At 40.5% G+C, this 101,055-nt stretch overlaps 4 protein-coding genes and 1 long non-coding RNA gene across 17 annotated transcripts; 3 read left to right on the top strand and 2 right to left on the bottom strand.

The window, feature by feature from the left end:
• Positions 1 to 7,109: 7,109 nt before the first annotated feature.
• Positions 7,110 to 33,626, top strand: LOC142059154 (uncharacterized). 9 transcript variants are annotated; one of them, XR_012661230.1, is made up of 8 exons: positions 7,110 to 7,272; positions 17,140 to 17,252; positions 17,356 to 17,451; positions 19,708 to 19,841; positions 21,793 to 21,866; positions 23,298 to 23,395; positions 30,252 to 30,349; positions 32,036 to 33,626. It is a non-coding gene; the product is annotated as an uncharacterized LOC142059154 (long non-coding RNA). The 9 variants fall into 9 exon arrangements; XR_012661233.1 differs by lacking the exons at positions 30,252 to 30,349; positions 32,036 to 33,626 and adding an exon at positions 29,107 to 30,245 and having other exon boundaries at positions 7,115 to 7,272; XR_012661227.1 differs by lacking the exon at positions 30,252 to 30,349 and having other exon boundaries at positions 7,116 to 7,272.
• Positions 33,627 to 35,674: 2,048 nt separating this feature from the next.
• COA7 (cytochrome c oxidase assembly factor 7) lies at positions 35,675 to 37,544 on the bottom strand. Its single transcript, XM_075097611.1, has 3 exons — positions 37,411 to 37,544; positions 37,199 to 37,339; positions 35,675 to 36,253 (listed from the first exon to the last, which is right to left on the bottom strand). The coding sequence occupies exons 1-3, from the start codon at positions 37,514 to 37,516 to the stop codon at positions 35,805 to 35,807; spliced, it is 696 nt and encodes a 231-aa protein (XP_074953712.1). The 5' UTR covers positions 37,517 to 37,544; the 3' UTR covers positions 35,675 to 35,804.
• Positions 37,545 to 40,388: 2,844 nt separating this feature from the next.
• LOC142059150 (protein zyg-11 homolog B) lies at positions 40,389 to 64,602 on the top strand. Of its 5 annotated transcripts, XM_075097605.1 has the most exons (15): positions 40,556 to 40,713; positions 46,532 to 46,697; positions 49,402 to 50,156; positions 52,782 to 52,922; positions 54,159 to 54,335; positions 54,503 to 54,567; positions 55,201 to 55,300; positions 55,385 to 55,435; positions 56,066 to 56,227; positions 56,335 to 56,382; positions 57,011 to 57,208; positions 57,301 to 57,353; positions 57,989 to 58,086; positions 60,087 to 60,287; positions 61,055 to 64,602. In XM_075097605.1, the coding sequence occupies exons 1-14, from the start codon at positions 40,657 to 40,659 to the stop codon at positions 60,266 to 60,268; spliced, it is 2,253 nt and encodes a 750-aa protein (XP_074953706.1). In that variant the 5' UTR covers positions 40,556 to 40,656; the 3' UTR covers positions 60,269 to 60,287; positions 61,055 to 64,602. The 5 variants fall into 5 exon arrangements, with proteins under 5 accessions (XP_074953707.1, XP_074953706.1, XP_074953705.1 ...); XM_075097606.1 differs by lacking the exon at positions 40,556 to 40,713 and adding an exon at positions 40,389 to 40,487 and having other exon boundaries at positions 60,087 to 64,602; XM_075097604.1 differs by having other exon boundaries at positions 40,557 to 40,713; positions 60,087 to 64,602.
• On the bottom strand, positions 63,282 to 70,908 carry ECHDC2 (enoyl-CoA hydratase domain containing 2). Its single transcript, XM_075097610.1, has 10 exons — positions 70,732 to 70,908; positions 69,018 to 69,085; positions 68,284 to 68,371; positions 67,645 to 67,731; positions 66,337 to 66,429; positions 65,643 to 65,699; positions 65,062 to 65,249; positions 64,598 to 64,648; positions 64,233 to 64,280; positions 63,282 to 63,549 (listed from the first exon to the last, which is right to left on the bottom strand). The coding sequence occupies exons 1-10, from the start codon at positions 70,850 to 70,852 to the stop codon at positions 63,472 to 63,474; spliced, it is 879 nt and encodes a 292-aa protein (XP_074953711.1). The 5' UTR covers positions 70,853 to 70,908; the 3' UTR covers positions 63,282 to 63,471.
• Positions 70,909 to 70,975: 67 nt separating this feature from the next.
• On the top strand, positions 70,976 to 94,793 carry SCP2 (sterol carrier protein 2). Its single transcript, XM_075097609.1, has 16 exons — positions 70,976 to 71,140; positions 73,447 to 73,501; positions 74,067 to 74,138; positions 77,677 to 77,808; positions 78,713 to 78,777; positions 79,808 to 79,934; positions 80,761 to 80,824; positions 81,082 to 81,168; positions 81,782 to 81,932; positions 82,809 to 82,956; positions 84,868 to 84,975; positions 87,332 to 87,485; positions 90,300 to 90,393; positions 91,004 to 91,133; positions 92,568 to 92,647; positions 93,887 to 94,793. The coding sequence occupies exons 1-16, from the start codon at positions 71,099 to 71,101 to the stop codon at positions 93,980 to 93,982; spliced, it is 1,605 nt and encodes a 534-aa protein (XP_074953710.1). The 5' UTR covers positions 70,976 to 71,098; the 3' UTR covers positions 93,983 to 94,793.
• Positions 94,794 to 101,055: the final 6,262 nt, after the last annotated feature.

Here is a 101,055-nt window from a genome sequence, read left to right as displayed (position 1 = left end):
TAATTTTTTTCCTAACATGACAAATGCTAAAGATCGTCAAGATTGTTCCATCCTTCAAGTTTTGGAAAACGTGAGGCAGGAAAAGCATAAAGATTCAGCTTTTAAGTTTCCATCTGTAGGCCTGAAGCTCACAGAAATCCTGTCTCTTTTAATATCAGGAATTTAAAATTTGGTCAAATAGATTTAGAAGTGATTATATCTATCAGGTCAGAGGAGTGGCCGATTAGTAGGCATCTATGGAAGGTCTACTTGTTCTTTTCTTAGCCATTTGTTTAGAAGTTTAGAAAGGTAAGAAAAAAATATGAATAGACTTCATATTTTAACAGACATTGAATAGTTGGGTAAAGATCCATTAATACATTGCATTAAAAGCAGAGGATGAGAGAATTCTGCAATGGACAAATTTTTGGAAGGTCAGTTCCTAGCCATATGAAGATACTTCTGGTTCAAAAGAAGAGATCTCTGTCAACACTGAAAAAGTGAAAAAATTGAAAACCTGATCTGAACAACCACCAACTCCAGGATTTGTCCGAGTTCCCAACCACCATTTATTTTTGGAGCAGATTTTTGGAAACAGGATGGTCGTTTCTAGCAGTCAACAGGATTCCCTTTTCTGCCATTCTTAGCTTCCCTTACTGTCACGCTTAGCTTCCCGTTTCTGTCATTCTGTTGTTCCTTAGGGAACGTGAGAGTGTGGTCCACAGGTAGAGATAGGTAATTTGTGTGTGTGTGTGTGTGTCTATATAGCACATTTTTACAAAATGCCTTTGTATGGGAAGAATTTCTGCATCCATAAGCCTCTGGCCAATATACTAAAATTTAGATTTTAGGTATGCTATACTCTTGCTACTTAAAAACATCTTTTTAGTGTTCTCCATTATTCCTATGCTTTTTCAAATCCACATCCTTTAGAAAGACTGTTGAAGATCCTTGCTTTATATACAGAAGAGTACATTTTGATGGCAACAGCAACACAAAGCATTAAAAAAACTGCTGAAGAGCCTGAAGAGCCTTTCTTTATATACAGAAGAGTACATTTGGATGGCAACAGCAACGCAAAGTGTTGAAATTGATTACTGGGAGCAGTGCAAGTACAAAGGGCTGCATATAAGCACCTTTTTTGCAGCTGATGTTTCAGGATACTCTAGCTGAAGAGTATCTTATGAAACCACAGCTTCCCTTTCCCCACTGTTAAAAAGAAGCTGGTGGCATAGGGTGTTAAGGACCATGATTTTTCTCTCTGCTCCATCAACTGTGCTAAGCGTTACACCAGCTGGGTCAAGCAGTGTCACCTAGAGGTTTTGGGAGAAAATGGGTTGTTGAGGCTTTTGTTGGCTATGAATGGAGGCACAGGGGCATGAAGGTGTGGATGGGACAGCATCCTGAGCCTCCTGAGCCCTCACTCAGGCAAAATCTGTATCAATTCTAGAAGGGTATGCAGAAGCAAGACCCAGCATTTGCCCCCAGAATTAGAGGGAAGAGGCAGGGGAGGGCAGGCAGCTGGCTGATGAACATTATTGTGGAATGATTACTGGGGGTGAAATTATTGAGGTTGAAATTACTGAGGCTAAAGTTATATCCACATTTCATGAAGTTAACTTCTAGAGTGGAATGCTGTTGGCATGCTGGAAATTGGTTCAGTGATTGTCCCCTAAGCAACACCACCTGCCCTCTTCAATGTTAGGAACACTGGGGGAGCTCAGTGTACTAATCTAAGGGAGATAACTGGAGGAGGGAGCAAAGCAAAATCTTCACAACCAAACTTGTCCATAAATCACTGCAGATCCGGGGGCTGGATGGAACCATGGAGCCATGCCCTGACCAGCACAGTAACATCATGCCCTGTGGGTGAACTTTGCTCATTTTAACCTCATTATAATACTAAAATACACACCTCCATCCCAAAGTTACCCGCCTCCAAGGTACGACCACCCCTCACTGAGCGTGCGCTCTGAATTTCTCTTAGTCTATACCTTTAAATTAAAGTGAGGAATTTCTATATCAATGAATAACAAAAGTATGTATGACTAGAGTCACTCAAGCTCCACCTAAACATAAACTAGTATAAAAATTATCCCAAGAGAGGGATGTTAGGGAAGATACCATTGCGGACTGCTGAGATCACAGTCAATGGGCTGAACCTCTCTTCCTCCCCATAGGGACACCTATTGTGTAAGGCTCAAACACTTGGTTATACCAAGTGATCCCCTGGGAAATATAGAGAACAAGCTTATTATTTTGTGTTTTGTGTTTTAGTGCTTTATACTTGCATGTGCTTTGCAGACAGTGCATTTATCACCAGCAATGCAATAAGAACCTGTATTTCTGTTGCTTCAATAAACTGCACTATCAGTGAATCTGGCTGTGAAGAGTTATTGGGCACAACTAGACTAATAGTGGTTGTACTGTTAGAGAACGCCTCGCGGACTAACAGTGCTGAATTGGGTATCACTCAGAATCTAAGCCCAGCCGTCCCCAGCTCCTCTGACATCTGAGGACAAGCTGGATTGCAAGGGGGTTTATTTTCTACCAAATTTCTTAATCTCTTAAAGCAACAATTACATGTTGTCAATGCTCATGTTTACCATGATAAGCTTGATTCCACAGTAATACCTTGCAATGGCATGGTCCTTTGCCATTATCTCCGCCTTTGTGTCCTCCCTCCTCTTTCATACAGTGTGTAGTGGATGGAAACCCTTCAGATGTTCATGTAGGGTCAAGAAAGTACAAAAATGGCTCTGCAGATTGCATTCAAATAGCCAGGGGACTGGACTCCGTCTGGGAAACCAGAAAAACCTTGTGGAAACCAGGCCTTAGGTCAGAACCATCCCTGCCCAAAGTTATGACTTAGTCCAGGGAAGAGAGCAAGATGGTCCTCTTGTTCCTGATGAGTGACTACTTGGTTCTGCAACCAAATGTAAGGTAAGTGGGTTTCCCATAATGAATGCACTGCAAAATGGAAACAGTCTTTTTTTCCTAAATGCATCAACCACAGAAATTTCAGAAAATTGAGTCTGCTTTTTTTATAGTGCTGAAACAAAATGTCAAACCAGCACAACTCAATTGTAGGAGAGGAAATAAAGCACCGTGCTGAATATCAGCAAGTTATTTTGGAAATACTTCAAATTGCCAATGCTATAACTACCTGTGGGAAATGAGAACAGACAAGAGCATAGATTCAGGTGTGGGAAAATTGACTCAGAGCAACTTGTTTGCAAAGTTTCAAAATTCGATTTTCACCCCATCTGAGCTTTATAGACTGTTTGCACCCTTCAGCCTATTGCTGGTTTTGCTAAAGAGATTTTTTAGGTGCAAAGAAGTGAGGGGAGGGAAAGGAAGAATCAGAATTCATGCATTTGGATTTTTAAAAAAGGTAAAGGAACTTGATATTGTTATAATGTGATATTGTGTTGCATTTTGCCGTTCTTAAAAAAGATCAGTCACCCCAAAATCCTTCCTACAGAAAGAGACAATATTGCAGCTGAATAATTTTTATTTGTATTTTTAGGCAGAGATAAGTACCTTATCCCTTATTTTAATGATGCTGAGAGATAAGGTGCAGTGACTTTAATGTCACATGAGGTGGTATCTGAGCACTTCATATTGAATGAAAAGCTGGATATTTACAGTGAAATAAATAGCTTTATTTATGATGAAGGCAAAAAATTCAGAATATCTCCACAATTAATGGGAGACATTAAGTAACTCCAAGAAACATTTGGTATTCGTGCAATACATTGTTTTTAAAAGAGTAGTAGTAACAGTTTGAGCCACAGTTGGGATGTCAATTACCAAAGTTATTGGCTCTAATAACTACATGTACGAATCACCTTTGAGTAATATGATTCTTCTACAGGGCAAGTTACTGGATCTGGTTATTTGTGAATACTTCCTGTTTTTTATTTTCTCCATTGCCATGGGAAGGCAGGAGCTGGGAAAGCAAACATCATGAAGTCTGGTTAAATCTTTTGAAAAGCTGGGTCAAGTGTTACACGTCTTACAGATCCTTACCTCTGCACCTGAGGAAGAACATACTGAGCCTGAGCACAAGCTGGTGGTAAAGCTGGTACAACAGTATAGTGGTAGGACTATGATTTTAAAAATATATATACTATGATGACATATCCATATCATGATACTAATCTCACACTCCATTTGGGGCTGTTGATGTTGTTTGTCTTGGTCTTGCTGTGCCTTGGCTTTCATTCTTTCCTCTTCTCATCCCAGGGCTGTAATGGTGCCCCATATGGCACCTCCACTCCAGCAGGAGAAGGGCTGGAGGCAAACAGCACTTTCCTTCTCTTCCTCATCACATCCTTCACTCTTCCCAGCAAAACAGCAGAGCAGAATTGGCTGCCTCATCTGCAGTTGTTCTATCCCAGGAGAGAGGTGTGCTCAAAAAGGGAATCCTGTATGCTAAAAAGTAAGTGCAAGACGGAGAAGATCCCAGCAAGCGCATTGTCTCCCTGTGATAGGCTTTGGGGTTTATCACGGATGATCCCAGTCCTCCAGTGGGATTGACTAGCAAAAAAGAAGGAAATAAGGAAGAAACCTACAGTCCTCTGAACTTCTACTGACCTCTTCTTCAAAAGCTGTAATAACGCTGCAGAACGTGGGAGCAGTAAGACACTTCTTTGATATTAGCGCCATGAAAAATTCAGCCCAGTCCACCAGTCCACCATTCTGTCTCAGAGTCTGACAACTGCACACTGTATCTTTGTTGATGACAACAGTGTAAGTGAGTCTATGAGGAGCACAGATTGAAAGGAAATGCCTGGTTTTGTGCTAGAACTGAGGGTATAGATGTAACCACTGCTGGGAGTACCCACTTCTTACACCACAAGAGCCAGGCTGTGAACTCAAGCCCTGGAAGGGTAAGACCCACCCAAACTCTTTTCTGGCAGCTCTTGAGTTTCAATCATGTCCTGGCAACATTTTCTCATTTTTGTTATATGGAGGAAAAATGCCAGAATTCACTTGGGGTGATTTTATAGAAGACAGAATTTGTAAGATTTGGTCTCTAATCTGTTAAGTGACTTCATTTCTCACTGACTGAATAGAGACTTGAAAGCATTCAGCCCTTTACAGGATGGAGATCTAAAGAGCAGTCAGCAAGAAGTAGCATGCTACCTCGTGCATAGCATTGCCTGTATCTAAGCTGTGTTCATGCTGAGAAAATGTGGAGGTAAATGCACTTAAGCCAACACATTAGGGATGTTCATTTTTCGTTAGAGACAAAAATGGTTTGCACAGATTGCATTTGTCATCTCATTTCTTTCCAGGTAAGAAATGTGAGAGTTCAGTCTGAGAATGTGAAAACTTCATTCCTAAAAATCCCCACCATATTTAATTTACTTTATCTGATGCAGAGTAATTGCTTATAATGTGGACCAAAGCATGTCTGTCCCTTGCAATAGCAGCAAACCTGGGACAGGGAGAAATTCTCACTGTAAAGTAAATCCTCTCCCAAAACTTAACCTTCTACCTATGAGGAGTTAAACTACCACTTCAGATACAGAAGCCTTTCCTTCTCAGATGTGAATATGAATCCCAAACCTGCAGCACAGCCCTACCTCCAATGTCAAATCAATAAGTAGAAAGGATAAGACTATAAGGAAAATAAGTAGCAATAAACCTTCAAATGACCAGGGGTCTGAGTGGCATGACCTAGTGTTTGGCCAACTCAGATACACATGTTGCCTTGGCAGACCTTGGAGCCTGGAAGAGGGCAGATAGATGGGAATGCATCCAGCCAGCAAGGACCTATAGAGAGGGATGATGCCGGCCGTCACACTGTGTGTAGCAGGTGATCATGGACTATTTTCAGGTGAATTAACTGCATTTTTTGAAGATGGAGTGATCAGATCACTGTGGGGGTGGGGTGGGGTGGGGTGGGGGTGGCAGGCAGAGTCTAGGTCACTCAGAGGAAAGCAAGTAAAAGTTTGGGTTAATTATTGATGGCAGTTTGGCCTGGGCAGGGGGGAGGGAGGTGAAAGGGAGGTAGCAGAGGATGGGGCTGGCATCCTGGGACCGCAGGGGAAAGCTCTAATTCTTACACCCCCTTCCCCTCTGACTCCACTTTTCATTCATGAGTGGTGATTCACTGTTGTCTCTTATTATTCTTTCTCCTGTGTATGGATCTAAAGCACCCAGTCAGTATGGAAAATAGCGTCCCACGTAAATGTCATCTGCTCTGTGGAGAAAAAACAAGAAGATCGTAAAGTTTCAGCAAATCTATGCCAGCCTGACTGGCGAGTAACATGCACATGATTCCCATCAAGTTCTGATGAGATTTTGGGTTTGTGGTTTTGCCTCTGACTCTTCACTTTGCTGCTGATTAGCACATTAATGGGTGGCAGTTGGACTAAAGATGCCTCCAATACGTCACAAATGGAGAGCTTGTTCCACTTGAGGAAATTAATGTGCCTCGCAGGTTATCAGCAGGTGATGTTTCATATTTGTCAGCTTGGCAACAGTATATGGTATGAGAAGCTGAAGAGTCCTCAGTGGTAACAGTAACATTTCAACAAAGTAATTTTCTAACTTATTCAGAATACCACAATATTTTAAATAGTAAAAAAACGAAGTGGTAAAGTGGTTGCACTGAGGAGTTGCTCTGCAGTGTTAGGCAGGGGATGCGGAATAATGCTTTAACTCAAGAGCTGATTGTTAATTATGAGCCAGCCAAAAATAAACCCATCTCAAAACATGCTTTGTGTAGCTGCTTGTGTGTCTTTTTGGAATAGCATGAGAAATCATAAAATATCCCAGGACAGTGAGTAATGAAAGTGCATAACTCTGTTTCAGTGATACAACGGGATGAAATTAAACCTAGAAGTTACACTTGGGGAATTCGAACACGCATAGGAGTTCACTGGCGGATCACTGGGCTGTACCTGAATGGTGCTCAGCATCCATTGCTAATCCCACACAGTAACATACAGGAAAAGGGAAAAAGAGGAGCAGAAAACATGCATGGTAGGGAAGGATGGAGTTAAAAAGGACTCTTTCTACAGCATACATCAGATAACAGAAAGCCTGTGGAAGGCATTGGTCTGTCAGGTCATTTACACCAGAGGTAAAACTGTGTTGGTATGTCCTGTCAATGACACTGGGCAACAGACAGCCAGGTCCAGCTTTATCATAATCTGCAAAAGATTCTGTGGTTCAGGCTCAGCTGGGGCAAACCTGTGAGGGGCAAAGCCAGGGGTACACCATCTGTTTTATTGTGCTATTTGAAGAGCACATAAAGAAAGAGGAAAGAAGGAGCAGGTAAGACAAAAAGTTTCTTCACCAAGGGCTTATTGATCCACAGGGGATGCAGACATGCTGCTGCAGCAAAAGATTTCAGTGCAGATTGCTTTCATGTTATCCTTCTGCAACTGCCAAAGCTCATGCTATCGTACTCAGCAATGCTTGCATTACAGTCACTCTTGTGACTTGCTTTTAATGGCAGATCACACAACAGCACGACACATTGTCAAGTGTTCCCATCCAAACGATCACACACTTCTGTACTTTTTCTACTGTCTAACATGGCAGCAGAAATGCCAGAGAAAGATTTTCGGGAAAGTTATTTTCAGCCTTACGGATTTCAAATTCTTCCTTGTTTCTTCCACAGGAGGTAACAGTGTTTGTGCAGATTCCAAATCTCACAGCATAATATGATTCAGGGAAAAGTTTTGGCTTCTGGATTATACCTCCCCTAACATTTACACTTTTCCCATTTGTCTGAACACTGAACTGAACACTATGTTCAGTTCAGTACCTAAAACTCTGGGGTTTGGGTGGAAAATGTTAGACCAATCCCTGGTAACCTTCAGAATCTAAGTTCTGAGCTTTATTAAGGTACGTCTTGAAACCAATTTTGAATATGAATATTTTAACAAATGTTTGGGTAACACATAGGATTTCCAGTCTAATGACTAGGAAGAATATGATCCCACAGTATCAAAGACACATAATAGCCTTTTATAGAACAGGTTTTTAGAAGGCAGGAATGCTGCACATGCTTAAGAAAGGAACTGAAAGGAAACGCCCAGGAGCACACATTTCTCTGGCAGTTAAGGAGCAGACTTACCATGTTGTTCAGCCTGAGAAATAGATCAGTGCTTATCCATTATTTTGTGCTAATGAGGAGCATAAGTTTAAAAAGAATAGGATCTCTTAATAAAGCAAAAATATAATCACAATCATTGTTCTTATTTTAGCATAAGGAAATACAGTAGTTTCATGGTGCAATTACATTATTAGAAACAATTTAAATGTCACCTTATATCTCTACAGAACATAATTAATGTCTAGTATACCAAGAATGTTGTTGGATCTTGTACTAATTTCATTTTCAAAACACAAGAACTTTAGACATGAAACCCTGTGTAGCCACTAGCTCTCAGTGTTAGCAGTTTTACACAATATTGCTTGTTTACATGGAAGTGATAACTTCTCACATCACTGTTTCTGCTGTGGTTGCAGTTCCCAGGAGCTCTGAACATCATATTCTAGAGGCTGAGTGCCATTAGATAGGACTGAGCATTTCTTAGACTTCTGCTGTCTATATTGATACTGTGCCCTTTCCCACACTTCAAAATCCTTTGCTCCATAAGAAGACACTGAGCTTCATGGCTAATGGAAGTGCACAGGCCTCTCAGCATGGAGAAGGATCCCCAGCAGCACAGGCAGCTTGGTACAATAGCTGTGGATGGGTAATAAAGAAGAAAAATACACACAAGATGCACACAGCTGGTACGTAACCAGGAACTTGGCTGGACAGAGGGTTAGAGATGGTGCAATGAGGGATTCAGGTTAAATATAGACTTGTGATATTGCTGTCACAATGGAAAGACTCTGGCTTTTCCTGTGGAATGCTTCTGCTTACTGCTTTGAGCTGCTTTGTGGGGAAGCAATTGCTCTTCAGCTGCCAAGGTCTTACAGCTGCAGGTTCCATTTTGTATCTGTTGACTCCCTTTCTGCTGCATACCTGCACCCCTGGCAGGTGATGTTTGTAAAGCTGAACCTCTGGGGAATGATCAGTAAGCAGGTCTCTAGTGCCAGAGATTAGTCAAGGTGGCGTAGCAAGAGAGAGCTGCTCTTCCCCAGACAGCAGCAGCACACTCCAGCCAGTCAGAGCTTTGCTGCCTAGTGTGACAAGTGGAGATCTGGACGCCCACTGAATGTATTCAGATATTTTTCTTTTCTGTGTACTGGGGCTGAACAAAATACTTAAGGACTACCAGGCAAACATCGCATGACCCAGCCAAATTAGTTTCCTCCATTTTCCATTGCATTTTCCAGCAGCAAAAAGTAATGAGAAATACTTGGCTGCTGGTATTGTCAGCGACATCTATTCAGAACCGAACAGTTTATCTGGATGCTAGAATATCAGAGCAAAAGCCTCCTCACCCATTAGTGCTCTGAGACCAGCTACACTGGGCTTCTGCTTCCACTGAGAGCTTCTGTAGTATGTGTCAAACATTTTTCAAGTCTGTGTTTAAATTCCTAGGAAAATACAGACTTGACTCACTCTTGGACAATGCTGTGTAGCCCCGAGCCTCCTGGTCTGCATCTGTGATTAAGAGTGCTTTTGTCAGGTCACAGCTGTAAGCAGAAGGGGCCTGATGCTGCCCTCCTAGGCACTGGTGTAAGTTGGTTTTGGTTCTTTCAGAGCCCCTGGTATGAATGGCTCTAACCAATATCAGAATTAGCCCTTGACTCTTAACTAAGTGTTGTGATGCTTCTAAATTAGTCACTTTTGTGTCTTCTGTGTTTTAGTTTCTCAGATAACTCTTAGCACATACTTAATTTTCACTGTGAGTATGCATCAAGGTCTGGGCCAGAATGTCCGCTCCATTGTGCTTGGTGCTACATAGTTGTTTTCCACACATTCCTTTCCCCAGCCCTTCCAGCATGTTACAAGGTTAGACAGAGAAAGAACTGTGGGGTTTTTATAAATCCACTGAGTTAGGATTTTTTTGAGAGAGGGGAAAAGCTGTTACTTGAAGTACTTTTATACACAGAAATAATATTTTTGTCACCAATGTTTGATGTGTCTACCACTACTGGAGTACTGAAATCTACAGGAAATATAGAACTACAGTAATAATCTTTTTATTCAGAACTTCCTATTCACCCAAGGACATCCTAAGTACCTACATGAAACTCAAGAGCACCTAAGTGATACATGGGATCATAGAGAAGGAGAGGTCCACTGGGACATCTGCAGCATGTAGGTGCTTTAATGCAGTTGACTTTGGTGACATTAGCACCTAGATGCTTTGAGACACTCTTAGGTGCTTACCTGTGTCCTTAACTGTCTCAAAAATTTCTTCAAACCCCCATCTGTATGGGTGATGGGATGGTGGGAAATCAGGGGAACATAAAGCTCCTCTAGTAGCTTGAAAAATAGTATGTGAACACTCTTAAAAGGTACTTTGTTTTTCTGTAGCCCAGTCTCCCCATTTCTAAACAGAAGTGAGTGATCCTAGGTATGCTGTAGAGGTAATGTTTAGTAGTCAAGTGCTGTCTGTTCCAAAGTGCTTTGCTCCTGAACCCAGCCATGGTTGCTTAGTGACAACAACCTAATTGTCTCTCATAACTTTGACTAAGCCAAGCATTTAAAAGCGAGAAAGTGAAGTGCTAAGGACAATACAGCTCTCCTGCTGTCCATATAACAAACTAGGTTTGATACTAATCTGTTTTCTAGAGCAGACAAAGGTATTTGTTTGCTGTTCTTCTCCAGTAACTTTATTATTCCCAAAAGTATTATAGAGAATTACATTAATTGCTATGGTAATCATAACAGGAAGTAATTACTTTCAGCAAATAACAATTACTCCACCTTCCCAAATTTGTTTGTGACCACACCTGGCCTTAATCCTAGGTTTATAAGAATCATTTTCCTGGAAACTAAAAAAAGAATAGATATTGCTTGGTCTTTGGTAGGGAAGGTTTGCAAATCTGCATGCTAGGGTCTCTTACCCTGCCAAACCCCAAGGACATAAACAGTTACTTTAAGATCTTGTTATTTTTGTAAACATCTCATTGTATTGTCAGGGATGGCTTAGGACTGCTTTTTATTTGTGATTGGTAGCTTGGTGTAGAAAAAAAGGCAAATGACCAGGACCTGGCAAAAGGCTTGAATCCATGTAAAAACTGGGACTGTTTTGGTTTCACTTGAGATAATCCACTCTGTTGCTGTTACTTTCCTTTCTCAGGACTTTAAAGAAGGTACCTATGTGAATATTGATTTGGGAGAAAATCTTGGGAGAAAACATTACAGGGCAAAACCATTTGCTGTGTTAACTTATGATTGCTACTATGCAAACTGATCAAATACTGTGGCATTAACAGTACTAAAATGTTATAGAATGCTTCACAAAGACATTGTGATGTCTAAAGATCAAATTCTTTGCATTAATACCATGTATAATAGCTTTCGTCTGTGTTCCTTTTGTTTTTTAAGCAAGATTTGTATTTTACCCAGTATTGCTTGGTAAACTGCTTTTTTTTTTTTTTAAATCCACTGTGCCTGACCTAGATTGAAAATTTTCATTGATAAACAGCTACAGCAGTGTTCAGATATTCACAGCAGTATTCCTCAACTTTGCTAATATTCATTAAACCTGGCAGAATGAGAAATCCCTAAACTACTAATTACCAAGGTGCTGTGCTGTTCACATAAGTAAACTGGAAAACATTTTGTCCTTGTTTTGTACTAGGAAAGATGGATGGCATTTCCTGCTCTGTTTGTGCTCTCCAGTGCAAGATCAGCACTGGAAAATACCCAGGGATACCGATAGCCGGGGATGCTTTAATCTAGCCAGGGTGAAGGTGTAGATGGAGGATCAATAAGAATCGATGCCCTGTTTCCCACCGAGCTTCCATGTTCAGAAGTGTTCTTCAGTGACTCCAGAGAAGTACAATTTATAGCTGGAGGCTGGAGTCAGCACAGCAGGCTAAGAAAATGACAGGGAGCTCCCAGTACGTTGGCTCACTAAAATCTTCCATAGGTACTTGAGACCCCAGGTTCTCTTTGCCATGACACAAGTACATCCCAAATCCATAAGCTGTGTTTCCTCCCTGTAGCAACTGTATTTTCTCAGGAGAAAGAACTCTACAGTGCTAAATAACGTTGATGTTTTTCACTGCTACATATTTCTAGTACGATGATTTATGGTCCTGGGCCTGATAGCCAGAGTAACTAGATTCCCCGCGGGTTTGCTGACTGAGAACATTTGTCGAGCCCTGAACAGCATAACATATAAACAGAATGTTAAGGCTAGATTTGCTTTTAATCTCTGCTTTGCCCTATGTGCCAGCAATTTGGAGGAATAATTGATGTTACCTTGATATCTAATGGTCTGCCTACACATTTTTATGAGCAGACATGATCTCACTCTGTGCTTGCTAGGAAAATACCATCTCCAAACAATGGGTTCGCAAAGCCCTGGCTCTGTGATGATATCTGCATTTGCTCAGCTTCAGGACTGTGCTATCATAGATGTATGGCTCACAGCCAGCCTGAAACACAGGCTGGGAGACCTGAGGAGAGACCTGGAGAAAAGAAAGATGGGCCAGTCTTAAGGAAGTTGAAGTGAGGTTTATAAAACAGATTGTAGCTTAATTCTCCGCCAAACCATGTGAATTAAGCACTTTGCTACATATCCAGATATCTGAATGTAATTAAAAATCTTACTTGTGAATTAATATGACTGGAGTCAGAATTCATCTTGCTAGGTGCTTTCTTTAAATGAAATATAACCTAATTATACATACCAATTATCAGAGAAACTCTATCATAACTCCCTCAGTACAGTTACAGAATATGATCCTAATGGTTTGGTGTTTTGGACAGTACAATGCTGCAAGTGTGGGCATCATGTGATTTTTAAGAGATACACAAAAAGTATGTGAACTACCATTTACACATGTTGTCTTCCAATACCCATTTTTCAAATAGCAGTTCAGTTTTCCAGTTTTGTTTTTGTGGCTCAGAAGAGTAAACGACTGAAATAAAACAGCTTTTCCAACAAAGCCATGTAATTAAAACTTGACACTTAGCCACTAAAGAATTCCCCAGTGGCCAAATGAAAACTAAAGAGTGTTGAGGGGTATTAGTGATGTGCTAAATCATGTCTGGCTCCCAAATTTGAAACAATCAGAATTAGTTGAGAAAAAAAATGCTTCATTCAAGTCAAACTTTAAAAGATACTGAATTATTAGAGTAAGGTAAATTCACAGGGAATGTGAAGGACAGCTGGGAATGTGAACTAACTACAATATGTATATGTAGATTGTGAAAACCAAATTGTTCAACAAAATTGTAGCAATGTTGGGTTTTGTTCTTTTCCCAGACAATTAACAAATCAGATAATCTCTCTGTTTTACCACCAACAAAAAAGCTGAGAAAGTCCCATTCTGATGTGCCAAAGGATTACAAAAGAATATGTCTAATTGTAAAGCCTGGGTCCTGCCATTGCCTCATGCAGACTTACCACTGACAACTGCTCTCCAACTACCTTCCTGAATACACTAGGCCACTGGCTCTTGGCACCTAAATTCTCTAGGTTTGCTGAGATTTCCGATCGCCATCATGGAATTCATCACCAGAACAAAATAAAGAACTTGATGCACAAATGATGGGTAAGATACTGCACCTTGTATTGCAGAGCTAGTCAGAGTAGGCTACTTCATTCCTGAGTTTATAAAATTAGCTCTAATTATCAGGATTTTAATGCATCTGCAAGATTATGTAAAGGACCATGGGCAGTCATCATACGAGGCTGAACCAGCACCCTCCAAAGATAAAGACTGAGTTGTTGCAAGTTATGCTATAAATATGACTGCCGTTAACATTGGGTGTAAAATTCTTACCCTCTAGGGGAAAGGCACAAGAGAGCTTGTAATGCTGGATGACTAGTCAGTTATATCCACAGGAGCTAACACCTGCCTACGATCCTTTCAGATTACCCAGAATCTTACTGGAAGAAGAACGCATATAATTTCAGTAGCCAAACAGTATAAATAATAATGAAGTAAATTATCCTCTGAACAAGCTATTGATCCTCAATGTGTATATGTACATTTCGGGAATATGGGAATTTTAAAATGCTTGCTAAGTGTTTATCAAGACTCCACAAAAGTGATGTCATCTTTATTTTATGCAATTCAAATGTAATTAACTTTTGCTATTCATATTCCCTGTTCAAGTGAATAAAAAACATTTTACACTTTTAAAGATTACAGTATTTGCATGAATAACAACAAGCAGCTTTCTTTTGGCACCATGGGAAAGCTGCAATAACCATTTCTTTAAAGAAAAGACATAAATGCCATTAATCTAAATTACCAGGGAGCAGATGAGGAGACTAGCCAATAAATCATTTATTGTTATAAAATAAAAGCATCCTTTTATGCATATGAGTGTCAGTGATACTGGGATAGTTAAGACTCCATTAAGAAGCTTAAGAACAAAGTTTGCTATTTGAGTTTCCCTAGCATGATCTCCATGACCTTTAATTATTTCATCATGTCCATGTGGTAACCTCGTTATACAATCCTACTCCCAGTCTCTTCTGGGAATCCTCCTCTTGCCACCTTCTTGCTTTTGACATTAGGCTTGCACCAATCTGTACTTAGGCAGTGTGTCCTCCCTCCCTTCCACCACAACCCATTAGTTTCTAGCACCGCTTACCTGTTATGCTCCTCCCTGCTCTTAAAGTACATTTGACTGCTTTTCACATTAGTAACGAGGTTGGGTAAGACAATTACTAAATGCTTTGCCATGTTTTGTCTCCCAGGAGCTTGCAGAGATCTGGGAGGACACTTCTCTCTACAAGAGCTACACTGACAGCCTCCTGATCAACCACGTTTGTCCATAGACTTGTTGATTCAGTTTTTTGTAATAATTTCCACAAGTTGGCCTAGTGGAGCTGTAAGCCTCAGTGGTCTTTTAATTCCCTGTAGATCCTCTTGGGATACTTTTAAAATCACACTGTTCACCAGGGAGCCAGTAAAACACTTGAGCAGTTTTGACTGTCACTTCTCTCCAGCAGAGAACAGCCCTGGCATGCACAGATGCTGCCCCCTCCCTGTATGCTTCCCAGCTCCCTTCACCTACCTTCAGCCAGGAAGAAGTAAATACAAGTGAGAAAATAAGATGGAATCATACAATGATCTAGGTTAAAAGAAACAACAACAACAAAACCACCAAAACCCAAAAAAGCCAACACAGACTAATTTTAAGTTTACATTAACCATGGTGCATGAGCAGTCCCATCTTGGCATGCCCCAAGGACAAATATTTTATGTATGACAAGCTCTTCACTGAGTCTCTGGAGTACCCAGAACCACAGGTTCAAGGTGAGCGAGAAGGAGTCTTAGGCTTTACTACAGTAATAATTAAAATACTTTTAACTCAGAAAAATGGCCTCAGTTTGGCCAACTGGCAGGCCAAATTCCTAAACTCAGGTGCTGTGAGAAGTTTGGGCTTTTTCCACAATCTTTATTCATTTCCTGGTTGCAGGGTTTTAATCAGTTTGTTTGGGAGATGCTCCTTGATGAGCAAAACACCAAAGAACTGACACATCTTAACATCCTGCAGTGACAAGATTTGCCATTTTGCAAGTCATCCACCATGGATTCACCCCGGGAGGAAGCAGCTCTAGCTGGAGGTTGGAAGAGCAGGACAGGAGGCTGTTGTGATTTGGAAGGATGCAGGGAAGAGCTGCTTGTGCAGAGGGCTCAGCCACTCCAGCCAGCAGTTATGGCAGGGTTAGTCCCTTGAGTAAACCCACTCCTAAAGGGCTGTGGGGTTTCCATGGAAGGGTGCTTCAACTCCTCATCTGCATAAGCAGGAATAAAAGTCACCTGCCCTCAGTTGAAGACCATGTCCAGCAGAATGCTGTTCTGAAGTTATCATTTCTGGGAAAGAAAAGCAAAGCGGATTTCATAGCCTGGTTTTAGTCCCATGTGGTTGTTTTTTTTACCCAAACTAGGGATTTCAATTGCAAGAACCTCTGCATGAAGTTCTCTTTTTCCCTTTGTACAATTGCTGACATACTGAGCTGCGTACCAATGCAAAGTTGAGCAGACAGTGGCTATGATTACGGCCCTGCAACATTTTGATAAGAATTTTCTGTGTCAGACTGTGATGCAGTATAAAAAGCCTATTTGTGTTAGACTATTCCAGCTTAAGTACTTGTGCACTGTTCACACCAGCCTCAGCTAGAAAATAACACAGTGCTGCATCATGAAAATTTCTAAGTGAAGGCAAGATGTTCCAAAAGCAAAAGCCAAAGTATTCTGAACAGGTGTAAAAACACAACCACCAGCTGTTCTTTGAGACAGACCAAATGAAAAGACTTTGAGATGGACAAATGAAGTCCCAGTGATATTGGGACTGATCTAAATTCCTGCATCAAAAACCTGTGGAAATGGGGATTAATCACTATAGCAGTTGCAAAGATGGAGCCAGTTGCAAACTGCAGTGCTGTGCAGCACCTGCCACTGCTGCAACATGCTCCAGCTTAGCTCAAATAGGGTGCACGGTTCTCCCTCAGCCATTGCAGGGAGCAGGGGCTTCTGCTTGCAAATCGGGCTGGGAGTATGGCAGCTCAGGACAAAAATCCTCCAAGACAGAGCACGTCTTTAAGTTGAGAGAGATACTTTACACTGCATCACCTTTGTGTGCTCCAGTGTAAAACACTGCCAGATCAGGATGCTGCATTTTACAGATCCATGGTGAAGATGTAAATGATCACATGGTGGGTAAAGCTTGGAGCAATGAAGGGTTATTTTTGTTGGTAATGGAAAAAAAGGTGGTGAGGGAGTCAGCATTTAAGTGAAGGTAGGAGAGAGCAGAGTGTCTTTTCCAGTGCAGGGGCTCCAGGGCCTCCCCCTTCTGCTGTGAGCTGTGGGGTGAGGGGAGCCAGGGGTGGGCGCTCTGTGCTGTGGGTGCTGCACGCCTCAGCGCTGTGCTGGCGTGGGCCTGGGAGGTGGAGGGTTCACCCAACTGAAAAGGGTGTGCTGCTGCTCATCTCTGCTCTGTCTTCCACAGACACGATGCAATCCACTGGGCTTATTTTCTGGAATTTGTCTTTATTCTGATTTTAATTTTTCTTTCTGTTTTTCCTCATCCAGCACAGGATGCTTCCCAGGACAGACCTCTAGAGCAGAGCTGTCCCTCTGTTATTCTATGGCCATCCCCTCCCACTGCAGCTGGTTCTTGAACAGGAATCCAACTGAAGCAGCAAGTAGGTTTTGCACACCAGTATCTGTAGGTTTTGCACTCTAATATATATTAATCCTCCGTGATTCTTTGCAAATCTCATTTGTTTCCTGTGCTTATTACTATAGGTGTAGTTTCCAAAGCACAACTCACGTGGAAACATGAAGCATATTTAATTTAGGCATACTCTCAGAGCTTCTTTGCTGCAGACAGAGCTTAGTCAAGTGAGTGAATATATTTCATTCTGCAAAACTTACTGCATTGTTTTGTTAGACACAGACATTACCCACAACAAACATTTTTAATTAGTGGCTCTCTAGCAGTCATGTTACCTTTCTCACTTGCCTTACAATGAGGACAGTTGATTTCTGTGTTTATCTGGTCTACTTGGGATGTACATGATGTGCTAATGAAGAGGGAGAGAACAATAATGACGCTTAGCACTTATACAGCACTTATTCCATTTTACTGCATAAATATTAACTGATGAATCTTCAGAAGAGCCCCAAGGAGTAGATTAATACTATTATCTTTCTATTTAGGGAAATAGAAGCAGAGAGGTGAAAGACAATATGAAAAGGAAACAGAAGTGCACAGATGTACTTTTCTAAGCTTTTTTATAGCATATGAAGAGGCCTGCAGATGTTGTTTATAACTCTGCTTACAGTTTACATTTAGGTGTAACAGGAATATTAAATCTTGCCTTCCTCTGGTTTTACTGGGAACTTGACAAATGAGGAGCAGAAACATCCTTAGAATTTAACTGAAAGGTGTGAAAGTTAATCTGTCAGGGAGGATTTTTCTTCAAAATGTTTTATTTCAACAGGCATTAAAGATAGTAAAGACTTGGAAGCAGAAGGAATAAAAATCACTTATCTCAGTTAGGCACTGCTTCCTCGCCATTCTGCTTTCTTCAGAAGTAATCATCCTGCTCCTCCATGCGCAGCCCTGCTTCAGTACTTTCTGGGCTGCTTTTGTGTCAGGTGCAGGTCCCCACACCACAGTCCCTGGACCTGTGTTTTAAACGCAAACTGAGCAAGAAAAAAAGGGACCTGTTTTCAGACAGATGATAAGCACTGGCTGTTCTATTATCCTCCCTTTGAAAAACTCTCCAGTACTTCTTTAGTGACATTCTGAAATTAATCCCTTCAACAATTAAAATATTTCATTCTCTGATAGCATTACTGTCCTTGAAGAAACACAATACATAAATGAATTTTATAGCTCATATTCCTTGAAAGATGCATTTGTCCTTTCAAAACAGAGACATTGTGTTCTTAAAATCCATTTTTAATTGAAAACCCTCCCACTGCCTACATACAGGTGTGGATGTTTTCTGATTACTGCTAATCAAACTTCAGGGCTGATGTGCTTTCTGTTCAAGGGAGAGTGAGATAACCTCATATTAATAAAAGAGGGGAAGCAACATTAGTCTCAGGGGTTAAAACAGATGGGCTTTTCTTGACTTCTATTAAGTTTGCAGAGAGTGAGTAAAAATTTATTTTAGGTAGAGCATGTTCAATTAGATTAAATGTTTTTATATAGAATATATAATGAAAAATGTGTTTATAAACTTAGTGATGTCTCCTCTGCAAGTTGAGGTATGAGTGTAACCATGTTAGTTTGCCTCCTCTCTCTATGAAGAGTGGTGCTGCAGCATCTTGTGGTTTAGCTTGTGGATAGCACAGCTGTACTTGGGGCCAAACATGCAAAGATGTCACCACAGCTGATTTGCCAAGAGAGCATTTACTACTGGGTGAAAGGAGAGACCCTGATAAGAGTTTTGAGGCAGTAATGATAAAACTGAAAGTGCTTCAGCAGGCCAATGGAGGTAGATAAGTTCTCAGAAGTACAACTCCTCCCTCCTGCTTGCCATCAGTGTCACCGTATTGACACCATGGCTGGTCTTGACATGCTTTCAGCAGGCACCTGGGGTAGCCTGTGCCTCTGCTCTCAGCAGCTGCCTGACATGTACCAAGCAGGAGAAACTTTGTGAGTACTTGCACGAGAAGCCACTGCACACCTTGTGATTCTCCAGCTGCTTTGTGGGCACTCCAGCGTGAGTCTGGTGTGTCTTGTCAGAGTAAAGGGTTAAGCACTTCTTTGGCATATAGGAACCAAAGCTAAAGACAGATTAAAGAAATCAAAGCATGTCATCTGTAGTTAGTTACCTCTGGTTTTAACAAGTTTTTCAGGGTTTTATTCCAAATTACCACAACCTGGAGTTGAGGGCAGATTCCAATAACCTTTTCCAAAGCTGAAAGTGGTGCTGAGGACCCTGCCCTCTGCTGTGATCAGGTCCGTTGGGGTAGCTACCTGAGTACAGAAGACTTTCCTCCCCAGAGTCTTTTTTTTCTAAGGTATTAGCAAATGTACAAATATTACTTTGACATTGTAGGTAGACCTGCCTTCTTCAAGTCTTCCCTTAATGTACACCTTGTATACCTTAGTTAACACTTTTTTACTTCTTGTGTTATCAGGGCTGCCATGATGCTTTGTAGATCATGCACCATGAGAAACAGTGGTTGTGCTTATACCTTTGTGGAGTTGTGGCTTCCAGCTCACTGTGGACTTGGCAGTGAGTCCCTGCTGGTGATTTTGCTGTCTGTATTAGGTAAGTGATTTTTCTCAGTTAATGTTCCTCTCTCCACCACTCTTACTATTAGTCCTATTGTCCTGCCACCATAGCCATTTGTTGTTGCAGTTCACATCTTTTAGTGGATTTAGCCATAGAAAAAGGCTGTATGACCAGCAGTCTGGGGGAGACTGCAACCATGCAAATCTGCACTCACTGGCCTCTTACAGTCAGGGTAGTGTGTGCCACATGTGGGCTCCTGCAATGTCTGCTGCCTTCTCTGATGGAATTTTTGCTCACACCAGTTTAATGCTTTGTATTTTTTGGTTCCAGAAGAAAAACAGTGAAATTACTTGCAGTGATGTCTCAATAAATTTTAATTTCAATAAAATAAAGCCCAGGTGATCACAAGACGAAGAGGCTGTTAGTGACTCACACTGTCACTTTTGAGGTTTTTTAAAACAAGGACACCTGCACAAAGCACTGCACTTAAAATTGTTCATTTGATCTGAATTGGCCCCATTCAATCTCCTGGCAATCACAGGAACCACAAACCCCATCAATGTAATTTTATTTTCTTAAGTGAGTAAATGCAACCATGTGCTGTGTCAGTATGGTTAAATTGAACATCAGTGCATCTTCTAGTCATTCTGAACCTTTCACAGGCAAAAGTATTTCTAAATCTTTCTCTTCCTTGCAGCTTCCTCAGGTACTTTTGGGGGAGGTGCCTCTCCAGCAGGGTCTGGTAATTGCCTGTGGTTTTCCAGGAGTCAGTAAGGGCAGGTGGATGAGGCTGATCTCTTGTGTGAGCCCATCAGCTTTTGAGAGAGACTTAAGGCAGGGACTAGAACATGTTAAAAGCCATGGGATCCTAGCAAGTATGAACAACACAGTTGTCTCATCCCTCTGCCTTTTAATGGAGATTGCTGCCTCTAATATATACAAACATATTGATTTCTCTTTCGAGTCAGTGATAAAACGTGTCTTTGCAGCTCTTCTTTTTGTTAGGCTGTTTGTTACTCGTGGCAATAAATCATGATGTTGAGCTAAATGGAAACTATGGTTTGTTACCCTTGGTGCTTCAACTGGGGCCATCAGTCTGTTATGTCCAAGGAGAGCAGCCCACGGTTGGAGATGCTTCCTAGGAGCACAGCTGTACCTGAGAAGCCCAAAGCAAGGGGCTAGGGAGTTATAGGGAGTCTGGCAATTCTTCTTAGTGTTTGCTGGAGCTACCAAGCTAGCACTTGGGATTTTAAATTGTGAACTCTGAGACATGAGGGATGAAGTGAATATTAATTCAGTTATATATATGACCAAAGCCCTTCCTGGGAGGGTGGCAAGGACAGCTCAGAGTTTTAATGCAGAAAGCAAATGGCAGGATGTGCAAACAGGATCTGGTGCTAAAACACCTTGGAAATATGAGAGAATTCAGATTGTCAGTGAAAGGGCTTTGAAGCCTTCTGCTAGATGAGGTGCTTGAAAGGAAATGGGCTGAGTAATTGGGTTGCACCAAGAGCCTTTTTACTGAGCTGAGCGGGTGGACAAGTTCTCTTTTCACATGGTCCTCACTGGGCTTCCTCCGATTTCCTTTGTCTGAAATGGGAAATTTGGGCTGAAAAATGATATATTAAGCCATCTGTGCAGAAGCTGATATATTCTTCCCTATTCCGTTTAATTGAACAAACCTTTAGAGGCAAATTTACCAGATTAGGGCTGGAAAATGATCTCAGGTTGCTTAGTCAGATCAACAGCTTTGGCCTCTCAGCTGCGCTTCCCAGGGCGGTGACAGAGCAAGGCCACCTGTGCCAGCAGTGGACACTCTGCCAGGGACTCTCTTTTCTGGGGAACTGGACCACAGCACTGGAGAGCATTCATTTTCAAGTAAAAGTATTTTAAATAAAACCAGGATGTAGTGACCTTTATAGCACCTCTCCTAGGACAGAAACTGGGAGCAGCAGGTTACCACTATTTGCTTTTCCTCTAATTCCAGTTATTAGTCAGCTGGCTGGGAGTTCTGATGCAATCTTTGTACTGGTGTGAAAGTAGCAGCATATCACATGGCAGGTAAATCTCTTTTCTTGCCAATAAATAAATAAAGCAGTTTATTTCTAGCATATTATTGCAAGGACAGCACTAAAAATAAAAATGAAGAGCAGTTACACTTCGACACAGCTGAAAAATAAATCGGGCCAATCCTTATCACTAGTGTAAGAGGCCACTCTCATTTATTCTGCCTTTTTCTTTCATTGCAATGAACTGCAGTTTTACATTGACCCTTTGCTAGCTATCTTTTCTGATGCTGAGGAATTGTATCTCGTCTGCACTTCCCAGCATGCTGAAAGGACTGTTGTTCTTCACCTGGTTGTAGACAATGCCCTACTGTAGTCAACTTGAACCAAATTAACACTTGAACGAAGCAGGGCTTCCCTTAGACTGCCAGGACTTCTGCATCTGTACTGCTGTTGGAACGGGGTCATTCTTGCTTGCTTGCATATTGTCCTTTTACTGCATTCATTCACTGTATCCGTGGTGGTTGAGGAAATTATCAAATCATAGAATCATAGAATACTTTGGGTTGGAAGGGACCCTTAAAGGTCATCTAGTCCACCCACCCTGTAGGGACATCTCCAACTAGATCAGGTTGCTCAGAGCCCTGTCCAGCCTGACCTTGAATGTTTCTAAGGATGGGGCATCTACGACCTCTGTGGGCAACCTGTGCCAGTGTTTCAACAACCTCATCGTAGAAAATTTTTTCCTTATTCTAGTCCGAATCTATCTTCTTTTAATTTAAAACCATTACCCTTCGTCCTGTCGCTGCAGGCCCTACGAAGAACTCTGTCCCCATCTTTCTTATAAGCCCCCTTTAAGTACTGGAAGGTTGCAATAATGTGTCCCCGCAGCCTTGTCTTCGCCAGGCTGAACAACCCCAATTCGCTCAGCCTTTCCTCATAGGAGAGGTGCTCCATCCCTCTGATCATTTTTGTGGCCCTCCTCTGGACCTGCTCCAACAGCTCCATGTCCTTGTGCTTAGGGCCCCAGAGCTGGATGCCGCACTACAGCTGGGGTCTCACCAGCGCAGAGCAGAGGGGTAGAATAATTTCCCTCAGCCTCGTGGCCATGCTTCTTTTGATGCAGCCCAGGATACTGTTGGCTTCCCCAGCTGTGAGCACACATTGCCAACTGACGTCCAGTTTTTCATCCACCATGATGAATCATGAGGTTTCTGCTGGGAAGATCAGTAAACGCAAGAAAAAATTTCCTGCAGCAATTGTGAAGCCTCCAGTAGAGGTTAGATAGGGCAGATAGCTGTCAGATATGATAAATACAGATAATTCTGGCTTGGGACAGAGAATTAGACTGCATAACTACAAGGCACCTTCTAGCTCAATTTGCCCAGGTTTCTATATAGCACATAGGTTATTAGTATGCGTATTAGTGTCCCAGTGTGGTGCATTTTAATATCATTCATACTGCAATAAAATTTTATTTCCCCAGGAGAACATTCATGCAAAATTACTTTGTACTCTCTGCAAGAATGAAGACAGTATGACTTTTGCATCTAAATACAATGATGCTTTCATGACAGAAAACTGGTAAGCAGTGGCTGATATGCTGAAGAGCTGTGCCTGGTGTGCCCTGAACAAGGCTGGGACACACTTGAAAGAGGTGCCTCTTGAACAAACTAGGAAAAGCAGAGCCCCAGATCATGAGGTGATCACAAAGGATTGGACCACTGGGAAATAGCTACATTTGCAGAAGAGACAGAGAGAAGCTATGTAGAAATAACATGGAGAGTTCAATGTGTTTAATAGGAAGATAGGAGCTGTCTCAGTCTGGGCCATTGTCTAACTTGAGGGACCCACTCACTGGACTGTCAGTACTTCCATGCTCTTGGATTCAGGGCAGTTCTTTGGTTATGGCTCCTGGATGCCAAAGTGAAGGAGAGCTCTCATACTTTTTGTGCAGCAAGACCCTACAGTTTAACTTCTTCAGCCTCTGAAAAGAGAGGTTTCAGCCCTCACATCTGCCCAACAAGAAATGAAAAGCAGGTCCTGCAGGCTCAGCAAACCAACCTGCTAATCACCTTCCGTCTATTCTTGAGCTAGGCAGAAGTGGTGCAAATTCCTGGAAAATAGCTAAACCCTGAATGCAGCTCCAATGCCTCCCGTGTTCCTCCTCCTGCAGCTGCCTTCTCTTTCCTCTGAGCCTTTCTGGTGGGCAAAATAAGCAGCCCTGCTTACAAAGATAGAATCATTCAGCATGTGCACCAGGCATATCCCTGAATTATCACATTTGCTCATATTGTCATCAGGTAGAGCCACAATAGAAAACAGAGTGGGGGAAGCGGGGAAGCAGTATAGCCTTTCTGTATTTGTGACTTTTCCTCTTTTTATCCTAATACAGATTAGTGGTGTCAGTATTTGCTTTTGCTGTGCCACAGGATTTGGTGATTACAAATCACCACGAGTCCTCATCAGGTTCCCAGCTACCTAGTGTTCTACTCTTGTCCACTCACCACATTTATTACCTCATTTTCTCAACTTTTATCTGAGGTCTGATGGTTTCTGTTCATCTGATAGACCTCTGTTTTTGCTTCCTCATCTGCCCTGTCATTAGACTGGTCTCCAGTTTCCATAGAGAAAGCAAGCCTCACCTTGCCCTCTGAATCAGGGCACCTTTGTTGTGTTTCATGACTGCAGGACATTAGTTTGCTCCAGGCACTTAAGTAGAGAAAAAGATATATTTGATTCCCTCAGCATAACAGTAATTTAAATGAGCGCAGCCTCAGACTACGGAGGGACTACAGAGAGCAGGTTATTGTGCAAAGGTCACTGCACAGAGGCTTAATGAAACGGAGTTTCATGGAGCACTTGATGGCAAATGAAGGCGGTACCTTGAGGTCTCGAGAGGGGACAAGACTATTCTCATTCTTCTAATGCAAAAGAAACAATGTCCTTAATACAGAAAGCCAGAAAGATTAAGAGACACTGATTATAGCTTCCAGGCATTAGCTGTGCTTGCTGTGACCTGCCCCTCTTGTTAGCATGACACTGGCTGTGCATGTTATTCCTCATGAGGTGCTGCTGCTGCTGCATGTGGCTAAAAAGAAATACATCTGGCTGGAGCAGCTGAAGATAGAGTGTACTATGTCCTGTGCAAGAGGGCAGAGAAACAAGCCCCAAACCTCTCCTCCCATTAGTGCTTCTCTGACAAGGCAGTGGCCAGCAGGAATACAGAGATCTACTGGAGCAGCACCTGGAAGGGAAGGGTGCAGCAGGGCCAAATCACATAACTCGATGCAGTGGTATCATCTGGAGCTGTTGCCTACCAGAAACGTGGCCAGTTGTGTTCCCTGTGCTCCTGCAGAAATGAAAAAAAACAGAGCAATGTTTTCATCTTGTTAGTTCTGAGTGCCCAAATACCAACTATTTGAGGCTAGCACTGGTAGCCAAGGGAACAGTCCTCCCACAGGAAAATAAGAAAACCACAGCTGAACAGCATGTAGAGAGGACAGCACACAAAAGGCTCGCCAGATCATGAGAACATTTGGGTTTTGTTGTGGGGTTAGTTTTTTTTTTTTAAGTAGACATGACTAGCTCTAATCTTTTATCCGTTCTGAGCGCTTAGACTGCCTGCAATCTGAAGTGCTGGGGCACTCTTCAGCCTTTAATGGGTTCTGAAAATGCTTCAAACAGCTATTGCAATCCCATCAAATAAATGCACAGCTGGGTCTGAACTAAAAAACTTACTCAGTTTCCAAAAATCAGACCTCTGTGTGTGTGGGCACTTACCCACTGTTTCAGCCCTGGTTACAGATAGAAAGTAAAGAAGCCCATGATAAAAGACTACATTTCTGTTCCAGCCCTCACCATCTCTGCCCCACAAGGGGTTTAAACTCTGCAGGCCTTTATTTAATAAATGCACATTAACAGCCATGTGTTGGTGCCATAGGGGCATATTCCTGCTGGGAGTTTCACCCCATATGGACTGTAGAGGAATTAACAAAGGAGATCTTGAACTTGTGAATTATTTCTGTTTCCGGTTGTCCAGATACTTTGCAGGTGTCTGAGAGCTAATGTGATCTGACTTGGGATTATATTCCAGGAAAGACCTGATCTGAATACACCGTGATCTGGATCTGGTTCCTTCATTAAATTAGCAAAACAGGCTTTGGATCGTGATGATTTCCTTTAGCAACACACATACCTGGGACCAACCTCTGGAAATCGTCATGTCTTTAACTCCAGAGCTAAACAAGGTAGTCTGGCATCCATAAGGAGTCCTAGCAGGCTTTCTTTTGCACACAGTGTTACTGTAGCCCTTGCTGTACTCTGGAGACATCAGGGAAGAAAGCAGTTTGATATGATGCTTTCCTGGGATCAGGAGATGCTTCAAGGGCCAGATTGAATTACTTGTTCTTTTCTTTTACTGATTGAGCAATGAGAAAAAATAGAATTCACTTTGCAATAATCGATCAGTTGATCTCATTTTGTATAAGGACAGGTAAACTCTAGCTAGAAATAATTCCTCTGCTATGCAATTTTTGCTGGCTCATTTTTGTTGTGAACGCTTCCTTCTCTTCAGACTCTCATATTTTGATCCTGCGTTTTTTTCTTCAACAGCTCTGCTATGAACTATCTCCTTGGAGTGTTCGGGCCAAGCTAAGTTCCACTCCAGCAAGTCCTTTAAAACAATCACATAGGTCCCAGTTGAGGGAAGCTGATGCTTGATGTGCTGCAGAAAGTGTGCAGGGTCCCTTTGGTGTTAACTATATTCATAGACCGAGGAGTATTGCACATAGCAATTTCTAACAAGAAACAGTATTTATATTTGTCACTTATTAGTTCAAGCCTCCAAGCACAGAGAGTACTCAATCAATTCCTCTCCACACATTCATCTGATCAATTTGCAGTGTCATGACAAAAGCAGAGAACTATCCCATATCCCAGATTGCACAAGGACCTTTCTGAAAGAAAATTTTCCAGTATTAAGGTTCAATGCAATTAGTTTTCAAGGTTATATCTGTTCCCCCAGTCTTGCAATATCTCTGATTCAGCATAGTGAACAGGAACTGAATCAAAAAGCTTTGTTCTTTCATAGTTAAACATCAAAAGATGTTACTAACTTTCTTTCTATCACCTTATCTTTGTCCCCAGGAAACATTAATGCCTTTCAAGAGCACTAAGTGAAGTGGGAGCAGCCTGAAGCTTGCTGCTCTTCAGCAGTGTTAGCAGTAGGCTCCTAAGCACCAGGTGTCTTTCCTTGCCTCTGTGTGCCATTTTCCCAGGTTGTGTGTGTGGTGCTGCCATTGCACTCTGACAAAGGACGTCACCTTTGGCTCTCCAGAGGGGGACGTTTTGACTGGGGCTTATAAGATGTAAAACTTTTCCACGGTTTGGCTTGAAGTTCTCATAGATTGTTGCAACATATCTGGTTGTGGGATGACAGCAAGTATTCTGGCTCAGTACTGCAAAATGCTGAGGGAAAATATTAACTGAAATCAAGTGGAGGCTATTTATTTATTCAAATCATAGGTCAAACCCCTTGCTTGAAATTGTTCCCCAAATATTATAATTGCGAAAATAGTACATGTAAAATGTTTCCAGGACTCTGCTATGGTATAAATACAGCCTTAGGTTGCAACTTGTAACTGCACAATGTCTAAGACAAAATCATCCTGCATTTGAACAGACTGAATGCTTTACATTCTTAACTGAGGATCACTAGGGACACATGCAGGTACTGCATAAGAAAATACATTCTGACCATAGGCTTTAGTTTAACACATATATCAAGGTGCATTCAATTAGGAAAGAAAGTTCACAGAGAATTAGAATTGATCACTAGGGTTCACCTATCTCCTATAATTTAAAGAACTGTATTAACTAGCTTTTAATTTGTTTTGCAGTTTAAACCATCAATGGATCAGCATTGTTACTAGAGTGTGATAGTGTGATCTAGAAATATCCATAGCCTGTTGTAGGAACAATGAACAGAACAGTCAGCAAACATCACACTTAGGTGTTTCATGCTGTAATACACAGAAACCAGAAATTAAAAAGCCATTTTAATCACTGCAGAGACATTTTGGTTAACTGCTAAATGGTGTGGGAAGTTTTTACTGTTTGCTATAACAAAACCTTTCTGCTGCTCCTATAGAAACCATCCCTCGTATTGAATTTGCTCACACATTCTGTGGCTTTTGTAACTGTGTCAGTCCCTGGCATTCTCTGCTATCAGTCTCTGGGTTCTAAAGAACGTGTAAAACTCATAAAACCCAGCAGAAAAGAACTTACAATAGGCCCAGAATTTCAAAAAGATCTAAAGCTTTTTACCTCAAGTTATACATAATATCTCTGAGGGCCAGTGTCTGTTCATCACAAATACCATGGTGTGTGAGCTGTCAGTCTGAGACAGGTTTGGGTCCCTGTAGCAGCTAATGTCACTCTATCTCAGCCTACCTGACAAGTAAGATACTATATGTTTCCTTTGTACCCACTGCAGAATAAATAAGCAAAACAATGCCGTAGAGAAAACATTCCACTGAAGAAGGCACACAAAATAACCTCCCTGAAGGTAACACGGCAAGACGCTCGCAGTGTTGACAGTGTCACAGCTTACTTTCTCTTCAGCAGTTATTAACAACACTTATGCCGAGGTGGCTATTGCATCTTTCCCAAAAAATACTCCACAAATATTACCAGAATAACATTCAAAGGCCAGTTTCCCATCTTAGTTTTCTTGGCTTGTAAAGAATTGATAAGTCCTTGCCATGCTAAATATTTTTTGGAGAAGAATCGGCTTGGGCCCCTACTGATATCGTGTGATCTGAAGTAAGTCAATAGCTGCCTAGTGCCTTGCGCTATAGAGATAATACAGGTTTCCTTCTCCGGAGTTTGCAGAAAAGGCTGTTGAAAAGCAATGAGAGTTTCCTGGGCAGGAAGCTCTATAGGAACACGGCGTGCTTCCAGTCCTGGAAGCAAACCAGCTCACTGCTTTTCAGTGGTTTTGTAAGACAGTTAAATGCTCAGACCAGGCCATTAAGTGTCACACCAGGACTGTCAGTATAAGGAACTTCTAACATAAATTCAGGTTAGCCTCATCTTCAGGTTATGAAACTACTTCATGGCCAAACAACAAACATTTTTCTTTGATGGCTTTCTTACCCCAGCTCTGTATGTAATGGCTCTGTGAGCTGAAAAGCACCTCCGTGATTCACTGGGTGAAGTGCACGAGAGTGCTGTGGGTGACAAGTGCTGTATAAACGTGTGGGGTTTTCATCTTTCTTTCTTCTGTTTTACAGAAGCCTCTCAGTTGCTGAGAAAAACTCTCCAGGGTGTGTTTAAAGGGTGTACTTCAGTTTTGCACATACAGAGGTCTGACAGAGATCTTATAGAGAACTCCCACCATACTTGTGAACTAGAGTGTACGTATGCATTTCAATTATGCTGTTCACAAATCCCCATCTGAAATCACCACTCCAAAGTGGCCTTTACTTTATTGTTCCATATGACACAAATTTCTAGCGGATCTAGGGGAAAAAAGGATTACAAAAACCACTATATTACAACCATGTCACCGTATTACAAACAAGACTGTAAAACAAAGCGTGTATGTAAGAAGTATAAAACATCACATTTGGAGCGAATATACTATTAGTAATTATAACTACTGCTAGAGTAGAAGGCAATAACTTCAAATTATAAATATGTGATATAGTCTGAAATTGCTGTAATTAGTGGTTATTGTGTTTTCTTCAAGTGTGAATACTGAAAAATGAAAGCCCTGGGAGGCTACAGAAACAGCACACAAAAGTCAACGTTGAAAATTTGGCACAGAATTGACCATTAAAGTCTTAAGATTCTTGGATAAATCTGCTTTGTGTGGATCTGGGCCATACTGTTGATACAGTGTCTGGAAAATTGGAGCAGGATACTAGTGTTTGATACTGAAATATGTACGAGGGACTTTGAACAATCCTGAATCTTAGATTGCGGGTCTCTGGAGAAGGGGTGTCATTACAGGTACACACAAATGGCCTAATATCAGGATCTGAATTGAACACCCAGGTGTTATCCCAGCACAAATTATTGCAATAATAATACAACTGGATATATTGCTTTTTTCTAATCCGTTTCTTGGCTGTGCCATTACTCCTCTTCTTCCATTTGCCTTCTTGCTTCTCTCTCAGAAAAAGCCCAGTCCTGAGCAGAACTGTATCATTCTGAGGTCTAGTGCAATTAGATGCTGGGAAGTGCAAGGGAAGGAGGAATACTTCCTTCTCCATCTACCAAAAGAGAACTGCTACCTGGGAGAGCTCCTCTCTCAAATGATGAAGTGAAAAGTTGCCAACGGAGTGAATTTCTTTCTGCACAGAACAAAATGTTTTTAGTGTAACAAGGAACACTATTATTTTGCTTTCTTGGTGCGGGGATTACACATATAAAGTCTCCCAGACCCTCCACCTGGGTGGGTGTGTACAACTACAAGAACTACCTTCACACATACATTGCAGAGAGGAGTTGTTAATGACAGCTGAATAAAAGGTAAGCAAGCTGCAAAACTGATTTTATTACAATATAACACAGAAACAGAACCACCAGAACAACTCCATTTTTCTGGTTCTACGTCATGTGGCTTCTTAAATGGACAGCATCTTTTGTCCAGAATTAATCCAAATGACACTTAAAGACACAACATGATGTGGCACCAGTGGTTTTTACATCAGTACAAAACCAGCACTCCACTGGCGATCCTTTCACAGCTGCAGGAAGCATTCTGCAGTGAATGCTTTCATCATTTAAAGCTATGTACTCATAAGTCTATTTAATTAATTAGAGTTGGTCACCATTCCTTCTGAAGTATGTCGCTGCTTTATTGAAGGAGGTCGGCTGTATGCTTAGATCAACACAAACAAATGAAAGAGAAGCAGGCAGTGGTTTAGAAGCTGTGAAGCTGAGATAAATTCCTTTATTTCTTAGACAATCCACTGATCAACAGGTCTTCCATATTTCCAAGTATGCTATTATGATCACATATCTCTCACTTTTTCTTTATTACCTCATAGGCTTTGCAGGAACAATTTTCTTCCCAAGGGGACATAAAATTTAGCCTTTGTAACATCAAGTAAAAAGAAATAGCAGGAAGATATCAGCCTTTTGGTAATACCCTCATAATATCAGAGCAAGATGGTTATAAGCCAAGATCTGCAGTATAATTTTCACCTCTTAACGGATTTGATTACGTCTCCTGAGCATGATCTCTAAGTTGAGAACAGACTGCTATTAGTAGAGTCTATAGCCTCTGCTATAGACTGCATTAACCACATATAATATGCTAAAATGAGAGTGGCTGATTTTTTTTTTTGATGCTTTGTCACTTTGGAGGGAAAACAGTCAAATAGGAGAGTGCCTAACCCATGTAATGGATCTGTTACAGTGTCATTGATACCTGTGTAAAAAAGATATAGGCAGGTCTGGAACAGGCTGTTCAGAGACAGCCTGAAAACACTTTAAACTGTTTTTGATGGTGTTTTAGTGTAACAAAAGAACCTTCCTTAATTTGTGTTTGCTTTTTCAACTGGTGGTACAAAATTGTATAATAATTCATATACTTATCTGTACTAACACACTTAACAGCTTTTATGAAAATAGTTCATTTTATAATATTTAAACTCTGCAAGTCTCAGTTCTCAAGTGCTATGAAAAGAACTCCCCACAACATGCACTTTAAATGTGGCTTGAATTATCTGCTATGCTGTCACTTTAATTCTGGATGTTCCCAGCTGCCTGTTTGCAGTGTTGACTGGAGGTTCTCCAGGGGGGATCACTGACAATCATTAGTTCTCCTGGAAGAAAGCCTGCTCTAGTGCGGTGCGGCAGGTTCGTTTGGACTGACAATGTGAACGCGCCACTCGGAGGCAATGAGCATTACAAGCTCAAAAAAAGGATCAGGGCGTAAAATGTCACCCAATTGTCCAACACCTTGAGCCACCTGTAACTGCTTACTCTGTACAGTGGCTTCCCAACTGTTTTATTACTAGACTGAACCCTCCGCACAGGTAGCATTTACTTACCTTTCCCAAGTGAAACAAATGCCCGTAGTAGTACCTAGCAAAGAATCAGGCAAAGTGTGTTCCTCTAAAAGAGCTTTACCTTCTTGAACTGCCATAAAATATTAACTGTGTTAACAGAAAAATTAATCTCACTTTGTCACCACTGTTCTTTTTTCAGGCTGCCAAAAACAAAAGCCATAGGCCTTACACCCACGGCATGCAAGAATGGTTTTCACATACTGCCATCTGTCGCTACAGTGTGCCTGTTTCATCACTACACTATGCCACTGGGGTTTTTATTCCAGCAATAAGCATATCCCTTCCAAGAAGTCTGTTAAAAGTGCAGTTAAGTTTGAAGAACTGCTTTAATTCATACATGCTCTGCCTGAGACAGCATACAATGAGATCCTAACAATTCTGCTTTCAATTGTGGCAATAGCCAAATGAGTGGTTTTTTCTCCCACTTATTTCAATAGTAAGCTTCTATCTTTATTCAGACCAGTGTTCTAAATCAGCAGTAAATTTACAGCAAAACGTATACACACATATCACAAACTTTGCATATATTTATACACATCAAAATTATAAAAGATTGTGTCAGTGCATGAATACATTTACGTGTACTGCCGTACTTTAATTTAGAGTGCCATTTCAAAATGTATGCTTCATTGTGGTTTGCATATATATAAACTATGGATTTGAGTCCAAAATCTGATCAGTGAGCACCTGGTTCCCTAAATCTGTGCTATAAAAAACAGAACATAATGTTTTAGAAGCTGTCAGGAAAGTAAAACGATTTGTATGTAATCGAAGAAGGGGTGCTCACTGCACGTTGGAGAGCAATCCTAAAGCAGTCAGGCACACACGGCTCTCAGATACACAGTGACAAACCACTTGGCAAGTTGCTAAAAACAGCATTCAGGCTAAAGGTATTTAAAACCTGCGCGCACCCCCTGTCTGAAAGGGAATCTCCTGCCTTGGATACTTATCTGTAGTTCAGTAGAACTAGGCCAATTCCTAGCTCTTAATTCCTCTACAACCTGGAGCAGCTCTCTTAAGCTCTGCCCCCACAGCTCATCTGCCCAGCAGAGCTAATTATGTTCCTTTCTCTCCTGCCTATTTCATTTGCAAGGTCTACAAGCATAGATGTCTCTATGTACATATTGGCATACAGGCTCACGACTGTTTTGTGCTTGGCATCATCTGAACGTGACCTAAATGTTTCTAGATCTAAGCTGACCAGTAAAAAGCCTCACTCTCAGGACCTAGAGCAGCATGCCCCAGCCCCTGACCTGCAAATGTCACAGCAAGAGGCACAGTCCACGATCAACATGCAGCCTGGATGAATTTCTCACGAAGCTGACAGTACAAGCAGAGGGCAGTATTTCTGTGGCCAAAGAGAGCAAAATAAGCATGGTATTGAAGCGGAAGTGGTGATAATTAAATATCATGTCAAAGCAGCTCAAAAAGTATGCAGGACGCATGACAGTCTCTGAAGAGCAGAAACCTTTACACAGCAGCAAGCTACGCAGCCTGAGCCCAGTAAAGGATGTAATGGACTAATTTTCCAGAACTCATGGTGTATGACTGCTCTTTGTTCTGTTTGATGCTGTAATGCAGTGAAGCTTATTTCCACTGATGACCATGGATTTTTTTATTCAAAATACAGGCTATATTCCTATATTCCACAGACTATTCTTGTATTCTTACTTTACGTACTATGGAAATTAGGGGCAATATAATTCCACAATAAAAACTATGTACAGCCATCTTGAAACTGACTGCGGTAATATTGTTCAATATATTTGAAGTAGAATATATGCAAGTACCTGCTTTCACTTGTATTTCTCAAGGTTGTCACGGGCAAAGCAAAACAACAACAAAAAAAAATCACACAGTATCAAGGTTTATTTGATTACTGATTTTTGTATTTTGATTATTGATTAATCTTCTGGTTTTCCTCTTAGTTTGCATTATTTGGTGATCTATTCCCCTTACTCAAAATCCATTTTAAATGCAAAACTTAAATTTTGGTCTAGAAATATTAAAACATCTCAGTTTAAAAAAAAAAATCCTTCCAAGACACTTGAAGTGAGCTTTGTTGACGCTGTCTTTAAGATAGTAGAGTTGCAAGAATCAATTAATACACTTTGAAGCTTTCTCAGTATATTGAAGCTTCAATGACAGAGGTGTTTAAGAACAGCTTTAAAAGAACTAAGAGGACTTACAACTTGACTTTTAAGCCACAGCCTGAGAGAAGGAAGAAATAGCCAGCTGCTGTTTGTGAAAATCTGGCATATTCTGAGTTTTTTTTTTTTTTTTAAGTAGTAGGTACCAGAAAGCATACTAACATACTTACGTCACTATCCCTCCTAAAAAACAAAGTAAAAATTAGTTAGAACTCATTCTAATTTCAGCTGTTGCAATGGCTGTATGCAAGTTGAAATGCTGAGCATGCCGAGAAACACACAAATGCATGTACTTTGCTAACCTGCCAAGCGAGGTGACATCCTTTCAGCATCCAGAACAATCCTCTGGTCCTTCAAGCACAATGTTTGTTTTGGACTGGAGAGTCCAGATTGTTAGCAGCTCTAACAGAACCTCTTCAAGCATTCTGAACGTTGATGGCACAAACCCAGCAACTGACTGAAGCATCCAGCACTTGCACTGGAGTGCCACATCCCACATGTGTTGTAGATTAACTCTCAATGTCATTTTTCACCCTCAGTTACCAAGGCATCTGTTTGTTTCTTTTCAGATTGAGAGGTACTATTTTTATTTAAAAGATAACACAAAGCAACTGTGAGCTGCTTTTTACCAAAAAAGGGTAGAAAACAAAAGTATTGGAGAAGATTCACACGACAATGTTTAGAAATGTCAATGAATATATAAAAATAGCAGACAGCTCCAAAAAGCAGTCACCAGATTGAGTGTAACACCAAACCATGAAGTTAAGCAGGAAGAATAGTGACAGGCAGTCCCTGTGCAAATCAGTGCTCCTGGTAAAGCAAAGCGAGGTCTGTGACAGAGCCAGGCACACATACCGAGCAGGGGCCTGCACAGGCAGGCATTTCAAATCAACAAGCAGACATGGATGCAGCTCACATTGTGCACAACAGAGCACCAGCATTCAGAGGTTGTCACCCAACAGAAATCTGTTTCCGTTTTGTAGGCTAGACCTCCATTTAAGAAGACAGCAGCTTACTACAACTCCATGCCAAGACCGCACACCGCTATAGAACAGCTTTTACTTGTGTGCTGAAGTGCTCAGTTTCTGCACAGCTTTCCCACATGGGCCTTTTTTCTGAATCCAGTTTTTTACTGAAGATGTTCTTGGACAAGAAATTTTTGGCTTGGCTCCAATTAAATGCTTAATTATTTAGAAATCAAAGTGTATCCAATAATTCCATAACATTGATTTACAATCAAATAATAAACATTTGCACAAATTAAATAATCGTACTAAAAGCCTCTAAAACCTACAGACTGAATTGAGAAATCAGAACTTCTCAGATGAAATGATGGCATTAAATATGTAATTTAAAAGTCAGCCAGATATCAAATTACTATTTCTCCCTGTAACAAGTCATCTCTTTTTTTCTCCTAGTTCCAAGAGCTGTTTTGATGGTATGAAGACAAAGTAACTAAATCAGCAAGTCTAAATATAACCTCAGGATAACAATACCTTCAGCAAATAAACCTACTCAAATTTCTCAAGCCATCGTGGTACAAAGCAGCCTTAGAGCAGACTACGCAAATGTGCAATACACTTAAGAACTTGTGTATTTAAAAACGTAGAAAGGCACAGCAGAGTTGGTCACGTTTGTTGCATCCACAAAAATAGTTTATTTGCATATGCAAATACAGGATGTTTCTCTGTTACAAAAAACCATATGCTCACAATTTAAATAACAAGTTCACTTGCCATTTCAAACTGCAACTGAGTTTTACTGCCCAAACGTTAATGAACTTGAGGCTTCTTTCTGTTCTTTGTGCAACTGTTTTGCCCTGTTTTTCAAATCCTCTGCCTTAGCATCATTCTTCTCAATGCCATCTCCCAGTTTGTACATTCGACTGGCATTGGCACACGCCCATATGTGACCCAGCTCACACCCTTTCAGCGAGTACTTCAAAGCATGGTTCATGTCCTTAGGGACTCCAGGTGCTCCTTGGAGGTATATTACACTGAGGTTGAAGCAGCTAGGAGCAAAATTGCCATCACAGCCCTTTGTGTAATAGTCTCTAGCGACAACGGGATCAGGTTTATCATTGTTTACTCTCCCATCATGGGCCAACAGCCCAACATTATGACATGCATTTACTGACTTCTTCCCACCTTTCTCACAGGACTTCATGAAAGAGTTGTAGGCAGCTTTCAAATCTGGGTCGAGTCCACCTGTCAGCCAAGAAACCAGAAGATTACTGGAAGGACACACTAAAACACATGGGAGCTCTCTGCCTTGCAGCATGCTTCCCAGTGCTCTCTGGGAAATACAGCATCCCTCACTTCAGATGCTAGAAACAAAATTCAGGACTTGAGAGATGCTATCATTATCTTAATTACAAAGGTTTTGCTAATGTCTTCAAGCGACGAAGCCTTCCTCCACTCCCCAGTAATCTCAACACCTTACCGCAGACAAAAAACCCACCCAAAAGACAAAACGCTCTTTCCACTACTACATCTATGGATTTCTTAAGAGGCTAAGTATTCTTTTGCCAGTACACCTATAGGTACACTGAGATTGTTACTAGTTCTTAACTACAGTTAAAAGTAAGTATCATCTTCCTCCCTAGTATTGTCAGTTGAAAGAAGACTCACTAATTTAGCTGTTTCCAATTACCAAACCAGCAGATACATGCTGGACAGGCTTAGGGCCTACTTATGTATCTGTAAGCAGGTTACAGTCAGTAAGTTTATTTCTTCCTTACTTTCTCTAAAAAAGAACAGCGCAATGAGAAGAAATCCAAATTTTAAGAACAGGACACCTAACAACTTTCAGCACTGGATCTACTTACCACTTATACAGACATAATTATAAAAAAATAACACACGCGGTTAACCTAAAGTTGATTCTTCAGAAGAAAGAAATTTAAGGTTTTCCACCCTTCCCGGGTTTTTATTACATGACCATAAACGGGGCAGGGCAGGCAGTCCCTCCCTCAGGGTCCGGAGGGAAGGCAGGCGCCCAGCCCCTCTGCAACAGCAGAGCGCGTGTCCCCGGAGGCGCCAGCCGCCCTCCCGCGCGGCGCCCGTGGGCAGCAGCTGGCGCTGCCGGCAGGGCCACCGCACACCGGTGCCCGCTACCCCGCGGGCGGAGGACCCGCCGCCGCCCCGGCTCACCTTTGCCGATGGCCTGGTAGGCCCCCAGCTTGTAGCAGCTCTCGCTGTGCCCGTGTGCCTCGCAGTTGTCGCGCAGCACCCGCGCCGCCGCCGCGAAGTCCTTCTGCACGGAGTCCAGGTAGTCGGCCAGGCGCTGGCAGCCTGCAAGGCAGCGGCGAGTGGGTGAGGCCGCCGCCGGCCCCCGGGCAGGGGCGCACGGCGGGGCCGCTTACCGTCCGGGTCCTTCTCCTTGAAGCACTGGTAGCTGTACTCGACGTGCAGGTTCTCCAGGTAGGCCCTCACCTCCTCCTCGTCCGCGAAGTCGATGAATCCGGCCATGCCGCAGCAGCGGGGCCGCCCGCGAGCGCCGAACGAGCGATCCGGAGCCTGTCTACCACGAGAGCCGAGCCATCGATCCGGAGCCTACCTTCCGCGAGCGCCGAGCCATCGATCTGGCACCTGCCTTCCGCCCCCGGCGCGGCGCGGAGCGGCGCTGCCCGCCGGGACGAGCCCGGTGCCGCAGATCCCCCGGCTCCTTTCCGCCCGCGACGGGGGGTTGGCCCGCACTACCTTGTCTCTGCCCCACAGCATCAGCGCAGATGATTTAAGCAATGATATATTTTTAACCTTTACTTTCAGGGTTTTGCACCCTTGGATGCATATTTCTGAGGTCCTGTTCAGGACAACCAAATCCCTAAGTCGGGACGTCACCCCATACATTAACACGCTACATGCACGGCCGAGAAGCCAGGGCTGCCTGACCACTTCCCCAAATAGTTGCCCGCCTGTTTCTGTCTCAGATTAACTGCTAAATAATCTTCAGATCAGTTTCAGAGCGGGGGAGTGACTGCTAGTGACTGTTATCAGCAGCCGTTCCTTTTCGTGCGTCAAGAAAAGATCTTAGAGGTGCTTTTCGAAGAGTTGGAACCCTCGGTGCGAGCGCCTCTAAGCAGGCAGCGCCGGGGTTGTTGAAAACACCCGGGGAGCGGTGTGCAGTTAGCGACACACCACAAACCCGTGCTCCCTAGTTATGCACAAACTTAAGCCAAACCTGACATTAGGCTACTTATACAAAATACGGCTGACTATCCAATTCCAGTGGTTTTCAGCACGGAGTTTTCTGAGCACATTAGAAGTTTACATTCAAAAGTGTCAGAGTTAAAACGAATTTGAAAGAACGTTTGCGAACGCTTTGTCCCAGACGATTTCAGTAACATAACGGCGGCTTGCCAAGCTTTTGGGGTAAAAGAAACCCGGTTAAACCCTGCGCATAGGCTCCCGTAGGAAGAAACCCGACTGCCTATTAACGGCCGGAGCTAATTGCGAGCGCCCGGCCGCTCGGGCCGGCGGCACCACCTGCCGGAGGTGCTGCGGAAATGCCAGTCACCGCCTCTCCTGCAGCGTTTTCTTAACACTTCCTAGACTTTTCAGCGTTTGGGTTGGAGTTAATAGGCGTTGTCCACATGAAGCTAAATTCCGGCTTTCAAAATGTGTCGACCAAAACGCCTGACGCGTCTGTGGGAAGGCAGGTAAGAAGACACACGCCGTTTGGCCCACGCTGACTGCTATCGGAGACGTTTTGTGTCAAGTCCTTTGTTCTGGAGAAGGTCTTTGGAAGACAAACTGCTTTTATACCAGCAATACTGTATCTCTGAAAATCCAGCTTTGAAAAATTTAAGTTTGCACAGCTCAGTAGAAGCTCTTTCAGTTTGTTGGTTTAAATCCCTGAAGAGTCTGCTCTTGCTGGCATTTTGTCTTTGCCTTTTCTGATGCCAATGTTGAGTCAGTGCAAACCGAACCGCGTGGCCTCTCTGTGCAGGAGCGAAGTGGCACAGCGAGGCAGCTGGTGCTGCTGCAGCTCCTGAGTGGGGCAGGCCAAGAATGGGCACTGAGAGCAGGGGATCAGCCCGTCGCTTCAAAGCTTTCACTGCCTGAGCCCAGAAAGGAGAATGGAAGATAGTTCCTATCATAAATCTGGATAGAATAAGAAAAAAGGGGGTAAAGACAAGACATGGGTGATGCTTAGGCTGGAGTGAATGACTGAATTTGTTAACAGGTATGGAAGAACAGCCTGGAAGCTCAAAAAGACATTAGGAGGTGGAAGAAACATGGACTGGACTAAGAATAACAGTACTAACCCCGCCCCCCTTATCGAAGCTAATTTCTGTTTCCATAATTATAGAAATTATTTCTTCTAAACAGATTAGATTAAGTGGTTAAATTTAGAACATGTGGACTTTTGACACTGTTCTTGTCAGATCCTGAGCACATAATTTACTTTCTCTACATCAACACCCTAAAGAATTGGGACTATAACTGACCTTTGACATGTAGTCCTTAAACAGGCAAAATTGTGTTTGATACTGTTTGTAGAATATTTTGTCATCTTCTGATGGTGGAAACACAAATGATTTTAGCAATTGTTCCTTAATTTTTCTGTGTTTTGCTGGTCTGCAAATAAATATTATTTAAAGCTGTTGTACATAAAATCAGCAATTCCTGAAAACATTTGACTGTAAACTGTTTATAATTTCATTTTACTTGGACAGGGTAGTTGCATCACTCTTTACTTTGTATCCAGAAACAAAAAAGGACTTTATTCTTTTTACCAACAATCCATTATAGTATGTATTTGTTAGAAGATGGGTTTTCATCACCACTACCATATCTGAAGTCTGAAATTATTTTGTATAAAAGCTTAAGGCAAAACTCCTCTCCAACTTGGAAGCAGGAGCCAAAACCTATTGTACTGGAGCAGATTATTATTCATATTACCAGAAGAAACTAGTTTAGGCAGGAAACAGATTTAAATTACAGAGGTCGATGTGTGAGCAACAAGCATAATTATGAGGTTGAATTTCTGGTCGCGAGAGGTTACCCAAAGACAAGGAACTGCTACACATCTTCAGCCCTCAGCAGCCTCTGCTCGGAGGTGCTTCGGTGTCATTACTCCGAAATAAAAACAACGGGGCGTCAGGGAAGGTCTCACACACACCATAGCAGGCAAGACCAGTGCGCTTTGTTGAGTAGGAGACCCTTCTCCTGACACTTTACGCTTTGCATACTTAAACCTGGATTTTAAGGTTCCCTCTCACCCTGAGAGCCAGCAGCCCGTGCCTGGCGCGGTTCCTTTAAGGGAGGCGGGGTTGGCGCTGCTTCTCGGCCGGCTGAGGGAGATTCACTTCCAGGTCGGGGGGTTAAAAAACGGGGGGGAGGGGAGAAGAAGGAAAAAAAAAAAAAGGAAAAAAAAAAGGCAAGCTGCGGGACCCGGCTGGCTGGGCGCTCCCCTCCGGCACCCAGCGCCGCGATGGTGAGTGAGCGCGGCAGGCAGCGCCGGGCCGAGTAGCTGCTGCGGGGATGGGCTGGGGTCTTGCCGTCGCTCCGGCGGGGGTAGGCAGGCTGCCCCGAGCTCCGGGGTGACAGAGTCAGGCGGAGGGGAGCGGAGGCGAAGCGCCACCGCCTCGGGAGAAGGGGCCGTGATGGCGGCGGCGCGAGCTCCACTCTGTCAGGCGCGGGGCTGCCGCGCGCCTGGACAGGTGAGGCCGTTGGCCGGAGCGGACGCGAGGCGGGCTCCGAGCGGGCGCCTGTCCACACCGCCACCCCCCACGTTTCCCCCCCCCGCCCCCCACGGAGCTGAGAGGCAGACCGGGGAGCGACCCGGCGGCCGCCCCTTCCCCTCACGGACACCGCCGTGCAGCCCTCGCTCCCCTCGCCCTTGTGTAACCGCTGCGGCCGGTGCCCTGCCGGTTATGTAAAAGGGCGATCGAAGCCCGGCGGAGGGAGGTTCGAGGCCGGCGCGATGCGAAGGGGCAACACTGCCCGCTGCGCCACGGCATCGCCACGGCGCCGCGAGGGTGAGCGATGGCCGGCCCGGCTTCGTTGCCGCTGGCCGGCTGTTCTCGCCGCAGCCGCGGAGTATCGGCTGCGGGAGGCTTCCCGCCGCGCAGGACCGGGGGCAGCCCGGCGGGTAGAGACCCGCAGCTGGCCGGCCTGAGGGGCAGGACCGGGCACGGCCGTCTCTGTCTCCTCCAGCTCATCCCTCCCCGCCACTCCGGGTGCAGTCCGGCCCTCAAACAGAATTTTTCGCACTGGGGCTTCCTTTGCCCAGGGACTGTCTGGAAAAAACTGTGCCACCGAAAGCACGGGTTTTGTGGTATGCAGGGTTCGTGGGCCTTGCTGATCTTGTATTGTGTAGTAGTATGCCTTTACAGGACGGAGCTGGTCAAGACCGGCGGTAGAGAAACAGCCCTTCTCTGTTAAAGACAGGCTTCAGAGCAGAACATATGGGTGCTGTTTTGATTGCTGCTCTGTTTGAGAGATGAGTGTGCATATTTGCTTTTAAAGGACTAGCAGGAACTTCCTGGATTATCTAGTCTCATCCCTTGTTATTAAAAGCCTAATTTCATTTAATTCCCTAATAAAGTTTATTTATTTTTTTTTTTTAAAGTAGGTACCTTTTGTGCTTGCTGTTCTATTCAGTGGACCAGGGTAGAACTTCATTGTTGTTTTGGAGCTATGTACTGACATCTAAATTTATGGCAAAAATAATTCATGGTACTTCTATGCACCTTTGTTGCTGTGCTGGCACTGCTTCACCTTAATAGCTTTTTTCCTTCTGTAGTTTTTATCCACTGTGCTGTATAGGCGGCATTAATATCTCTCACCTTTTTCTGTTAGGCTAAGAAAAGCTGGTTTTGTTTCCTACTCCCAACACTTTTTACCCCCAGAGTATTCTAGTAGCTGCTATGTTCCACCTGAAATGGTGCAGATCTCTCTTAACATAAATAGCCCCATGAGATCTCAGAGTGTCTTGAAAATGACATAATACATCCTTATTTTTGCATGATACTTCTGATACCTCCTTTGGCAGCCTCACATTGTTTTCTTGTGGTTAAGCAAACCATTCAGGTTCTTCTCTCCAGTCATTTCTAATTGATGAACTCATATCTGAAGTTCTTGATGTTAATCTTGAAATATGTGGCCTTACTACATAGTTTTAATGTGGCACTATTTAATTTTAAACCTTTCATGATCTCTGCTAACTTTGTATCGCTAGCAACTTTAATCACTATGTTCCCACTTCTGCCCGAATAGTTAATGGTAAATTTGAATTTTGAGCATAATCCTTCCTTGAGTCTGTTTATTAAACTGCCTACTTCTGTTAATTCCATTTAATTTAAGTAGGATAATCATAAAGCTTTCTTTGTAACATAGATCACTGAACTGTTTATTTTTCACTGCTTTTCCCATCCTTTATTAGCACTGAGAAGAATTTTGATGACTTTTACTTGAGTTCCTATTTCTTGATCGTTCTAGGAATGTTCATTTTAAGAAAGCAAGTAAAGTGTTGGGGCTGTGGAGAGGTGGGAAACAGTGAGAAACATGGTGTGTTCAAGACCAAAGTTTAACGCTCTAATTTACATCTTATTTCCTGCTAACTTACTGAGAGAAATAACAGCCACAATTTGAAAAGTGGCTTATCCTGTACCACAGCTCCTCCTTTGCGATTTCAAAGAGAAAAAAGCAGATGGGCTTGGCATACAGAGACCTTACACATTTGGGTTTGTCATACTGAGTCTGCAGTTGGGTATAAAAATTGGGGGGTACATCACAGAAGTGGTTGTGTTGGAGCTGAAATTGGTGTCTGTCTTAGAGTCGCAGAATATCTCAAGCTGGAAAGGACCCATAAGGATCATTGAGTTCAACTCCTTCCAGTGTTTTAGACTGGTTTATTGAGGGGGGGAACCTACCCATGGGGAAAAAAAAAGGTTTGATTTTCAATGAGTCTGAGACGCAAAGTCAAAAGGAACTGAATCTTTCAGGTTGGAGTTAGTAGGATCACAATACCTGTAGCAAAAATGTCCCACACAGCAGTGGAGTTTACTTTTTCTGCAAAGTTAGATTGGAATTACTGATGGAAAACATCAGTTAAACTTCTCTCTTTTTTTTAGTTATTGTTATATAAGCTGGTGGTTGCATGGTAGTGGATTCTGTTTTTTATACTCACAGTCAGCCAGTTAATCTAGGCATAATGTTGGGTTTATGATTCTCTAACTTACTCCAGGTATTTTAAGATGTCCCCTTAAGCTCTTTTTAATTTTTAACTGCATTTTGAAATGTAGGGTAGATATATTCTAGCAATATATTGAAGTTGATTCAAGGACTTTTAAAAGAAAATGTGGAGGATAGTGTTCTCTGTGAGAAGCTTCCTGACTGCACTAGTGTATGAGCTATCAGCTGAACTGGGTAACGTTGTACTGAAGTCGGTATTGCATTTCGGCCCACCAGTGTATTGGATTACTGTTAGATGCCAGTAGCCATGCAGTTTACTCCACCCTCACCCCCCAGATATTTTTCTGTTGTTTGCCTTGGTTATATTAAGCACTTATAAAGTAATTTTTTTAAGAATTAATTGAGATAATCCTTGAAAAGCCCATCTATGAAAATATTCTACTTTTTTTTTTACTATTCCGTAAGCTAGTTCATTTTAGATGTGTGACAATACTCTTATTAATATGTAACTAATGAAGACACCCAGACTTGCATTGTGTAATGCGTAATTCTATGTTTTAGGGATTTTATTTTTATATTTATTTATTTTAATAGAATGAAAGAAACCATGAGGTTACATGGAAGTATCAGATAGTTAAGAAGGCTATGAAAAAGTCAAATATACATCATGAAAGTTCTACTGAAATATTGCTGAATGGTCGTTATTAAATAAATAAAAAAAATCCTGTGCTATGGTTGACCCACATTTACAGTGTCTCATTAGAGTATTAGAACCAGGAAGTGAAATGAACTGACAACAAATGCAAGGTTTCTTTTCAAGTTGACATTCAAACACATAGTTAGAGGAGAGGAACCACTGAAATCCTAACCTTGTCAGAGCTTAAATACAACTGAAGACTTTTACTATGAGGTCTTTAACTGGGCGATATTCTCTTTAAGTAAAGAGAAGTTGAGAAGAGGAATGCTGCTGGCTCACATAAAAGGTTTACGGGCTGCATTCATGCTGTTCTATTTCAGTAGCAGACAGTCTAGGAAAAAGTTTTTATGATGCTTGTCAAGGAACTTTATTAGATATAGATAAAAATGTTCCGTCTATCTATGCAGGTTACCTCGTGAGCCTTCGTTAGGTGTGTTTCCTCAGCCTTTTTGCAGCAAGTTGAAGAAACGTTTCATATGTCTCCTCTAACTGGTATAAGTGGCGCTAATAAAAATGAGACTGTGTTGTTTGCAAGTGTAGTTGCTCCCTCCTTATGGAATTTTTTTCTTTATTTTATGGAGATGTCCTGCATGAACACCTAAATGGTTATTTTATACAGAAATTAAAACTGTATCTCCAAATTATAGATAGTCCAGTTAGAGATACTGGTTGAAAAAATAGTTTTCTGAATCATATGCTAGCAGCCAATCTGCAAAGCGAAAAATTCTTGGAGTTTGCTCGCTGATATATAAAAGTGTTTTAGCTTTTCTGGCAGAAATTATGGAACAGTGCCAGAAGGAATTAAGAGAGCCAGTATTCTGGTTTTGTCATATTTATGCATCAAATTAGAAGCATGAGATCTACTGGGAGATGAGGATGTCTTTGCTTCAGTGAGAATAATTTTCATATGCCTTTGAGTAAGGATTCTGGTTTTTCTTTGAATCAGAAGCTGTCATAGAAGTCCTGGGCATGTGTATTAATTTCAGGTTAAAGTTGAAAATAAAAACTTCCTCCCTCTCCCTCAAAAAATGTACTATTTTAAACTAATTAGTTTTTTCTGTTTAGAAGTATTTCAGGCATTTTTGCACATTGTAAAGAAACAAAAGATGGTAACAGTTCCAAATTCTGTCCTTCCTTTTCATATCAGCTTAAGACTGGAGGCAGCCAAAATTGCTGTTTTCTTGTAATGTGAGCAAGCCATGTCACAAAATAAGTCCTGTTGCTTCATCAATAAAATGTAATAATCAAGCTTTAAAAAAAAAAAAAGAAAGAAAAATTAAGCACTTAACAAAATCAAGTCAAAGGAATTGAAAGTTCCATGTCAAAAGCTGCAGGAAGAGCTTGTATTTGAATAATTTGGAGTTTCTGGTTCCCAAGCCTGTACTTAAGTCTTCAGGAGCTGTTAAACTGCAGTCTTTCATTGTTGTCAATACATGATGCATTAAAGATAAGCTCCATTCCATCTTTGCCCCAATGTGTGGTACCTCCTAGTCTTCAGATATATAGAAGGCTTACTTCTGTCATTTCCTTATATATTTCTTCTATATAACCTTTTATATATTTCTGTACATTGTGGTGAGCTTATTAGGCAAATGAAGCAACAGAAGTTAAATGAGCTGGGAAAGAAAGGTGAAATTATCCAGAACGTTCAGTATAAAAGGCAAGCTACATTTTTTTTTTTTCCTGCAGATGAGATCTGGCAACAGTTGATGCTGTTATTTTCAAAATTGTCTGGGGGAGTATGTACCAGTCACTCAGCCTTCTTTTGTGTAGTGCTGGGGATGATTCACAGTGCTGCGAGTCATTCTTTATGTTGATTAATCTGTGTGACTGAAAACAGTAGGCTATTATTAGACATTGGATAGAAAAACCTTTGAGATTTTCATATATCAATGTACAATCTCAAACTCTGAAAGAAAAGTTTAAGTTTATATTCTGCCTTGTCCTTTGTACCTGGGGTTCTACTATAGATGATTGCAGGTGCTTAGCATAGAAAGGAGGAAGTTGGTATCTATAATCAGAAGAGATATGGTAATGGTCATTACTTTAATTCCAAGTTTGTGTAGCAATGTAATAGTTCTTTTTGAGTTTCGTGTTTTGATCTGAAGCTCTAGCTGCCCTTTTTCGGTATCAAAAATTGCTCCGAACAATATGTGAAATTTATCTACATTTCTCATGTAGGTTGGTAGTAGACTTCATATGTGGGTTGACCTAAATGAAAGATTAAAAGAAATAGTTTAAATCAAGAAGTAAAATTGTGTTTAAATCTTCTTGTAGTCTAGTCTTGATTGATTAATTCCCAGTAGACTTCATAAATTCAAATAATCTATCAGTAGTTACTTTTCTTTCTCTGTGAACGCAAGCAGGGCTCAAGCACAGCAGGCCAGACTCGATGTGGTGCTGGGGGTGACTGGGGAGGGAGGCTGCCTAACAGTTTGGCCAGTCGTTTATTGTGTGACCTGACTTACACATTTGGGTGGTTCTAAGGGGGACATCTTTTGTAGTATTTGCCTGTTCCAATGAGGATAAGACTAACAAAAAAGGATGATATGCCTAAAAACAACATTATAGAGGAATGGAGGATTCATAGACATAGAGTGATTTGACTAAATCTCCTTTGTTTCATTGTGTTTTGCATATGACAGGAGGAAGCTTCACCTCATTCTCTACTTGATATCTGTTTGAATTTCCTGACTGCCAACCTAGAGAAGTTTTGCACAGAAAGGCAAGATGGAACCCTATGCTTGCAGGAACCAGGAATGTTTCCTCAAGAAGTGGCTGATCGATTGCTGCAGACAATGGCATTTCATGGTAAAAACAATTCTTAGTGGGTCATCAGTGAAAATACTTTAGTGCAATGTGGTGCTGCAGTTCTGTTGTATTTTCTAGTCTAATCTGCTGTTGCAGCTGTTAAAACTGTGTTCCTTAATCTCGTAATACCGAATTTCTGTTATTTTGGCTTTTCCACAGCTTCAGCTGAAAGTTGCATTGCCGTATAGGTAGTTCTAAATAGAAGGTCCTTTGTCTTGGGTTTATGATTTTAATTTAATGTTCTTTTAATTGAATATTCTTTAATAGATCTTCTTTCAATCACTTTTTAAAAAAGATTTAATTGATTCAAGTATTTCTAGCAGCACTCGAATATCTCAGTATCTCCCACAGAGCAGTTAATTTTCTTTACTGTGTGTCCTTGTGATTAAACCAGGAAATAATCTTACCATTTTCATTAAAATAATTTCTTATCTCTTTTGGCACTTTTGTTGAAGTGGAATTATTTGCTCAAAAGCAGTCAGTTTCAATAGTAGTATAAACATATCTGAAAACCACATTGTGGTGTTCTTACATTTTAGGTACTGGCCTATCATGTTCTCTGTCAGAACATCTTTGAGAAGCTGCTTCCCTTTCCTTTCCTTGTTTTAAGGATGGCAAAGGAGAACGTTGTGTGAATAAAAGCTTCTTAGCATGAAAAGAGTGAACATATAGATTACCCTAGAGAAGAGGCAGGAGACCCATTCCTGGAGACTATTATTTAGAGATAAGACATTACTCTAGAAAAATTACTTTGAATAGACCAAGCACCCTATCCTGTAGGTGCAGCTTTGACTGGGTCTTACAATGCAAATACTGGTGTTCTAGTTTTCTCAAGTTGTTCTATTCAGCTGTAACAGAAGGAATGGCCCTTAAAAAAAAAAAAACAAACCCAAACTAAAAAACCCCCACCCAAAAAACACAAACCTAAAAAACCTCTTGCTCTTCAACATATATTACTTCCTGATATGCAATTATTTAGAGCAGTCCCAAGAAATCAGATTCAAGGAAACTGAATTACCAGAAACTTGTTACCACTGCTAGTAGTGACGAAGGTTGTCAGACACAGAAACTTCACACTGTGTGAGGGTGCAGGATGTCAAAAAAGTGTGTGGCAGGTAAATAGGGTGTGGCTAAGGTAGGCCAGTGAGAAAGCCTACCTTGATCCTTAAATGAAAATGCTAGCAAAAATTAAGAAGTAATTTGGCAATACATTAACCAAATTTTAATTATTTTTCACATTTAATTTTTCTGCTGGGTGCCAATTGTTTCACCCCATATTTTTGCTTTCTCTGCAAACGAGGAATGCCCAACTACTTGGCCAGAAATGCCTAAACCGTTTACTATAAGGAAAACATTTTTTACTCTTAGGGTGGTGAAACACTGGCACAGGTTGCTCAGAGAGGTTGCGGAAGCCCGATCTCTGGAAACATTCATGGTCAGGTTGGATGGGGAGCAACCTGATCTAGTTGAAGATGTCCCTGCTCACTGCAGGGAGGTTGGGCTAGATGACCCTTTAAGATCCCTTCCAAGTCAAACCATTCTATGATTCTCTTTAGAAAGGTCTGCAAATCTTAATATTAATTTGACTTTGGCACAGAGGCAATTACTAGCTCATGATTTAAATCCAAACTGTAGTGGCAATGATGTGTTTATTCAAATATATTGCATTTTCAGTTTCTTTTGTATGTTCAGTACGCTTGAAGATAGGAGATAAAAAGCGGGAGTGTTGACTTTTGTAACCCTCGAGTGAAACTAGAAGGCCACGTTCTTCCTACTCTCTGTGTGCATGCTTGTGTAACTATACCCTTCTCATTTGGTTTTCTCTAAAGCAGCAATCCTTCTGTTGATAAGATACAAATAAGAAATCTTGGTGTTTTCAACATGTTTTGGATAATCCTGTGCACGGTACTAAATGTATTATTTCAGTTAGGATATTGCCAGTATGCTACAAGAGAAAACTGCTTATGCAGTCTTGCTACAGAGCAAAAAGATAATAAACTCAGACAAGATTGTTGCATTTCCTTTTTTCATTGCTGCCTTTCTCTCCTTTCCACCCTTTCCTTGTCCTCCTCTTTCTCCTCATTGAATCACTTTTTGGGTTTCTTTCTCACATTCAGCTTGTTTCTGAGCAACACTCCTACCTTCTTCATGGGGGATATGTAGAAGAACTTAATTAGCTTAGTTTAGTGTATTGATTCTACTTATGAATTCAATCAAATGCTAAATTATTCAATTGAGTTAAAGGAAGATGAGAACCGGTCATTGACTGCTGGTGCTATCTGGAGGTTAATGGAACTGTGACCAGGGAAGAATAACTTTCAGAAATTTTGAAATTCTATTTTTAGCACATTTCTAGCCAGTTCAGTGAGAAAATCCAGAAAATGCAGGCAGCAGCCTGAATGGTTTTGAATCATATCCACATTTTATTTATTGCATGTTCCATGTTCTGAACCAAATAAGTAATGTGTATATACTATATCTTTATTTATCTGTCCTATTCTTAAACCTGGCATTTTCCAAAAGTGACATCATAATCTTAAAGTGGAATCTCAAATATAAAATTTTGGGATCATGGCATAATGATCCAAGACAAACTACTTTGCAATTACTTTTCTTTGTTAACACTTTGTACCCTTTGGGTTCTTAAAAAGAAAAGCGGTGTTCTGTAACACTGGAGACAAACACTAATGCTGTTTTCCAACAGGGCTTCTGAACGATGGAACTGTGGGCATCTTCCGAGGCAACCAGATGCGTTTGAAACGAGCTTGTATCCGGAAAGCGAAAATCTCTGCTGTGGCTTTCCGGAAAGCATTCTGCCATCACAAGCTGGTAGAACTTGATGCTACAGGGATGAATGCTGATATAACAATTACAGACATTATAAGTGGACTTGGCAGCAATAAATGGATCCAACAAAATCTGCAGTGCCTCGTGCTGAACTCACTAACTCTTTCTTTGGAAGACCCATATGAGAGGTGTTTCTGCCAGTTGTCTGGGCTTCGTGCATTGAGTATTACCAATGTTCTGTTCTACAATGAGGACTTGGCAGATGTTGCTTCACTTCCTAGATTAGAAAGTCTGGATATATCAAACACTTCTGTCACTGACATAACAGCACTCCTCACTTGCAAAGACCGACTCAAGTCTTTGACCATGCACCACCTGAAATGCTTGAAAATGACCACAACCCAGATTCTGGATGTTATAAGAGAACTAAAATACCTGAATCACCTTGATATTTCAGATGACAAACAGTTTACATCAGACATAGCACTTCGTTTACTTGAACAGAAAGATATCTTGCCTAATCTTGTGTCTTTGGACATTTCTGGAAGAAAACATGTTACGGATAAAGCTGTAGAAGCATTTATTCAGCAACGGCCCACAATGCAGTTTGTAGGACTGCTAGCTACTGATGCTGGCTACTCAGAATTCCTAACAGGAGAAGGAAACCTAAAGGTTAAGTGGGGGAATTAATTTTACTGGAAAATTACAATGTGCAAGAAAAATAGAACTAATCATTTGTAACAAATGTGTGCGGGTGTTTCGGAAGGAGGCTGTAGGTACATTTTTTTACCTGTTAATTGTAATTACTGACTTTATGTGAAATTCCTTCTTCATTCTGGCACAGAAACTGCTAAATTTGCATAATACAATTGTAAGAAGCATCTCTTTTCTGTGCCTTTTCAGTGAGCCTTAGATCCTGATTTAACGTATCAGACCCAAGAGAGTAGAACTTTGTCTAGTCTGAAGTAATTTACGGGAATAATATTCTCTGGTTTACAGCACAGTATCTAGCATAAGGCAGCAGTAGGTAAGAGGTGGAGGTACAATTTGCATAAGCTTTGAGCAATTCACGATTAACCCAGCAGATACAATAAAACTTAATAACTGAGCTGCTGTTGTACTCCATCACCGCTTCTGTTACAATATTTCTACCCACCTTGAAAGGTCTTTGGTGATGACCATGTAAGAAGCAATTACGTAGGATGAAAAACTTCTTGAACAAATCCTAAATTACCTAGCCCCTTAGCATGAGATGATGTTTGCTGAAGTGAATTTATTTATCTGTTACTGCCAGGCAACAAGATGTTTGTTCCATGTTCCGTAGAATATGCATGCGCTTACTGGAGAACGAGCCTGTCCTGTCCCGCTATGAAGGGGTCAGAATTAAAGAAGAAAAAGAGATGTTTTAGACATGTCAGTGTCAGTGGTATATCATCTTTGACTCTGTGGTTTTTTTCTACTGTGCCGTGAAGATGATGGAAACTGCAGAGGGAATGAGGAATAGTTTGCATAATGTGTCCGTAGTTTAGTCTGTCTTCTGTGCAAGTTGAGTTTTGCACTTCAGTTTTAAAATTCAGAATGCTCTTGTTGTTGGCAAGTGAGGTAACACAGCTACACAATTCTACAATTTTTTTCTTTTTCCTGGAACTTTAGACAGTTGTTAATGTCTGAGTCTCTTGAGTACTTTAGTTGTCACAGCTGATAGTGAGGTGTGTGAATGTTGAAATGTGTTGTCGGAGAAAGCAAGTTCCCATTTGGCATGATTGATGCATGGCATGAGGAAATTATACCTCATGCGTGGTATAAAACAATTCAATATAATCCTTGCTATTTAGAATATGTACTTCATACAAGTGACTGTGCTCTGAAAAGGCAGGAAAGAAGGTGGTTCTAGTAATGTGAAAATAATGATGGACTTGTAGCAGTGTAGTTAGCAAAATGCAATTTGTTTCTTTCTCTTTTTTTTTTTTTAAGGCATAATTGTCAAGAAGAGACCGTAGGCAGTGATAGGGGGGTTTTGTACCTTTTTTTTTGTGACCTGAAATTCATTCGTGACTATACTGAAATATTCAGCTGCTTAGTCTAGATACTGCTAAAGAATAAACAAGACGTAACACTTATGGAGACAGTAGAAGTAAAATATTACTGACTTTACATCAGTCCTGTGAAATTTGATTATAGAAATTCTTGAAAGATTAAACACTAGGCAGACATTGTAGTTGAGAACATGAAGCCAAGTGGAAATTCTTCATATAGTATATAATTGGCTGCAAAACGTGTCAGTAAATATGATTGCCCTGTTCTAATCAGTAGAGAATATAAAACAAAATCTCAGATAGTATTAGTTCTCTCAAGGCTGTAATATATTCCTGATCTAGCAAGTTTTGAAAAATTTAGCTCTATACAATACAGGATGCATGGAGCGTGACACTTCAATCTATGAACATTTGCTTTTCTTTATGTGACACATTGCGTAGAACAAGTTCTGCATATTTCCCGAAGAATTTCAGAAAACAGTGATTGCAGCAGTGATCTGTTAAGTAGTAGGACTGAGGAAAAAAACATCTACAGTTAATCGATTTAAAGTAGATAAAATATATTTAAGTGGGAGTATAGCACATTAGGAAGTCGAAAAATTTGCAGCCAGTTGCTGATTTAATATTCTGAACTTAAGCTCCTATTAGTCAATAGCTCATAGCTTCTAATGCAGTCTTCACTTAGCTCATTGTTTAGTTTTCACATGTATTAAAAGTCTGGTTTTAAGAATTACTTCTTTTGCAGAAAGCATGAGTTTTTTAACATGGTGCTGGAAGGCTACTGCTACAGATACAGCTTGTAGGAAACTTGATGTAGAGAAAGAATGGAATTTTTTTATTTATTGTCAGAGCTAGAGCCCAGAGCCATCAGATTTTCAGCCAAAATACCATTTTCATCAGTTTATCACCTGCATTTGACAGAACATTCGGTTACAAATAGTGCTTTTAGGTATTTGGTGCATTCATAAGCAGCTTTTGTTAGTTGTGAAGTGCTACTTTTACTTAGTTGTTTTATACAGTTCTGCTTAAAGACATGACTGAAGTCTAATTTGGCTTATGATGTGGATTCTTCTTTATGAAAAATGTTTGTGGATTTTGTAGTTCTGGATTAATATGGCCAGATAAAGTAATCACTTGTTTGCTGCAGGATTTGGCTAAAAACATTACCATCTTTGAAACAGAAACTTTGCACTTTTTAAGAATAACATTTTTAAAGTAAAATGATGACATCTTGAACTAAATATTATTTTTCTGTTCATAGGTGTCAGGAGAAGCAAATGAAACTCAGATTTCTGAAGCACTGAAGCGTTACAGTGAACGGGCCTTCTTTGTGAGAGAAGCACTCTTTCATTTATTCAGCCTGACTCATGTAATGGAAAAAACAAAGCCTGAAATTTTAAAGGTAAAATAATAGTTTTGATTATTGTCCTGCATTGTTTATTAAACTAAGCCCATCCCCCAAACCCTGGTGTAAATTATTTTATAAGCTTTTACATTCTTTGGTTGTGATTTTTAAGGTTAAAATTTTAATGTTGGATAAAAACTAACAACTATTTAAATAATAGTGATGTGGAAGCCCTGTAGGGCTTTACGTTAGCTAAAATTGATCTGGACTAATATATAGTATCTAAATTTAGTAGCATCTAAATTATTTTTTTCATGTAATTTTGAAATGATAGGAAATTTTCTTCAGATGCTGAATTCTGTCATTATAACATGTGTACTGAGTCAAATCAAAGGCATGTCTAGTGGTATTCCCCAGGAACAACAGTGCATTCTGCTGATGCTTAAAAGCAGTAATAATAAGGAAGGCGTTCAGTGATATTCCTCTCTACTGCCACCTTCCAGTGTGATAGTAAGTGAATAAATATCATTAGTGTTCTATATTGAGCTCTAACTTGGAAAATCCTAGAAACTTCCTTAGAAATATATTCTAGGCATTGGCTTTCCACGTCTAGAACACCAGAAATGGTTCAATTTTTACTGTGATCATAAAAAGAGGCATTAGTAGGACAGATGATTTTTGTTTTTTTCTATCCTCTCTGAAGTTGAACAAGTAACCTTGATTTTGTTGGCTTCAGTATCAAAAAGGCTTTGGCAATCAGTAATCAACAAGAAAAATATTTTGTTAGGTGAGATCAGAATCAACATAAATAGCCAAAACATAATTGAGGAAGAAGGTGTGAAAAATACATCCTGACCTAGCAGCTTGAGGTGTGATCTGAAATGGCTAGTCACCAAACAGCAAGCCACTACATCATTACCATTACACTGCAGAAACTCTGTCCTACCTCATTCATCTCTGGAAAGGTTTGGTGATTTTTATCCCAGTGTGTCTAGCAAACCTTGGATCTTTCTAGGAATCTCTTGCGTTCTGTGCAGCATCTTTGAGAAGCTGCTGCAACCAGTGCAAAATGACTTGAAGAGACAGAAGTTGTCAGCTTTGAATCACTGAGCAGAAGGAAATGTTCTTCCTGAGAATTAAAATCACACCAGATGGATTTTTCACTTAAGTAAAAGGGAGGCAGAAATTGGGTGCTGTGAGTCATTGTTGTGGCCTCAAGCAACAGTGGTTTGCTCTTGGGGTGTATGCGCAAACATGTTACTAACTAATGTGGGCAAAAATCTTGCATTTCAGCTTGTGGTTATTGGAATGAGAAATCACCCCCTGAACTTGCCTGTGCAGTTGGCCGCAAGCGCGTGTGTCTTCAACCTAACCAAGCAAGATTTAGCAGCAGGCATGCCTGTGCGGCTTCTGGCCGATGTCACTCACTTGCTCCTGAAGGCCATGGAACACTTCCCAAATCATCAACAGGTAGAAGATGAAATTTCATTATTTTCTGTAGGATTCTTTGTCTCGTAGATCTTACAGAAAGTTTCTCCATATACTATGACCTCATAGAACTATTTTTAATGATTCATAGCAAGAAAGTATTCTGAAATATATACATCTCTGAAGTAATTCTTTTTAATTTCTCGTAGTTGCAAAAGAATTGCCTTCTCTCACTATGCAGTGACAGAATCCTTCAGGATGTTCCATTTAACAGGCAAGCTTTATATGTCAGTTACAATAAATTGTAGCATTGCAGAATATTTTTCTTTGTTGTGTGTTCCTTCAGATGGCATGTTTCTGGTCTCAGTTTTGCTCAGTTGAATTCAGCACACTGGAATGATTTAATTTGACCTATGTTATTTTGGACCTGTAATTCACCGCTGAATATAGGTCTGGAAAAAATCTTTTGGTATACAGGTATTTTTTACTTCACCTGGGTGGGTCCATCACTAATTGTGTGTAACAGAAGTTGGGATTCTCTAGTGAGCTATTGGATTGCTTTGTGCAGGGATTTTTCTACTTAGATGTTTTGCCCAAATGCTTTGAAGTGTGGTGGTCTGATGTTTCAGAAGATTGTGCAAAATTTTTCTTCCTCCTTCGGAAGCAATTCCTGTACACTTTGAGATTTAATGAGAAGTAGGAGACCCTAAGCAAACGACTCAAAGCCGACTGAGGCTCGTGCAACACCTGTAATTTTACTGTATATTTCTATGGTTTTTTTTGTATGAGGCATACTTCTTCGAGTTTATTTTGTCTTGTATGGATTTCTGATGTGTTGTCTGTGTACATCTTTCTTTTAGTAAAACTTATGAGAATTCTGAAAATTGAATTTATTTTTAACTTCCAGGTTTGAAGCAGCCAAACTTGTTATGCAGTGGCTGTGTAATCATGAAGATCAAAACATGCAAAGGATGGCTGTAGCTATAATTTCCATTCTTGCTGCAAAGGTATAAAATTTAAGCTTTGAGGTGATAGGATAATATTTCTGAAGTCTAAAAAAATTTGTTTATATGGGTTTGTTTGTTTTACAGCTTTCAACAGAGCAAACAGCTCAACTTGGTGCAGAGCTCTTCATTGTTAGGGTAAGTCAGATACTTTCCTGACAGTCAAAAATACCCTCCTCTCCAGCTATTCATGCTAACGGTATTCCTAAAGATGCAAAATAAACATAAGTAGATAGAATTCTAAGAACACATTAACCTGTGTTAATTTGAAAGTTCTTTAGAAGAGAAAATCCTAGAGATTGTGTTAGAGATAATACCGAGACAGTGGCCATGAAACATATTAGCATAGATTAAAAGCAGCCACAGTGGAAAAACTTGACACAAATAATACGAAGTAAAACAGCAAGACATCTCTTGATTTGTCTTATACAGTGGATTTCAAAAGATGCTCAAGAAGAGCATATTTAAGTAAATGGTTAGTGCTGGGACCGGAGTTCTGTGGATGGCTTTGTGCCATCTGTAATGGTACTACATATGTAATTACGGTGAAAACAAGGGAATTCCTCGAGCAGACAGCCATGCTCAAAGGGAGGTAAAAAGTTTAATAGCTGTTTTATTTTGTATAGTCTGACCCTAAACATGTAGATTTTTACTCTGCATATAAATGATAGCTATGAATTATCCCAGTCAGTGCAGAAAGAAGCAGAGGAGCTAATACATTTTTTGATATGCAGTCATAACTGGGATTTTTGGATTTTGGTTTTCCAGCAACTTCTACAAATAGTTAAACAGAAAACAAATCAGAATCTTGTAGATACTACCCTCAAGTTCACATTGAGTGCACTCTGGAACCTCACTGATGAATCTCCAACAACATGTCGGCACTTCATTGAGAATCAAGGGCTAGAACTTTTCATGAGAGTCTTAGAGGTGAGGAGTACAGTTTTGGTGGTGGATGATCAACATGGGTTTATAAATAACATTGTTTCAATAATAAGCATAAATGGTTACCTATGGTTTGTTTCTTTTTTCCACAGTCTTTTCCATCGGAATCATCCATTCAACAGAAAGTTCTTGGACTTCTGGTGAGATGAAGGGGAAAAAAACAAGCCTGAAATATATACCTTTAAAAATAGATTTTATTTTTTTTTACCCCTATGTTAACCTGAAAATTTGCCTAATATTTTTACATTCTTCTTTAATCTTTGTAGTGTGCATTGTTCACACTTGAGATTGTTTTGGACTATTTTACCAGTTCTCCAAAAACACTAGTTGTGTTCAAATTGATGGTTACAGTAAACAAAAAGCTTTTAACAAAGGGCAGTGAGTGAGGCTTCAGATGAGTCAACATGCAAAAAGCAGATTGAAAATCAGTGGAATTCAGAATTGTGCACCGCTGCAGTTTTCTGAAATTGAGTGTGTTCTGAGAATGTTAAAACTACCCTTTAAATTAGTGTAATCTGCATGCTAATGGCCTGAAATTACTTATGAGAAAACCTCTTTGTTTTGAGGCAAACTTCCTGCATCAGGGTGGAAAAGTCTTCAAAAGCAAAAGTAGTATTTTGGCATCTGCTGGTCATCTGGAAGTATGAAGATCTCATCTTGGTGTTTATACATGTTTACTTACACAATGTAGTTCATTTATATGTTTATCTCCCTCATATTTTATTCTTTCTGTTGATATTTTCTCTTTCCTTTTTTTGCCCCCTCCAGAATAACATAGCTGAAGTTAAAGAACTCCATTCTGAATTAATGTGGAAAGACTTCATAGACCACATCAGTAAATTATTGCACAGCGTGGAGGTGGAAGTTAGCTACTTTGCAGCAGGGATTATTGCTCATTTGATATCTCGAGGAGAGCAGGCCTGGACATTAAGTCGCAGCCAGAGGACATCTCTCCTTGAACAGCTGGTACAGAAATGATGGTGAATTTTATTATACTCTTTACTAGTTTTTCAATGTTTTTATTTAACAATGAGTGTTCTTGGTTCTGTATTTTGCAGCATTCTGCCATTTTGAATTGGCCAACCCCAGAATGTGAGATGGTGGCTTACAGGTAATTATTGTCTTGATTTAGAGTTTGGAATATACACTGAACTAGATTTAAAACTTGTTCCCAAAGCAGAGTGAGCTGCTAGCCAGACATGGTTTTGTTAGGTGGAAAAACACCTATCAGCTTAAAATATACAGCATGTTAATTCTCCCTTTGTGACCAAAAAAGGTGAGGGACTGCTGTAAAAGAAAAATATAATGTTGTTCTGCTTGCTTTTCTATTAATGGTATTAAGCTGCATGTCTAAAAGACTTGGACACAAAGATGAACCAGTAAGGTAATATTGGCTAGCACTAGGTTAGCACACTCTGTCCTAGATAAAGAAGCTGGAGGCCAAAAAGTACAATTAGATAATTACTGTCCATCTAATCCTTATAATTTCCACTGGTGTTACTGCTGTTTTTAAGGAGCAGGAGGCATCCAAATGCTATGGTAAAAGCATACCACATATCCACTATATATGATTTTTTGCTAGTAATTGACTTAGACATTAAAAGGCTCGCCTGCTGCACCTAAAACTCAGTTTATGAAGTGTCTCTCCTTGTTAAGCCTGTAGCTGAATGAGTAGACAACATGTGACTTCTGAGTAATAATACCTAGTAGTAAAGTGAGTTGCTGTTCCTCTCCTTTTTTTAATAGGTCTTTTAATCCATTTTTTCCGCTACTTGGCTGTTTCATGACACCTGGTGTCCAGTTATGGGCAGTATGGGCAATGCAGCACGTCTGCAGCAAAAATCGTATGTATTAAGATAATATTACCCTTAAAATTCTTAGCATATTATTCACTAGCATGAATGGGGAAAAATAAAAATTCCTAGAGTATTCACTCCTAATCCTCTAGAGAAACTATGTTTAGGTGTTGACTAAATGGGGCAGGAAAAGATAGTAATAAACGTTCATGTCTGTCTTATTTACTTGAATTTTACTGTTAAATGCACAGTATTGCAAAATGTGGACATGTGTTACATTAACTATGTTTTTGACTTGCACAGGAGTTTGTATTCAGAAAAGTAAATAATTAATAGTGGACAACAGATGTCTTCTAAATCAGGAGCAATGATTTTTAGTAGGTAGCTATCTCTTACTATCAGAACAGAAGTTTTAGGTAATCCTCATCTCTAATCACCTTTTTGCAATAACTTGCTGTGACTTGAAGGTCAGTTTCTTAATCTATCTTTCCCATCTGCAAAATGAGAACACTGACATCTTGTTTGTAGAATGATTTGAGAGCATCTGATGAAATGCACAAGTGTTGGGAAAGGAAATAAATCCCCTGAGTGTACCTAAATGTAAGACTGGACAAACCTTCCTGGCTTTTAATGCTGTTGGGGCTTTTTTTGACATAAATTTGTATGAACTGAGTATTTGTATGACCTGTGTGTATTATTATTAACTTCTACCAGATATAAAGCAACTTCCCTCTCAAATGTTAAGTCTTTTCTGTGCCATTTTTTTACTCCTCTTGACAGCAGTTTATCTGTGCTTGTTTGTCCCATAAATCACTATTTCTACAGTGAAAAGACATCTATTCAGGACCAAACAATAACATGTCACAATATATAATTGCATATAGAGTACTGTTTTCCTATTCTTCATAGAGCTGGTAACTGGAATGAGACACTCTTCCCAGGGTGCCCTGTTCAGAGGTCTGTGAGGACTTCTCCCATGTTGAACTAGGACTGTTCTGACGAAGTTGTTTTACTGGTCAGGCTCTGGATAAGAGTTTTTATTAACACCCTGCAATTCTGTATTAATGAAATTAAGCAAGCTTTCTCCCCCTCTTTGCGCCTTAGCCCTGTTAACTTAGTGTGGGCCTATTTTTTTCTATTTATTTTTAGTGTTTAGTTTGTGCTGCCCTAACCTGTGGGCTTTCAACATGCCACAGAGGTTTATATTGACAGTAAGTAACTGCTCTGTAGAATGGAGATGCTGGACACACTTGCACGATGTACTCCTGCATTGAGTTCAAGACAGTATTCCTGAAATCTAGTTTTGTTAGTAGTTGGTGCCAGAAGCTTCTGGACAAAGTTGCAGAGAAACTAAATGTTTGGTAGCAAATGTAGTAACCTACTCTGAGGGAAAGTGTGTTTAATTCTGAAATACGGAGATTTATTTGCAGGGAGGATCTTAAGCTTTTGCTGCTTGGCACCAAGAAGGCTTTTTGTTCTGGAGAAGAGATGCATTTTACTTTGACCTCCTCTTTTAGGTGTGGGTGAAAAGTAGTCTGGAATTAATGGGCTTGATTTTTCTTGTTTATTTTTTTCTCCTTTGGCTGTTTCTCTATATCACATCCACCACGGTGAGCTAACTTAACTAAAATATTAGTAGCACTCAGTAAACGATCCCCCGTGAAATTATTAATGTCAACATTCAAACAACTCTGGTGTTGCTTCACTGAGATGAATGGTGAAATTGGGCACGTCTGCGGTAATGCTCTGTGGATTGCATTACAGTCATCCTGACCTTTTTGTAACAACTTCTGAAGCTTCTGTGTTACATTAAACATATGGCTCTTTTTATAGCTGGTCCCTACATGTAGTAATACTGGAGCTGACGTAGGTGTGCTTTCAACTTTTAAAAATCCATAATGAAAGTGGGATGTGCACTTTGGGGAGTGTTCTAAATGCTGCCTAGTCTCGGAGATGAAAGTGGATTTCAATTAGTGTTTACAGTATCTACTACACTTATCCTAGATACTTTTTTGTTTTTAAATTCCTTTTTTAAAATCTTATTACAGCTGCCAGGTACTGCAGCATGTTAATTGAAGAAGGTGGTTTACAGCATTTATACAACATCAAGGAAAACGTCCAGACTGATCCACATGTCCAAAGGATTGCTATTGCCATCTTGGATAGTTTGGAAAAACACATTATGCGTCATGGGAGACCACCTCCATGTAGAAAACAGCAAACCAAATAAACCAAACTGAAAGCTGCAGGTATAGGAGTGTAAAGTATTGTATCTGTAATAATTCTTTCTGATGTGTGTGTAGTTGGAGTAATTTGTAATATAGTGGTCACCATTAAAGTGATTTGCTGATAATTGTGGTACCCGGAACCATATAAACCTTTGAATGTCAGCTTTAATGGCAACCACATATGCAACTTGTAAAGGATCACTGCTTGAGCTGGTCACACCTGTAGGATTACTGCTGGCCACAGAGTGACAGGACTTGTACAGAACAATATGCGTATCTGAAAAAAAGACTTCTAGGAATATCTTGGTTTGTGACTTCTGGGAGAGAAAGTTATTTCATCCATATGATTGCTGTTCATAACACTGTTTACCAGTTTGGTATTTGACTAGAACTGTGTGTGGTTGTGAGGTTCAACACTTTTACGGATTAAAACAAAAGTACATGCATGCAGGTTACAATGAGACTTGTAACTAAGGCGACCAAAATGTCCGTTGTCTCATAATGCTTCTAAACACAAAGGGGTCTCCAGCTTCCTTTTCCTTTTGCCTGCAAGCTGTGTTCCTCTGCTTTCCTTACTGCTAGAACAGTGCTTTTTTTGCAGTTCCACTCTCCTGAGTCCTCCCTACTCTTAATAAGGTGGGCACTGGTATTGTGTCAGGGAAAGGGGAAACCTGCTAGAGTAAAGCAATAGAAACAAGATTAAAAGCTTGAGATTTTAAGCTTGATCACAAGAAGGGGTTTTTGTTGTTTGACTACTTCTGGTTGTGTATGGTATCTTTCATTTTTAGAATACTGATCAGGCAAGAAGAAAGCTCATTACAGCAAAACATGGACTTGTCTTCATCATGAAAGGGATTGCATGTCTTCATGTGAGGCCCAGGATATTTGGTCACCTTATTTATAAGAGACTAATGATTGCTCTGTTTTCTGTAAATATTCTGTCAGTATTGTGCAGTGAATTATATTTCCAAGTCATCACAGTGCAAAATATCACCCAGTGTTCTATGTAAGCCCTGTGTCAATTTCATTGTTTTGTGAAGTGTGAAATTTTACATAAAGATGCTAATTGTAACCAACTTCTTTCTTGGTTACCTATGGGTTTCAAACGATGTGTTCAATGAAACATATTGCACAGTGTAGAGATGCCTGTTAAAATACAAGTGATGGAAGCAAATTGCATGTCTGTTCAAATTCAGTTTTATTTCAGGTATTGTTTTTGTTTATCTGGTTAGTCTCCATATTTCCATGGCAACTGATTGATATTCAGAGACTCTATGTAAATATATTGCTAATTGAATTTAAAAAGAAAACTTACGTTTAGTAGTCTACTAGCAGGGATGGCTTCTTTATGATGACCATACTATTTTTAACTCCTTCCCTCTCCCAACTCCCATCCTTCAAATAAAAACATCACCTCTAATCTTCAATAATCTACTTCTTGTGTATTTCAGCAACTTCAAAAGGTACTGATCCAGTATTTTAATCAATGTTGTGTAATTGCATTTTGTACAAAGGTATAATTTGGCTAGCATAACTTTCATGTGTGTATCTGGTTATATGCAGTTTTCTAGATTTGGAAAGAAATTAAAGTGGTTGTGGCTTTGAATTATGATGGTGGTTCAAAAAATGAAAAATGGCCTGCAAGCCTTTACCTACCACCTTTGAGATGTCTGCTATGGTACTTCTGCTACAAAACTTATGTTAAATGAAATGGAACATGAAACTTGTCAAAATTGGTGTTAATAGAATGAATATAAATCAATTGCTACAAGATTTTAAAATAAAGATGATGCCTCTCCTTACAGAACTGGTTTTTCCTATAACAGGAGAACTTATTGAAGCATCTTAACTAAAACTGGGGGGGCAGTGGAAAAATCTACTACATGCAGGACAAAATGAATGTGAAGCTGTCACTTCATGAAGTTCTGCAACCAGGAAGCACAGAAATTGTAAATTATTTTTCCATACCCTCCTTGATTTGTTCCCACATGCTTCAGGCAAACAAACACTGAGCAGAATTATTTTAAGCCGAAAAACATGAATACCTAACAAAGTATAAATCCACTAAATTTACTTGCATATACCAGTTACAGAAATGTCTCTTCACATTCCTGTGAAGCTCCAAGAGTTCCTGCCATGGTAGAATAATTCTGGCAGCAACTTTTAAACTCTTAGTATTTCACCTGTGGCATTTACCATCTGTTTTTTGTGAAGGCTGAAGATCATGACTGCTTTACCTTTGCCAGTCTCTACACAGGAAATGTAACTTGTACATGTATAATCTGTAAGCCTCAAGCACAATTATTCAGTTAACTTTTGGCACAAGTGAAAGTGTATGTTTTGAGACTATCGTAGCATGAAATGAAGCCCAGTTCCAATGTAGTAAGCTACACTTTATAGGTTATCAAAATATACTTACAAAGTGTTTACTAAAAATATCTTTCTCTAACTATACTAACTCTCTTTTGCTTGAAAGCCCCAGTCTAGGGAAGTAAGAAGCTGTAGAGCTAGAATGTGGCACATCTCGGTGCTGGAGAACCTCTGGAGAAAATAACTTCAATTTCCAGTCAGGCAACAGAGGAAAGTAGGTGATGGGAGAAAGACGACATGCTTGAGATGCCTGGCATAGACTGATACAGCAGTCATATATAGAGGCAAATACACACCTAGTATTTTCCCAAGCACTGATACCTAAGAGACATAAGGTCAGTTGGCTGCAGTGTTTTTCAGTTTGCTTGGGGTGAAGTACCATTGCTCTGTGTTAATAGTGCTAGTTCTGTCTGATTAGTTAGAAGAGCACTCATAAGAGGAAGCAAGCTTAGGAAGGCTTGCTTTCTTTCTAAGTCGACTTCCTCTTCAGAGTGATTTGGTTTTCCTATCAGTGCTTGGATGCAAGCATGTTTTCTGCCTTTCTTTTTTAAATTTGCTATGGTGAGCCAAAGCTTCTCCATACTCCTTGACAGCTGTTTGAGAGCCATAACCACTGACTTAAGATGTATGCTCTTTAAAAAGATGAGCTGTACAAAGTTAAATCTTTATTTGGGAATTCTTAGAGCAAAATGATCCAGTGGGGCATTCAGAAGTGCGGTCCAAGGCAAGGAGCCAAGTATACAGAATGCAGTAATGAAAAAAAATCCCAAGAAATCAGTGGGTTCTCTTCAGTCCTCCTTTACCTTCAAAAAAATCAAGGGGAAGCTGGGAAGCATTATTTGCCAATAAACTGAGGTGGTCGTTTCTCTCTGAAGGCAGCCATCCCTTCCTGACGGTCTCTTGTGGGAATATTCTACATTAAAAAAAAAAAGTGGTACGGTTTTTATTGACAAGACTAATGTGTTTTTAAGTACTGACTAATTTGGCAGTACTGGTCTAAGACTAAGATTGCTTTTCTTTCAATGATACATTCAGTTCCACCTTCCACATTTTGCAGTTAGGAAAATAAAGAGACTGGGTTGTAGTGTAAATCACAAGCAAAGCATCTAAGACAAAGACTATAGACCAGAGAACTATATAGGAGAAGTTTTCCATAAATTTAATACTTTACCATCTTAAAATACAGGGAGAGGCACAGCAGTTACGTTGTTCCATTAGCTGAGAAAGGTGGTGCTCTCAAAACTTGTCAGAAAGAATGACTACAGGAGGAATCTGTTTTTTAATTTGTTAAAACTAAAACCATTTGTAAATCTCATCCTATAATTATCATATTGTTGAAGCTAAGAATATGCAATTCCTTGAAATAGAAGGGTATTTAAGGACTTTGGTCTCAGGCAGGCTGAGAGGCAGCTATCCATGACACAACAATTAATATTCTGAAATAGCTGGAACTGGGCTCAAGTACGTTCTCAAAGCGTTAGATTTAGCCGTTAGTGTTCTCTTACAGACCGGAAAACACAAGAGGATGCTGTCAATACCTGTCTTTAGAAAATGTACAGTTGTTCCTGTCAGGAATGTATTCTGAAGGTAACCTACCTGGGCATAACACATCCCCTCAATAGCCATCCCTGATGCAATGTCAACCTGGGGATGAGAGGGAAGGAGTAAGAATTGTCTGAAGTATAGCCCTCAAAACTATTCTATAGCCCTCAAATCAACAGTCATCCACTTGTAGCGAGTGACCTTCGCTCCCGTATTGGAACTCCAGTGTTAGCATCTGTAGAAAAAAATCCTGCCATATTAATTTTGTCTTTAAAGAAAGTCTTTGAAACCCCTGAAATGGTTTTAAATGCCTTCTCTAAACAAGGATTGTAACTTGTCTGTTCTGATGATTTTTACTGTAGTAATTTGTAAAAGCTGCCTGTCTGCTTCATTTACCTCAGTATTAAAAGAAATATTACCTCCATTCCTCTGTTTATTGCCAGTTTTCCCATTTTCACTGCAAATGGAGCCTTTATGAGAAAAAAAAAAAAATCCGCAATTTAAAAATAATTAAAGCCGCATCAGTCCATAATAGTGTACTTATATAATTTTACTACCTCCAAATGACCTTTTAGTCTATAGAAATTCGCAGTAAGTTAATAAATATTTTTAAAAAAAAACAATTTGTCATTATCTACAGTTAATAGATGAACACAATGCAAGGTCTGTCCAGCTGCAGCTGGGAGGTAAATCTGTCCTGTGGGTTAAGCAGCTGGATGTTAACACTTGTACCTACACAAATTGCATTCACAAAAAAGGACAAAGTTAAGAGATCAGGCACCAAGACTGTAATGTTTCACAGAAAGGAATTTCAATTATTTGCTCCCTCTTAAGGGAAGCAGAAATGCCTTCTTTGCATTGACCACATGAGTAATTCACTTACCTGAGGAAGGATTTCTTTAGCCAAAGTTAATGCCCTCTGGTAGGCTGCATCTCCCTCATTGTTTTGTGGTACTGTGTGATTTACTAATCCCATTGAGAAGGCTTGTTGTCCATCAATCTGTCTACCAGTGAAAATTAGTTCCTTTGCAAGACCTATTCCAACACATCTAGGCAGGCGCTGCGTTCCACCTTATGACAACATCAAACACACCATTTTCTGAGAAACGCCAAAAAAATCAACAGTATTTTGTCTCCTTAGATAAAAAGAAGGTTTGAAGAATAAAGGGATCATGTGTTTCTTTAATAACTACTAACTGAAGATGTCAGCATTTTGCAAGGCATCTGAAAAGCATCAGCATCCTTTTGAGGATTTTGATAAACAGGAAAAGGTGTAAGGGGACTTTCCTAAATTAATAGCGAGACTGAGGCAGGGCTTGGAATAGAACTCTGGATTCATAGATCTCTTGGGTCACTGTCAGATGCTACTTCTAATTTACATGCAAAACTCTTCAAGTGCTCTAATGGCAAAATATTTACTATACAGCTGAGAAAGTAAGAGACTGAAGATTTAATGACAGTTACCTGCTCCAGGAAGAAGCCCTCTTGTGGTCTCAATAAGGCCCATTTTAGCTGATGAAGCTATTAAAAAAATGAACATAGGGTTTAATTACTCTGATGTGTGTAACTACAGGTTTTCCACACTGAACTGATTAACAAAACTACAGACTGTCAATACTGAACTGGAACTCCATTTCTCCAGGTAGCTAGAAAGTCTGAATACTACAGTGTTTAATCAACATCCATCTCAAGTCAGATGAGGGATATGTGATATGGCTGCTTATCCCTAATGTAGCAATTTTATCTATAAAAATGAACCTTGGGTCCATCCCAGATGAAATGTAATGGATTGAAGAAGGGAAAGAGAAGGAAGGCTTCTACTCCAAGCTGATTTAAGCAGGGAAGATTAGATCTAGCCAGCGTTCCAATAATCCAATTTCATTACATGATAATAACTATTTAATTCTACCAAAAAATAGTTTTCTGAAGGAATCCTAATCTTGTCTAAATATAGGCTTTACTTTTTAAGCAAGGAAATTGCTTTCCTAATAGTAACTAAATGTTACAATTTCTGGACAAATGTCTACTCATTTCCTGAACTGTTTATGTTCTTCTCTTGACCTACTGGATTCCCTTAACAATCAGCGATGCATGTAAGTTCTCTTTAAAATACAGTCACCAATTACAAGAAGAATCCTATATTAAGCAACACACAAACCTGCTACTCGAAGGTCACAAGCTAACGCCAGTTCCAATCCACCACCCAATGCGTAGCCATCTATTGCAGCAATTGTGGGTACAGGCAGGGCAGCTAGAGAAGAAAGTACAGATTACATAGTTTTGTTCCAGAAGTTCTGTTCCACTCAATTCTGAACTCTGAATGCTTAAATTCTAAAGCTTTTAGTAGTTCTCCAATTCAAAATTTTTAAAGATTTAATTTTCTTCTGCCACAAACTTTCTGACTGTCTCTAACTAGTAGAAACAGTCTTTTCGCACTTCTCCTTTCTCTGTCAGAAGAATGCAAAATGTTCTTCTTACATGCAAAGCAGCATGCAAATACAAAGTACTGCAACACAAAACAGGATGAATTGTCTCCTTGCAATATCCAGCTATTGCAGTCAAACAGTCAAAACAAAGACACCATCCCTAGTCACTGTTTAGCTTTTGGATTAGCGTTTGCTAGCCGAGGCTCCTGACCTTGGTAAACACTGTTGTCAACTCATTGTTGAGGAACCTGAGGCACCTGGAGATTAGCTACTTGGTAAGTTACCTTTTTAAATATTCAGGGAGCTGGAAGCAGACATCAGAGGTGTGCTAATTCTGTGCTGTAACTACCTGGACAAACCCCCCACATCCCATCCCACCCCACCTCCCAGAATGCTTCTGTGGTTCGTGAGACAGGGTCATTCTCTCTACACTGTCGTTTTTTTCATTACTGCAATTCTGATTGGTATTTTAGTCAGATCTCACTTTGGTATTCCTCTCTAGTTGAGAGCATAACAATTCATAAATAGGGGAAGAAAATCAGTTGCAAAAGTCCATATTCCTTCTGGGGAAAAAAAAGTTGGTGGTGGTGGGAGTTGTAGCTACAAACCCCCTGACATTCAACAAATCCATTCAGAGATCAAAATCCATGTTCTTAGGTCATCACCATATCATGAGTGCTTCAGAGCATGTACTAAAGTGAGACAACCAACACAGCTCATTTTGTCTAATGCTGTCTCCCAAGGATTACATAGAACTGTATATAGATTGCTTTGCTATAGCAGGTACCTATATGCATGTGTGTCTGCTGCTCTTCATCATGGAGAAGGCAGTACTGAAATGCATCTTGTCCTTGGAGTGGCAGCAGGATAGTTGGTATTTAATTCTAATAAAATCTGTTCCAGGCATAATCTGGAGCCATTTGCAAAGCTACTCCCAAACAGATAACCTGCTGGGGCTGGCATCCTTCCTCTCCTGCAGGATTTCTAAACATCTCAGTACAGGCAGTCTCGGCCAAATTTCCCAACCGAGACTCATTTACCTATTTCATCCATGAGATTTCTCAGCCTTTTAACAAAGTGTCCAACTTCTGCATCATCCATCTTTGCACGTTCCTTTAAGTCTGCACCTAAACAGAAGAGAAAAAGGTTATAACCCAGGAACAGGGAAAAGACATCTGAACTGTGTTCCCTCCTATCCATCCCAGAGGACAGACTACTTCAGAAGTCTTGAAATACAGTGTTCTGGTTAAGGTCGGTCAGTAGTGGCTGGAGTGTTGACATTTGGGCTGGAGCAATGGCTAGGGCACTCCTCTGTGCCCTCCAAACAGCTTTCACAGAGAAGCACCAATCACTGTACTTAAGGATGATAATCTAAAAAACTGGAAACTAAGGGCTTCAGTACCAGAGGCACCTGTGCTTGAAGATGGTTACAAATGGAAAACAAACAGTAGCACCACACAGCTCGTGTGGCTCACTCGATCACACATCTTCATTACTGGACCCCAGAGGCAGACAGGCACAAGAGATAACATGTGTTTGTTAGTTGCTACACAAAAGCCAGCCTGGTTATTTTTTTTTAGCAGGCATTTCCAACTGCTTTTCTGCACAATGTGATCAGCACACAGCCCTAAGAGCCATTAAATTTTTTAACAATAGTTTGCAGAGCCTTTTTTACTTACCAGCACAAAATACACCTTTCACCTCACTCTTGAACACCACCACACGGACCTTCTCATCAAAGCGGAGTTGTTCCAGAGCGCTGAACAGCTATGAGGGAGGGAATACAAACAAGAGAAGGAAACCTTTAAGCATATGGATATACATACCTAAATTATAGCAAGCTCCTAATCTATGATAAGAGTTTCTTCCCCCCCCCCCCCCCCCCCCCGCATGTGCCAATGTGCCAGGAATTTCCTGGAAATCATATATGTGGAGCCAGCAGGATCCTTCCATGACAGCCTCAGAATGACACATTTCCCCCTCTTTTTTTCTTCCATTCAGAGATGAACTTTTGCTGTACCTTGAACTCCCCTTCCTGTCCAGGCATGAGCCAGACTCTCTCTAGAATGTGTCATCACCCTTGAACAGATCATCTGCTAAGGTCTGACAATAAGTATGTTTTTGCCATAATTACACAAGTGAGGACATTAACTTGCATCGGAGTTAGCTAAATTAACTCCTCCAATATCTCTGTCCTGCACCTGAAATGCACCTCAGTCCATACCTGAAGTTACTGCAGTACAGATGTATCACGATCTTTTTCTTCAGGCTAACCTGCCTTGCCCCAGTGCAGTCTCCTACTCATCTTCAGCAAGAGATTAAGTTTTTGTTTCAGATCTCCCACAACTATTCCAATTGCATTTAGTTATTGATCATGATTCCAGACATGTTCACAGGCCAGGCCCATACTCACTTCATTTACAAATACTTTTCCCAATGAATTTCTTGCGTGGGGTCGGTTCATTAGGATTTCAGCAATACCTTAGTAATAGGAGACAATTTCAGTTATATTTCATTTAATTCTCTGACACAGTAATCAACTGGGAAGAATATCTGCATGTGCTGCATCTTCTCTTTCCTGAAAATGCATATAAAGTATATTCTAAAACAATCAATTATTTTAAAAGTGGAGGTGGTAGATCATGTCTACAAAACCCTGTTATGCAGGTCACTGTAAAATACAGTAGCACTGAGAATAATATAAATAAGCAGACTTTCAGAAAATGAACATGACATCCAAGAATATACTTCGTAGAATCACTGCAGGAATGGGGGAGGGGGTGCAGGGGTGGGAACGGGACTGGACAAAAAACAACCAGAACCCAAACAATTCATCTTAGGTTTGTTTTAAATGCTACTTAATTCAGTTTTTATTGTACAGTCTTACTGTGTTCAAGCATATTCCTTAATGAAGAAAACCATCTTCTGGGGATTGCTGTTTGCATGACAATAGCACAAACTGGTCACTCTCAGTTCGTGTTCCAGAACTGCTTTGAAATTGCAGCTCCATTCAATTTAAAGTTAATAAGCTCATCAGTGGAAAGGACTTCACTCAAAGTTCTAAGTCCAAGCAGAAAAATAAGACCACAACATCTACCTACTTCTCCCTTGCACTTGTGTTTTGTAATTGTTATCCAACGGTTTCTGTATGCTTTGAAGAGAAAAAACCATCTGTTTCCTTGGCTAGACTTCTGCTCCCTTCCCAGGTCTTCAGATTGCAAGATGCTGTTGCTGCGGCCGTAGGTGCACAGATGCACCTTCCATCTGTCATGCCAGGTCCTTCTGCCCTACTAGAGGGTCTCTGTATTCCTCTGCCTATGGTGGTGGCCAGTTAGTAAACAAGAGATGTGTCACATAGGAACAAAGACACAAGTAACAGCGGGCACCAGCAAACAATGGAAATTCACAATTCGGGCAACTACATTCATGTCTTTGTAACTAGAAAAACTTCCAAGAACTGTTTATAAGCTCTTACAATAGTTACCAGAAAATAATTCCATTGGCGATCTGAACCGAAATTCAAATTGCTTAGTGACTCTCATGCATAAATATGCAGATACATGCCCATGTCGTACCCTACCTTCAGCACTGTACATGACCGATATCAGGAAAACATAAGGGACGCAAATCAGAACTTCCTGCATCGAGATGTCCTGCATACCTAACTTGCGGGGTGGGGGGGGAAAGACCGTTCATTGGGCAGCTGTGTCCTTGAGAAAAGTACCACGGCACAACTTAAAGGAAAGAGACAACGAGCGACCTGCCCGCCGTGGCCCCTGCGAGGCAGCCCGTCACCCTTCCGGCCACGAGGCCATTGGAGCAAGGGCAGGCCGGCGGCCGTGGGGCGCCGGTACAAGGTGTCCGGGCGGCGCAGCGGGGACAGCCCGCATGCCCCCGGGCCTGCCGCAGGGGCAGCCCGGCCCGGCGGAGCAGAGCTCCAGGAGGGCTGGGGACACCGCCCCACTCGCCGCGTTTTGCCCGGGAGCTGGTAAAGCTCAGCAGATCGGCGTGCCCCGTCCCCACAGCGCCGGCAGACCCCTTCCAGCACCAGGGCAGCCCCACGGGTCCCTCGGAGCCGGCGCCAGGCGAGCGCCGGGGCCTGACCCGGTCTACCCCGCCGCACTCACCGCTGCTCTCCCCGCCGGCCGCGCCCACCAGCACCTCCGCGCCCCGCCGCGGGGCGGCCGCAGGGAGCCCCCCGCGACCCCAGCGCAGCAGCTCGCGTCCCGCCCGCCCCAGCCGCATCATGGCGCCGCTCCCTGGGGCCGCCAGGGGCCGGGCCTCCGGGTGCGCCTGGAGCCGCGCGGCGCCTTTAAGAAGGAGGGGGCGGCGGTCCGCCACCTCCCGGGCTCTCGCCCCGCCTCGCCCCGCCCCTTCCCGCAGCTGTCGCGCGCCGCTGCCCGCCGGAGGGGTCTCGGTGGCGCCTCGGCCGGAGGGGAGCGGGAGGAAGAAGTAGAAGTAGGGGGGTGCGCGCAGGCCCCCGCCATCGCCGCCATGCAGCGCCGGGTGTTCGTGGTGGGCGTTGGTATGACTAAGGTAGGCAGCCCCGCCGGCGGCCAAGGGGGTCGCGGGGGCCGTGCGGTCCCTCCCCAGGGTGGATGAGGCCCCTCACGAAATAAAGGCCTCTGCCTGAGGGGGGCATTTGCGGGGGGAGGCGGGCGGCCCCAGCCACGGCCTGCGGGTCCGGCCGGGGCGGCAGCGGCCCCGCCGCCCTCCGCGCAAAGTTCACCCTTGGTTGGTATGTCGGGGGACGGGTCCCCGGCCAAGGTAAACCCTTCGGAGCTCCGTCGAGCAGGTCGGTGTGACAGTTACAGCGGCCGGAGCATGTCCCGTGTCGCTGCGGCCTCTGTCCGCGGGCTCGGCCCCTCGCCCTGAGGGGCCCGGCGGCAGCAGGGCAGGTGCCCTGCGAGATACCCTCACGCTGCATTTCTGTGCTGGGTCATTCGGGTGCCCACGCAGAGTTCACGCAGCACGACGCGTTTTCAAAGAGGAGCAAGAGCTAAAGGAATGGGTTTTGTCTTGGTGGATGAAAATTGAGGCAACTTAGATATTTGCCAGAGTAGTCAGAAAAACCCCTGCTTTTTAAATAATTTCATTGCTGCACGGGTATTTTTCCAGCATGCAGTGTGATAGGGAAGGAAATAAAAGTCTTCATACCATTAATTATGTTTACTGGACTGGATCACAGAATGTAGTTTTGGAAGTTACTTGGACCTCACCTTAAACTCATTTGTGATGTGCTCAAGGAAGGAGCAACAGCGTGGAAAAGACAATTAAAACTTGCCAGACTCCATATTGTATATTAAGCATTTTATTATGAAGTCCTTTTAGGATTGTATTCTTTCTCTCTCTTTTTTTTTATTTTAATGATGTAATATCTGCTAAAAAATGGTATACCTTCTCAAAACAACAATCCGTGTTTCCTGTGTGTGCAACTGTCAGTTCTACAGACAATGCCTTTCATTTTCAAAAGTGGATCATCTCAGTTACCAGTTTAGTGTGATTTGAGAAATTGTCAATACTTTTTCCCTCTTTGTTAGCCCAAGTAACATCAGTTGCTCTTACAGACTTTTACAATGATCGATTCACTGAAAGATTTTTCTTATGACCTTCAGTATGAAGGCTCTCTGCCTAAAATAAGGAAAGGAGGCACTACAGAAAGTACAACTAAGTGTTGTGAAAGGCTGGAGTTGGGGAGGTAAACATAAGGAGCCCTTCTTTGGACATGCTCCAGCAACTCCTTGTAGTGAGGGGCCCAAAACTGAACACAATATTCAAGGTGTGGCTTCACCAGTGCCAAGTACAGGGGCACCATCACTGCCCTGCTCCTGCTGGCCACACTATTCCTGATACAAGCCAGGTTGCTGTTGGCCTCCTTGGCCACCTGGGCACACTGCTGGCTCGTGTTCAGCTGGCTGTCAACCAACACCCACAGGTCCTTTTCCACTGGGCAGCTTTCCACCACTCTTCCCCAAGCCTGTGGCGTTGCATGGTGTTGTTGTGACCCAAGTGCAGGACCCGGCACTTGGCCTTTTTAAACGTCATAGAACTGACCTTGGCCCATCGATCCAGACTGTCTAGGTCCCTCTGTAGAGCCTTCCTGCCCTTGAGCAGATCAACACTCCTGCCCAACTCGGTGTCATCTGCAAACTTACGGAGGGTGCACTCGATCCCCTCATCCAGATCATTGATAAAGATATTAAACAAGACTGGCCCCAACACTGAGCCCTGGGGAACCCCACTCGTGACCGGCCACCAGCTGGGTTTAGCTCTGTTCACCACAACTCTCTGGGCTCGGCCATCCAGCCGGTTTTTTACCCAGCAAAGAGTACATCTCTCCAAGCCATGAGCTGCCAGAGGCTTCTCTAGAATTAAGTTCTGTACAAAGAACAAGGAATTTCTTGTTTCAAATAGGAATGTTTCAAATAAAATGGAAGGGAAGTATTAATCAAAGCCTTAGTGGAGATTACGCCATGTATTATAATGAATCAGTGAAGATGACAGTTACTCTCTGTCCCACCCACAGGCTTTGGAGAGGGTTTTTGTCCATCTCCATACAAGTAACCGATCCTCTTTAAGACAGAGCAAAAATAGTTCTTAGCTTCCATAAAATTGCACTATTTCCTGGCTTTAGCCATCACAGGGTCTGGCAGGAGCACTTGGGAATTGTGCAGATTTTGTGCATGCACTTTTGGGTCAGTTAAATTGTTTGTGTTATTTAAAATTGATTGTTCACAAACCTGTTTCTAAGTTAAAGCTTTTAAATATACCAATTTGAGAAAAAGATGTATTAAATATCACTGTGATTTGTTCTTGGGTTTTTATTTTTCTTTTCTTGTCAGTTCACAAAGCCTAGTGAGAAGAGCGTTGATTATCCTGACATGGCTAAGGAGGCAGGTAAATAATATAGAAAGCATTTAGTTTGATTGCTGACACTTATTTTAAGTCATACAGTTAATCTTTTTATTATACATATGAAGGAACAGCTACTGTTCAGTAAATAGATACAGATAAGAAGCAAATCTAAAACTGATAAAAAAGAACTTTCACAAAATCCATAACTGACCTGTTCAACTCACTGCCTTACAGTACTGAATCAGAAGGATAGCTTAAAATAAATTGACACTTAAATAATTTCCTGCCTACCTATATTATTCAAACATACTTTCTTTTGGGACAAATAACCTTTGTGCATGAACACAGAACTGATTGCATGAAATGTTGTTATAAAGCAGCTTTTTCAGAACTCCAAATACTGAAAAATTGTCCTTATGAGAATTAAGATGCAAGCCTATATTAACTACTCACATCATATAATAAGGAATTTTTACAGTTCTCTCTCTTTCTTGTTGGTGAATGCATGAATCATACATACTACTCTAGGTTTGCTTGTTATGGTTGTGAGAGCTGCTTTTTCTTTTCTTCAACTTTTAACTGTTTTTTCAACTTTTAAATTTTTTAGGCAAGAAGGCATTAGCTGATGCTGGGATTCCTTATTCCGCAGTGAAGCAGGCGTGTGTGGGTTATGTTTTTGGTAAGCAATGTCATTTGATTGAGATGTGACATCCATGACACTTGCAGACATCTGTGTGGAGAAAGTTTATCCATATCTGTGTGGATAAAGTATGGGGGATCCCATCAATTTCAGGTTATAATATATAATTGTGTCAGTTTGTAGAATTGTCTCAAACTTTATAAAACTTACTATTTTTAGTGATTGCAGATCTGTGTGTGCGTATTTCTGGAGTTTACAAGTAGCTCCTTCAGCAAGATCAGGCAGTATATTTATTCAAGTGGTGCACAACTTATGTATTATAATGTTTATGGCAATATAATTGAAAATTATTTTTTTGTGCGATGCTGTGAGTACACTAGAATGGATATGCTTATTTGTCCATTGCTCTTGACTTGAAGGCACTTGCTAGGGGTATTTTGGGGATCAAACGTGTACTGTGTCCTTGCACTTTCAGCCCAAGAGCATGTAAGAGATATCTGCTTGGACTCAACTCTATGTGATAGATGAGATCTACTCTAAGAGGTTCATAACTATTTTAATCCTATGGACATATATAGAAACATAACCAAGGTTTAATGTACTGTATAAGATTATTGAGAGTACATGCATTAGTATGGCTCCAGAACAATGCTTCACAGCTGATATAGACAAAACAGAGTTGTTCGCATACCAATGCAGTGCTGCCCTGCCTTCATTACTAGTAGGACACTTGTGGTTTAACCCCAGCCAACAACTAAGCCCTACACAGCTGCTTGCTCACTCCCCCACAGCAGGATGTGGGATAAAAAGTAAGAAAAGAAAAGAAAGATAAAAGAAAACTGCTTTGGTATGGAGTATCCCTTTGGTTGGTTGGAGTCATCTGTCCCGGCTGTGTCCCCTCCCAGCTTCTTGTGCACCCCCAGCCCACTCGCTGGTGGTTGGGGGGTGAGAAGCAGAAAAGGCCTTGACTCTGTGTAAGCCCTACTCAGCCATAAATAAAACATCCCTGTAATATCAACACTGTTTCCAGCACAAATCCAAAACAGAACCCCATACCAGCTACCGTGGAGAAAATTAACTCTATCCCAGCCAAAACCAGCACGTTCTCCACCCCTTATTCCATACCATTTATGCCATGCTTAGATTTCACACTATCCAATACATTCTCATTAACCACCACCACCCTTCCCATCCTTTGATATCAGATACACAGATATAATTCACTTAGTCTATGGACCATCCCTGTGAAATGTCCATAAATGTCTACAAAATGTCCACTGAGTTCATTCAGTCCATGACTTTGGGCTCCATCTGTTCTGGTGGTCACTCAGGACAGGAGAGGCAGTGTGTTGTGTGGAGTTCCTGGGCACCAAAGCTGGCTCAGGTTGGGTCACTGCTGCACTTGCAGTGCTTCTTGTAAGGCTTGTCCTCCTGTGGTTCAGGTGGTTCCTGCTATAGTAATTCCTATAACATGCAACTCAATTCACAGGTTACAACAGTTTAACGGTATTTCCATTATAATCTCCACCTCTGGTCCCTTTCAGTTAGGTTACAGGGTTTAAAATTGCAATGAACAACTCCCCTTGCTCCCAGCATGGCTAGCAACAAGGGCATCCTGCTATAGTGATCCCTACACATGCAACTCAAGTCCCAGGTTACAGCACTTTAAAGTAAAGGCTGTATTTCCATTACAGTCTCTACCCCTGGTCCCTTTGGCCCAGGTTATAGGGTTTAACATTGCAACAAACTTCTCCTCTTGCACCTGCTCCAGCTTGGACTTATCCACAGACTGCAGTCCCTTATGGGAGTGCCTGCTCCAAGAGGAACCTTATCTATGAGCCACAGTCTCTGCAGAGGTATGCCTGCTGTGGCATAGACTTATCCACAGCTACAGTCGATCTGAGGTGCACCTTCTCCAGTGTGGCCTTCTCCATGGGCCAAAATCCCTTCAGAGGTACACCTGCTGCAGCACAGACATAACCACAGCCACAGATGCTTTGGGGTGTCCTGCTCCCACATGGACTCATCCACAGGTCACAGTCCCTTTGACTCGGGTTCACACTGGGGTTCCAGCCTGTCCAGTGCAGCAGCACAGAAGCAGCAGTGATGCCCCGGCCACCTGCCAGGCCAGGTGCGTGGCCATTGATGTTATCAAAATGTTCTCAGGCGCAGCAGAGTCAGATGAAAAGCAGCACAGCAATACAGCAAGCAGTGAAAGCAAGAAGCAGCCACTAACAAGCACTAGACTCTAATATACAGTAAGGCAAGCAAGCCCCATGGCAAGCACAGAAGCCTGCTGATTAGTAGCTGAACAGCAATAACAGTAATAAATTTGATCTAGCACACTGCAGTCAAATCTGTTCTTATCTCTAACCCTCCGAGCCCCACGTTGGGTGCCAAAAAAGGACTGTCATGGTTTAATCCCAGCCAGCAACTGAGCCCCACGCAGCCTTTCGCTCACTCCACCCCCATGTGATGGGGAGAGAATCAAAAGAGTAAAAGTGAGAAAACTTGTGGGTTAAGATAAAAACAGTTTAATAGGTAAAGCAAAAGCCGCACGTGGAAGCAAAACAAAACAAGGAGTTCATTCACTCCTTCCCATGGGCGGGCAGGTGTTCAGCCGTCTCCAGGAAAGCAGGGCTCCATCAAGCATAATGGTTACTTGGGAAGACAAACGCCATCACTCTGAACGTCCTCCCTTCCTTCTTCTTCCTCCAGCTTTATATACTGACTGTGATGTTTTATGGTGTGGGATATCCCTTGGGTCAGTTCGGGTCAGCTGTCCTGACTGTGTGCCCTCCCAGCTTCTTGTGCACCCCCAGCCCACTCGCTGGTGGTTGGGGGGTGAGAAGCAGAAAAGGCCTTGACTCTGTGTAAGCACTGCTTAGCAGTAACTAAAACATCTCTGTATTATCAACACTGTTTCCAGCACAAATCCAAAACAGAGCCCCATACTAACTACTGTGGAGAAAATTAACTCTATCCCAGCCAAAACCAGCAAAGCCCTCAAACAGGTATCTAGCAGACACCCCCAGCAGCAGCTTTTAACCTGCAGTCACTGCTTATTGTAGTGAGAGGAGATGGTGTTCAGTGACTGGTTTGAAACTTTTCCTGTCACTCCAGTTCACAGATGCCTGATGTATTTCTCAAAGCAGTCAAAATTAGATTGTTATTATGGGGAAATCTGTTTCCATTCCAAAGAGAGTTTTCCACTTACTTTCCTCCTGTTTCTCTATTAACGACTGTATTATGGCAACTGAAGTAGGGTCAGTCAGCTGTGATACCTGTAGCAGCCTCCAAGCCACACCTTTAAGGTGTTTCTGTCCAGTCCAGTTACCTTCCATTGATTGATGGCCTGTTATCACAGGCAGATAAATTATCCTTTTTAAAATCTGATTATTTTAATCTTTTTTCTAAGGTTCTTGTACTGTGGATACTTGAGAGACATACTCAAGATGACAGTTCAAAAGTTCAAGTTTACAGTTTCCATGGTAGCATTGCACACACATGGTGGGATTTCTTTTTGCTAGTGAGGTTTGAGTATGTACCTTATTTTAATGTTTGTCTTTGTATAAAGGTGACTCAACCTGCGGACAACGGGCTATCTATCATGGTTTGGGTTTAACTGGCATTCCTATCATTAATGTTAACAACAACTGTGCTACTGGATCAACTGCTTTGTTCATGGCCAGACAACTAGTAGAAGGAGGTGAGTTGTTTTGCTCTGGGACTGGGTAATAGATACTCTCTATTTCTAGAAATATACCTTGAACGATGAATGGAACTAGATTGCTGAAAAGATTGGTCAGTTGTATATACAAATATAAAACCAAGCACTTAAAGGAGTAAGACTATCACTATGAACTACAGTATTATGCGTGCACCTAAGAGACTATGTTTGTGGTGCAGCAGGATGGTATATATGGATATAAATATTCTTCCCTGTGTCATAAGGTGTATGAACCTAGTAAGCAGCAAGCCAGTTAAGTTCTTAAGTTTTTTCTAGAAGAGTTGTTTGGAGAGATGCAGAACAAGTTGCATTGTAGTACTGCAAGACACTAAACTGCAGGATGAAAAGGAGAGAAGAATTTGCTAAAAAGTGTAGCTTTTTAAATTTTTTTTTTTAACTTGAAGTTAACACAAGTGTTAGACTAATGCATTTTTGGAAGGGAGGGGAAGAGAGTAATGCCTTGTGACAGACTATGTCCTGAACTGACAGGTGAGCGTTTTTTCCTGTTTCTGCAGTTTCTTTGTGGACTTTGATACTTTCTTGCATGTAAGTGCTCATATTTCTGTAATGAAAGCTATGGTAATATTCTGTATAATTATTCTAGTATTTGTAGCAGAGACATAAGTGCTTGGTCATATAAGATAATTGCTGTCAAACAGTTTAAAAATAAGCCCAAACCCTGTGGTAATCTCTCATTCTTCAGTATCAATGTGTTTGTATCAATACCATTCCCACCCCAATTTGGCTCTCTTTCAAAAATGAAGAAAGGAGGAAGAGCAGCTGGTAGGTGTTTATGTATATTTCTTGTAATTGGATAGTTGTTAGTATATAATGTCATTTATAATTACACTGTGGTTTAAATATCCACAAATTTTATTTTAAGGTTTGGCAGATTGTGTTCTGGCACTTGGCTTCGAGAGGATGGCAAAAGGATCCCTTGCTTCAGGTGTAAGTGTCTGAAACACTTCTTTGTATGTTTCATTCTATTCATAAATGAGATATGTGGCCTCATTCTCTGAGACATATTCTCATAAATGCCAGTTGCTTTAAGAAGTTGGCGTAGATGATTTTAAAATAAACCATTATTTTGATCCACGGAAACTTTTAATGAGTTTTATGATTCTGATTGCAGCTATGGTATACAAATTTTGTATGGAATGTTTTAGAATTAATTTTATGTAGTATGTCATGCTTTTAGTATTTTGCCAAGAATATCTTAAAGGCAGTGTTAATAGGGAATAATGAAAAAAAAAACAGATAGAATATTGAAGCAGTGAGCAATTGAAGTGTCTTTCTCAAAATGACACAGCAAATCAAAGAGAATCTGGGTCTTCTGGCTTTTGGCTTGATGCTTACTCAGTTGACCAGTTAATACACTTTCCCAAAAACTGAGGGCTTCTGTAAACCTCTTTCTGGTCTCTTCTTTGTTTTTACTGGAGAAGTGTGTGGGGGTTTGTTTGTATTTTGCCTTATGGCAAGCAATGTTAGAGCCCATATGCCATTTAACTACGGAACTGCCAAATTTGATAATGCAGATGTTTGGGTGAGAAATGTTAAATTTAACATTTGAAATGAATGAGAGTAATCTTTAACATGCTTTATGATGTTTCATCTAAGCTTCACTGAAAATACTAAGTATTAATTTTATATTAACTATAGGATTTTCAGCTGAGGTGAAAAATACCTGAAGTCCTTTGCTGAAAATAGTGACTGTGATAGAAATCATGTAGGAGTGGTCCTTGCCATGAATCAGTGCAGCAATTATAATGTTAAGGATTTTCTGCTTATTTACTCTTTCTTATAGCTGGGAAATTACGAATGCTTCAAAACATGTCACTGAAGTGCAACATACTGTCCAGTAGAATTCTTAAAATATCAGAAAAATCTCTGTTTTGCTTGAAATCCATGCACTTACGTGGCAATGTTGTAAAGGAAAGAAAATTATTAGTTGCTTTATAACTATTTCTCTTCTTCTTAGTTTTCAGACAGAACTAATCCAATGGACAAACATTTGGAAATTATGATAAATAAATATGGCTTAGCAAGTGCTCCAGTAGCACCACAGATGTTTGGAAATGCTGGCAAAGAACATATGGAGAAATATGGTATGTTAAAATACATTTTTTCATTGTCCTCTTTTAATGAAGTGACTTTAAAAATGTATCTTAGGATTTAATTTTTTTAAAATGTTAGCATTCAGTGTCCTTTCTTTTACCAAAGTACTAGAGCTGCAACATCTACAGCTAACACATATGGGAATACATTTGGATAAAGAGTTATCTACAGAAAAGTTGGTGATGGCAAACAAAACCATCAGGAGACAAAATTAAGGGTGTGATACAGGGTGTCTGGTAATCATGCTAATGGTATGATTTGTGTTTCCATAAGGTTGCGTGAACTTCCTGCATTTTTCACTTCTGTCTTAGGATGGGTAGATAGGCTTGGGACTGAATTGTCTGACAAACACTTTCAGGTATTTGATTCAGTATGTAGTATTAGGCTGCTGCCACTGCCATTTCTTACTCCAGCACTAGACAAGGGAATTGGCTGCTGAGCATCTTTTATTTGCACTTAGTTTTAGACTAGTATATGGAGAAATTTTACCTAGACTCCAGTCTTTCACTGCAGCTGTTCTGCACTGATAGAAAAATGAGCATTCAAGTTTCAGTACCTCAAATAAAATGCACTTATTTGCTGTATTTTTATGTTAGTAAGTGTTAAATATCCAAGTAGGATGTTCTGTTAGCTAAAACTCAACCATTAGGTCTAATTTTTAGACCTAAGTTGAGTTCTAAGGAAAGCCTTGATGACAATGAGTCTCTTGTAAAGATGCCTGTAAAGGTCAAATTCTTATGACACGATACTAAAAATGCAATGTAAGCACTATTTGAGTAAACAAATTATTTCAACACAGCTTGCTTTCTTCTTCAGGGACAAATCCAGAATACTTTGCAAAAATTGCATGGAAGAATCATAACCATTCAACTAATAACCCGTGAGTAATGTAATCTACCTCTATATCGAATATATGTTGCTGTTAAAAAAATTATGCAAAACTGAGTATTTTTTTTAGAAATACTTCGCAGATTATATTCTTTATGACAGCACAAGAATTATACCCAGCATAAATTCTATACCTAGTGCCTTATACTTTGTAAAAACAGCTTTATAGCTGCCTAAAGGTGTGATATTAGGATGTCTATTGCTAAGGGCTGTGCTAAAACTAAGATGGCATCTGTATGTTTTCCTTAGGTATTCCCAGTTCCAACAGGAGTACACATTAGATGAAGTTCTGCAATCGCGCAAAATTTTTGATTTCTTGACTGTCTTACAGTGTTGGTAAGGAGAGGACTTAGCATTGTGAAATAAATCTTGATGTTAAGACAAATATGGTAGGACATCTATTTAAATAAAAGTCTGTTTGCATGTAAATTAAAATTTACTGATTATTTTAAGTAAAACTTCTTATAAAAATAACCAAATGGGGGATCTCTGTCTTGACCAAACATTATCTAGATACTTGTTTGCAGTATAATACAGTAAGCTGAAATACGTTTTGTACTTTGGGGCTCTTGCATCATTCTGTATCTTTTACCAGCATGCATATGTTGCTGCTAAGTGTTGTTTCTTCTCTTCAGCCTTTCCTAACCACTCCTGAAAGGCTTGTTGCTAACAATGTTTATAGCCAAGTAGAAGCTTTGATTTTCTTCTAAATTGAAAAACCTTACTGATATATTCCTATTTTGATGCCATTCTTTTCAAATATGTGCTATAAATATTACTGAAAGTGTCCAGCAGACACTGACGGAATTTATAGTTTCAGTGGCATCAGCCAAAGAAAGGGGTTTTTTTGTTTGTCCTTTTTGTTTTTGGTTTTGTATTAAAAGATAATTCTATGAAAGATTGACATCACTAATTAGAATGATGACATAATTATTTTTCTTTCAATCAGTCCAACATCAAATGGTGCTGCAGCTGCAATTTTGACTAATGAGGAGTTTGTGAAAAGGCATAATTTGGAGCCAAAAGCTGTGGAAATTCTAGCCCAGGTGATGGCTACTGATTATCCAAGCACTTTTGAAGAAAACAGTTGTATGAAGATGGTAGGTTTACAGTTCTGTGTTCCATGATACTCCTCTGGGTTTTTGTTTAATACCTGCAAGTCCTGATGATACTGTAGACATTTCCATGTCCGTAAGCAAGCAAATTATACTTTGTGGTGAATGTAAAAGTAATTTCATTTGGGCAGTTGGAGTAAGCAGAGTATGGGTGTGGAATAACAGTAAGAGATTTATAAACAGACTATCAAAACTTAGTTTTTAACAAATTATTTAAAGGTTACTTTTCAAAAAATTTGAACAGCAAGATACACATTTCTTTAATTCTTCTGTTTATGAGAGTAATTAAACTTAAAACAATTTTACTTACATCTGTGTAATACTGAAGCTGAAATAACCTGTTGGGTATAGCCATTATTACTTGCTTAAGTAGAATGAAGGGAAAGACCTGAACTGCAAACTTTGGATCCCACTGCAAATTGACTACAATAATTGAATGTATGTCAAACCATTAGAATACCCAATAGTTTCTACTCTAGTCATGCTTTGTCTGGGTTTCAAATACAATTCTAGTCAGATGGCTGAAAAAGGTAGCAAGACAGCTTGAGGATTTGTTTCAAAGCTATTGGTCTGAGTCATGCAAAGGAGCAATTTGGCTTGTGAACCAAATTTTTTTTTCCCCAGAAAAGTTTCCACAGGCCAATGAGACTTAGATTGAATTATTTTTTGTATACAATTATTACAGTATGAATATTAAATGCTGTGATATGTAATGCATCAAAATAAATTAGAATGCCACCTCCTACAGGTTATATTCACTTACTGGGTATATAGAAGCATGTTTAAAATTAAGCAGAGAAATGAAATTGCTAGCTATGTTTCCTTAATGATATTTTAACGTACAATTTTTTCTTGTTGCAGGTTGGTTATGATATGACTAAAAAAGCTGCAGAAAAATGTTTTGAAAAAGCAGGCCTAAAACCTACAGATGTTGATGTGATCGAACTTCATGACTGTTTCTCAGTTAATGAGTTCATTACCTATGAAGCTCTGGGACTCTGTCCAGAAGGTAATAGCATCAATGGAAATCATTGTTTTATTAAAATGGAAAGCATTAAAAGTACCTTTTTATCTGTTCATATAATTAGAACTTTGAGTTCTCTACTGGACAGATCTTCTGTATTTGAAAATCTTACTAGGTAACTTTGTAAGAGGGAAAAGCAAGTTACCACTATAGTAACATAAGGAAGAGCTGCAAATTCTAGAATTAGTTTAACAAATGAGTGTGTTACTATGATTTCTGAAGAAATACACACAGCAAATTGAAGTGTTGGATAACTGTGAGAAATCATATAGCTAGCTTGTGCAGGGATGGCTCCTCAAGCAAACAGCAAGGAAATTCAGGACTCGTGATCTTTCTCACTATCATGCCCCCTTTTCAGGGCTAGATATATTTACCTACCCCAACATATCCCTCCATCTTTGTATTTCCTTTTAAAAGAAAATTTGGACAAGAATTACCTATAGAGGGCCTTACCAAGTTACTTATCTTTGATATGACTTTTTTTTTAAATCTCAAAACATCTTTGCCTTTGAAAATACAGAGTTGTTGGGAAATTGTGAACATGCCTCTAAAGTCAACTGTGTAACAATGCAAAATCTGTCCAGATTAGTTTAATTTCATTGGAGTGGATTTACAACAGGTTAAATGGCAGTGGAGTTTAGTTCGATGTATGTGAGTCAAACCATTAAAATTTTCTGCTGAAGAGGTTTATGTTTAATTTTCAGTATTTGATATATTTAAACTCTAAATGTATTATTGTTTTGCATAAATAATCATCTGATGTAATCTTTCTCTAATCTAACTAATTTTGAGAAAATATCATACTCTGTCACTAGATGGTGTATTGTGTTAAGTCTAAGCTTTCTCACTGAAACAGAGAAGTTCATAAATCTTCAGGAAGACTATGTTTGTAGGTCTTCAAATATTTCCCTTTGAATGCTTGCTTTTTACTGTCTTCTTTGCTGTGGTTTATGGTATCTGCAGTAAAAATGGTAAACGTTTGACAGTATTTAAATAGGTACATTAAGTTTTTTAGCTTCATTCCTTTAACTGAAGATGGAGAAGAATCCTGATGGTACTTGCCTATTTGACCAATAAGTCTTGTGTATGGTAATTGAATAGTGCAATTCTTGCCACCTTTCAGTCAGCCTGACCTTAATAGTATGTGAAGCTTATCTTGGAAGAGTAGACTAATTAGACATAGAGATTAGTGAAATGGCATAAACCACATTGTAGCTTTAGACATGCTAGGCTAACCTGCTCTTCTCATTTAATGGCAGAAGTTATAAATACAGGAAATGTGGCAGATCTTTTTTAGACTTTGACTTTAATAATGAAGGCTGAAGAAGCTGGTACAAAAGTAAACGGGAGAACAGTCTGCTAAAGGCATGGGAACGACTAGTCTGGAAAGCTAAGCAAATCTCAGCATTAGTCTTCTGAGTATTTTATTTACTATATTAATGTCTTAATGCAGCCCAGAGTACTGTTAGCCTTCCTTGTGGCAAGGGCTCATGTTCAACTTGGCATTCACCAGGATCCCCATGTCCTGGGGTTCAAAATCATGACTTTTACAAAAACCATAATTATCACTGTAGTTTCATTAATAAAACAATTAACAGCTTCATTATATTGACTATATCATAATACTGTATATCAACAGAACAGCAAATTTTTAAAAGTTTTTGTATCAAACACTAGCCCTTTTATTTCTTTTCCATGTTACGCTTTCTCCAGTAGTATAGGCAAGTCTCATTAATGTCATTTGGCTAATTTCAATCTGCTCTTTGTAAAATCTGTGGTGTAGTATTTCCTAGGTTTTGACTGACATGCAGCATCTTCGGTAAGTGACAGTAGAATTGAAAAAATCACTTAAAGCCAAAAAAGGAACATTTTTCTTTTATAAATACTGTTTTATAGGAAAAGCATGTGACCTGATTGACAGAGGAGACAATACTTATGGAGGAAAATGGGTTATTAATCCTAGTGGTGGCTTGATTTCAAAGGGACATCCACTTGGTGCTACAGGTATGCAAAAATCCATCTCACTTAGTCATGCCAGTTAGATAGGAGATACGGATCTTGAGCAGGCAGATGCTTCCCACTTCCGTTCGCCTGTATGAAACATGAGGGCTTCCTAAGACTATCAGGAAGCTCTGGAGTTGATTCTCATTTCCAACTCATGCAAGCATTAGGGCAGGTTGACCACACAGGATTGCTCAAACCAAAAGAGTTGGAGTGTGAATCTGATCATTAGCACTTACTTAATTTTATGGTGCTACTTTTTTCTGTTGTTGTTAAAGCAACCTGTGAAACAGCTTAACTTTTTTCCTAAATAATTGCTTTGTAGTACAACTTCTGATGAATGTAGTTTGAATAACCATTTTCATATGTTGTCATCCTTTAAGATTCAGATTTTGGAGATTTTACTGCATCTGAAAAGGTTGTACCCTTGTTAGCTGTAATAAAAGTTATTTCCATTTAGCCTTGGATGTCAAAATATTTATCTGATGTTTACAACAGAAGCTCAGTTAGTCACCGTTTCCCAGCAACACAGGTTTTGCCTTTTTTTGTTTTGTTTTTTGTTTTCTTTAAACTGCTAAGCTCGCTTCCAAATGAGATGGCTTTTGGATAAAATATGTTTGTGAAGATAATTCACCTTCCTTATTTGGAAATGAAAAGTTGTCAGAAACTGGAGAAGAGGAAACCTTGTAAAACAACAAACCTTAAACTAAGCAGCTGGAACAGCTAGATAATCTGCGGTTAGTGTAGCGGGGGGAAGCATTATGAAACTTCGGAAGAAAAACATTCCAGATAAATGAGACTGTGGATATCTGTAGCAGGATGAGAGTATTACTTTGCTAGGTAGGTGTTAAATTTTTGTCAGTTACACAGTGGTAAATGTAGAGGCAATTACTGGTAATCATGCTCTATTGCCAAGGGATGGGGAGGAACAGTCATTAAAATGCAGAAAATTACATGTCTACCGATTGTCATCTTAATTTCACTATAAAACAGTCTTGAGGCTACCTATATGCTAATCAGAGGTCATATCAGTCATCTTGAGTTTCCAAACCGTTCCAGGGCATGATGTACCACGGTACACATTCTCTCCTTGAGGCTGAGAGAGTGTAAATGAAATCTGTTAATTCTCATGTATGACTGGAATTATAGAACTTCTTACTCATCCTCTTCATAACGTTTCACTTGGCAGTGTGTAAAATTTGGTGCCTAAAATGCAGATTCCTTCTCTGCCTTGCCCAAAGGCCTACACAGTTGTCTAGGGGAAGGGAAAGGAAGGGATGGAGGAAGGAAGAAATATCTTTGCAGTGGAACTGGATCATAACTGCAGAAATAGCCAATAGAATAGTAGAGGGAGACCGAGAGTAAATGTAATCTGAAAATCAGGGCTATAATGAAAGGGGATTCACCTTCAGTTTGGCCCTCCCAAGAAAATGCATTTCTAGGCATATGCGCTTTCTCTAATGCTATTGCACGTATTCACTTAATATCTTTTTACGGAAAGAAGCTAATCGAATATGCCTGTAGTATATTCCTTACTTCATTTAACCAGCTACGCCCAGCATGAATTTTAATCGTGATTCAGTTGTGTATTCTAGGGCTTTTTCTTATCTTGCAGTATAATAGGCATTGTAGTATTACAGGCGTTTTTAATAGTAGGCATTTGTATTGCAAAGAAACAAACCAGTTTTCCAGAAGATCTTTGGCTGCATTTTTATGTTTGTTAGATCTAGCAAACTAACATTGAAATCAGATCCCCACTCTGAGATAGGCGTCTGCATGGCAAGGTGAGCTCTCCTGGTGCTCCTGAGCTGGTTTTAGCAGCTGTTACAGCAGTGCTATAAAGATGCCACAGCACATACAACTACTTTAAAATGCTGTTGTCATCTCTTTGTGCCTTGGAGATTCAAAAGTCGATGGAGTTGTCTGTTTGATAAGGGCCCTTTTGGAGAATTGGGGGTTTTAAGACAGCTCACACTGTTGTCCAGAACGTGACTTCTTAGGCAACAGCTTTATCTAGCTTATCCCTACGCAGTCTTGTACAAACGTGGAAAATGGGTAACTTTGAGTTTTGACCTTGGGCACACTCAAGAGCGTGCATCACTTCTGTAATGGCCAGTTTTCCAGCAAGGTCCCCCCAGCGCCTTTGCTGGGCCAGCCCTAAACCAGCCGTCTTCGCAGCTGGTGGGGAGACCCACGCTTGCTCCTCTATTTTACAACCCCTCCAGCCACCTCCCGCCCCGCTCCGGGGGCAACGGCCGCCCGTGGGGCCGTTCCCCGCCGCCGCCCCCCCGCAGCGGGCTGGCCCCGGTCCCAGCGGCGGAGGCACCGGGGGCCAGGCGGTCTGTGCTCGATTTTTCAGGCCTGGCGCAGTGCGCCGAACTCTGCTGGCAGCTGCGCGGTGCGGCCGGGAAGAGGCAGGTCCCGGGGGCAAAGGTCGCGCTGCAGCACAACCTGGGCCTCGGCGGGGCCGTGGTGGTGACTCTCTACGGTATGGGCTTCCCCGGCGCCGGCAGGTGAGCGCCCCGCGGGGCGGGGGTGGGGAGCCGGCTTCCCGAGGAGAAACAAAGCACGGTGTGCACTGAAAGACCTTCCAAAATAGTCACCTTCCAGGCGGTAGCTCTGTAGAGCACGAGGAAGCGCGCTGCTGAACGGAAATGCTTGTTCGGCAGTTGTGTACAGGTATCGCTTGTGCTTCCATTGGAAACTTCTGCTGGAGCGTTAACTAAGCTCCCTTTATGCTGACTGTGCTCCCATATATTTCTGTTTTAAAATTTACCTTTTTATAATTATTATTTGCCTCTGTGCAAGGAAGAAATCGCACTGTAAACCAGAACATGCTCGGCAGTTGGAACCGTTGTGTGCCTACAGCACTGCAAGGGTATGCAGAGATTATAACTCTCACAGTGTCTTGTTCCTAATGAACAATGTGCACTGTGAATTATAAATTACTGAAAAGAGCAAACTGGCCCATAAAAATAGCTTGCATGACTTCCTGTAAGGAAAAGTCTAATGTTTGGAGGAAAAAAAGCCAGCAAAACAGAATGAAAAAAACCTTTCCAAGAGCAAAACAGGCTGCATTAAAATGAATTAAGTGAAACTAGGTACTTGCCAAAAAAAGCAAGACATCCATGGGAACAGGGTTACCCACTGCTTTCATTGCTAAAATTGTTACTAGTTTGGTTTCATGAAGCGAACTGCTTTCAGCTGGATGTGTTACATGCAGTATTCTAAGTACTCATTAGAATTCAGGCATGTTACTGGTCCAGTCCGGGCTAAAGAGTTTGCACTTGAAATTGTAGCACACTTCAGAGTGAGAGGAGAACGCTGCTACGAAGCTGTCCACCAGTCTGCTGTAGTTCTATGCTAGGATGGACAGAAATTGAGAGAGAGTGCTTAAAATTATTAAATATACCAGAATTTCAGTCTTAATACACAGTTCCTTTTATGTTTTCATTTTCAGCTTTGCTTAGAAAGATTGAGCTACTCTTTGTAGGTATTATGGCTTTAGTTAAAAAGCTTAATGCCAATATCTTTATATTTGCTCTAAAAAACTGTGAACAGTAGAATTTGCCATGTACTGGACTTCCAGAAAGAAATATTCCCCTCCAAACTCATATTTCTAATGTCTGTTTTAGCTAGGCCTGTACAATTCCTGGGAGGTGACAATATAATCTGTGGAAGAGGTGATGAGAGAAGCCATTGAGCTTTGAAGGGCTTCAGCAGTAACTTGTTGTAGCACAGTGTCAGAAGTGATAATCTTATCACTTCTGTAACCTCTAAGAGGTTAGACCATATGAGAAAATAGGTATGATACAGGAAAAATCATGTCTTCTCCTGGATTCTCTTCAGACATGCTCACAAAACCTGGCAGTGGGTGTTGCCACGAGTTTTAAATCACAGGGGAAAAGGTTGTTGTAGGGAATACACTGTTTTCCACTGCTTTGAGCTTTGTCTTTAAAAATATTGTAATGTTAGGGAACAGGGAATCTGTTGCTATTTGTATACCATTAACCTTCAGGTACTGCTAGAAGTAGTGCCTTCCTGTCAGGAAAAGCTTTGCATGTACAGATAATATTTCTCCTGAAGAAGTTAAGTCTAATTTATTACAGCTCACCTGACCTTTGTTGGTATTGAGAATTTTTTAAATTCTTTCTTAGGTACAACTCAAAACAGAGAAATCTTAGCAATACTAGTTTCATCTTGCATTAGAGAAGCTTAACCTTTAGTTCTCCCAAAGGCTTTGTGTGTGGGAGATACTTGACACAAAGTGTTGCTCCAATGGCTTTGGAACGAAACAGTGCCACTAACCTGTTCAGATACTGCTTGTGTAATCGAATGATGTTGTGTAATTAAGGGAAAGGTGGTGGCATTTCATGTTTATGAAGGTACTCCATACAGTTTTTTTCTACACAATGCATGTAGACTTAATCACTGGATTCAGATCTAGCCTGTAATTAGGTGTTTTAGTAACAGCTGCCAAGAATGTACATCAAGGTAAATAACAGCAGGACTTGACCCATTTTGGACTAGTCTTTGAAACAGTACTGCTCTATTCTGACACCTTACAATTTTACATCCTGTTAGTACAGCCTTTGTTTATTAGTTAATTAATGTGTCTTCTTCAGATAAGACAGTCCCTACTATTGCTACCCCAGCATACTTCTATAGGGTAGTGTTAGTACCATGCAAATACAAGTTCTAGCAACATTTCTTAAAGGATTCTGTCACTTCAATAGTATCAAACCTGACCACAGTTTCGAACTGTGCTGCCAAGAGATGGTAATAATCGTAAACTTGTTTTTCCTGCTGCTTGAACCGCAATGTCTTTGGACATCTCTATGCTTACTTAGGCTCTGGGTGCCTCTGCAGAAATGAAGAATTAGGTTCCATGCTAATGTCAAGCGATACAGGATGGCTGCTCCAGAGAATCGGGAATAATGCTTAGTGCCTCCTGTGACTGTTAAGAGACCACATGAACTGGGAAGGAATTGTTTTGCCAAAAAAAGAAAAAGGTAGTTCTCTGAGATGGTCCATGTGCTTTCTCGTCACACAAGGTGTGACAGTAGTGTTTGCTGATTTAATTGTAACAAGATTAATGATTTACTTTATAATAAAAAGTAGTGTCCTGCCCATACATGCAAAAACCTCTAGGTACTTGAAGTCATTGTAATTCAAGCTAAGTCCATCAGAGAGTAGGCTTTAATTTGATATCATATAGTTGCTCTATACCACTAAAGTGTTTCAGTGTGGCTGTTCTCGCTGGTGATAATTTGAAGACGTTGAAAATGTGATTACAAGTATGTAAATGAATGGGTTTTTCATTTCAGCACTGGCCATATTGCGGCTGTGCCTCTCAGCGCAGCTGTTGATGGATTTAAGTCACATTTGGTCTTCAAAGAGATTGAAAAGAAGCTCCAAGAGGTATTTGACTACTTCTTTTACCTACAATAGGGTTTTATTTTATGACAGAACGTGTGAAACCTGATGGGAATATGGTAGCATCAATCACTTCCTCAGTACTGCTAATTGAAACAGATGTTACAGCTTTGAATTTCACTATGTCAGAAATATTTCTATGCTGTGCTATGATTTTAAATTATTTTTTTTTCAGACAGCTTCTACCTGCATAAGAGTATTTCAGTAAAGGCAAGTTTAGATGGTATGTGAGGAGCTTGCTGACTAACACAAGAAACTTTGTTTGTGTTTGGTGTTTGTTGCTTGCTTGGTAAGTGTGATTAGAAGAAGAAATCACATTTTTCAGACTTCTAGCAGGACAAGACTGTTAGGACAGTGGTCTTTTTTTTTTTAGTTGATAGATTTTTAATGTAGATACTCATAGTTTGTGTTTGGAGGGAGGTTGTGTTTTTTTTGTTTTTTTAATGATTGTTTAAATGAAGCCTAATAGAGGGAAGTAGGTATTTCTATGTTAGTAGAAAGGGTAAAGGTTTTTGAGTTACTTCCTGTTTAATTCAAACTATTTAAAATTATTTTGAAGTAAATTAATAATTTGCACATTGTATGGTTATTACAGGAAGGAGAGCAATTTGTCAAGAAAATTGGTGGAGTCTTTGCCTTCAAAATAAAAGATGGTCCTGATGGGAAAGAAGCAACTTGGGTAGTAGATGTGAAAAATGGTAAAGGTTCTGTAGCAGTTAATTCAGGTCAGTGCTACTTTTATTATATTGCTGCAGAAAACACATAAAACTAATGAAAAGAATATAAATTAATATTCTGTTTAAGCTATAGTGACCTTGAGCAAAAGTGGTGTAAAGCTACCTTAATTTTAAACTTTTCTTATTACTGACACTTTTAATCCATGATGTTTCAGACCAAGAATTAAATGTCTTTTACTCTGAATTCTGTCTAGATAATTGCATCTTTTCTTAGAGGCTCCAGGCAGATCTGTCGTATGACTTTTACAGGAATCAGAATTTAAAAAAAAATTCAAACTTCAGAAGTTTTGTTGTTCTCACCTCTTAAAATCTGGGCCAGATATGTAATTTGTAGCTGTTTTTCCAGTTGCTTTGTTGGAGACACTGGTAGGCAGTAAGCTGGTCTATCTTGTCAAGTTACTTCTTCTGTGCAGCTAGTTAAGCAATAAAACTTGACTGATTTCAGTACTGTACCAGCTGACATAAACTTCAAGTTGCATTTTAAAAAAGGCAGATACAAATAAGACACAGACTGGGTGGTGGTGGTGAACCTCATAAAAGTATTGGAAACAAAGGGTTTGTACCCTTGCCAAGAAAATGTTTTGTCGTGTATCTGAAGTCATGCATCCTAGTAATGTAAATAAGAAGCCAAAGACAACAGCCTATCCTCAGAATCTCATATATCCATGAACCTGCGTCATAAAGCTTTTAATGAAAAACATGACAGGGGGTTTGATTTGGAATTCATTGATCTAAGTTCTTACAAAAAGAAAAGTACTGTTGTATGGACAACATTTTTTCAAAAAGTTAAGTTTAATAATAAGATAACTCTAGGAAAAGATGTGTGCAGTTTTTAGTCCTTTGGTATTTACATTATATTTCTATCAGATCTTATTTTAATAAGTTTTTGGCTTATTTCTGGTAAGAAGATTGTAAAAACTTCTGGATTTGAATTAATTCACGAGTGCTTTTGGAATGCACATGTTGTTCCCACTGAAGGAAAGGGCAGGAAATGCCTGAAATTTCAGTGATGAGTATCTTCAGAGAGTGTCACAGAGAAAAACACATTTATCCTGAGTTGATCTTAATGCTAGAAAATTTAAGCTTGATAAAACCTAAGACAATTGTCAATGCTTGCAGTCAACGTTCTATCTGATTACAAGTAGTTTATTATTTCTTTTCAAGGAATGAATTTGCTTAGCACCTTCCAGAAAGGTCCATCTTCCTCCAGTGTTGGGATGGTCTGTGCTACAAGGTGGCACAGAAGTCTGTTGGCTGTTGGAGGATGATCTCTTGCTGATATTTTTATAACAGCCTTTATTTGTGTGTACTTCAGGTACCATTTTGCTAACTTGTAGTATCAGCAGATTCTTCATGGAGTTGCAGCTTTTATTACTGTTTCATCTCTCAGTTTGAATCTTCATAGTCAACTCTGTCTTACAGATAAGAAGGCAGATTGTACAATTACAATGGCTGACGCTGATCTGTTGGCTCTCATGACTGGCAAAATGAATCCTCAGACAGTAAGTATAGCAAAGATGAGAGGATAAGAGGACTAACTTGTTTGTTTGGTTTGAGTGTGTTTAAGCTGAAATAATGTAAATAAATCCCCTCCTCCAAAGCTGCCATGGCTGATAAGAAAAATAACAGTTCTTGACTTTCTCTGAACAAATGGGCCAAGGATTAATCAAGAAAGACAGTGCCTACTCTTCTGAGCAGGTACATGTTATCTCAGACATCCTGTAGGTCATCCAGAAGGGGATATAATAGTGCTTGGTCTGCAGAGAAGAGGAGGAAGCTGGTGTTTGCAGTGTGACTTAAGAAAGGAGGAATGTTGGCCCTCTCTTTGGAGGGGTTTACACTTCTGGCTGGCATTAGTGTAAGGAGTAATCTTGATATTGAAAAATGGAAGTTGAGGTGAGCATCCACTGGATGTCTGTGATTATTTGGTTTTTATATTCCGCAGTGTGTCAAAAGCAGACATAGCTTACAAGTAAACTGGACGTTTAAGTTAATTTTAAGTTGCTGTTCCATACTTCTAAATTTGAAATGCTCTGGGTAACATTATTTTAAGTTTCTAGCCTGGTAATCACAGGGTAAATAAGAATTTTCAGAAACTGAAGTGTGTCTAGGAGAAGTTTGAAGGTAAAACACATTATAGAAATGTTGTACTGTACGTGTAGGAAATTCAGAAGCAATTACAATTTTGCATCTACAATTTGGATATTTTAGTGCATGCAGTTCATCTTTTTACAAGGTTTGGAGGAAAAAACCCCAAATCTTTAGCATGTCTGCTTCACAAACTGAATTTATAAAACTGAATTCGTTGGTTACAAAATCAGTGATGGCTGGGGGAGGATTTGAGTAAGAAATCAGTTGTGGCATCTACTGTACACTACTGCTTTATCATCTTCAATTGAAATAGTAAACTCTATTCTATGAATTGTCATCACCACAACATTGGGTATTCTGCCCTGCTTCGTATACAGTTCCATCGTTACGATAATGCCAGAAATATGCAATACCAAGTCTATTCTCTTTAGGCATCACAAATATAATCAACATACAACCTCCTCAGTTTTCTATTCTACCTTCTAGTGTCAGAACACATTTGTTGATGAACGTGAGATATCTGCTAGAACTGTTGGAATTATAGAACCGCAGGCCAGGACCTGCACGTACAAAAGTCTATAACTTTTGGGAGGGGTGCATTTGGGATAATATGATGTATTGCATTTTATATCATATTTCTTTCTTTTTAGGCATTCTTTCAAGGCAAACTGAAGGTTTCTGGGAACATGGGCATGGCAATGAAACTTCAGAATCTACAACTTCAGCCAGGAAAAGCTAAGCTTTGAACTCAGAGTAAACAGTCAGTACTTGATATTCTTGACAAAAAAGTAGAATGAAACTAGACATTATCAATAATATGGCGCAGGCTGGGTTTGATTGAACCTTTCTCACCTAAATCCTGTGGTTAGAGACCTTAATTCTCTTAATAAATTCCATCGGTTTGTCCGTGGCAAAGGTTTTTAGGCTAAGCTTGAGGCACTAACTCTTACAAATGGTGTATGGTGGGTACTCGTGACAATTTTTGTTTTAATCAATATGAAAAATTTTATAAAACTTAGAGTTGAATGAGGCTGCTTACTGTTCAGGTTAGTTGGGAAGAGAGTGAGGAAGGTTATCAATGGTTTGACATATCAATTAAATTAGTTGCATTTTTTTAAAAGCTCTAATAGCAGGCCATACAAATGCTTTCAGACCTCCATTCTAACAAATTTGCTGCTGCTTAAATTAAAATGGTCTTATAAAGAGGATCTCTAACAACATTTTTTTAGAACAGGCTTTAGGAATTTTCTAAAAAAAATACTTCTCTTATTACTACTTTGGAATTAAAAAATAAACAAAATATCCAGAAGTATGTAGGAACTAGGAACTTTGCTCTGAGATTCACAGGATTTGATAATACTTCACTTTGAAAAAAGATTATGTTCACCAGGAGAGCAGAGAGGGAGTATAACCAACATTTTACCTGTTTTCTCCTGAGAAAATCTGGTGTTGATCATGGTGAAATTGTTATCAGTAATGTAAAAGCTTTAACTCCTCTTTTGGGAAAATGTATTCTGGTTGGAAGTTTAATAGAAAATTAAATATACTTTTCCTGTTCTTCTGTGTGTTGTTTCTTTGGATTTCATGCTCTGAACTGACTGTTTTATTCAGATCGTCATGAAGGGCTCCTGCAGTCCTCGGGCACTGTCAGTAGATAATCCATAAACTACATCTCAGTCCAGTGTATACACCTCACATCCTCCCATATGTGGGCCATAACTGAGGAACTTATGCATGAACTTTCACTTCCCTGGCTTAACTGAAATCATAATAAAAATTAACTAATTCAAGCCGATCATTCTGCTTTTCTGGTGTGAATGGTTAGCAGATTGCCGAGCAGTAAGAACAGCTGTACTGAATCAGGCCAAAAATTGATCTAGCCCACTATATTTTCTGACCATTGATACCCTGTAAGGAATATTAAGCTGGCCCAAACATCTGCTTACCCAGAATACTTTCCTATCTGTCAGTGATTTTAATTTTCTTTTTTCCAGCTCACAGATTTGAGCCAGAAGTGGTATGTCTGTTTCTTGAGTTCTTGGTGGATTGTCTTTCATGAGTTTGTCTAGTCCCTTTTTGAAGCCTTGACAGCTTTTTAACATGGGTCAAGAACTTCTGTAGCTTACCTACATGTCACGTGGGATTAAATTTATTCCTTTTGATTTTATACATTGCAGTATTATTTTATAACTTTGTTGCTTTGTTGTTGATGTGGTTTTGGGGGGGGGTTGATTTTTTTTTTTTTTCTTTTTTACTGGAAGAAACAGTGAACAGCTTTGAAGCGCTCCTGGTATTTATAGTCTTGCTCTACCACCTTCAGGCTTCACAGCTTAAAGAGGAGGACATTCTATTTAACTGTGTCACATAGAGAGGCCCTTGTAACATTTCGGCCATCCATGTATCCTTCCTGTATGGTGCATTCTGATTCTCCTGTTAAAAAGCTTTCAAGATACAAGAGCATTTTCTGCTTTTATTTTTCTTTCCTGAGTTGCTTTTCTGACCACTACTAGTTTTGAGCTAATGTTTTCTTAGATCTCTTAAAACTGGGGCCTCATTTCTTTCATATTAACTCAGTTCTTATTTCTGCACTGCAAAGCTGAAACTTTAATTATTCCATATTCATTGCTTTATTTATGCTGAATTTCAACTCTCTGTTTTTTAGTCCAGGCACTTGGTGTTCAGCCCTGCCTGCAGCTTTTGTACTCGGCCCGTGTTTTTAAAATGTGGATGAATCAACTTTTAACGCCCCACTGTTCATCTTATTTTTCAAGGCATTAGTTTAGTCTTGAATAGGACAGATATGGCCTTGCTCCACTGAAAACTTCTTATTATACAATCTGGTCACATGAGTCAGGTTTCCTCTTGAATACTTGTTTATTGACTTACCCAAAGGATTGTAGTAGGTAGGAGTGATGTCTCTCAGAGGAAAGTAGGGTTAGCTATCTACAAAATAATATTTGCTAATGTATCCACTGCATTTTCCTAAATTCTTGCCATTTGGCTTGTGGGTTAAAATAAAGGAGAATACAGGATTGCAGCAGTAATTCTGTACTGAAAACAATTTATTCCTCTACGAAGTTGCATGTACACCCTTACATTGGCAAGCTTTGTCCTCTTTGAATACCATCACTAATACCACCAGAAGAGCTTTGGGTAGATGTCTGTTTTCAGGATAAGAACCTGCCTGTTGTGGTTTAGCCCCAGCCAGCAACTAAGCCCCACGCAGCTGCTCACTCCCTCGCTCCCGGTGGGATGGGGGAGAGAATTAGAAGAGTAAAAGTGAGAAAACTCGTGGGTTGAGATAAAAACAGTTTAATAGATAAAGCAAAATCTGTGGTTGCAAGCAAAGCAAGGAGTCTATTCACTCCTTCCCATGGGCAGGCAGGTGTTCAGCCATCCCCAGGAAAGCAGGGCTCCATTAAGTATAACCGTTACTGGGAAGGCAAACGCCATCACTCTGAACATCCCCCCCTTCCTTCTTTCCCCCAGCTTTATATGCTGAGCATGATGTCATATGGTGTGGGATATCCCTTGGGTCAGCTGGGGTCAGCTGTCCTGGCTGTGTTCTTGTGCATCCAGCTGAGGCTGAAAAGGCCTTGACTCTGTGTAAGCCCTGCTCAGCAACAACTAAAACATCCCTGTATTATCACCACTGTTTTCAGCACAAATCCAAGACACAGCCCCATACTAGCCACTATGAAGAAAATTAACTCTATCCCAGCTGAAACCAGGGCACTGCCTTTTCCAAGGATTTTGAGGATAGACACAACATAATTTTGGCCACTGTTTAATTAAAGAAGCAAATTAATTTTGAAGTCTAAACAAACTAAAATGGATAATAGTAGTCCATACTAACAAAAGCTTGGCTAGGACGTGCTCACCTGTAGTCTGAGATCACTTTTTAATGTGTGAAAAAAGCTGCACAGGAATATTAAAAAAAAGTGCAAAAATATCTTTGGAGTATGCTTGCTACCAAGAGAAAGAATGTTCCAGTCTGAGACCTTGGCATTCAGAGAAGTCTCTAGGTTTGTACAGGCCCAGGACTTCTGGGTCTGGGCACTTGCAGATATGTCATTATAACAGAAAGATCCCAGATTAAATGTAGATGTTTAGTTCACTTATGAATTGTAGCTAGAGGGAGTGCTGCAGAGGTTAGCACAGTCTACTTCCTCTGCTTGGAAGCAGGAGAACTAGTCAATTTTGTATTTCTTCTGCTGCAGTATTTAAGAAGATGGACTAAAGGGAAGAGTAATATATTTACCCCATCTATCAGCTAATGTCTTATTTAGACATCTGTCGTGTGTTACTCCATCACTTTCACCACCTTCTTTGTGTCATAAATTGCTGAGAATTTTTAAAATATGATACAATACTTTTTCTAATTTTCCTTTTTTTGGGGGGTGGGGGTAGGGTGGGGTGTCATTCCTAAAAATTCCAGATCCCCCATTTACATTCTGCCATCTTAGAATGGTAATTTTTAATAAATAAATTCCAGAGTGGACAGAAATCATTTGCCCTGTTCATCATGACAAGGAAGTAGGCAAAGGTCTGTGATACAGAGCAGATTTTGACATTATCTTTAAGTTCTTCTACTTATTTTTGCATAACTTGAATCATTACTTAAGTTTGTACCATTCTACAAATCTCTTCGCAGAGGTTTTCTTTCTCACTCCATAATGCTCTCTCGACCAAGCAGCATTAAGCGCCTCTTCTCCAGCTAAAATCCTCTGCAACTTTAGATCAGCCTTTCTTCTGAAGTTTATGTATTATTACAAATCTGTTAACTTGATTCCTTGAGGGCAGAAAGGTGGCTAGAGGTACCAAGAGGTGGCTTGTCACTGAACATAGCAAAGTTTAAATTTTTGGTTTCAAAGGCCTTGCGTAAAGATTAAAAAAATACTAATCCTCTAGGCAGAGGATTTAGTGTTCTCAGACTCCCAGTTCACATGAGAGGATATTTCAGCTTCAGGCATTAAAATGCTCGGGAGGGCTGTTCTTCCTTCATGGACTCTGGTGAATACCCTTTGCAGCCATTAGGGTTTTTTTTACCAGCTGTGATAAATGCGTTAATCATTTGACAGCCAGAGATGCTGTCAGGTTGGCAGGCATATCTTATCTTTCTTTTGTAAAATTCATGAACTTTCATAATAAAGAAAAAAGTAAAACACATTTCATTGCTGTAAGAGAAGCAAATAGATTTGTCGAGTTGGAGCAACTGATCAGAGCGATGGCTGACTCAGCAGATCTGGCTTGCAGGAATGTGAGTGAATGCTTTGGTTCTGGAGCACAGATTTTCTTTTAAAATTTTTACTTGAGCTTTGTGTTTCAGTCCTGCTGCTTTGCCTGGTCAGGAATAGGTACAATGAAGTACATTACACTTACACACTTTACACCATACACGTTTCCAAAAGTGATTGCTGCTTTTCTTATGATTAATTTGAGTTGGTAGAAGAAAAGCTGATGGTCAGAACATAGCTCCTTTTCTTAAAAAAGATGTGCTACTTCAAGAAATCTCAGTTCCTATGTTGATCAGGATAACAAACAGGAATTTGTTAAGAAGTTCTGAATTTGGGATATTTGGAAGAGAGCTCTCTGTGGATTAAATGAGGGCATATCTGTGGGCAGATGAGGCAGTCTAGGGGGAAGGCAGTTACTGCAGCTGTATGTTGGTGTATGGAGCTGACCTTATATCTTGAATAACTTCATGGGGGTGTGTGACACACAGTGCCTAGTACACGTGTTCATAACTGCCAGTATTATAAGGGGAATGGAGAATCTGGCAGGTGTCTCATAATGGCTTTATTTGTGTACAGCAAGTCCTCCTAGTACAAGGTAATCTAGAATCCCTTTGGTAAGGAGCGGAGCAGAGATCAGTTTGCTCAGGTAAGGAGGCTGTCAACAGCTGAGCTTGGTTTGTGGCAGCTGGGTTAAGGAGCTATTCTTTTGGGTGATAGACCATTTCAGGATGTGGGAGGATGGGAGACTTGACTATATCTTTCCTTTCACAGTAGGAAAAATTTCAAATAATCACAAGGCTGGATTTGTCCATTTTCCATATGTCCAATTCATCTGAGGTCCGTTTTAACTGTTACCTCGTTGGAACAGGAACTACATTGCTTCCTGTTTTACAGAGCACTGAGCTGGATGTCAGCTCTCGTTAAACAGAAAAGAATAAGAATGCAATTAGGCTAGTGGATAAAAGGCAGGAAAAAGTCTCTTAACTATGAAAAATCAACACTTGAGGAAGCAAACCACATGTGGAGAACAAATGCTGGAAAAAACCCAACTGTTTGGAACAAATTCCTTTATCACTTAGATAAACAGCAGTGTAATTTGTTGGAGTGACAGTGTAAGCTGTTCTGTACCCTGTATCTGTAAGAATTCATTGCTAACTTAAAAGCAGATGGCTTTATAGGGCCCTGGGTGGGTTCTCTGGGAAATGTTAGTTATACACTGTGATACAGGAACAGAAATACCCTAATAATGCTGCAGCAGGCTAAAAGGAACATGGGTAGTATAAAACAAGTACAAAATATGCTGTGTCTGTATCCCATATCTCAGGTAGATTTAAAGCAGTCATGGATTTTTAAATTTTTTTAAACAGTACATGTCCTCTGAGAGAACAGACATCTTAAGGTTCATTCGGATCAAAATGCAGATGCCAATAGGCTCATGGCCAGGCTCTGTTGTGCATACTTAAGTTTGAAAAATACTTCCCTTCCTGCTTTGGAGACAAAACCCTCTTTTACTCTTTGTGTTTTGATTATTTATTTTGTAAAGCAAATGACGGCAATTTGCCTAAAAGAATTTTAATGGTCTTTTTTCTCTCATTTCAAATAAAGGCACAGTATCAGCATATAGCAGTGGACACTTCAGGAATGCCAGTATTTCTGTAAAGTCTTGTTTAAATCAAATAAATAAAGGGGAGAGTAAAGAATGTTTTATTACCTTTTAAGATAAAACTAACGCTTACATCTCCTGAATGCATCATGCCTCAGCATGCTGCTCACAAGTGAGCTGATGCATGCTGCCTGTAGAACCACTGTTCTTGGTGCTCATCCTTCAATGGATTTGCTTATACCTTTGTTCTTTGCCATGTACTTGCTTGACTGGGGTGTCTGTTATTTGAGTTGATCATATCACATCTAAATTTAACCTATAATCTCTTTAGGACAGTCACAATAATTGCAAAGTCAGAGCTGAGCTGGTCTCATGGGTTTGAGCTACCCCTGTGCTGTCCTGATCCTCCATAGTTCCATGAGGCAAGTGCAGCCTTCGTGTAACTTAGGTAAGCTGTCTGGCTTTCTCAGCTATAGTAGTGGAATATAGTGTACTGTACACTGCAGCTGAGGTCTGCAAGAGCATCTTTGAAAAAATAAGAGCTCAAGTTAGCGAAGTCTGTCCTTGACCTTTGGGGCTTTTCTCTGCTGGAGCCCGTGCAGAAAGCTTGGTCTTGCACAGTGCCCTGTGTGGCAGGCCCATTGCAAAAGCACTGTGGCATGCTGTGGCACGCACGGTCTGCGACAGCTGCCAGTTGTTCAGTGCAGTACCCTAGCAGTTGTTGCCCAAGGACCTGTTTCTCTGCCATCCACATGATTTGAAGAAGTGATTGTACCAAAGTTTAAACTGAATCTTCAGCTTCAGTTTTTAAACCTGAAATTGTTTCTTCATTTAGGCTGCAACGACCGCTGTCACCCATCAGCAGGGAACATGCAAGAGTACAAAGACTCGAGCTTGACTGGAAACGTTTCCTGCAACTAACTCTAGGTTGTGAGTCTCGCAGTGGAAGTTCTGTCCTCTGAAAGTAGCAGAAAGCTGT

The sequence above is a fragment of the Phalacrocorax aristotelis genome, chromosome 6 (assembly GCF_949628215.1).
Source record: "Phalacrocorax aristotelis chromosome 6, bGulAri2.1, whole genome shotgun sequence".
Classification (NCBI taxonomy): Eukaryota; Metazoa; Chordata; class Aves; order Suliformes; family Phalacrocoracidae; genus Phalacrocorax; species Phalacrocorax aristotelis.
This window is presented reverse-complemented; position numbering and strand designations above follow the sequence as displayed.

What these genes read in the sequence shown, in the direction of transcription:
- SCP2 (XM_075097609.1), top strand. Translation starts at nt 71,099, where the DNA reads ATGCAGCGCCGGGTGTTCGTGGTGGGCGTTGGTATGACTAAG. An exon ending in GTGTGTGGGTTATGTTTTTG is followed by an intron (nt 74,139 to 77,676) that starts GTAAGCAATGTC and finishes CTTTGTATAAAG; the next exon opens with GTGACTCAACCTGCGGACAA. An exon ending in AACCATTCAACTAATAACCC is followed by an intron (nt 80,825 to 81,081) that starts GTGAGTAATGTA and finishes TGTTTTCCTTAG; the next exon opens with GTATTCCCAGTTCCAACAGG.
- LOC142059150 (XM_075097605.1), top strand. Translation starts at nt 40,657, where the DNA reads ATGGCGGCGGCGCGAGCTCCACTCTGTCAGGCGCGGGGCTGCCGCGCG. An exon ending in GCAGACAATGGCATTTCATG is followed by an intron (nt 46,698 to 49,401) that starts GTAAAAACAATT and finishes GTTTTCCAACAG; the next exon opens with GGCTTCTGAACGATGGAACT. An exon ending in ACTTCCCAAATCATCAACAG is followed by an intron (nt 54,336 to 54,502) that starts GTAGAAGATGAA and finishes AATTTCTCGTAG; the next exon opens with TTGCAAAAGAATTGCCTTCT.
- ECHDC2 (XM_075097610.1), bottom strand. Translation starts at nt 70,852, where the DNA reads ATGATGCGGCTGGGGCGGGCGGGACGCGAGCTGCTGCGCTGGGGTCGC. An exon ending in CTAAAGAAATCCTTCCTCAG is followed by an intron (nt 64,649 to 65,061) that starts GTAAGTGAATTA and finishes TTTCTCATAAAG; the next exon opens with GCTCCATTTGCAGTGAAAAT. An exon ending in CAATAAACAGAGGAATGGAG is followed by an intron (nt 64,281 to 64,597) that starts GTAATATTTCTT and finishes TCTCATCCCCAG; the next exon opens with GTTGACATTGCATCAGGGAT.
- COA7 (XM_075097611.1), bottom strand. Translation starts at nt 37,516, where the DNA reads ATGGCCGGATTCATCGACTTCGCGGACGAGGAGGAGGTGAGGGCCTAC. An exon ending in CAAGGAGAAGGACCCGGACG is followed by an intron (nt 37,340 to 37,410) that starts GTAAGCGGCCCC and finishes GCTGCCTTGCAG; the next exon opens with GCTGCCAGCGCCTGGCCGAC. An exon ending in CTACCAGGCCATCGGCAAAG is followed by an intron (nt 36,254 to 37,198) that starts GTGAGCCGGGGC and finishes CTTGGCTGACAG; the next exon opens with GTGGACTCGACCCAGATTTG.